Raw genomic sequence first — 126428 nt, 5'->3', positions numbered from 1 at the left:
CTTCATCAATACAATTCTCCTTCTGTAGACCTCCTTCTTCTCTTATTATGTCTTTCCTTGAGTTATAGAAACTAGAATAGGCAGCAGTACAACTATTTCCCTTGTATTTCTTTTCTCTCTTGTATGATCCGATACTCTACTAGCTTTGGGGGCTACAACTACGCCCTGAGTTGGTCTGAATGACTCCTGAACCCTTTTCTGCCTTATAACTGAGAACTCAAAGCTCATATTCTAATAAGTATAATCTGTATTATTACCGCCTAAATAAATGTCATTACTGCCCACACTGAAGCTTAAGCTTGTGAGGCAGTACAAACAAAGCTCATTTAGAAATCGTTACCCATGTAAGGTAGAGAAGGCAATGGCACCCCACTCCAGTACTCTTGCCTGGAAAATCCCATGGACAGAGGAGCCTGGTAGGCTACAGTCCATGGGGTCACAAGAGTCGGACACGACTGAGCGACTTTACTTCACCCATGTAAGGAAAAATACTCCACCTTTTGCCTCTTTAGGATGACACATTTACACATGATCTAACTGCCATGTATAGGAGGCCAGCAGCACTCTGGCAATATATCCGATTGCTAATTTTAAACAGCAATTTATTAACGAACTACCTTCCTTCGACAACACTTATTTTTTAAAAAATCCATATTTAACTATTTCATACCAGGCCTTTTATCAATTGTGGCGTTTTTCATTTTTTCAAATTTTTACCTGCCCAGAATTCATTTTCTTTTCTAACAATCCCTCAGTTTCTCTTAGGGAACCATCAATCACAGAGGCCAGAATCTTTAGTACCCCTGACAAATCTATTGACCACCAGGCCCTCTACCAATGATGGCTGCTGAGAGGTTGCTAACACTAGGCTTCACCTTGGGCTTGAGGATGTGAAGGCAAATTTGTTTCTCCTATCTTTTTTTTAAAAGAATTAATTTATTTAGCTGTGTCAGGTCTTAGCTGTGGCTCGTGGGATCTTTCATTGCTTCACATGGACCCTTTAGTTGTGGCACACAGGGTTAGTTGCTCCCCAGCATGTTGGATCCTGGTTCCCCAACCAGGGATCAAACCCATGCCCTCTGTACTGCAAGGTGGATTCTTCAGTGGACCACCAGTGAAGCCCCCTATCTTGTTATATCAGTTTCCTAGTTGCTGCTGCCAAAAAGCTACCACAGACTTGGTAACTTAGAATTCATCTCCCCAAATTGCACAGGGCAGAAATCTAAAATCAAGGAGTCAGGAGGCTCCAGGAGACAGTTCTTCTTGGCCTCCTCCAGCTTCCAGCAGCTTGTGGAGCTCCTTGGCAATGTAACTTCAGTCTCCGTCTCCATCTTCTCGTAACCTTCCTCTTAGTGTGCCTTTGGGTCTTAAATCACTCTTTCTCTTCTAAGGACACTGGTCATTGGATGTAGGGAGCATCTGATCTCATCTTGAGATCCTTCATGTAATTATATCCACAAAGACCCTTCTTCTAAATAAGGTCACACTCTGAGGTTCTGGGTGGACGCATATTTTGAGGGCTACTATCCAGCCCATGACTTTTCCCCCAACACTCCAGACACAGCTCTCCAGATGCTCAAGAGAGAAATCTGAGCATCTCCTATTTCCCTTCCTCCTTTCTCCTAGTTTTGTGATTTGGAAGCCTGGGGTCCCAGCTTTGGCTAACCTCTTTCAAGGGCTGCCTCAAATACTGGACGCCTTTGATCAAGATATATGATAAATTGGCAATGTCAAGCAAGCTTTCCCACTTGGGTTGAGGGTGGCAATTCTTTACATTTTTTCATTGCCTTCTCATCTTTCTTCTTGCCTTGTTTGTAAATGGAAGGGCTAGATCAATCATTTGGAATTGTACTGGGGTTTATATACGGCAGCAGAATGTGGTGAATAAACCGTGACAGCCGTATTTCTCATCTTTTTGTGCTAAATGTACTTCTTGAAGCCAGATTTCATGGATGCCAATAAATAGGGGATAAGCAGTGCTGACTGACTGGGCAGAACCTACCCAGGCTAAGTCATCTCGGAAGCAGATCAATGTGTTCTTGCTCTCACTCTTTAGCCCCCATGAAAAACTCAGAACCATGGGAACCTAATTCCACCTAATGAAGAGGAATTCACGATGGTGAACCACAGGTGAATAGATGGGTAGATGAGTGATATCCCATTTTGGTAAACAGAAAACTGATATTCTTATTATTGAATTAGTGAAAATAAAAAAATTAGATGGCTATTGCAAGCATCAGTTTTTTTAAAAAAATTGGAGTATAATTGCTTTACAAGGCTGTGTTGGTTTCCACTGTACAAGGAAGTGAATCAGTATGGATACTGTGCTCTGTAGCATGGGCTATCTCGTCAATTACAGCACTTTCACTTTCTTCTAGGGAACTACCCTCACAAGTTCTCAGAAGTTCTCAGCCTCTGTGGTTTAGATCGGGTTTAACTCACCCTTTGGTTTTACAGGTGGAAATGTGAACCAGCCTGGGCTACTGGGTGACTGACAAGTTCTCAGAAGTTCTCAGCCTCTGGGGTTTAGATCGGGTTTAACTCACCCTTTGGTTTTACAGGTGGAAATGTGAACCAGCCTGGGCTACTGGGTGACTGACCTCCTGACCATGTATGATTGATTCAGGGGTAAACAAGAGACCAAAGTTGATCCCTAGAGCCAATTAGCATCAGTCCTTGGGTATTATTGGCTGGAACTAGTAGGAAAGAGAGGATTTTTTTTCATTCATTGCTAAGCTGGTAGGTGATGGACAGGGAAGCTCTAGCGTGCTGCGGTCCATGGGGTCGCAAAGAGTTGATGTGACTGAGCGACTGAACTGAACTAAGGTTGCCAGTTTAGAAGGGGTGCTAAAAGGTTGTTGTTGAATCACGACACAGGGATTCTTGGCCCCCGGAGGAGAAGAATTCAATCCGGGGCCAGAGATGAGGCTTGATTGCTCAGAGCTTTCGTGTAATAAAAAGTATAAAGGAGATAGAGAAAGCTTCTGACATAGGCATCAGAAGGGGGTAGAAAGAGTACCTGCTTGTTAGTGTTGGCAATGAAGTTATATGCTCTCCAGTGAATCCAAAGAATGTCTGGAGGTTGTAAAGACCTCACCAGACCTACTCCCATAATTTACACTTTAAGATAACGGAATTAGCCAGAAGGTTTAATCCAGAGACTGTCCTCAGGCAGAATACATTGTTGTTATATAATCCTAAGGAATGTAGAGAAGGAAAAAAAGTTTGTACTTTCTTCCTCCTTGAGAATTCCAGACTCCTCTCTCCTTGGGGACCCCTAGACTTCTTATCAGCCTGCCTAGGAAATGACTCTCTCAGTGCTGTGTCAACACCTAAGCCCGCCTAAAGATGAAGTCCACACAAGGGAAGCAGGCTGAGGGACAGGGACAGAATCCTGGTGACGTGACCTGGGTGTCCACATCCAGTCGTACCTCAAGCCCAGCTACCTTCTGAACTTTTCATTACATGAGTGAATAAATTGCTTCTTTATTTTTTGCCTAAGCCAGTTTGAATTAAGTTTCTCTCACTTGCTGCCAAGGCTCCTGATAGATGTAGGAATTTTCTGAGGTCGTAAGAAATGACTAGGGCTATTATCCAGGAATAATGATGACCAGCATTTATTGTTGGATTTTGTGCTAATTGTTTAGATGTGTCTTCTCATGTAATTCTCATTACACTCTGTGAGCTGTGCGTGTGTGCTAAGTCGCTTCAGTCGTGTCCAACTCTTTGTGACCCTATAGACTGTAGCCCACCAGGCTCCTCTGTCCTTGGGGATTCTCCAGGCAAGAATACTGGAGTGGATTGCCATGCCCTCCTCCAGGAGCTCATCCCGACCTAGGATTGAACCCATGTCTCTTATGTATCCTGTATCGGCAGAGGGTTCTTTACAGTAGCGACACCTGTGAGGTTATCAGTTCAGTTGAGTTCAGTTGCTCAGTTGCGTCCAACTCTTTGTGACCCCATGGACTGCAGCACGCCAGGCTTCCCTGTCCATCACCAACTCCCAGAGCTTGCTCAAACTCATGTCCATTGAATCGGTGATGCCATAATCCAACCATCTCATTCTCTGTTGTCCCCTTCTCCTCCTGCCTTCAATCTTTCCCAGCATCGGGGTCTTTTCCAATGGGTCAATTCTTCGCATCAGGTGGCCGAAGTATTGGAGTTATCAGTGTCCCCTATTTTAAGACAAATTACAGCTGAGATGTTTAAGAAACTGTCTCAAGTTTACAGTTATACTTTCTCAAGTTACAAGGCTGGGATTTGATTTCAAGTTGCTGTTTCCGAAATTTATGCTCTTAACTAGCAGAGCATAACACCCTTGTGTTACTCAGAGCTCTTAGTTGCAAACAAAATAATCTATCTGGCCAGTTTATGTAGGTCCAGATGCTATATAATCAGGAATATGTCCGATCTCACCGCGACACTCCAGTGTTACCACCGCTTCATACCACGTTACAGGCCTCCAACACGCCAGGTTATCTAGCCTCCGCCAGCTCCTCCCATTCTGGGAGCACGTGCTTCTTTACTTTTTACTTTTCTCTTCTTGGAATCCGGATCCTACGTGGGTGCCCCTAATTGGCAGAGCCCAAGACACACACATGCTTGTGCTCCAGCGGCAAGGGAGGCTGGGAAATGAGTTCTGCCTTCTACCTCTCCCCTCCCCATCATCACTATTCATTTATTTGGCTTAGTTGCTCCGCAGCATGTGGGATCCTAGTTCCCTGACCAGGGATCAAACTTGCATTCCCCACATTGCAAGATGGATTCTTGACCACTGGACCACCACGGAAGGCCTGTTGTCTATCCTTTGAGTCATGAGGCTCAGTGGCCACAGCATGACAGCAATCTGACATTTTTGATTCTAGAAATCTTAATGTGCCACCTTTGGACCAAACCAAACTCTGAAGTGCATTAGAATTGCTTGGAAAGCTTGTCAAAAATAGATGCCTGAGCTCCAACCAAAATCTCTGATGCTGCTGCTAAGGCATCTATATTTTTAATAAGCTCTCAGGGGATTCTGATGAACACTGAAGCTTCAAACACACGGACCCAGAGGTTTTTGTTGTCTAAATTGGTCCACATCATGCTTGTTCAACTACCACCCTCATTCCCCTAAATGCAGGTATTACCCAGTTCTGATATATGCTGACCTGAAGATGCAATCCTTCTGGGCATTGAGACGCACTAATTAACAAGAATATAAATGTGACTTTTTTTTTTTTTAAAAAAAGCTCTTTATGATTAGCTGGTAAAAGGAAATTCTCTGAACCCATCTTTTCACATTATTATCTTAGAAGCACCACCGTATAACGAGTGGGTCAACTAACATAAGCTGATGGGGTTGAATCCTCATCTTGTCTTTATTGACACATTTGACTGCCAAACATTTTTAACTCTAAGAGTCTCATTTTCCAACTATGACAATTTTATTACCAGTGTATAAGGCTGTTGGAAAGAAAAAAAGACTAATTTAAAAGACCATAAAATATCTAGCTAATTTGAAGACTGAAAAATGGCCACAATTTTTAGACTGATTTTTTTGGGCCAATTTCATAGAACCTGCTGTCCGAAGTAGCAAGCTCAGGTTAATGAACTGCTTTCTTAGAGTGTGATGTGTAAGGCTGAGGTATTACAGTATTATGTATTCTTAGGGGAGCAAGACATGTTGCTTTTAGCCATTACTCAAAAAGATAAAAATCATCTTAAGTTATATACATTGGCAGCTCCGTTTCTCCTTTTGTGTCCAGTGATAAAAGGAACAAGTTAATTTTTATCTCAGAGGGCTGATTATATAAAGGGAAAATTTTAGTTCTAAATACCTGATCATAAGACCTGATCAGCCAACATTAACCCATCCTGAGGAAACCCAATGGAAGTTCTATAAAAGGCTGCACAGTGGAAAGGAGGTGATTAGAGAGACTTGAAAATGAGCTTCAGAATGCTTTCCAATATTCTAGCATAGGTTCTTGACATTTTTCAGGCTTAAAGTAATCGCGTACCTTTGCTGGTTGCCATTCTTTTATATATAGCTATCTTCTATTAGCAAAGCAGAAACTGATAGCTAAAGGAAACCTGGCTAGCTTAGTTAAAATAATACTTAAGTTGCCAAAGCAGTTCCCTAAGACCTCAGAGTACTTCAGTAACATTCACTGATTAATTTCCCTGAGGAAAATAGTCACAAGGCACCCACTCTGAATTTCATCTTTAGCATCCTGCTGAGCCCACTTACCCTCTCAACGTTCTGTACTTCCAGGGTGTTCAGTGATCTCCTGAGCCCCAGGCAGCCAAGGACAGAGATCTTATAACCTAACTATTGCTCCCAGGGACCTTCTCATTTTCAAAGGGGCCCAAGAGAACACAAAGTCTAATGAAGCTGAATTCCCATTGTTAGTATAATCTTAAACCCTGCAGCAGCTGGCTGATAAGATATTTGAAGAATGAAAATGTTTAAGCATCAATTTATTCAGTCGAAATGATATTCCACTCTTCATAATGCAAGTATTATCAGTACTGGTGATTATAGCCATGTAACATAAAATGATTATGTTTTAAATAATATTTAATATAGGAAAGTGACTGTTATCAGGGAGAGGGGAAGGTTTACAGGGACATACATAATAAGTGGAGTGATTCTCAAACTTGACAAAGAATCATTAGAGATAATTGTTGAAAACGGAGACTTCTGACTCTAACCTCAGGTTCCCCTTCAGTAAAGGTGATTTCGGGAATCTGCATTTAAACAAGCTCCCTAGGTGACTCTGATGGAGGTGGTTCAAGGATTACAAATTAAGGCACAGATCTGTGTTCTCCAGTGCTTAAATGAAAACATTCTGTCATGTCCTGGAATTCTAAAGATTAATTGCTATCAACTGATATCTGTTGAATTAATCTGGTGCTATTTAGCTCTTAAAAAGGATGCATATAATCCTCAATAATTAGGCCTAAGAGGAGGAAAGGAACAATAATTTATAACAAATTCTGAGAAAAAAAACAAAAACAAAAATCCCAGACAGCTCTATTTAAATAATGGCAATTTTGGTAATATAGGCAGGCAGGAGTTCAATGGACTAATATTCTGATAACTGATGACCGTTATTAGTGGAGTTTCATACAGGTTTTCTCAGACCATACAGAGCAAGGTCTTAAACTCACCATATAGAGTAAGGGTCTAAGGGATGAACTCAGACATGTTTATGGAGAATTCTCGAAGGCCAGTAAGGTAGACCTTTGGTGTCAGGATCCATCAGGCCAACTCCTATGTGATGTTTATGATGTGACCAAGAGCCACTCTCTTCTGTAAGGCTCCATTTAGCTTCTAAAACCGGGGTTAAGTGCAGTTCCCTGGACTTCCTAGTATCTACTGACTCAGGGACCAATCCTGATTATATTTCTCACTGTACACCACCACACTGGTGCGATTCTTCAAACACCACAGAACTAATGCTTCAGGGTTTTGGCATGTGTGGTCAGGCTGTAAGCAGCTTTAGACAGGAAACAGGCCTCCTCCTCTCTGCAGGAGGCCTCTTTTGTCTTGTTAGTAACCTTAAACCAAGCACCGCTATGCTCTGCTCATCTCTGGCCCTAGCACATCTTTCAAATCTTTTGATCACACAATACCCTGCCTAACCTGTTCTTCCCACAGGTCAAAGAAGTAGAAACGAAAACTAAGTAATTAACAAGATGACCTGATCTCTTCCCTAGCTTCCCGTTCAGTAATCTCATGAACCAACTGGGTGAACAAGATACCATCAACAAGCCTGCACACAGTCTGTACGCAGTGGGGGATGGCAACAACTCTGACTCCCAATCTCAATGATCAACTGAGGTTACTCCCTTTTTCCTCCTAAAAACTTTCACGACTGAGTAGAATATTCAGAGGTGGTTTTAGAGGGGCACTGATTCCACTGTCTGCTCAGATCACCAGCATTCTGATTAAAAGCAACTTTCCTGAGTATTTATTTTTGACTGATGAGCAGCCAGACTTGATTTAGTAACAGGTCATTTTTTGAACTGCTAGCTTGAAAAGACCCTGATGCTGGGAAAGATTGAAGCCAGGAGGAGAAGGGGATGACAGAGGATAAGATGGTTGGATGGCATCATCGACATTATGGACAGGAGTTTGGGTAAACTCCAGGAGCTGGTGATGGTCAGGGAGGTCTGGCGTGCTGTGGTCCATGAGATCACAGAGAGTCGGACACAACTGAGTGACTGAACTGAACTGAGCTTGTCATTTTTTAGGTTTCAGCTTAAATAACATCTCTTCAGACTTTCCTTCTCTCTTTTCTCAGGTAGGATTTTCATCCTCAGTTACCTGTTGGGAGTGCCCCACGCCGTTTTCTTTGTAACACTTACTACAGTATGTGACTCCCCCCACCCAGTTTTATTGAGTAGTTGACATACATCTCCGTGTGAGTTTATGGTGGACAGCACGATGCTTTGATTTACATATTGTGAAATGACACAATAGGATCGGCTAACACCCATCTTCTCATATAGGCACAATAACATGAAAACAAGGATTCTCCTTGTGAAGATAACGTTTAGGATTTTCTCTCTTTACTTTCCTATCTACCACACAGCAGTTATTAGCAATTGGCACTTGTCATCCACCTTTACAAAGACCAGATCAGGTGCTGCTGCAGCTGCTGACCTTCAACACCCCCTGGAAGCTCAGGGTGAAGAGCAGAAATGAGGCACTCTGTGCTCTGGGGAAAACTGGCAGAACAGGTCTTCAGATAGTTATTTTCAGGAGCTGGTTTTATGAACCCAATTCTTGTATCCCCTCATGTCTAGAAAAGCACAAGAATACTCCATGGTTTTTTCCTTCATCCTCCACTGCTGCTCAGGACTGGAAGGAACCTTCGTGAGACTTGCAGAAACCTGCTGCAAAAATACACGCTTTAGTTGCACGTACTCCCCCATCACCCAAATCACCTACATACTGACCTTCCCCCCCACCTTACTGGCGCAGTCTCTCAGAGCTATCTGAAACACCATCTCCCGGGCTATAGTCCTCATAGTGCCTCAAATAAAACAACTCAAAACTCTCATGTTATGCTTTATTAAGTCAATATCATCATGTGCACTTACTTTTTAAATGACATCTTCTGCTCTCCCACTTATCACGACGCAGGGAATCTCGGTTACGCACCTGTGAACACTCTGTAGTGACTAGCACAGAACCTCCTTTCATGGACAAGGGCTACGAATGTCTGGTTCACCACTGTGTTCTTAGCACCTACAATACACCCGGGTATTTAACAAATGTTTACTGGATGTACAAGTACAATATTTCCTCAAGAAATACTTACTATAGGAAAATGATCTGAAAACTCAAAGGCTCTCTTTCCTTGATACTCTATGTCCAGATTCCTATCATTTAATGCTTAGCTTTTGTATTGCCAAGTATCTCCTCTGGTCACTTCCCCAGTTAAGGAAGAGAGAAATCCTGAGTCCTGTCTCCCTAGTAGTTTAGTTTCTGACACTATGTAATACAAAATTAGAACTTAAAAACAAAAAGCTCATTTCTCCCTGGGATTATAAAAGAATATATGGTTTCTGAAAGAATTTGAAAACTAGAAAAGGCAAACAAAACAAAACCCCCCTCAAAACAAAAAGCAAAACCCACAGAATCTCATAATTAACCAACCAAGGAAAAACCAACTGTCATATAATCTTCCAATATGCAGAACAATGAAATATTGGTTACAAAGCTAGTGTCAGCCCCTCTTGAGCCATGGTGCTCTTAAGAGCATTTCCAATTTGTCTATCTTAAGGAAATGGCAGCCCACTCCAGTGTTCTTGCCTGGAGAATCCCAGGGATGGAGGAACCTGGTGGGCTGCCGTCTATGGGGTCGCACAGAGTTGGACATGACTGAAGCAACTTAGGAAAAAAAAATGTTTCAAATAAATAGTTAATTTTTTATTTAAGGCTGAGCTATGTGGCATGAGGAATATTATTTCCCCAATCAGGGCTCAAACCAATGCCCCTTGCATTGGGAGTATGAGTCTTAACCACTGAACTGCCAGGGAAGTCCCAAATAGTTAATATTTGCAGTTATATTGGGATAATGAAAATCTGGCAAGTGAGTTGGGTTGAAAGACTTTACCCCTACAATGATCTGACTGGTTAGAATAAATCTTCACAAGACATTCTCTTTAAAAACATTGCCTGCTTCAGATAAGCTAATTAACATTAACAAATAAAGCAAAAATAAAAGGCCACAAGTTCTCAGATATAGATGCATCTTTATTCATACATAAAAAATAACACCTCAGAAATTCTTTTCTAAAAACAGTCTTTTAATCGTAAAATCAAAATGAAAAGATTGAAAGACAGGGTATAGCTTTTTAATTTTGCACACACTATAGTCACAGTAAATATTTAAGCTGCAAAAAAATATACCTCTCTAATAACAGGAAATGCATGACTTTCTGGAACTGTAGACTAAACTTACATGATGGTTTCAGAAGTCAAACTAAAAAATAAAAAATTAACATTCTCAAGTAGAAGACTTGGCATTGCTGTTATATGGGTGACTCTCTCTAGCTACTTCCCCCATGTTGATTCCTCCTCTTAGGTATGCAACTCAAGAGAGAATTTCCTTTCCCTAATACTTATCATGGCCGTGGAAAACAGGGGAAGTGAAGTGATATGGGCTCCTATAAATAGTCTAAAAACTATCTCCCATGATCACACGTTTCTAAGCAATAATGTTAACATTATCCACCCTATATAAGAGACAAAAAGTACCAAGATGTTTCAGGATCAAATAATTTATATGTAATGACTGATGATCTCTTCTGGAGTATGGAGCATGTAGGCCTTGGTACCATGTAAAGATCAACCTTATTTCTAAAAAATGTCATTACTTCAAAGAACCATAAAATGTTCAAGAGACAAATGTCAAGAAGCTGCTACACCTGAACAAGATAAAAACTTCTTAGCAAAACTGTAGCTTTTCTTTTTCTTTGGGCATAGGGATTAATTTATGATATTTTTCCCGACACAAAAAAATGTTATCTGATCAGACAACTTTATTATGGGTGTAGCTACCACCTCTCACCTTTTGTTTCCTCTGCCAATTCCCCCACTTGCTAGAGCCATTGATTTACCGGTAATGTTGGTATTATTTGAAGCATCAAAATCTGAGATGACAATTTAGAGGGTTGAACAAAAATCGTATAATTTCAGGCACAATGAACTTAAAACATCACCTTCACCAAACAGTAAAAAATGTTAAAAGTGTCTGCTTCACTCTTTGAACTTGAGTTGTTCTTTTTTCTTCTTTATTTTTAGTTTTCAAAAGAGGTCACAGTTCTACAAAATTGGGCCAAGAAGTAAAGAAAATTTAAAAGTTCTTAGAAAATGTCAACAATCCCAATTTCCTGCCAGGTGGAGCACAGACCTGATTTTTCAGGCCTTGGGCAGCTTTGAAGCGGGGAGGAGATGAAATGAAGACCACTTTTCCATCCTGTGCAAACAGCTGTTTTGTTCTTTTACTGTCAGCGTTGTTATATTGGGTTTAGTGTCTCCACAGGGCAAAAAACCTCTGGTTTGGCCTCACATTTTGTAAAACTGTCCTCAGGGTGGCGTGAAATAGCATTAGACCTGCGCTACCAGTGATGTGGTCTCTCGTGGAAAGTATCAGTATTTTCTCCCTGTTGGTGAGGTTACAGACATTCCTAGCATGATGGGAGAAACAGTAAATACAGACTATAGGAATATCCCTCTCTATTTTATGGTGAGGAAAGCAAAGCAGAAATAAGTATTCAAAGACCACATTTTTATCTTAAAAATGCCAAAAGCTTCTCAAAAATATATATATATTAGGAATTTACATGAGGATGAGGAACTAGAAAACATCTCATCAGAAGATAAAAAATTATAACAAAATCAGTGGAAGTAATAGATACTCTTCTACAGAGTTTTGTGTTCAGAAAATATCACCCACTAAAAATGACATCTTCAATCAAAAGGCAGCTCTGTTCAATTCTGCTTAGACTAGGAACCTTTCCAATTTGCTCAGGAGAAAAAAATTCATCTTTTAAACAGTAATACTCCTGAGTGGGTTACTCTTGTGGAAGGTATCATTGTATTTCTATAGTCTAAGAAGTCTAAGAAGAAAAATCTGGCCCATAATCTGACTGAATAATTTACTCAATTTTCATGAAGCCTCAATGAATGAACTAGGACTCAGAATCTTTCCCCATTAAAACCATGTGCTTCATCAAAACTAGAACACAGAACTAGCAGAACAATTGGGACTACTCTGTAAGAAAGTGTAACTTCCAGAATTTGAATTTAGGCCTAATTGTTGAGAATTTTCTGTTTAACATCTTCAGAGGCAGTGCTTGAAGCATCACAGACTTACCATCCTCCATCACGGTGGCTTTAATTACTTAATATGAGTTTGATTTTTTTAAAAAAAGTTATTCATGGTTGCTTGCAAAGATTTGTCCACAATGAATTAGCTAAAACATGTTACATATAAAAGTGGGCCAAGTCAGATCATCCCAAAGCAGTTTAAAGACTTACAAAGCTTTGGTGAAGAACACAGAGCCTGGGTCTCAGACTTCACACCATTGAAGGTTAATGGTGTGACCTCTGAAGGCATCCTCTAGGATTACTTACTAAGGTTGGAAAAATCAAAATGGTTTTCCCTTAGCACATGAAATAATGCACAGGTCCCTCTTTGTGACACCAACCAACCAACCAACCAAAAAACCCAAACCACAAAGAAAAAGCTCTGGTAGCCCAAACAAGCAAACTGCTAACAAAACAGAAAAAACCTTCACACCCTCTGTTTTCAAGTAATGTTGTCTGTTCACTGACTGCAGTTTAGAGGGAAACCAAAACAGCTTGACATTCATGGATTCACTGGGAGGATCCCACTCAGTCTCTCAGAGCAGGCTGGTGATATCTGATGGTGGGTTCGGGCTGTGGGAGAGACGCCCTGGATCGGCCTGAGCAGATCTTATGGAGCACTTGTGAGGGCGGGTGGGAGGATCCTAAAAATGATTATTTGAAGAAAAGCCCACACGTCCTCAGAAGCCAAAGACACATAAATAAAATTCTCCTCTAAAAAGACACACCAATTTTATGTTTTCACTTGATTTTAAAGGATGCTCAGAACAAGGTAAATCTTTTTGTTTTTTTTTTAGACTAAAGTCATCCTCTAATTTTAAGAAACTCAAAAGAAAGGAATAAAAGTGGACAGACAGAAAAAAAAGAGTATTCTTCAACTCTTCTTCATTGCACAGGGAAATCCCCCTGAAGTAAGAATAAGAAAATTCAGTAAGTCAGAAAATAATTCTCATCTGAACAGTATTTTCCCTTAAAGCCACACTTTAATACTGATGTAGGTTTCATCCAATTAAAAATCACAAAGATTTTAAGATGCAACCTTAGCTTTTAGGCAATCACCATTATGAACACTTGTCAGTTTGTGCTATGTATAAGTGATATAATGGCTTAACATGTTTCAAAAGCAAGGAACATCTTCTGTGATCTTATTTAATAACATAAGAAAATTGCTAAGAAACCTCATTCTTTAATAAAGCATGCATATTTACTGAAGCTTCAAATCACACTTTTCTTTGCTGCTTCTCACAAATGAAAAGCTTTTATTTCAGCATTCTGAATAGTAATGCCCTGTTAGTTATTATCAGGACAAGTCTACCTTCCCAGGATAACATATTTTTTATTCCACAAGGCTGAATTTTCAAAATTCACACTCATTTAGAAAAAAAAAAATCTGTAGGTTTATAATCTACTTTATTATAAAAGGAAATCAATTTTTACAGTTATAGGTAACAGTATTTAGAAAAAAATTATCAATATGAAAATACACCTTACTAATAGATACTTACTTATAAAAACATATTGCCTTTGCCATGTGAAAACCTGCTGTTTAGTTCTCTAGATTTCTTTATCAAGGCTTTTTTCTGAGCTTCATCAAACCGATGAACTTTGAGATCTGTATCACGGTCAAATGGTATTCTCTCTTGGGGCTTATTTTTATCTTCAGCAGCCTTATTCTTTAATTTTTTATGATGAATGTCCATAAGAGATTCTGACCTTTTTGATTCCTGGGGAGAGCAAGACGGCAGAAATAAAAATCTTAGTTTGGATACATCATTGGCAGAATATAATAATCATGAAATAAAATAATGAATTAGTAGTGGTGAACATTAAGGAAGGCTATTTACAAACCCCAATTGTTTTTCTTCTTTTTTAAAAAAATTTTTATTACTTTTATTTATTTGGCTGTGCTAGGTATTAGTTGTGGCATGTGGGATCTAGTTCCCTGATTAGGGATTGAAGCCAGGCCCCCTGCATTGGGAGCACAGAGTCTTAGCCCCGGGACCACCAGGGAAGTCCCCTTCTTGTTTTTAATACTTAAAAAAATTATTTTTGGCTGTGCTGGGTCTTCTTCACTGCACGAGGACTTTCTCTAGTTACGGCAGGCGGGGGCCACTCCCGATGTGCAGTGTGAGGGCTTCTGAAGTGGCCTCTCCTGCGGCAGGGCATGGGCTCCAGCATACGGGCTTCAGGAGCTGCGGCTCTCGGGCTCTAGAGCATGCGTTCAGCAGCTGTGGTGCACAGGCTCAGCTGCTCTGTGCCTTGCAGCATCTTCCTGGGCCAAGGACTGAACCCATGTCCCCTGCATTGGCAGGTGGATTCTTAACCCCTGGACCACCAGGGAAGTCCCTCAGTGGTTTTTCTAAATCCAAGACAGCATCTCTGAAGAAAATATGTATCAGAGGCGAATTCAATTCAACCAAAATAAAGGTATCTATGAACGCATGCCACATGATCAAAAAAGGACAAGGTGGACATGAACCTAATGTTTAAATAACCATCATGCAAAGCATCGTATGACGAGTCAGTGTTAATGGGCGATAAAGGAGCAATTACTTTCTCTCTTGGGAGCCTGATTAAAGCTTCATGGACGTGCTGGTCCACGAAGCCTCTGTAGGTAGAAAGGAAAAGACAGGCACCGCCAGGCTGAAGCGAAAGCACACTCAAAGCAGAAAAACAACAGCACAGAGATGACAAAGCCCAAGGCTGGTGCAGGTAAAGTGCATGGTGCTGGCACAGACTGTGTGCCAAGAGAGCTTCTGCCCCTTTCAGCCTTCCTTATCGCCCTCATTTTCTTTCTTTTCAGCTGGGGAAGGTGCTCACATTTTTTTAAAAAAATTGAAGTATAGCTGACTTATAGTATGACGTTAGTCTCACATTTTCAAATATATCTAGGAGGATGAGGTTTGAGCAGAGGCAACTGGTTTTATAAATTAGAGATTCATCACAGACCTTTTGGTATTAGTTAAAGGACAAGACAGAGTAGCCCTGGATTGGAGGAGCAGGCTGTGAGATGCGGGAGTAGGTGCAGGCAGTACAGACCAGGGGGTGTGTGTGTGTGTGTGTGTGTGTGTGTGTGTGTGTGTGTGTGTGTGTGTGTGTGTGTGTGTGTGTGTGTGTGTGTGTGTGTGTGTGTGTGTGTGTGTAGGTGCAGGCAGTACAGACCAGGGTGTGTGTGTGTGTGTGTGTGTGTGTGTGTGTAGGTGCAGGCAGTACAGACCAGGGTGTGTGTGTGTGTGTGTGTGTGTGTGTGTGTAGGTGCAGGCAGTACAGACCAGGGTGTGTGTGTGTGTGTGTGTGTGTGTGTGTGTGTGTGTGTGTGTAGGTGCAGGCAGTACAGACCAGGGTGTGTGTGTGTGTGTGTGTGTGTGTGTGTGTGTAGGTGCAGGCAGTACAGACCAGGGTGTGTGTGTGTGTGTGTGTGTGTGTGTGTGTGTGTGTGTGTGTAGGTGCAGGCAGTACAGACCAGGGTGTGTGTGTGTGTGTGTGTGTGTGTGTGTGTGTGTGTGTGTAGGTGCAGGCAGTACAGACCAGGGTGTGTGTGTGTGTGTGTGTGTGTGTGTGTGTGTGTGTAGGTACAGGCAGTACAGACCAGCTGTGTGTGTGTGCGTGTGTGTGTGTGTGTGCGGGAGTACGTGCAGGCAGTACAGACCATGTGTGTGTGTGTGCGTGTGTGTGTGTGTGTGATGCGGGAGTAGGTGCAGGCAGTACAGACCAGCTGTGTGTGTGTGTGTGTCTGTGTGTGTGTGATGTGGGAGTAGGTGCAGGCAGTACAGACCAGCTGTGTGTGTGTGCGTGTGTGTGTGTGTGTGTGTGTGTGTGATGCGGGAGTAGGTGCAGGCAGTACAGACCAGCTGTGTGTGTGTGCGTGTGTGTGTGATGCGGGAGTAGGTGCAGGCAGGACAGACCAGCTGTGTGTGTGTGTGTGTGTGTGTGTGTGTCTGTGTCTGTGTGATGTGGGAGTAGGTGCAGGCAGTACAGACCAGCTGTGTGTGTGTGCGTGTGTGTGTGATGCGGGAGTAGGTGCAGGCAGTACAGACCAGCTGTGTGTGTGTGTGTGTGTGTGTGTGTGTACTGAAGGGTACTGAAGGCATGGGGAATTTCAACGTTCTCTAGCTGTGATTCTCAGCTTCTTCATGTAGCCTCACTTAAAACGGACTCGCCTGATAATGCATCTTGTGAGGCTGTCTACCCTTTTATTACAGCCCTTTTCCATTTAATGAAGGAGAGGCCTTTCAGAATCTTATTAGCAAACACTGTCTTGGGCAGCAAGGCTCCAGAGCATCAAATAAGAAACCCTGCAATACTGGTATGAACGAAACTTCTAATCAAGGAACCGTAAACCCAGGAGGCTTTGTGCTATTTTGTGTGACAAACATAATTTCTCTTAAAGAGTGTAATATCCTTTTGGAATGGTATTTCTGCTGCTGCTGGAATGTTTCTGAATTCAGATACATTGCAGAACGGGACAATGAAAGACAGGGCAAGTTTTGCTTAACAACCACCTCTCTTCCAGACCCTGTCTCCTGTCAGAGAATATATTTGAGAGCAAAGACATGAAGAGAACTCAGTGAAAGCAAAATAACTGGTAAGAAATGCTGAAGGCGGCAGCATCTTATTTCATTAGAAGACAAATTCATGGCACCTACCCACCTACGGTACAATTCAGGAGTGTCACAGAAATGATCATAATCATATTTATTTGAACAGAGAAATGAAGTCAGACTTTTTCACAGAAAGTCAGCCTCACTTGTCTGATTTGACAATGAGATCTGACTTTGTCAACTAGGTTATATGGTTATTTCCTATAAACTTAGCTCTAGCTGGATGCTATAATAGTTAAGTATTTATTTAAATTAGCACTATTTCCAACTTCTCAATCCCTCTCATTTCATACATTGGTCATTTCATACATCTTTAGGAAACAAACTGATTTGCAAGTTAAGTGCTTTCTAAGTCTTTATTTTTAATGAAATTGGAGGTAAAAAGAATCAAATATTGCTAAGAAAAAATAACCTATCAATACACATAGCATGGAGAAACAGTTAAGAACATAAGCGTGGAATTTGGAAAAATCAGAGTAGCAATGATGGTGCTGACACTTTCAACACTTGTTGATCACAGGCAAGTAATTTATGTCTAAGTTTCTCAGCTGTAAAATAATAAATCCTAGTAGCAATAATGTCCAAATATTTGGATGAGGTAGGAGTTAGGTCATCTAAAGAATACAAAGGATTTAGTACCGTATTGGGGTATGTAAGAATCAGTCAATAAATGTTAAGTATTCAATTTACTGAGCATTTACTATATTGTAATCTGGACAACATCTAAATTTATAATCAATATAAATTAAATGTTATTATTGCCATTATGCGGATTCGGAAAGAGACTGAGGAAGTCAGGGCACTACAGTCCTTCCTATTCCTGTTCGCCCCGCCCTTCAGTATCCAGTAGGGGGCAATGCTGCCAGCTTGTACCCTTTGGAAAAAGATGGAAACAGCCCTCAGCTGAGAAGTTACTAAATGTCAAGCTGTTCTAATTGCAAAAGGAAAAAAAGGGGCTGATGTGAAAAACAAAATCAAAGTTGAGACAGACTGAAAGTACAGATATCATTAATAATAATTTTTTGTTAATAGATCATTCTGAGGTTTAAGTAAATAAACAGAAAGTGTTTAAAGAACTGAACGACATCATGATAATGAACCGTGTTCCATTCTTACCCACTGCTATATGTGAACATGGTTTCCTAACTCTTAACCATAGACTCTTAACTGTACAAATGAACAAACTAAAGAACATATTTGATGTTGAAATCTGTCTTATTCTAGCAGTAAGTAACATTCGTCAAAAGACCAGAAAGTAACTGGAGAAAAGGTCTTTCATTAAGATACTAAGTTTACATTTGTACTTTTGACATTTAATAATTATAAAAATCTGAGATATGTTTATACTGTTTGATCAACTGAATTTACAACTTAATCCAAAAGGAAAGAAAAGTGTAAACATTTAGACTTTAGATACAGGAAATTAAAAACCTTTTGGTTTCAGTTTATGTGCATAGATTTGCTGAAGTGAAATATGACTTATCAAGTATAATCATAAAAGACTTTCAAGCGTAAAAGTGAATTCCATTAAGATAAAATTTGTGGCATAAGAAAAATGAATTTATGTATTCAAGGAGAAAAAAGGATGAAATAAAATTTCCAACTGTTAAGGAAGAGCTTGTTCATACATATTTTTAAAGAATAATAATAGATAAGTTTCTAAGGCATTTGGATTCCATTTGAAACACTGAAAAGAATAATAAAACAAGCTATAAATTGTATCTCTGCAAACTATTGAAACTTATAATGACATCCAAACTATTTTTGGATGTCCAGGAGAAGTTTTCTGAGGGGACAATACTCAGTAAATACTGAGTAAAAATACTTGAAAGGCCATCTCTCTCCACCCTTGACTGGTTGAAAAGAATAACAGATTCCTGAGCCAGCGAATCAAAATTGCCACCGTGGCTCTCAGGAACCTGTGCTGTGAAAATCCACCAGGTTCTCACACAGGTGTCCCGTAAAAACAGATGGTTCTGGGTGGTGGTTCGGTATTAACAGAGGGGAAAAGAGAATGGAAAGCACAGGAGTAGGGTTAATCTGAGGATGGAGAACTATAATGGAGAATAAATATAATTGTATGTGTACATAGAAATGTAAAATATTTATGCTGTGAAATTTAATCTTTTAGTGCAATTTCTCCACATTTTCCCTCCCTTCTTCCACTAATGAGATAATACTTCACTAATGAGACAGTAAGGCTGAAGGCAGACAGGCTATCAAGAGCTGGATGGGAAAGACTGAAGGTTTAAGAAAGAGCTGGAGGGAACAGACAGCAGAGTCTGGAGAAGCTGTGAGGAGCGCTAGAAGTCCTGCTGGTACTTCCTAGAGCTGGCGCTGAGGAAAGCAGTCTACGCTGATGGGCGAAACTGCAGAAGGCAACAAAAAGCGAACACAGATGGAGAAGGAAAAATGGTCAGTTTCCACTGACCGATCCCCTGAAGTAGTAAACTGAACACCAAGAAAGACAGAGGAATACATTAAGCCGCTAGACTATTACAGTCAGTTCACACAATTCAAGTGGACTGTTGTTATGATAAAAGAAATGAGCTGTGATATCAGTTTGTTTCAGGCGCACTGTCTACCTGGTTTAGCACATTTGCACACTGTGACTGACACAGAGGACCGAACTTACAAGTAAGTAATAAAAACATCTAGAAGCAGTTAGTTCGTAGAAAATCACACCAAAAGCCAACTCATGTGAGATCAATTTGCTAAACGACCAGTTTGTTGATTTGCCAAACTTAATTTAACAAAACGTGTATGTTTTATACTAATTTGTAAAAAGCTAGGGCAATTAATTTTGAATGTGACAGTTTCTCAGAAGCTTTAGAAAATTCATGCTAAGATTCTAACTGTTTGGTTTTTCTTTTGCCTTCCTGTGCTTAGTCGCTCAGTCACGTCCGACTCTTGCCTTCATGGTCATATTTTATAAAGATTGTTCAATTTATCAATACTAGGAGGTGGTTCAGTCTGAAAACGATATTAATATTTCGAAAGGTAGGTCTCATAAGTAACCAAAATTTCACGATAAGACTCAAACCCTAATTTTTTGGAAACATTTTAAAGTAAACTGCAGACATCATTACATGTTCTATATTTGTTTACACTGTTTTCTTTTAAAGTAATTTACATAGAATGAAATGTGCAAATCTTAACACTGCATCCACTGAGCTTTGCAACTTGAACTCCTAGCAATATGTGGGACGTATTTCCATCACTGCAGAAGCTCTGCCTGTTCCTTTCTCGTCCATCTCCACACTCCCGCTCCAACAACAACTATTCTGATTTTTTTCCACCACAGACACATTTTGCTTATTGTGGGGCTTCATATAAATGGAATCATACAGTGGTACATGTGTATGAAATCTCGGGTATGACTCCCTGCATTGAGATTAATCCACAATGTTGCATGTATTTGTAATTTGTTCCTTTTTATTGCCAAGTATTTCATCATATATACACTCCCCCTCGCCCCCCCTGCTTACTGATAGATACCTGGGCTTGTCAAAGAAATTAGCTGTTATGAATAAAGTTCCTATGAAGATTCCTACAGAAGTCTTTTTAAGGCTATTGTTTGAGTGAAGCACTCTCAAGTCTGTGAATACTTTGTTAACTATATTTTTTAATGCTTATAGAACTTTTCATAAACTAATGCACTGGGAACAGAAGGTAATTTTCCTCAACACCTGAATACCTTTCAGGAGCTGAAGGGTTCAGTGGTTTATTTATTCTTTGAGTGAATTACCAGTTTTTTTTGCTGTTTTCTTTTTTTTTAAGATGAGTAAGAGACAACTACAAAAATAATTTGCCCAATGAAACCTGTTTTCAAATTTAAATTGAACCGTATTTTAAAGCTTCATACTTTTATTTAAATCTTTACATCAAATATTCCAAATTGGCTTGTATTTAGAAATGTATGAATTGGGATCTCTAGGAGTTAATAGGGCTCTTTCTTTCTGATCATGTGCTACCCATCTCCAGGAACTGAATTTCTGATATATGATTCAAGCAGAAAATGAACTGGGGTGGGACGGTTTGGGAGAATGGCATTGAGACATGTATATTATCATATGTGAAATGAATTGCCAGTCCAGGGTCGATGCACGAGACAGGGTGCTCGGGGCTGGTGCACTGGGATGACCCAGAGGGATGGGATGGGGAGGGAGTTGGGAGGGGGGTTCAGGATGGGGAACACATGTACACCCGTGGTGGATTCATGTGAATGTATGGCAAAACCAATACAATATTGTAAAGTAATTAGCCTCCAATTAAAATAAATAAATTAAAAAAAAACAAACTAAAACTAAAAAAAAAAAAACAACCTGAAAATATTAAGAGATGCATTAAAAAAGCCCACACAAGGATTATACATATATGTGTGTATATATATGTACACAGCAGAATATTTTTCAGAACAGATGTATAGAAAAAGATGAGATGAAATGAAAAACATATAAAAGAAAGAGAAACAAAAAAAAAGAGAAAAAATGAGAAGAGCATTAAAAGATGGATATAAAAAAAGAAAGGCTATGCATTTTATTCTCTAACATACATTGTATGAGGATACTTGCTCAGCCAATCTCTTATCCCTTCCTGACAGTATACAGTCTTCATCCTTCTTACTGAATGACTTTCTTGCTTCTTGCATCTCCTGAGGAATGAACAGATAACACATTACGGACATATTATCAGGAAAAAATGAACAAGAAGTATCATTTTAATTGAGACTGAGTGACAGGAGACTAGAGAAAGCCAGGCCTGCTGGTCCTCTCCCCACTGGAAATGGCCATGTCCTTGGGAAAGGGTCTGTGTCTCCTACTCTAACACTGTCCTGAGAACAAGGGAAAAGCCCACAAAACCCCATCCAATCAACTAACTGGACTTTACCAAACTCAGAGACGAGTCTGGCAAACGGTAATAAAATGAAGAAGAGAAAACAAGGCTTAAGAAGAAATCTGATATTACTGTTTTCAAAACCAGGAAAAGCGCTCTTGAGGGAAAAAAAAAAAAAAGAAAGAAACAAAAGGGGCATAGAAAAATGAAAACAAAACTATCTTCAGTCACAGAAGACATATATGAGTGTCAATGTAGAAAACTCCACAGAGTCTATTAAACAACTCTTAGCATTAATAAGCAAGTACAGCAAAGCTGGGGCTCCCCAGGTGGCTCAGTGGTTAAGAATCCGCCTGCTGATGCTGGAGACAGAGGAAGTGTGGATTTGATCCCTGGGTCAGGAGGATCCCCTGGAGAAGGAATGGGCAACCCACTCTAGTATTCTTGCCTGGAGAATCCCATGGACAGAGGAGCCCAATGGGCTACTGACCATGGGGTCGCAAAGAGTTGGACATGACTGAGCAGACACAGACGCGCAGCAAAGCTGTAGGATACCAGGCCAACAAGCAAAACAGACCAGCAAGGAACAATTAGAATCTGAAATTTAAAAAGATAGACCATTTACTATAGCACACACACTGATGAAATACTTGGGAAATTTTCCAATAAATTTTAGTTAGGGAAAAAAAATATTCTGGAGAATACAGCCCCAACCAGGAATGAATAAGGCTCAGACAAAAACAACTGGAAACTATTTTTCTCAAAGCATGTTTTTATACTGTTGCTATTTGCTTAAGAAAGTCAAAGAGGACCCCAATTTTCATCTAAATAATGGACTAAAACAACACTGTACTTAATAAAGTATGTTAAAAAAACACAGGAGTAGCTCATTTCTCATTTTTCCATAACAATATTCCCAGAAACAGATTCTTTACTTGTAATATTAAGAGAAAGATGATGTTCTGATAAGATGAAGGTAAAGACCTGACCATCTAAGAGTTAGTAAATCTAGTCAAGACTGGGAGGTGAGACCATAACAGATCTTATTCAATTAGTTTATGCATAACACTTTCATGTCTTTCTAATCTTATTTCATTTAGGCCATGTTGGCATTAGTGGTAGGGAGATGAATGCTGGGGAACCAAATATAAAAAGTAAGATGATAAAATAAATTTTAAAAAAGGGGGGGAAATGATGGAAAAAACATACAAAAAGGATATTTGGGGAGAGAGAAACAAAGGAAACTTGACAAAGATCCATTACAAAAATCAAAAATTAGTCATGACCTTTATAAAGGATTTCCCTGGTGGCTCAGACGGTAAGGCGTCTGCCTATAATGTGGAAGACCGAGGTTTGATCCCTGGGTGGAGAAGATCCTCTGGAGAAGGAAATGGCAATCCACTCCAGTACTCTTGCTTGGAAAGTCCCATGGACAGAGGAGCCTGGTAGGTCCATGGGGTTGAAAAGAGTCGGACACGACTGAGCAACTTCACTTTATAAAGGACAGCTCTGTGATACTTTCTGTGATAAATTCTACCACAAATATAAGTCTGCGGTATTACATGCTGTGATACAGTACCACATAAGATCTAAGGGGTATTAATAATCCCTTTGTGAGTCTGTTGTAAATATACAACAAAACACGTTCAGCCGTAAAAAGAACGACTAGATCTAAAGAACTCAGTCACAGGACCTAAAATCGTTAGTTCCAACTGTACTGGTTACTTTCTCTTCTTTCCATCTTTCTGTGTTATTTTCCTTTGAGGAAGACTTCTTGCATATCTAGCTGTAGGCTAGACATGTACTCACACACAATGAGGAACAGCAGGTCTGAAAAAAGCACAAATGACAAGTCCATGTAAGGGATTTTCCTGGCGGTCAAGAATCCGCCTTGCAATGCAGGGGACACAGGTTCAATCCCAGGTCGGGGAATTAAGATGCCACAGGCCACGGGGCAGCTGAGGCTGCACGCTACAACTGGAGAGTCTGTGTGCTGCAATCAAGCATTCCACATGCCACAGTGGAAGATTCTCCATGCGGCAAGTAAGACCCGAGTAAGCCAAATAAATAAATATTTAAAAAATATTTTTAAAAAAATCCATGTAAGCAAGGGTATTAAGTATTAAGTTGTCTTTTTGGAGACAATCTTAAAGGCGAAATTATAAAAATGCCAGTAAGTGATTTTTATAAAAGACCAGTTAAGAAAGAGCTGACAGGCATTCCAACACTAGTCATTCACGGTGTGTGGCTCACATCTTTTAATTTTTTGAATTTATTAATTGGAAGATAACTGGTTTACAATATTGTGTTGGTTTCTGCCATACATCAACATGAATCAACCGTAGGTATATATACGTCCCCTCCCTCTGGAACCTCCCCCCACCCCAGCAGGTTGTCACAGAGCCCCGGTGCGAGTTCCCTGAGTCATAGAGCAAATCCCGACTGGCTCCCTATTTGACACATGGGAATGTGTGCTTCCAAGCTAAGCTCTCAATCTGTCTCACCCTCCCCTTCCCCTGCTGTGTCCACAAGTCTGTTCTGTCTGCATCTTCACTGCTGCCCTGCAAAGAGATTCATCAGTACCATCTTTCTAGATTCCATATGTATATGTTAATATACGATATTAATTTTTCTCTTTCTGACTTACTTCACTCTGTGTAACAGGCTCTAGGTTCACCCACTTCATTAGAACTGACTCAAATGCATTCCTTTCTACGGCTGAGTAATATTCCATTATGTATTTGTATTAATACCACGAACTCTTCAGCCATTCATCTGTTGGTGGACATCTAGGTTGCTTCCATGTCCTAGCTATTGTGAACAGTGCTGCAGTGAACACGATGCCTTTTTCAGTGGCGTTTTCCTCAGGGTATATGCCCAGCAGTGAGGCTGTAGGGTGTGGCTCACTTCTATCCCCCACCTTCTGTCGCCTCTCCCCCCAGGTGTCTTGGTTCACCTCACCTGTCTATTATAACTCTCGGATTTCCTTGAATCTTCAGGGCAAAAGAGAACTTATGGTTTTGCCACATATTCTGCTAAAATGAGGTGATTTCCACATATCATCTACATTTTAAGAACAACACTATTTCACAACCAATTCTTCATGAAAATCAAAGTGTCTTAAGGAGCTTTTCTGTCACCTGTGACCAAACATGATGCTTGCCAGAGGGGACATTCAATTTTTGGTTATAGAATGAAAATAGAAATCCTCATAATTCTAGGTACTAATAAACAAGACAAACAGAGTTAGGGGCATGAATTAAGTAAGGAATTGTTTAATTTAGAACTGATAAGTTATAACCATAAGGTGCCAATTAGTCAAGCATTTAAGATAGCATTCACAACTCAAGGAAATTGGAATCTCTGATGAAGTGAATTTAAGGAGTTTGTATGGGCTGGATTCTTAACAATGGAATACTTCATAATAAGTGTAGAAATCCAAGAAAAGAAAATCTAATAATAATGATGTATTTTATGCAAAGTTTTTTCTTTTTCTTTTTTTTGGTAAATTATTCAATGTATTAAGGAAAGGGCTTTTTTGCCTATCTTGACAGTAATGTGAAGTTTAGTGCACTGGAGCTACCGTTATTTTCAGAGACAGTCACTATCTATCACTTAACTTGCTAGGTTAATCTGTGCCTTGGTTTTTTCCAAGATATTTTAAAAGAAACTTTCATGAGACAGTATGATGTATAAAGACTGGGGGATTTGGAATCAGAAAGGTCTAGAACGGAATTACTGTTCATCACTTACCAGCATTTAATTCCAGAAAAAAATGACCTCATAGGGGAGAGTGTCTCCTTTCATAAAATGAGGTTAATAAACTTATGTCTCCAGGTTCTCTTGAGGTTTAATGAGACAATTTGTTGGGAAACAGTATAAGTGAATACACAGGAAGCAACTGGTGTCGCTTTCTTTTCTTATAACTTTCCTTCAGGGGAAATCTTTTCCCTTTGGAATCATAAGCTAAGAAATAGTACCCTGGAATAATTCTGCCTTCTATTTTTTTCAAAGTAGAGCCAACATGGACAGAAATACAGGAACACACAAGCCCTCTCACCTTAGCTTTCCTTTCCCTGTCGGCTGGAGTGTCGGTCCAGACTGATCGGTCTCCAGATTTGCCATCAGCTCTTCTCTTGAAAGTTCTGGGCCCGAGACCAAAGTCTTTCATTTCTGGAGGAAGTTCAGTCATCCAAGACTCTCTTGTAATTGGTTTAGATGAATCCTTTAGGAGAAATAAAAAGTTAAACAAAAAAAAAGTAGCCTGCAAAGTGTGGACATTGTGCATATATGTGTAGAATACTACCTAAGTGACTATGCTTCTCACCTGAGGCAGATGTTAAGAGAAAGAGACATTAAGAGAAAGGCAAAGGCCTGTCTAGTCAAAGCTATGGTTTTCCCAGTGGTCATGTATGGATGTGAGAGCTGGACTATAAAGAAAGCTGAGTGCCAAAGAATTGATGCTTTTGAACTGTGGTGTTGGAGAAGACTCTTGCGAGTCCCTTGGACTGCAAGGAGATCCAACCAGTCCATACTAAAGGAGATCAGTCCCGAATACTCATTGGAATGAGTGATGTTGAAGCTGAAGCTCCAATACTATGGCCACCTGACGTGAAGAACTGATTCCTTGGAAAAGACTCTGATGCTGGGAAAGACTGGAAGGCAGAACCAGAAGGAGAAGGGGACGACACAGGATGAGATGGTTGGTTGGCATCACCGACTCGAACGACATGAGTTTGAATGAACTCCGGGAGTTGGTGATGGACAGGGAGGCCTGGCGTGCTGCAGTCCATAGGGTCACAGAGTCAGACACAACTGAACAACTGAACTGAACTGAAGAGAAAATGATTTAATAGATGGCTGATTTTTCTTGTCAAATATGTTATAAATACTTTCATCTAATTTATTGTTCTTTGGACTTAATGTTATCTTTTGCCATACTGTCATTTTTAATTGTGCAAATTTGTCAGTTTTCTCCTTTTATGGCTTCTGAGTTACCCTAGAGAACAAATTTTTATATACATACACATGCAGAAGGACATTTTTTAAATGTCTGTTATCAAAATTGAGATTTTTGATCTATCCGGTCAATTCCTCAGAGTAAAGTGTACTGTGTATTTGAAACTTACATCGTCTCCTTTAGTCAGTTTTTCTTTCATTCTCTGTGCCCTCTTTTCAAACTCTGCTGTTACACTGGAGTTAACTGGTCCTTTGGCAGGCATCGGCCCGACAATGTCTTCCTCCTCACTGCTATCCGTTTCCTTCTGAAAGAAGACAGGACCTTTAAACCAAGAGTGGGGCGACACATTATAGAAAATGATCCTAAATTACTCAAAATTTAATGGAGACCAATAACCTAGAAACAGAAGGAAAGAGCAAACGCCGTGCCACTGGCTAATCACTGAGCACCTTTCCTGTGCCTTCATCAAGTGCACCCAACGGAGACCACAAACCGAGGGCGTGGGATCTGTCCCACCTCGGCCCCTGTGTCTACGGCAGAGCTCATTAACTCACTCAGCTCTACTCCTGATGGACACAGATGTGGCCTCACAATTCCTCTATAACACTCCAGGGAAGTGGTCAGAGAAGACACAGTTGAAGCCATTCTCTTTCCTGGTACAGAAAGAGCTCTTTGGAAGAAGAAACACATGAATAAGACATTCTTGGAAGCTATATTAGCCTTCATGACTTAGTACAGTCCACTGAGACAGAAATGCTGTGCAGTGCCTTCCAAAATGCTGGCCCAAACGGGTGCATTTGGTGCCCAAAGTACTCTAGAGACACAATATTATTGCAAACATTGAATTCAAACTGTTTTTGGTAAATCATTTTAATCAAGGGTTTTCACGTAAGACTCTGTGTTAGATGCTATATACACTAGGGTTTAAAATAGTCCCTGACCTCGAGGAGGAGAAAGAATAAAATAAACAACAAGATGAATCACAGTAAGATGTTTGTACTCCCGCTGGGACCGGGAGTTTCTTCCTCTTATTTTTTCAACTACCAGGACCAGGCGAGTTACTTTGTGTTGTTTACACTTTCCCTGTTAACCACTCAGTGGTAAATCTCTGTGGTTTCTTCTCTGAACCTTTATAGCAATTGTTTTCAGTACAAATAACTAGATAATTACACCTTGTCTTATGGCTGATTCTAAGCCACACACTCTCTCTCTCTCAATAACTGAGAGAGAGTTTGTCTCATTTGAACCTCATAATAAAACCAGGAAATAGCATTATTATTCCGGTTTTCTTTTTGAGGAAACCTAGATTTAGAGAAATAAACTTGGAAAGATTAAACAACTTGTCTGAGGTTATAAAACTTGTAAATATTCTAAGATCAAAGCCAGTATTTCTTCTACTTATACTACAGCAGACTGCTGCTGCTGCGTCACTTCAGTCGTGTCCAACTCTGTGCGACCCCATAGACAGCAGCCCGTGAGGCTCTGCCGTCCGTAGGATTCTCCAGGCAAGAACACTGGAGTGGGTTGCCATTTCCTTCTCCAATGCATGACAATGAAAAGTGAAAGTGAAGTCACTCAGTTGTGTCCGACTCTTAGCAACCCCATGGACTGCAGCCTACCAGGTTCCTCCGTCCATGGGATTTTCCAGGCAAGAGTACTGGAGTGGGCTGCCATTGCCTTCTCTGACTACAGCAGACTATTATTTCTTTTATTTCGACTGCTAAAGATTTAACTTTAAATGTTTTAGCTTTTCTCAAAAACAGTAAGCTCTTTGATGGCAAAGATATTATCTTAAACATATTTATAGCCCCCTACAAACATAATACTTGGTGACATAAAACAAGCAAATATAAAAGGTATAATAAACTTTAAAAATTACAAGAAACGTAATATCAATAGAGTGTTGACCTTTAGGATGATGGGATAAGTTAATGATATTTACACTTCCTTCTAAAAAGAGATAGTTTTATAAAGGTAGAGGCCTGAAATTTGTAGGGACTGTAACACACTCCAACCAGTAACTATTGCTAAGAGAACCCAGTGTTTGTTCATGCTGGTTGGAATCATGCTTTTTTCAGGAAACTAAAACCTTCTCTAATTCCTGGGGAAAATGGTGATAACTCTAAGCCAATCACTTTGGTCTCACTCCTTGTGCCCAACTGTTTGGCTTGAGCATGGGCATATGATTCAGTGTGGGCCACAGAAATGTGAGGAGAGGTCTATGGGAAACCTGGAGAGGTTTTCCTCCCCCTACAAAGGGGATACAAGATAGGGTTCATTCCTCTGTGTCTGGACATTGCCACCTGCGTGTCAATCTAAGGACTCTGGCAGGCTTCCTGGTATAAGGAAGGGGTCGGCCTAAGAGAAATTAACATACTGCAAGTGACAGAGAAGGCATACAAAACTGGGGTGCTGGGTGATCTCGTGAGGCTATCAAGTTAACCAACCGTGGAGTGTCCCTATCTCTAGACCTCATCTTAGGTATGAGACACATTTTCCTTAATTTGGGAATACAGATTCTAGATCATCCAGGAAGTTATACAAACAACCCATTTGCTAACTAGGAAGGTTGAGACTAAGCTTCATTGTGAGTTGGACTTTCTGTTATTAGCAGCTGAAAGTGCTCTAGCTGGTGGCAAGCCAGCCACATAAATATCTGGGGGAGATGTGGACAGCCGGTATCAAGGCTCAGGGGCAGGAGCCTGCCTGGCATATTTAAGGTGCAAGAAGCCCAGTGTGGTCAGATCAAAGTAAGAGGAAACCAGTGAGTTTAATGGGAGCCAGACTGTAGAGGGCCCTGTAAGGACTCTGGCTTTTATGCAGAGAGGGGAGCAGCAAACTAAAGTTCTGAGTGTGACTGCCGCGATCCGACTTTCTCTGGGCCGCTCCAGCTGCCGTGTTGAGAAGAGGCAGCAGAGCGTCGAGGGCTAAGGCATAAAGACCAGCTGGCTCGGGTCAGGGTGGCAGCCCAAGTGGCTGGATCCTGGGCGTTTTTGAAGGTGGGAACTGAGCTTGTTGTCAGATCTGTGACTAAGTGCCTGACACACTTAGATGTTCTATCATCATCTGTAGGTATTCTATGTAATTCATTGAAAGAATGAGTAAATGCTGGAGTTCATGAGCTTAACCACTGAATTATGTTTCCTTCAGTAACAACCTCTGTGGAACTGATGAATTCTCAGTGGAGATGCACAGGAGTCTATGAATTCACATATAGGAAGGCACTGCAGAACAGCAGACTGAACAGTGGTTTAAAGTCCTAAGAATTGGGCTCTGAGTTCTGGCTTTGCTAAGCAGAAACTGTGCTATTTGGCGTAAGTTACCCAATTTCTCTGGCTTTTGGCATCTCTAAGATACAGATCGTAATTATTTCATAAAGCTTTGGAGAAGCTGAAAATAGTACCTATATATGGAGAAAATGTATTACAAATTATATTCTTCAAATCTCACCCACTGTTAAGGACTAGCCCTCTAATATGGAGAAGGCAACGGTACCCCACTCCAGTACTCTTGCCTGGAAAATCCCAGGGATGGAGGAGCCTGGTAGGCTGCAGTCCATGGGGTCACTAAGAGTCGGACATGACTGAGTGACTTCATTTTCACTTTCATGCATTGGAGAAGGAAATGGCAACCCACTCCAGTGTTCTTGCCTGGAGAATCCCAGGGACGGGGGAGCCTGGTGGGCTGCCACCTATGGGGTCGCACAGAGTCAGTGACTGCAGTGACTTAGCAGCATCAGCAGCAGCCCTCTAATAAGAAAATAGACTTCCTCCTTGATTTCAGAATCACCGGCTCTTTCTTTTCAAAACATCATGTACCCACGAGTGATCCTGTTAAATAATGGTACCAGAACTGGGTGGGACAAAGTTAATTTCAATATTTTATAATAATTATTTCACTATTTAAACATTTCTCAGCTTGCTCTCTTTTGTATCAAATCACAATGATTCCTTAAATTGTTCACTGTATTCTACTTTCTAGGACTCAAAAGCTTCCCTTTAAGGATGAGAAGCATGAATCGGTCACACCCTGTCAACACGTGACTGCCTTGTTATTTTCCTAACAGAATCTCAGGTCTGTGACAGCCTTTGATTTCGTCTACTTATGCTACGATCCTAAATTAGTAGGACTATGACACATCTTACATTAGAGTCACATGATTATAGTCATGACTATGTAAAGTCTTGAGTTTCTTACATCTTGTTCTTTAATAGAAAAATCCCCAAACCTCAGAGTTGAAATATGATGATACTTGTCCTGGATCACTTCTGCCTTTGTCACTTTTCTGTGTAGATTTAAGAAAACCAGGTGGTAGTGCAGGACCTATCATAGGCCTGAAAAATAAAACGTACCTTTAAAAAGTCAGCTTTCAGTTGACTTTTACTTTTCAGTAAAAGCTCACACAAATAATAAAAAGCCAGATAATAATGACAAATGTGGAAAATGAGAATCTTATTCAATGTGCTATTTTTACTCTGTAACTTAGAATTCATGAATGGATGTGAGAGTTGAACCATAAAGAAGGCTGAGTGCCAAAGAACTAATGCTTTTGAACTGTGGTGTTGGAGAAGACTCTTGAGAGTCCCTTGGACTGCAAGGCGATCCAATCAGTGCATCCTAAAGGAAATCAACCCTGAATATTCACTGGAAGGACGGATGCTGAAGCTGAAGCTCCAATACTCTGGCCACCTGATGCAAAGAGTCGACTCATTAGAAAAGCCCCTGATGCTGGGAAAGATAGAAGGCAGGAGAAGAGAGCGACAGAGGACAAGATGGTCGGATGGCATCACCGTTAGACTTGATGGGCGTGAGTTTGAGCAGGCTCCGGGATTGGCGATAGACAGAGAAACCTGGCGTGCTGCAGTCCCTGGGGTTGTAAAGAGTCAGACACAACTGAGCCATTAAACAACAAACTGAGCATTTTTTCACTGAGTATCATAAAAAATTTAATTTCTACACTTTAATTTTCTATTTATTAGTTAATGATTAGATGCTAAACTAGTAATTCTCAACCTTTGTGGCAGTGGTATAAACCTACTTCCTAAAAGAACTATGGTACATAAAAATAAAGACCAAAAAAAAAAAAAAAAAAGAATCCTTATTATGTATTATGGACTAAAGCCTGTGAAGATCTTTTTATCTTGTGCCGTGACTTTCAGTTTTGATAGTCACTGTCCACTGAAAATTACCTTAGTGGCATTTTAATTACAGTTACAACTACTTAAGTACAAATGGAGTCTTAAGGACATATGTAGTGAATGCCTACAACAGCTGTTAGTAATTTATGGTTACATGTGTCAAGACAGTATAAAAGCCAACATTTCATCCTAACAACCCAATTATGATGTGGAAATGTGTAACAAAGAAAATAGTTCCCCTGAGACCCAGAGAGAAAGGAAACGGTAGTATGCTAACCTCATTTCAACCAGAGAGTGCATTTTTCTGTTTCCCTAAAAAAGTCCTGGTTGGTATAAGTTGCTCCATTTTCTACCTAAGGAAAATGATGCCCAAGGACAACACAAACTAGTATGCGGCAGAACTGGAGCTTTTGCTTTGGTTGTTTTGCTTTCTCTTTGGCCACGCTGCATGGCATATGGGGTCCTAGTTCCCCAACCAGGAATCAAACCTGTATCCCCTGCATTGGAAGCATGGAGGCTTAATCACTGGACTGCCAGGGAAGTGCCCAGAGCTGGAGTTTGAACCCCGGTCTATCTGATGTCAAAGTTCATTTTCTTTCAAGTTGCCCTATTGCCACAGTCTGAGGCAACTAACATCTGTTCAAAAGAGAAAACTTGCTGAAATTCTGGGTCTTCAAAAGAGAGCTACTTTCTGTGTGGAAAAAACAAAAAGAGGAATGATACTTTCTACTCTCTTTCATACTGCTAAGTTTCTCCATTCTATCTTTGCTCTTTTCCAGAGATGTCCCTGTGTTAGTGGGACCAACCAAGATGGCAGCAATGTCCTAAGCTGAATTTTCCAGATGGCACTACGTTCAATCAGAGTCTTACACACAGGTTTCCCAGCAGGGCAAAAACAGTACTAGAGTCTCAAGGTCTGGGTTCTGATCCTGGCCACTTAGTCACCTCTTGTCTTGGTTCATAAAACTGCTATGAACAGAAACAATTGTACATATGAAAAATGCAGAAGTGTGGTATTAAGAAACATCAAATCAGCTGTCATTTATAAAGTATAAGAAAGTGCTGTAAGAGTTTGTTCTGAGTTTCTAGCAGATCTACAAATGCAAGTACAGCTCAATTCTCTGGCCTTGGGGAATTTTGTGAGGATAAAATTACTAAAACATACTAGCTTAAAATATAGTAAAGGAACATAACCATGGCATGCTACAGGCTTATGGAAGGTTTTGCTTCCAATATATCCTACCACCTGTTTATTTCAAACATATATTATCGTCAAGACAGAATTCTCAAGAAACTGCTATGCCTCTAATAACTATTTTCTTGAAAGGAATGTTACATCCCAGCAGTCAGCAAGTTTCCCATAAAAAGCCAGGCAGAAAATGTTAGGCTCTGAGGGCCACATTCGGTCTCTGCCACATATTTGTCTTTGCCTTTTCAGTTCAGTTCAGTCGCTCAGTCGTGTCCGACTCTTTGCGACGCCATGGATCGCAGCACGCCAGGCCTCCCTGTCCATCACCAACTCCCGGAGTTCACTCAGATTCACGTCCATTGAGTCAGTGATGCCATCCAGCCATCTCATCTTCTGTCGTCCCCTTCTCCTCCTGCGCCCAATCCCTCCCAGCATCAAAGTCTTTTCCAATGAGTCAACTCTTTGCATGAGGTGGCCAAAGTACTGGAGTTTCAGCTTTAGCATTATTTCTTCCAAAGAAATCCCAGGGCTGATCTTCAGAATGGATTGGTTGGATCTCCTTGCAGTCCAAGGGACTCTCAAGGTCTTCTCCAACACCACAGTTCAAAAGCATCAATTCTTCAGCACTCTGCCTTTTTCACAGTCCAACTCTCACATCCATACATGACCACAGGAAAAACCATAGCCTTGACTAGACGGACCTTAGCTGGCAAAGTAATGTCTCTGCTTTTGAATATGCTATCTAGGTTGGTCATAACTTTTCTTCCAAGGAGTAAGCATCTTTTAATTTCATGGCTGCAGTCACCATCTGCAGTGATTTTGGAGCCCAAACAAATAAAGTCTGACACTGTTTCCACTGTTTCCCCATCTATTTCCCATGATGGCCCTGTAATGATCATTCTTAGCTTGGGGGCCATACAAAAACAGCCACGGATTGCGCAGCCCTCTTATTTCTTTTTTTAAATAATAAGCACCCTTTTATTTGCAGACACCATTACAAAAACTATTTTACATTCACAACAAAAAGTGTTTTTTTGAGTTATAGTCAGAGGCAGTTACTTCCAGAAAGTTATATGAAAATTAGACGCTGACAATTGTGATTACAACCTCTGAATATAAAATGTGCAACAGCCCTTCCTACTTGTTCTTGCACACTGGGATATAATGTTATGAATTATTAACAATTTGGTGTGCAATTTCATATTCAGCATTTAAAAATTTTGTAATTTCGAGAAGACATTATTTACTATATATTTATTCTGTGCGAGGCACTACAGAAGAATCATACGTTTATATATGTATACAGATACGACATCTCCATCACCGTGGCAATTCTGTAAGGGTTGTGTTGCTATCTTAATCCATGGATAACACATTTGAGGTTAAGTTAATTGTGTAATTTGGTACATAGGGATTTGTCTGTTCTTTCAATAAATAATTAAGAAGATGTCTGAATTAGATCCCTGGTTGGGGAACCAGGATCTCATATGTCAAGTGGTGCAGCCAAAAAAAGAAAGAAAGAAAGAAAGAAAAAAAAGATCAAATACCAGAATTCTAGTCATTGGCTATATGTGAAACTTTGTTAAAAAAAAAGGGGAGGGTGGGGGAAGGGTCACGTTTCACTCAACCTGTCACAGAACGCTGTTGTGAGTATCAAATAAGAGATGTGAGTGTTTTTCATGAATTGTTAAGTGTCATAAACATGTAAATAATTATTTTTCTTATGTGGATTAAAAAAATTTTTTTTTCACTTCAAATGTATTTCAAATGTTATAAACATAGAAGTTAAAAAACAATTTCAGGGACTTCTCTGGTGGTCCAGTGGTTAAGACTCTGAGCTCATAAGGCAGGTGGCCCAGGATCGATCATGTCAGGGAACTAGATCACACATGTCGCAACTAATAAGACCCAACACAGCCAAAAAAATAAAATTAAAAAGCAAAACAAACAAACAAAAAAACAATTTCAGACAACTCTTTACTGAATTAACAGACACGAGGAAAGACGTCCTGAAAGGGTACACACTCTTACCGTGGAGGAGAATCATCTTGCTTTTTAAACCCAGGAGGAAGAGCTGGTCCAAAAAACCCTTCATCATCATCTTCGTCGTCGTCATCTTGATTTCTCCTCAGTTTTCTGAAAACATAGTGTAATTTTGTGCATGTATGTCAGAAGCTTTTTCATAGGGAAATTTTAATTTTTAAAGGCATATTAACTTCAACTTAGTTGTATAAACTCTGAAACAATAAATTTATCTTGCCAAGTAAAAAAAAAAAGCTACCACAGATCTTATATTAATCTTTTCCGGGAATTCACTTGAGGTCTAAAATAGAGACTGGTTACTTCTTTACAGCAGTAGTGTATCAATTTTCTATATTTTCTGTGTTGATAAAGACTCTAATCAGTGAAGTTTCAAATATTCTACTTGCAAGATATTTTTAAGCAAAGAATTTATGACATTGGCTTTTAAATTCACTTTTGTAAGGGTTGCTATTTTTGTCCCTTAGTCATTAAAATGCATTTAAAAAAAAAAACCCTTGCTATCCAATAATAAAGATTTGATTTCTTATCTACATGGGCCTCTGGTGAGTAAGGCTAGGTCAGAGGGAATTCATTTACTTAAACAAAAGGCACACACTGCACATACAATTTTTAAAAGAAGATGTATGGTTTATTCAGAATATTTAATCACTTCAATAATACCTTATGGAAAAATCCTTTATATAAGACGTTTATTGAAATTCTAGATATCTCTGGAGCTATATACTACTAAGATACATTTTTCTATAAAAGGTATAGTTCATGAGGAAATGAAATATGAAGTGATTTCTCCTTGTGCTGTATAAATACAGGTTATGATAGCTCCTTGAGAAAGTAAAGGGAAAGCGTTAGTTGCTCAGTTGTGTCCGAATCTTTTGCAACTCCACGGACGGTAGCCCACCAGGCTCCTCCATCCATGGGATTCTCCAGGCAAGAATACTGGAATGGGTTGCCATTTCCTCCTCCAGGGTGTGTTCCTGACCCTGGGATTGAACCTGGGTCTCCTGCACTGCAGGCAGATTCTTAACCATCTGAGCCACCAGGGAAGCCCCTTTCCAGCTACCTACTCTAACCAATATGTACCAGATTTGGAGCTTGGTTTACCATTTAATGTAATAACGGACTGACCGTGCTGGTGGACCAGTGTCGTCGTCTTCAGATTCTTGATTTCCTTCTTCAGATAAAGAACTACTGTCCTCGTCGCTGTCTGATGATTCTGAACTGCTGCTTTTATAATTAGGAGGCAGAGCTGGTCCTGCAACTGAAAAAGATGTCTTGTGTTTGTCGTAAGTAATCACAACTGTTTCAGTGAATCTCTCAGCTCAGGGGTCCTCAACCTTCAGGATCGAATGTCTGATGATCTGGGCTGGGGGCACATGTACTAATACTAAAGTGCACATAAATGCAATGTGCTTGAAATCACTCCAAAATCACCCCCCTACCCCATCTGTGGAAAAACTGTCTTCCCCGAAATGGGTCCCTGGTAAATACTTCTAGAGACATAACTTAGAAAATAAATTAAAAAGATGACTGTGAACATGTGGGAGGGTAATTTTAAAGACAGAGGTCAGGGAAGGTCCCCCTGAGAAGACATTTGTACGGAGACTTAAATGATGACAGTGGCCATTGAACAATCTAAGAGAAGAACATTCTAGATGGGGGAATCACTGCTGCAAAGGTCCTATGGAGAGAACAAGCTTGAAGTGCTTGAGGGACAAAGCGGCTGGGGTGGCTAAAGCAAAGAGAGCAAAGTGACAAGGCAAAACCTGATGGTATAAAGGCGTTAGTTACGCTGTATGCTTTGGGGTCAGACTCTAGCCATGAATTCCAGCTCAGCTGCTTATTAGCTGTGTGATCTGAATGTTATTTAATCTTCCCATGCCATGCCCTCCCTTTTTTTCTTTTAAATAAGACTGACTGACTGATTTTTGGCTGTGCTGCACAGCATGTGAGATCTCAGTTCTCCCACCTGGGATTGAACCCATGCCCCCAGCGGTGGAAATGTGGAGTCTTAACCGCTGGACTGCCAGGGAAGTCCCTATCTTAACAAATTGGATGCATTTTCTTCTATATATCATTACATAAAGGAAGGACTTTTAGGACAAAAAATGCTAAATTTGTAACACAGCATGCCTAAAAAAGAACAATCAAGCAGCAAAAGGCGGAAAACATTAAGAATTAAGGGACAGAACTCGTGTCTCCCACTGCTGTTTAAGAATGCAGAATAGTTAATGTCTTAGTATGTGAATGTTCCTCAACCATAAATGGAGATTACATATGACTTCTGATTGTGATGAATAATGCCCTTACTGATTTCTGGTTTATCTCTGTATGTAGTACTAATCCCAGAGAAAGCACCTTTTACAATATAGCAAGGGGAGAACACCACCTTCCACACATAATCCTTTCTTCAAAATTCTAGGGGGGGCGGGTCATAGTTTAACATGAAAGAGATAAAAGTTAAAAGTTAAAGTGGAGTCACTCAGTCGTGTCTGACTCTGTGTGACCCTGTGGACTGTGGCCTACCAGGCTCCTCCGTCCACGGGATTTTCCAGGCAAGAGTACTGGAGTGGGGTGCCATTTCCTTCTCCAGGGGGTCTTCCTGACCCAGGGATTGAACCCAGGTCCCCCACACTGCAGACAGACACTTTACAGTCTGAGCCACCAGGGAATCCCTTGAAAGAGATTAAGAGATTACATTTCATTCCCATGATTGGTTCTTTCCATCTTCTTGTTTCTAAATATTAAGGAGGGAATTTTTTCTTTTTCCTTTATTTTTTTTCTCTTTTGCTCCTTTCTTTTCTTATATATGGGTGTTATCAATGTAATTTGTCGATTTGACACTACTGGCTAATTTTGGGTTGATTCCAATCAAGATGAGGTTTTAATACTCTTTTGTAAAGTTCAAATGATTAAAAGGTTAAGTGGGTTAAACATGTGCTGTATTATAACTAAGAGATGAATCTGCCTTGAATTTTTAAAGAAACACATGGGTTATATGTTTAAAGATGGGAATAAACAGACGAAGACAAAACTCCTCTGAGAAGAATGTAAGGCCTTATTTTTTAAAAAAATGATCCCAGGAAAAATAATGTAAAAAAGTAACATTCAGAATATAATTCTTGATTTTCCATTTGGGTTGTGTCAAAACAAATAATTATTACACAATAAGATAATACTAAGAAATGGTAATATTAAAAAAAGAATATTGAAAACATAAGCTAGTACAATATAAGCACCATTACAGACTTTCTAATAAAATTGAGGATATGCCTGGCTTCACTTTTTTATAGAACTATAGAAAATGTCTCAAAATACTGTTTTAGGTGCCTGTAATGAACAATTCCATCTCACTCCTAGAGCAGTGATGCATGTTATTAAGGCAGCTCTCCCACCGCAGTGGTAATTTTACCAATAGATTACAACTTCCATAAGAATACAGATTATGTCTTATATACTCCATTATGTTCCCCTTGTAATATCTATCAGACAGAATTATGCAGACACAAAAAGGACTCAGTATATAGCACATCAAACCTCTACAGATCAGTGACTGATCGTAACAGGAAACACTGATTCTGAACACCAATTAAGTAAAATGTTATTCCCTCTAAAGCAATTCCATTCTTCTCACTAGTACGTTTATACGACAAAAGAATTACACTCATATTATGTTTTCAATTTCAACAGTAAAAATTTAGGGACTTGCCTAGTAGTCCCAAGCTTAAGACTGCACCTTCCAATGAAGGGGGTTCAATCCCAGGTAAGGGAGTGAAGATCCCATGTGCCTCTCAGCCAAAAAAATCAAAACATAAAACAGAAGCTGCATTGTAATAAATTCAATGAAGACTTAAAAAATTTTGTGGAAATTTGTTTTCTCTTTTGTTTCATACAGACTTTCACAATAATCTTGATTTTGCCTGTTGACAGGCAAAGTCTAAAATATTTACCGTCTGGTCCAGGAAAAGCTTGCTGATCCTGTGACAGGCTTAAGTCACGGAAATATCAAGAAGGAGCATCCAAGTATCTTTTGATGGGAGTAGGTAGTGACATCAGAGAAAGCTGCCTACAAAGAGCGCTGGGTGGGCTGAGGTCAAAGGATGAGACTGAGTTAGCTGGGCAAAGGGAGTGTGGGTTGGGGCAAACGTGGTCCACGCAGAGGGAAAAGCACCTGCAATGCCCTGCAAGCCGAAGGGGCTGACGCATCTAGAAATGTGCTCAGAGTGGCTGGAGCCAAGAGAGGAGAGAAGGAGGGATCATGGGAGTGGGAGTGGCGGGGGGGTGGGGGGATGTTGCTGCGAGGTCAAGCAAGGTCAGGACTGAAAAGAGTGCCTTGAATTTAGCAACAAGTTGCTGAGAAGGACTTCCTGAGCAGTTCAGTGGTTAAGAATCTGCCTGCCAATGCAGGGGACCTGGGTTCAATCTCTGGTCCTGTGCACCAGAGCTACTGAGCCCGTACTCTAGAGGTCATGAACCACAGCGACCGAGTCCACGTGCAGCAACTACTGAAGTCACGTAACCTGGAGCAGTGAGAAGCCCACGCACCGCAACTAGAGTAGGCCCGGCTCATCACAACCAGAGAAAGCCTGCAAGCTGCAATGAAGACCCAGTGAATCCAAAAATAATATGTAAATAGAAAAAGCTATTAATGAAAAAAGGTGCTGAGAGACAACTGGCGGATTGCTTATTTTCACAGTGAAATTGGTGAGAGCAGTCTCCGTGGACTGGGAAGAACAGAAGCCAGGATGCAGTGGGTTAAGAAGAAAACGGTGAAGGTCCAGAGCTGGTCCGAGAGAGACAGCAGCAGCTACAGGGGGATGTGGAGTAGTCTTCAGGAAGATGGGAATGATCTGAACGTTCCACTTAAATGTCAAAGGCAAAGAACCCCCAGGGGAAGTGAGGGAAGGGGTTTTGAGTAAAAATGGAATGATTAGCCTTGGAAGGAGGTAGTTCCCCTCTTCCACTACAATCAAAGGGAAGCTGAAAGAGCCGGGCAGAGATGCAGGAGAGTTTTTAGGCATAGTACCAGAAAAGTGAGGAAGTTTTTTTAAGATGGTTATCTACTTTTTCTGTGATGGAGGGAGAGGCTAAAGAAGAAAGAGTAGGCTTTAAAAAGTCAAAGCTGATCACTGGGGCGGAGAGCTGTGTGGGAAGACATCACAGGATGGCAGGGCAGAGCTGAGGACCCAGCCAGGGAGGAGATTATGGTTTGTAGCAGCAGTAGCCTGTGGAGGGGCGAGGTTTCATCTAGCAGCGTGTGGAAGCCTGGGTGTGGTCCACTAGAGGTGAATCTGGACTGAGCCAGGGTGGAAGTTTTGTCAGACGGATTTACAGAATTACTGGATGGGAAAAGGCAGCGGAAGACACTGACAAGAGAAGGGACGAATGGATGGACCACAGAGGCTAAGTAAAGCAGGGACAGAAACAATAAAAGGAAGGAGGCCCGCCAGGACTGAGGCAGAGAGGCTCAATGACACTAAAACCAAAAATAATTAAAAAAAAAACTGTGATGAGAGTAACCAAGCATATTAAAAAGCAGAGATATCACTTTGCTGACAAAGGTCTGTACAGTCAAAGCTATGGTTCTTCCAGTAGTCATTTGTGGACGTGAGAGCTGGACCATAAAAAGGCTGAGCACTGAAAAACTGATGCTTTCGAACTGTGGTGCTGGAGAAGACTCTTAAGAGTCCCGCGGACAGCAAGGTGATCAAACCAGTCAATCCTAAAGGAACTCAGCCCTGAAATATTCACTGGAAGGATCGATGCTGAAGCTGAAGCTCCAATCCTTTGGCCACCTGAAGCAAAGAGCCGACTCACTGGAAAAGACTCTGAAGCTGGGAAAGATTGAAGGCAAAAGAAAAGGGCAGTAGAGAATGAGATGGTTAGATAAAATCACTGACTCAATGGACATGAATTTGAGCAAACTCTGGGAGATAGTGGAGGACAGGGGAGCCTGGCATGCTGCAGTCCATGGGGTTGCAAAGAGTCGGACACAACTTAGCGACTGAACAATGAGAGTAACCAAGAAGAATGATGGGGTTCTGGCTGAGAATGACACTGAAGTTTTCAGCGATGTGGAAAATCCCTGGTGGTCCAGTGGTTAGGACTGCGAATCTGTGGTCTCACTGTGGAGGGCCTGGGTTCAATTCCTGGTCGTGGAAATAAGATCCCACAAGCTACGAGGTGCCTTCCTCCCTCCCCAAAAAAGTTTTCAGAAATGGAATAAGGCCCGGTGTGTGACTGCAAATGTAGCTGAGATGAGTGGTATGAAGGTCACTGCAGATGAAGAGAATAAAGTCAGAGTAAGAAAGGTTCAGGTTCCACTCAGCTTCCACAAAGCAGTATCTGGATGTTGGGACTTGTCTCAAGAAAACATCTGCACCCCAGTTTTAAAACATGATCTCAGGGGACAATTCTCAAAATTCAGTTTTCCAGAGTAGTCAAATAAAATTAATTTGGTCCATCTCAAACCTGTGTGCTAAATAAAACTTTTCTTTAGTCATTGTTGAAGGGAACTTTCCTTGGTAAAATAAACACCTAACTTTTTAAAAACCGTAGTGAAAACAAGATCTGGAAAGAAACCTCTAGGTGGAAACATGGCCTCTGGGTAGTCAAGAGGAAGTCAAGGCAAATTAGATTCAGAAATGGGAGGGTTATTCTTTCAGCTTTACTGTTTCCTAACTTCAGTCAGCCCCAGGCTACACATTAGAACAAACATGAAAGGAGATGGATGCTCAGGGAGGGGTCTGAGAATCTTTTTTTTTCGGCAAATACGAGGTACCAGTTATGTGTTAAGACTAGAAGACTACTGAGTAATGGGTGTAGACAGCTGTATCAACAAGTTATCTCAAGTTTATTAAATACCTGTTGTATTTAAGTAGAAAAAAATTTAAAAAAACCCCATGGGTAAAGAGGGGGCGTGACAGTTTGCAAAGGCTTCACTGAGCTGACGTTGAAGTTAGGGCTCAAAGGATGAGGGAGGGCCTGGCGGGCGGGTAAATCGCCGCCGCTTACCGGGGCTGGAGTCCCGCTCCTCGTCCTCCGCCGACCCGCCGGCCTTGAACCCGGGCGGCAGGGCCGGCCCAATCAGATCCCTCGCCATCCGCGGGGTCAGACACTGAAGACGCACACAAGTGTCTCCAAGCAGAGTCAGAACTCCACGACGGGCAGCCAGCGAGCCGCCGAACGCTAGGGAAACTCTTCCGGCGCCGGCCGATGACATCTCAGCTTGTGATTGGCTGATCCTTGCTATTGACGATAACGGAAGTGACGCCTAAGGCTTGCTGCGCACTCGCACGCGGGGTTGACTACCAGGCGGGTGGCGATGGGCGACCCGGCTGGTGGTGCTGTTCCTCCCGCCGGGTGGTTCCCAGCCCCCGAGCTGACCCCGACGCTGGGGCCTCTACGCGACCGAGCCTCGCGGCCGAACAACTGGATGCTGTGGGCGATGCCGCCGCCGCCGCCGCCTTCGTCGCTTCCCGCAGCAGGGTCCGAGCCTGCCTTAGAGGCACAGCCCCGCGAGGAAGCCCGCACTTTCCCCGGGGCACCTCCCCCCTTCGACGCCCACATTCTCCCCGGGGCGCAGCCCCCCTTTGACGCCCAGTCCCCCTTCGATTCTCAGCCTCAATCCAATGGCCAGCCTTCCTGGAATTTCCAGGCTTCAGCGTCACGGTACTGGACGCAGTCTCCTGGTGGTTTTGCTTGGCATCAGCAGCCCCACAGCACTCCAGGTAGGTTGTTAACGCCTCTCCGTACCACCTCTTATCTTTCTTTTCCATCCCTATTTCCTCCTTCTCTTCCACCCTTGTTCCTCTCTCCTCTTCTGATACTGCCTTGCACTTTGGAGTCCGGTCATTAAAGTCTACAGTTTGTTCCACAGTTACGTTTTCCCGACTTGTTCATTTAGTTCAGCAATTATTTGGTTAATTCCAACTATGAATCAGGACGTGAGGGTACAGCAGTGAGCAACAGTCAGGAATCCTTATCTTAGGCCTGGACATCTGGTGTAAGATGACAGACAATAAACAAAATGAAGCAATGCGTATTAGAAGGCAGTGAGTGCTGTGGAGAGAGAAAGCAGAGTCACAGGCAGTGCAAATTTAAATGTCAGTCGGTCATGAGTAAGGTGACATTGGAGCAGAGACTTAAGGGAGGTGAGGGATCAGTTGTTCTTTAGTAGCTAAGTCATGTCTGACTCTTTGCAGCGCCGTGGACTGTAGCCCACCAGGCTCATCTGTCCATGGGATTTCCCAGGCATGAATACTGGGCTGGGTTGCCATTTCCTTCTCCAGGGGATCTTCCCGACGCAGGGATGGAACCTGAGTCTCTTGCAGTGCATATGTCTGGGGGTTGACCATGCAGGCAGAGGGACTTGTAAGTGCAGAACTTGTAAGGCAGGAACTGTGTGTGAATCACTATTCTTCCTAGAAAGGGTGGAAGTGAAAGTCGCTCAGTCGTGTCGGACTCTTTGTGACCCCATGGATTGTAGCCTGACAGGGTCCTCTGTCCCCGGAATTCTCCAGGTGAGAATTCTGGAGTTGGTTGCCATTCCCTTCTCCAGGGGACCTTACTGACCCAGGGATGGAACCTGGGTCTCCTGCATTGCAGGATGATTCTAGAAATGGTGGGCTGCCACTATTTTAACTCAAGTATTTATGATGTGCTCTAGCAAAATATTAAATAATCGTACAGTTTTTAACATTTGTGAATCTCTTTTTGTTTTCCAGTTAAACATTCTTATTTTCCACAAAAGCATGATGCAAGGGTCAATGACTTCAGCGTCTCTCCCAGAAGAAAACAGAAAAAAAAGGTATTTTTAAAGATGTTCTTAAATGTGACACTTTGGTCCCTATGTCACTGCTTCATATCTCATCTGTCAGAACTGTTTCTGTTTTGCATTCATCACTGACACACCATAGCTTTGCTGTAAAAGTATCTTTAAGAGTCTTGGCTGTAAGTAAAAACTTCAAGCAAAATCTTCTTGTGAAAAAGTGGAGAAATTGTACAAAAAGAAAACAGTCAATCCATTTACATATAGTATCAGGAGTAAATATGGGGAATTATGATTACAGATAAATGTAAATGTTATTGAACTTCAATAAAGTAAAAAATATATGCTGCAGCTGCTAAGTCGCTTCAGTCGTGTCCGACTCTATGTGACCCTATAGATGGCAGCCCACTAGGCTCCTCTGTCCCTGGGATTCTCCAGGCAAGAACACTGGAGTGGGTTGCCATCTCCTTCTCCAATGGATGAAAATGAAAAGTGAAAGTGAAGTTGCTCAGTCTTGCCTGACTCCACTAGCAGCTTGAGAGGGGAAGGATGAAATGAAAAGTTTTTGTGTATTTTCAACCCTTGATTATATTTATTCAGAAACTGAGCCTTAAAATAGACTTCCTTTATTCTGATGTAGCTTAACAATCTGGTCTTTCGACTTTTTTTTTTTTTTTTAACTGAATGTCTGTCTGTTTTATTTCCTTCCCTCTTTTTTTTTTTTTAAATTTTAAAATCTTTAATATAAATAATGTCATTAGAATAAATTGAATAAGATCTATATCATGAAGTTACTACTCTTCATTTTGGTATCAAACTGCATTGCTGATATTTACAAAATACTGTGAGTGTATAATATATTTAATAACATAATCTCAACATTGAACAATTGGAGTTTACTTCCTATATAGTCTTATCATTGTAATAATTTTTTTGTTTTATGTTTAAACATAAAAATAGTAAATTGAGAATAAGAAAATAACTATTATTTACCTAGTTATTTTTTTTCATTTAGTAGTTATATGTATACACACACATTGTTTTATTTATCCTAAAGAAAGAAATGCTGTTTTTACCCTGAATATTTATTTTTAGGTTATTTTGACATATGCTCTACTGCATTTTAATTAGATTACCAATTTGAAGTCTATTAATGGTTTATATTAACTCTATTCAGATTAAAATTTTTTTTGGCCATGCCTTGTGGCATGTGGGATCTTAGTTTCCTGCGTGCCTGCTCAGTCACTCAGTTATATCTGACTCTTTGTGACCCCATGGACTGTAGCCCACCAGGCACCTCTGTCCATGGGATTTCCTAGGCAAGAAACGAGGAGTGGGTTGCCATTTCCTCCTCCTGTGGATCTTCCTGACTCAGGGATCAAACCTTCACCTCTTGCATCTCCTGTATTGTCAGGCACATTCTCTACCACTAAGCCACCTGGGTAGCCCTGAACAGGCATCAAACCTTGCCCACTGCATTCAAAACACAGAATCTTAACTGCTGGACCACCAGGGAAGTCTTAAAATTTTTTTTAACAAACCTGGCTTTTCCTCATGTATATGTTAAAGAAATAGAATCACCCCTTCATTAGAAATATATTCAGAAGCTTCTTCCACATGTAAGAGTATGTGAAAAATCAAAGCCTACATATTTTTACTGCTGATTGAGTTCTCACCCAAAGCCTAATGCTTCTTCATTTTTATTTGCAGAAAAGAAAGGAACCCGTTTTTCACTATTTTTGTGATACCTGTGATCGTGGTTTTAAAAATCAAGAAAAGTATGATAAACACATGTCCGAACATACAAAAGTAGGTTTCTTGGTTGTCCTGATTTTATTTAGCAAAATGGGTGTATTTGGTAGAAATTCTGAGCTTTCTTCCTGTAAAAGTGTAGAGTTATCATAGGAATGTTGTTTGAAAACAAGTTGAGACAGTAACCCTGGGATTTGCAGTTTGAGGGTGGGGAGCTTCCACTTCAGGAGTTGGTGAGATGGCAGCAGAGGAGAAGGGAGGGCTGGCAGCTGTTGAGAAGTAAAAAAAGCTAGGAAGTTCTTAGTTAGGTAAGTGCTCTACAGTTTGTAGGAGTCATGCTTGACTTTAGGAAATAAGAGCATTTTACAACATTGCTGATGTCCTGCGTTCACTCAAATGGAGAAGTGAATGCTATGTATTATTGTACTATATACCTTTAGAGCGCAACTTGGTTTTGGAGTGAGTTTTGTCTTGCTATTGACTGAACTGAACTGAACTGATTGTTGTAAGTATTCACGGATAATACCACATAGACAGGATACTAGGTAATAATGCCAGAATATGTCTGTATGTATAGTAGAAGGGTATGTTTTTTATGGGAAATGTTGAATTGAATCTTTTTTTTTTTTCTTAAAAAAAAACAACACAAAACTCTGTACAGTGCCCTGAGGTAGATTGCTCTTTTAGTGCACATGAGAAGATTGTCCAGTTCCATTGGAGGAATGTAAGTTGTTTTTTTTTGATAAACGCTCTTTTTATTTCATTGATCTGTTATCTTCATAGCACTTTATTTACATAGCCTAATAATAAGCAACATTCATGAGCCTTTGTACTTGATAAGGCATTTTTATAATCCATTATTCAGTGTCATCATCCACTGTGGACTAGATAAATCTTGGCCCTGTTTAACAGATTTATAAAATGATTTACCCAGGGCCTCAGAACTCATTCTTGCACTTGGGTTTCTTAGCTGCAAATTCTGTGCTTGTTTTACTAAACTGTGCTGTTTTAGATTGTTTTGTGTACTCATCATTTCTCTAGCTAACTCCCTCAACTATAGTCAGTCAGTCATATGAATATCTAATATTACTCAAGAAATTGATGACATTTGCTTTATAACCAAGATTATATCATGGCTTGCTTTTCTTTTTAATCAATAGCACTAAAGGCATGAAAAAAATTACTCTTTTTTCTTTAAAGGAAAAGTCATAATAAGTATAGATAAAACCTGTTTGCTTAGTTTTAAAATTCTCTGCTAGTAAATGTACTGTTGGGTACAGTGTCTTCATTACCTCCTATAATTCTTGAGATTTAGTCAAAAACATACAGTATGCTTCCTGATATTCAGCAGGCCTTTTCCCCTTAGATGCATGCTCCTGGTATGAAGAAAATCAAGTTAGACACTCCAGAGGAGATTGCAAGATGGAGGGAAGAAAGAAGAAAGTGAGTAAAGAGTTCAGAACTTGTGCAGCAACTTTGTTTTACCCTGGCAGGGCTGAGTACTTCAAAATAAAGACCATCTGGCCCTAAGGAACAATTTGAAAAAGGAAATTTGGTCTTTTATAACATTGCAGATGTTCAGCTCAAAATGCAATGGCACCCCACTCTAGTACTCTTGCCTGGAAAATCCCATGGATGGAGGAGCTTGGTGGGCTGCAGTCCATGGGGTCGCTGAGGTTTGGACACGACTCAGTGACTTCACTTTCACTTTTCACTTTCATGCATTGGAGAAGGAAATGGCAACCCACTCCAGTGTTCTTGCCTGGAGAATCCCAGGGATGGCGGAGCCTGGTGGGCTGCCGTCTATGGGGCTGCACAGAGTTGGACACGACTGAAGTGACTTAGCAGCAGCAGCAGCTCAAAATGGCCAGTCCTAACTTTTGTTGTTATTCTTCAGAATTGGCTTACAGTGACTTTGAGAGTATTGTTACTTGATGTATGATAATCACACAATTTTTATTGTAGTTTTGATTCATTGCATCCCCTTATAATCTTGCTGCTAGGAAATGGGACTGTCAGCTGTATCATATGAGGCTATTATGAAATGTAGCTTTTGGTAGACCTAATAGAAACTCTTCATAAATAACTGATGTCATAATGGGACTTTTCTCTTTGAGGGGAGCCACTATGTGCCCCCTCAGTTTGATGTTCAGTACAAGGCAGTGATGGGTGGTGCTATTTAAAAAAAAAAAAAGCATAATATTTTGCTATGTTTATTGTTTTGATTATTTTTTAAAAAGTTGTTGAATGCTTGCAGTATGCTAGGCAGAGGGAGTATAGTGACAGAATAATACAAGTGCCTGTCCTTATTTAAAAAAAGACAGGGGACTTCCCTGGCAGTCCAGTAGTTAAGACTCCACGATCCCAATGCAGGCGTCATGGGTTCGATCCCTGGTTGGGGAACTAAGATCCGGCATGCCACATGGCATGGCCTTAAAAAAAAAAAAAAAAAAGCAAAGACAAGAAATATTTTCCTGTAATTAAAGTCTTAAGAAATTTGAGCCTTACCATGACGACCTGTAGTTTTATGCTTACCAGGGAGGAAAGCTTAGTAGGAATCTAATCAGAAATGGCAACCCACTCCAGTATTCTTGCCTGAAGCATCCCATGGACAGAGGAGATGGGCTGGCTGCGGTTCATGGGGTCGCAAAGGGCTGGACATGACTGAAGCAACTTAATCACCATCTCCATCCGGAATCTACCAGTGAAAAATCCCATGAAGGTGCTATTATATTGTTTTCTCAGGAAGGACCAGGATACCTCATCCTGAAGCACAAGACCAAATCAGAACTATTAGCGGGTGATCAGCTGTACTTTTAGGTCAATAGCTGTTTTTCTGAAATTAAAAAATGAGAGCTTGAGGTAGAAGGTTGTTCTTTACTGCTGTTTAGTTGCTAAGTCGTGTCCACCTCTTTTGTGACCCCATGGACTGTAGCCTGCCAGGCTCCTCTGTCCATGGGATTCTCCAGGCAAGAATACTGGAGTGGGTTGCCATTTCCTTCTCCAGGGATCTTCCCGACCCAGGGCTTGAACCTGCATCTGCTGCATCCCCTGCACCCTTTACCGCCGAGCCACCAGGGAAGCCCTAGTTAGGAAGAGTTATCCTCAAAGGTCAAGATGCTTAAAACCTTGACCAGCTGATACAGCTTGCTCTTAGTTCAGCTTAAAGTTTTCAACTTTAATCCACTGTGCGTATGCCTACGTAGTGTTATGTCAGATGTTACACTGTTATGTGAAAAAGTGAGTTACTGCCCTTTAAAGCTTTACAGGTAATTCTGAGGAAAACCAGCAAAAAGATTTAGAACCAACTGAGAACAAATAGCTTTCAGTAAACGCGTGTATGCTGCTGCTGCTACTGCTAAGTTGCTTCAGTCATGTCCGACTCTGTGCAGCCCCATAGACGGCAGCCCACCAGGCTTCCCCATCCCTGGGATTCTCCAGGCAAGAACACTGGAGTGGGTTGCCATTTTCTTCTCCAATGCATGAAAGTGAAAAGTGAAAGTGAAGTCACTCAGTCGTGTCTGACTCTTCGCGACCCCATGGACTGCAGCCTACCAGGCTCCTCCGTCCATGGGATTTTCCAGGTAAAAATACTGGAGTGGGGTGCCATTGCCTTCTCCAATGCGTGTATAGATGTCAGTTATTAATACTGTGCACAGAGTTGGATGAGTTTGGACAACCAGAGGAAATAAACCTGGATCCAGCCAGTCAGCATGGACTCAATGGATTTAACAGAATTTCAAGAGCATTTTTGGCCAACAAATGTAAGAATCTTGGTCACCAGGAGTACGATGTACTAAAATGCCTTTTCCTTGTTATCTTCTGGCAGAATCTTACTTACCTTGTGAGACTTGCTTAAATGTCACTTCATTTGTCATTCTCTTCTTACTCTTCATTTCCTCTTAGCTCAGTGCTGTTGGAGCACCAGTCTGTAATGAGATAAGGAGCTTGTACCAGAATGTAAATCTGTACCTTACTCCCTTCATTGAAGAAGTCTTGGTAAGAAGTAGTTAGCTAACCTAAGTATTTTGCTTAGGGACATAGTTGATTTATACCCTGGCCTAGGTGTAATGGATAGGCTGCCAGTCCATGGAGCAAACTACTGTAAAGTATTGTTCACTACTTTCTGTATGAATACATAGCTCATTAATAGAAACAAAACAGCATTTTTTGCATTATAAGTGGCCCTAGTCTTAGACACCTTTGATTCTGCTGCTCTTTGTACAGTACCTGGAATTAAGTATGTAGAAAATAAGTATTTGTGGACAGAATGACTGTTAAATGGTACAGTATGGGAAGAATCTGGTGGCTCAGATGCTAAAGAATCTGCCTGTAATGCAGGAGACCCCAGTTCGGTCCCTAGGTCAGGAAGATCCCTGGAGAAAGGAAATGCTGCCCACTCCAGGTTTCCTGTCTGGAGAATTCTATAGACAGAGGAGCCTGGTGGGCTACAGCCATGGGTTCACAAAGACTCGCACACGACTGAGCAACTAACTTCAACTTAACATGAGAGGAACCAGTCTTGGCATTGATAAGAAGCCTTAGTCATGGCATAGTCAGACTTAGAAATCAAAGAAATCGGGACCATGCCTTGATTTGACTTAGTGAAGAATTCGAAGCAGTGCATGTAAAGGGTCTTATCTCCTCTAGGTGGCTTCTTTACAGGTAGAATGCTTTTCTCCTCGTGATTCCACATCACTCTGGTTTTTTTGTTTTTTGTTTGTTTTACTTGTTTGTTCTTTATCTGTTGGTTGTATCTTTTTCTCATTATTTTGCATGGAGGAGTGCTCACTTCAGCAGCACAAACGCTAAAAAATTATTTTGCACAGAGGAATAATCAAACAGGAGTTAGCTCCACTTCCTGGTACTTAGTTTTTGAGGCCCTGGTGATGATGGTATTGAAGATTATATCCTGTTAGATGGATCAGAAGTGTCCTACCTGCAAAAATTTTTCCCCACTGACTTTCTCCCACTGACTTTCCTCTGACTTTGGTCAGTAGGAAGTTGTTGCAGCTCAGTGGTGCTAGCCAGTGTTGTGCTGATAGATGTTTAATTCTTTTGAGGAATGATAGACTAGTTGGCAATGATTATGAAGCAACTACCGGCTTCCCTGGTGGCTCAGAGAGTAAAGAATCTGCTTGCAGTTCTGGAGACCTGGGTTCGATTCCTAGGTTGGGAAGATCCCCTGGAGAAGGAAATGGCAACCTAACTCCAGTATTCTTGCCTGGAAAATCCCATGGACAGAGGAGGCTGGTGGGTTACAGTCCATGGGGTTCCACAGAGTCGGACCAACACACTACACTCACATAAAGCAAATAAGAAGTTAACTGTGTAAGCTGTTTAATCTCTCAAGTTTGGAGTTCCCTTAAGACAATAGGGAAGGTCTGAAATGAGTCACTGATTTGCCATCTTTGGTTCTTTTATCTCTAGTAGTTGTTTAAATTAAATCATGTAAAACTGAGAAAGTTGGACCTATTATTAAACTTCTCTGTCTATAGCTGTATTACTCTCCCCAAATTCTCCACTCCACCTTCCTTCTCAGCATATAAGTGGAAGGACCTCATCGAGTCTGGAGGAGTGGGGTGTTCCTTGACGAAGGGAGGTTGAGTTGAACTTAGACCTAGTTGGGAAGAAATAAGCAGGGGCAGGGACTAGTGGTCAGATGGGTTGGCATGGGCATCGATAAGAGATGATAGCAGCTTTTGAGAGATGGCAGTTGTAGGGACAGAAAGAAGGAGGTGGATAGAGAAGACTTGGGAGATGAAGATAGGCACTGTTTGGCAATTGAATGATTGTGAGGTTGAGGAAGGAGGTTTGGAGGAGACGTCCAAGTTCCTGGGGTGAGGTGGTGCCTGTGACTTGAGACAGGGACCGTGGCAGAGGAGGGGGTGTGGGGGTGTTGCTCTGAGGCATCACAAGAGTATGAGGAGATTCCAAGACATCTGTTTGAAGATGCTGTGTAGGCATTGTGACTCAGAACAGATTGGCTAGAGAGACATTTGAAAATCACGAAACCATGAATTTGGAAGACGTTAAGAACTAAGTTCCCAATCAGGTCCAGGTTCAACTCAACCTCGCTTTGTCAAGGAACATCCCACCCTTCCAGACTAGATGAAGGCCTCTTTCTTATAGGCTGAAAAGGAGGGTGGTGTGGAGGATTGTGGGAGACTCAAGCAGCTACAGAATAGAAATTGAACAGTGGGTCCAGTTTTCTCAGATATGAAAACTGGTTGGTTTTACTCCCTTTCAAACTATCTTCCCTTTCTACTCCACCTACAGAGAGGGCAGATAGTCTGATAGGGAGTGAAACCAAGCCTGCTGAGCAAGAGCCAGAGAAGCAGAAGATGACTCAGAATGTAACCTGTTTTGGAAGCCAGGAGAGGGGAGGATCTCAAGACAGGAAATGTGGGGATCAGTGCAGATTGCTTTGGGAAGGTAAAATAAAACAAGCCCCCAGAGTGACTGGTTTTGCGACCTGTAGGGCCACCTTGATGCGGATTCCAGACGATTGCTCCTTGGCCCTTCTTGGGGTTTCCCACCGTCTGTCTCTACAGCTTTCTGCAGCTCTGACACCCTTCCGCATGATTCTTAACAAGAGGGATTGCCATTGTCGTGGCCATTGGGGTTGTGGTTTCACTGGAAGTGTGTATACTTTGAATTCCACTGACTTTTTGAGACTCACAGTTTACCGTAGAGTTCATCTGGCACCTTTTTACCTTCCAGTTTCCAGGGTCCTTCATCTCCATGCAGTTTCTGCCACTTACTTTCACGGTTGCACCATGGATCTGATTTTCTGGACTTTCTGCCCCAGAAGTCCTAAAGTTGGGCTTAACTCCTCTTTGGGCCTAACCTCTGTTCTGTTCAGCTCTCTCCCTGTCCCTTCTACCTCTGTGGATGGCACCGGTCCTGGACGAGTTGAGACCTCTCATCTCTTACCCCTCTTCCATCTTGGCCTCCTGCCAAGTTGAAATCACTTCCACCCCTCTCAGCAGCTCAGCTCGTTCATTCTGTTGCTCTTCATCACACCCACCGGCAAAAATCTCAGCTCTGCCTCAGTTTCTCAGTGTTGTTGAAGAAAACCATACCGCTTAAGTGTGCTCTTCAGGTGAATATTCTGCATGTTATCACACTTAAGGAGTTGACTTGACCAACAAGGTTAGGTTATTCTCTTTGCATTTGCTGTCTTTTTCCATGCAAAATTAGATGCTGATATGCATGTATTTCTTAGTTATATAGGTGACTATGTAGAAGAAAATTTAAAAATAAATTTGTTAAGCTGATTTTATTTTAGCCAACTGAAATGCCAGTGAAAACAGAATGCGTTGGAACTGACAGTGAGAGTAATGTGAGGTGGGGTTCATACGTCTCATCTTTTCTGATTAACCGCACATTGCTTGCTTATAGGAGCTCTTTGTCCCATCATATCCCAAACAGGTTCTTTGAACTTTCAGCTTCAGTTTTGATCATGCTGCTGATTCTAGAAAAATCTTACCTTTTCCAGCCTTGAAATTCTGCTCACTGGTTTAGTCCAGCTGAAATCCTGCCAGCTTAATTTGGGTGAATATTTTTCCTCATCCGTCTAGAGTAATATCTTGTCCTTCTTTGAATATGGTACCCTCTCTGCCTATTTGGTGTAGACGCCCCTTATTCTGGTCCGGTTGATGAACCTTTTTGCTTATGAGTCTTTAAAAAAAATTTACAATCTTTAGAAATGTTAATGCCCACAGTTTATGTGACTGTTTATATCCCGTGGTGGCATAGATACAAGGGTTGGTTATGAATGTTAATGCTGGGAAAGATTGTAAGGCAGAAGGAGGAAAGGGCAGCAGAGGATGAGACGGTTAGGTAGCATTACCAACTCAGTGGGCGTGAATCTTAGCAAATTCCGGGAGATAGTGAAGGCCTGGAAAGAAGCCTGATGTGCTGCCAAGAGCTGGACAGGACTTAGCACCTGAACAATAACAACATAAAGGTTGATATATGTAAATGAGATTTGAAAATATTTTTATTGTGGGTGTAATTCTGTTTTGATACTTCAAAGTAAGTGGTTGGAGAAGTTGGACTGAGATTCATATTTTTAATTCATGTTATAAATTGTATATCATTGTTAAAGAAATTGGGTAGTGTTGATCTGATTAGCAGTGATAGTTGGAGTTAATATAACTAGTGGTACTTAAACCGCTGTGGTTTCAAACAGTAAATCCTCATCTCACAGGGCAAGTCGTCGCTGAGACAAAGCAGGCTGGTGTGTGTTTGGAGGTGTTGCTCTCTGCAGTAGCTCCTCCTGTGAAGCTGAGCTCTGCCACCTTGTGGTTTTTGTGCCGCAGGTGCTTTAAAAGAAAAAGTCCACTGACTGAAGAAACTTACGGAACATGTGAACTAGCTTAGGTAGTGTATGTTTATATAAAGTCCCTGGTGGAAGAGCAGTTTGGTTTGCTAATATAATCAAGAAATCTCAGCCACCTTTGAATGTATGTTGATATACATTATAGCTTTGAGTAACTTCCTGACAAGAGTTTAGTTTGAAATTAGAGGTAAACCTTCAGTATTTGGGGCTTCCCAAGAAAACTAAGATCATGGCATCTGGTCCCATCACTTCATGGCAAATAGATGGGGAAACAGTGGCTGACTTTATTTTTTGGTGCTCCAAAATCACTGCCAATGTTGATTGCAGCCATGAAATTAAAAGACACTTACTCCTTGGAAGGAGAGTTATGACCAACCTAGACAGCATATTCAAAAGCAGAGACATTGCTTTGTCAACAAAGGTCCGTCTAGTCAAGGCTGTGGTTTTTCCAGTGGTCATGTATGGATGTGAGAGTTGGGCTGTAAAGAAAGCTGATCACCGAAGAATTGATGCTTTTGAACTGTGGTGTTGGAAAAGACTGTTGAGAGTCCCTTGGACTGCAAGGAGATCCAACCAGTCCATCCTAAAGGAGATCAGTCCTGGGTGTTCATTAGAAGGACTGATGTTGAAGCTGAAACTCTAATACTTTGGCCACCTGATGCAAAGAGCTGACTCTTCTGAAAAGACCCTAATGCTGGGAAAGATTGAGGGCAGGAGGAGAAGGGGATGACAGAGGATGAGATGTTTGGATGGCCTCACCGACTCAATGGACGTGAGTTTGAGTGAACTCCGGGTGTTGGTGATGGGCAGGGAGGCCTGGTGTGCTGCGGTTCATGGGGTCGTAAAGAGTCAGACACGACTGAGCGAATGAACTGAAGTGGTGCTCGTGATAAAGAGTCCACCTGCCAGTGCAGGAGACGTAAGAGACACAGGTTTGATCCCTGAGCCAGGAAGATCCCCTGGAGGAGGGCATGGCAACCCAGTCTAGTATTCTTGCCTGGTGAATCCCATGGACAAAGGAGCCTGGTGGGTTACAGTCCATAGAGTTGCAAAGAGTTGGACACAACTGAGGTCGCTTAGCACAGCATAACATTCAGTATTTGAAAAGGCAAAGATTGTTCTATATATGACCAAGGTTACTGAAAAACAGGAGTAGACTCTTGCCCTTAAGACCCTCACTCTAATAGGAGATGTAGGAAGATCTATAAATCGTCAGGAGACCACAGGCAACAGAAGTTTTCATTTTTGCCATGCGGTGCTAACACTGTCAGTCAAGGGATATCTGGTGTCTCTGGAAGGCAGAGCAATCAGATCGTTTTGTAAGACTTCTTGTAAGAGGGGTCATGCCACCCCTCTCCCCACCCCAATATGTTTTAAGGTGGTGGTTATTCTTCTTTAATGTATAGTTCTGACAAACATACGAAGTTCTGTTCAGTTAAAAACCTTAAGGCTTTCCACTAATAGTCTGCAAAAAAAGAAATCGCAGCCAAAAAAACTCAAAGTGATTCTTTCTTCATTCCCATCTTCTGGGGGTACAAACGCTGTATGATTTGGCATTAGGGAAAATTGAGTGAGAGGTTCATTTCCAAAACCCGGCTTTTCAAGACTGAAACCCACTTCATAGCAGATGGGCTGTCCACTAGGTGGAGTAGTTCTCTGTTATTTATTGAAGCAGTTAACTGGCTCTGAGGAAACGCCTAACAGTTGCGCCCCCAGTTCTTGCAGAATTCCAGTAGCGGGGGTGTGCTCCTGAAGAATGCTACATCTTTTTGAAGTTTGAAAAGACTGAAATAAAAATGTAGTCGGGTTGAAGCAGCTGTGGTTCAGTGAGAGTCCAGAGGGATTTTGTTTTTCTAGAAAACAGGCTTAAGGGAAAAGCCAGTGAGTGGGTGGAGATTTGAGAAGGAAAAGGGTAACATAACCAGCATGAGATGTGCCAAGACAATGATTGGTTCCGTGTTGCCCATTTATTGACTGTGGGGCTTAAGAGCTGTCACTGGAGGCTTATGGCCTAGGCAAGGGGAAGGCAAAGAGGAGTTAAGAAGTGAAAGAGAAAAAGGAAAAAAGTGTTACAGTTTCAGGGTCAGTTCCTTTTGGGGTGTTGGGGAAAGATGGAAATAGAGAGAAAAGTGATAAAAATAGAGAGATCAACTGTGAAAATATCACTTCTCACAGTCTTTATAGCTTCATAACATCCATTCTTTACCAGGAGACACTGAACTAAGCTTTATCATTATGTAACTGCAGTCAGTGTAAGACCATTTGTGATATCTTTTCCAGTGGTTTGCTGTGTGTTTGTGTACTTTAGAAACCTGAACTGTGCCTATGTCCAAGATCCAGACTTTTCCTTAATCTTGTATCTCAGTAGTATGTTGCCGGAAGGAGCTTCCTGATGATCGTATGTACAACTAGGTCTTATGTTCCTGGATTCCCATTTTGGGGAAAAATCTGCTTTCTAGTACCCTTGTTTTCTGTAGTTTTTAGTCTCTATGTACCGAAGAGTGGCATAACTTTGGGGAAGAAAGTTTTATTTAAGCACTGAAAAACAGAATCTTAAAACTTTGGGAGGGTTAGAAACAGCCACTAGCTTTAGGAAAGTGATAACTTTAATCAGCCAGAAAGAAAAAGCGAGCTGTTTTTAAAAGACTTCCACCAAAGGAGTTTCCACAACATTCTTGATGTCTCATTTACAGGGTGCTTTCTTGTATCTCACCTGTAATCCACTTGCTGTAACAAATTCTGCATATTCCTTATCATTGAGAAGCACTTCCACACCACCTGCTCATTCACGTAGCACTGTAGGACCAAGTTCTTGGTTTAGCTATAGCCCAACATGTTAAGTCAGGGCCGGTTTGCAATACTCAGAAGAGAAATGTTAAAGAAATATAAGCAGTCAGAATAAGTGAATTTCAGAGATGTGAGAAAGTGTTGAGTAGCTGTGTGTTACATGTCTAGACACCGTGGGGCCTGTGAAAGTCATCACCTTTTCCCTCAGCGTCTCTGCTTGTGGGAGTTTGTCTTCAGATGGCGAACAGCTGTCGGCCATCTTCTCTGTAAGATTGTGGTGTTTTTGTCACTTCTCTTCCTTTTAAAGGCTGCAAGTTGTTCCAGTTCCTTTCATCTTTCTTCGGAGGTTTTATTTTTCATCCTGTTAATCATCTGTGAGTCCCTTCTGAATCCCTCCCAAGTTTGAGTTTTCCTCAACATTCCTTTTCAGTTCAGTGGTACAAAGCTGGCTGTATCACCCTGAGAGTTTCTGATCCCTTCTGAGTGTCGTGAGGGGAGGACTTCACACTCGTACCTGCGCTGGAGTCCTTGTATTTGCTTTCTGGAAGTGTAGTCATGCGGTGCCGACTGGCTGTCAGATTTTTATCTCCTGTGACCTTGGTCTTTTCCTCTTATGTTTATTTATAGCTTGTACATTAATCATGTTTTATTTATGAAGTTTATTTTTCTTGGCTGGGTAGATTGCTTTGTTCTGTCCTCGCTGAAATCCATTGCTTTTTTTTTTCCTAATTACTTCACCACTTACTCAATGTCATTTCCATTCTTATCTTCCAATGTGCCCAGCCCATGAGCTTCATATTGTCTGAGCTGTGCACGTCAGTGATGCAGATGTTGTAAAAAGAAGGGTGGAAACAGTGTCCTCGAGATAATGGCCGAACACGGTGTGTTGATGTTTCTCAGAATTCATTCTGGTGAGCAGCCAGGCTGAGTGGTAGGAGAGCTGTCCGTGTTCACTCGCCTGGGATCTGCTCCTCTCACCACCAACGTTTGGTGCCTCCGTTTCCACACAGCTGTGCCAAGGAACAAAGAAAGCTTTGTCGGAGCAATTCATCTTGCACGCTGCTGTCAGATTTAATCTCACACACTGCCTTGTTCATCTCTCTCCCTGTTCAAAACTTTCAGTGGCTCCCCATCACCCCTGAGTCAAAAATAGGCTTTCTAGTCTGGCATTCAAGGCACATTTGGGCCCCAGCCTCCCTTTCTGGTCTGATTGCCTGTAACTGTTTCATCCGAAATGAACCCCTTGCCACTCCCTGGATATCTCTCGCACTTTTAGACCTTGGTTTGTCTGGGTGGTCTGCTCTGCTTAGAACACTGCCCCTCTCCCATTGGATTGTGTCTGTTAACACCATTTAAGGCCAGTGTCTTTCGTGTTCCTTTCTCTGTGGGTTTCTTCATCTAGATAACGATCTTTCCTCCCCACCCTCCAATCTTTGTGCTCCCAAGGGGGTGCTTATTTTATTTTGTACCTTGTTATAGTTGTTCTTTAGAAATAACCATGCTTTTCTTGTCCTTCCTGGTAGACTGTTTATTTTTTGAGAAATGTCTCTTCCTTATCTTGGTAACTTTGGATATACCTACTAGTATGTGTTTGCGTAAGTACATGCCTAAGAAAATACATTTTTTTTCTTACAATACTTATGGATATGTGCCAAATATGTGAATTATATCCATTTTAGCACATTATATATTTGACTTGCATTCTATTGTGAGTTCCTTACCTGGTAGCAGACTGGTAGTAGAGTTTGTGGACTGGCCACTGGTCAACATCATTGTAGACCTACTTTTTTTACCCTTAAAAAAATCTAGAAGGAATTAAAAGTTTATGTTAATTTACTGTATTAGTCATTTTTAGTTAAACCTAAACTGTTAAATGCAGCAATTGCTTGACTGCATAATTAAAACTGTACTCTAAAAGCCCTTTTATAATGGATTCTTATTGTTTTCTAGAAACTACCCAACTCTAGCTAATATTGAAAGGAAGAAAAAGTTAAAACTTGAAAAGGAAAAGAGAGGAGCGGTGTTGACGACGACACAGTATGGGTAAGTTCCTGAAAATCACTTGCACTCTCAATGCTCGTTTTAAATGAATGTACATTCTTACAAATAATAAAAAGAGAACACACCCGAATCCTAAAACCTCTGTATTTTCAATTCTGAAATTTTTGCTTTTGTAACTTTTTTGCTGAATTTTAAAAATTATATTTTAAAATAATATACCTATACTCATAGGTATAGTATGAGTATAATAATACGCTATACTCATGTGGTTTTCAAAATGATATATATTAACAGGTCTTTTCTGTCTTTGTCCCCTGGCTGAGCGGTCCTCCTTCCCAGAGACAACCTGTTTCGCCTCTCTAGAGATGTCCCATTTGTATACAGCACAGAGATAGTAGTCTCTTCTGTTCTTTTCCTTTTTGATATGATCCTCCGTCTTGCTTTTTTTAGCCAAATAATGAATAGTCCTGTATTAATATATAAGCAAGACTCCTCATTCTCTGGGTGTGTAGGAAGGGTAGGAATATCCCCACAAGGTCTTTTTTTTTTTTTTTTCCTTAAACCAATTCTCTGTTGACAGACATTCATTTTCAATCTTTTCCTAATAAAAAGTTGCCCTTATTCCCCTGTACATACATTTTACACATGCAGATGTTTCTGAGGGTAGGTTCCTAGAGGTGGATTTGCTGAGTCAAAGACATGTATTCATAATATTGATAGCTAAGTGCCAAACATCCGTCGCAGAAGCTATCCCAGTTTACTCTCCCAGCAGCAGTGTATGAGACGTCCCATTTTCCCAGTATCTCACCTTCAGAGAACTTTCCCATTTTATTTTGTATCGTGTACAACTCAATGAATTCGTCCATGCACACATACCTACATACCTGTGTAACTTCCACATGGATTAATGATATATAGGATGTATTTACCTCACAGAGCTTCTCTCTTAGGCCTTCCTATGTAGTTCCACGCCTCCCCACAGAGGTAACCTCTTTTGAGTAATATCATCATAGATTTATTTTACCTGTTCTTGGAACCTTGTATGAAAGTGAAATTCGCTCATTTGTGTCCAACTCTTTGACACCCCAAGGAATGGAATTCTCCAGGCCAGAATACTGGAGTAGCTTATTCCTTCTCCTGGAGTGGGTAGCCTATTCCTTCTCCAGGGGATATTCCCAACCCAGAGATCGAACCCAGGCCTCCCACGTCGCAGGCAGATTCTTTAGCAGTTGAGCCACAGGGAAGCGGAACCTTGTATAAGTGGAATCACATAGTATATCTTCTTTGGTGTAGTTTCTATGGCTCAAAATTATTTTGTGCTGTTCGTCCGCATTGTTGCATGTAGCTGTAAATCCATTCTTAATCCATTCTGCTGTATAGAACTCAGCTATGAGAATGTATCTGGGTTGGCCAAAAAGTTCACTCTGGTTTTCCTGTAAGATGGTATGGAAAAAGCGGAACAAACTTTTGGCTGTGCCTATATATTCATTCTGCTGTTGGACGCTTGGGTTGTTTCCACTTTGGGCTATTAGGAGTAAAGCTGCTATGAACATTCTTTTAAGTGTCGTTTGTGGACGTAAGTACTTGCTTACTGTGTGTTTAGTTGTGATAGACGCAGGCAGTTTTCTGAAATGGTTGTACTGATTTATATGCCTACTGCTGCTGCTGCTGTGACTCTGCATCTAATTTCTCTGTGTCCTGTTCAGTATGCAGTATTGTTATATGTTACACCTTTTCCTCATGTCATGCCATTTCCTTCATGACTAATGATGTTGGACATCTTTTCATATGCTTATTGGTCATTTTGATAATTCTCTTGTGAAGTGCCAATTCAAATCTTTGACTGTTTTTTAACAGAGTTGCTTTTCTTGATTTGTAGGAGTTACTTAGATGCAAGTCACTTTTTGTATAGAGTATAGGTGGTGCAGATACAGTCTTGCAACTTGTGGCTTGCCTTTTTACTCTTAGTAGGTGTCTTTTTTTTTCCCCCCTCTCATCACACGTATCTGGGGTCAGTTGGGGGATATCTGCTGATCTTGACAGTCACAGCCAGGGGTTGGCTAGCTGATGGGCAGGGTGCCATTTCTCGTAGCCTTCATTCTTGAGTGTAGATCATCTTTTTATCTGATACTATTTTTCTTTTGCCTAAAAGACTTTCTTTAACATTTCTTATAGTGAGGGCGTGCTGAAGACTTCTTTCAGCTTTATGTGTCTGAAGAGATTTTATTTTGCCTTCTTATTTGAAAGATAATTTTGCTAGATATGCAGTTCTAGGTTAATGGTGTTTTTGATATTTACAGTACTTTAAAGATGTTGCCCCACTGTTTTCTCAGTTGCATGGTTTCCAAGAGAAATCTGCTGTTACCATTACCTTGTTCCTCTGTGTAAATACCTTTTATCTCTGGTTGCTTTTAAGATTTTCTTTTCATCACTACCTTTATTATTATATGCCTTAGTGTTATTTTCTAACCTTGTATTATTGTCCATTGAGAGTATATGTAATGAACCTTTTTTCAAAAGGTCTTTTTTTTTTTTTCCTGCGCATAGTTTACATAAGCATGTGCTCACATAATTATTTGTTTTCCTCTTAAGTGTAGTAATTAAGGTGGTTTGAGAGGGCACTTGATTTGAGCTAGCTGTGAAATTGTGCTTGGTCTATGATCTTTAAGTTTATCCCCCTGTAACATGAAGAGAATAATTGAGTTGGCCAAAATGTTTGTTTGGGTTTTTCCGTAAGATGTTATGGAAAAACCAGAACCTTTTTGCCACCCCAATACCTGTCTAATCTATTTCAAGGAGTTATCATGAAGCTCAAACAAGAAATAAGGTAGTATGTTTGTAAAATCATCAGAAACTTTAAGACTCCTTAAAATTTAAGTAGTTAACACACTTCATAAAGTCTAAGGAATATCTTGTGTGCTAAGTTGCTTCAGTCTTGTCCAGCTCTTTGCAACCCTGTGGACTGTAGCCTGCCAGGCTCCTCTGTCCATGGGATTCTCCAGACAAGAATACTGGAGTGGGTTGCTGTGCCCTGCTCCAGGGGATCTTTCAGATCCAGGGCTGGAACCCACACCCACACTGGCAGGCGGGTTCTTTACCACTAGGGCCACCTGGGAAGCCCCGAGGAACATTTTACTTTATGTATAATAGGAATGAAAAAATGCTGCCAATTACACTCACTTGCTGTTGATTGTACAACAGAGCCCAATTTAGAGGGATTAAATTATGGGAAGGAAATGTGCAATTTGGAATTGATAAAGTATGATATATTTGTGTTTTCATTTAATGTTCTGTCTTTGGAAGCCATTGAGTTTATTTTTTTCTGATCTCTTCAGTGTAGTAGGTGACAAGTAATTGATTTGACAGTTAAGTTTCTTTTGCATTCAGTAATCTTTTTCAAATTTTTCTTGAAAGGTCAGTGCCTTTTATATTAAGAATTGCATTTTTCTTATTGCAGCAAGATGAAGGGGATGACCAGACATTCGCAGATGGCAAAAATCCAAAGTCCTGGCAGACATCACAAGTGGAAAAATGGCCATGCTGAACACGGAACAGCTGCTGGGTCAGGCAGCCGCTTGGGTGATGTGAAGCCTGAAAGTCCACGTGAGGCAAATTCAGACCCCCTGGGTGTTTTGGTAAACACTGACTCTGGTAAGCTAAATGGAAAACACCGTGTTTTTAAGAGTATAGACAATGGTGCAGAAGTTGCTTCTTCACATCCTCGTATGTGAAAAAGTAGAATGATGCTTTTGTTCCTAGTAGGAGTGTCTTATTTAAAACCTCACTTTAAGAAACCTTTTATGAATCTTGGGAATGAATACATGAAGCAGGCAGAATGTGGGAGAAAGATTGTATTTATTGGGTAATTTGCGTAGTATCCTAAAATCTTGGAAATATCTTAAGACTGTTTCGAATGGGTTGATGCTGTGGATTCAGATTTACACCATTAGATGAATTTTCCCACCTAGAAAGCAGTAATTCCAAGGGAAGCCAGTATTTTTGCTGCTCAGCATGAACCTGGTCTCTTTGGGTAAATAACATTAATTCAGTATATTAAATAATACTGTTCTTCCTCACAGCATAGAGTATATTTATATGTCTTGAGTTCCCTCTAGAATTTCGGAGAGAAGTTTACTCTTGCTTACAAGTTGAAAAATTAAAGGACAGAAATGTTGCTGTCATAGAAAGATATCATTCAGCCTCTAAGGCTTCATTTCTTTTCTGAAAAATGAAAACATCGATGTAAATATTTTACCATCTTTCTTTCCAGTAACAAGGTGTGAGGCTTTATCTAGTTGCTAGCGCTTCTTCTTCTGCAAAGGCGTGTGGCCAGTGAGTGGACTGATGAGTGATTGTTGTAGGTTTGCCAGCAGGCCCTGCTCAGCCTGGGGAAAGGTGGCTTCTACGATAATCACACAGCAGATTATTGAACTTACAGGATGGGAAGAAATGGGCGAGGACGTGGCAACTGCTTCACTGACTAAATCAGGATGGAAAAAGATCTTGGGATGAGGAGATGTTGGGCTAAGAATGACAAGATAAAATTCAGTAGGAATAGTAATAATAAATATTTTAACAGCAACTAACACTTATTAAGTAAGGTACTTAACTGTGCTCTAAGTGCTTTGTGTATAGTAGCTCTTTGCTTCATAACGACCTTTCACGTGCATGCAGTTGCTGCTTCCGTTTTTGAACCGAGGAACTTAGAGTCATTTACCTTCGTCATGCTGCTAGTTAGTGACAGAGTCAGAGTTGGGAGTCTTACTCCTAGTACACGGCACTACCTCCAAACGTGCAGTCTGAATCTGGCCCCAAAAAGCGAATCTGTGTTGTATGGGTCTAGGAGAGTTGAGATGTGAAAGAGAGTTTTAGAAAAGCATCTTCTTATCCTTGCTGATAGCGAGGGAAAGGCAGAAGACGTTTGGGGCCAGGGCTCAGTTACTCTTGGGTACTGATTTTTTTTTTTCCTTCAAAAAGTGTTGGAGAGTGCCCACATACTTATTCAAGCTTACAGCTTGTGACCTTGATGATGAAATACAGTCTGTGCCTAAATAGAAACTTCCACGTCATTAAAATACTTGAAACACAAATATGAAGATTACTGTTATAAACATTAACTAACTTGAAAATTACATAGTTCTTTGTTTTATGCAGCTTTCTAAATGAACATTTGAAGGGTTCTGTAACGTTGAATCAGTTCAGTTCAGTCGCTCAGTTGTGTCTGACTCTTTGCAACCCTATGAATCGCAGCACGCCAGGCCTCCCTGTCCATCACCAACTCCTGGAGTTCAGTCAGACTCACGTCCATCGAGTCCGTGATGCCATCCAGCCATCTCATCCTCTGTCGTCCCCTTCTCCTCCTGCCCCCAATCCCTCCCAGCGTCAGAGTCTTTTGCAGTGAGTCAGCTCTTCGCATGAGGTGGCCAAAGTACTGGAGTTTCAGCTTTAGCATCATTCCTTCGAAAGGACACCCAGGGCTGATCTCCTTCAGAATGGACTGGTTGGGTCTCCTTGCAGTCCAAGGGACTCTCAAGAATCTTGTCTAACACCACAGTTCAAAAGCATCAATTCTTCAGCACTCAGCCTTCTTCACAGTCCAACTCTCACATCCATACATGACCACAGGAAAAACCATAGCCTTGACTAGACGGACCTTAGTCGACAAAGTACTGTCTCTGCTTTTCAATATGATATCTAGGTTGGTCATAACTTTTCTTCCAAGGAGTAAGCGTCTTTTACTTTCATGGCTGCAATCACCATCTGCAGTGATTCTGGAGCCCCCCAAAATAAAGTCTGACACTGTTTCCACTGTTTCCCCTTCTATTTCCCATGAAGTGATGGGACCAGATGCCATGATCTTCGTTTTCTGAATGTTGAGCTTTAAGCCAGCTTTGTCACTCTCCTCTTTCACTTTCATCAAGAGGCTTTTTAGTTCTTCTTCACTTTCTGCCATAAGGGTGCTGTCATCTTCATATCTGAGGTTATTGATGTTTCTCCCGGCAGTCTTGATTCCAGCTTGTGTTTCTTCCAGTCCAGCATTTCTCATGATGTACTCTGCATAGAAGTTAAATAAGTCTTTGCCTTCATATTGTTGGCTCTGGTTGGGCAATTCTGTTTTTCCATTTTTTAAAGAAGTGTTTCAGTGTGTGCTAGTCTGGTGAAGCACTAACGGAAAGATGACTGTATTACACTTACCTGTATTGAAGCCTGTGTCTAGATCTTTGAGAGACACTTTAGACCCGAGAAACAGTAGTTAAATGCCTTTCATCCTAATAATAGAAAGCATTCAGTCAGGTTCCTAGGAGCAGTTGAGTGAGAGCTATCAAGGCATTTTGTTGTGGCTTAATGTTGAAATCCTTACTTTTGTGAAGGTAAGAGATGAACATGTAAGGCATGAATACAAAAATCCTAAAAGTAAGCTATAAACTTGTGATGTTGTTCTTTGAGGAAATCAGAATACCAACAATCAAATTATGGTTGCTGGATTTTGTAGGAAAGGTTCCATTTAAATTCCTGTTATCCTTTACTTGGGATTTCTTCTGCACTTTTACGCTTTACAAATCTAAGTTTTCGAGCACTGGTTTTTCAACTTTCCACTCCCAAGTATAGCTCCAGGAAACCACATGTACCCTTTTTTTCACATACCCTAAATATCCTCAGTGTCTCAACTCTCCAGTTATCAGTTTTACCTTGTTTAGAGAAGCTTCCTTCACATGAGCCAGCGTCACATGTGGTGTGTCCCCAGAACATAACTGAAGGTAATGAAATAGGGAAAGAGCTGTTCATTTGTGTGAACTTCTATCTCTTGCCCTTAGGAAGGCAGTCAGGAGTAGTGAGCTGCAGGGCACTCCTAGTAATGAGTACACCAGCCACCAGGTTTTGGTTTTAACATCTGTCCAAAATTCTTTGCTCTTCCTTATTCCTAGAGATAGAGCTTAATTTCTTTCCCCTTGAATGTGGGCTGGACGTAGTGACTTGTTTCTAGAAATCAAATAAGGAAAGAGAAGAATAGTAACTTTATGGTGGGGACCACCAAGTGGTCACGGCTGACGTCACCAGTAATAAGTCGGGTTGGTGTGTACCCCCTGATACATGACGAGAAGGACACTACCTAAAATCCATAAGCTCAGTCTCATCATCAGAAAACATCAGACCCAGCTAAGGGATATTCTGCAGTAATTGACCAGTAGTCTTTAAAACAGTCAAGTTTGTGAAGGGCAAGGAAATACTGAAGAATTGTCACAGATTGAAAGAAGACACAGATCAAGGAGTCCGGAGACTGAATGTGATGTGCTCTGGTGGATTGACTCCTAGAACAGAAAAAGGACATTAGTGGAAAAACCGGTGAAATTACAACACAGTCTGTAGTTCAGGTGGTAGTATTATCCCAGTGTTCATTTGTTAGCTGTGGTTAATGCACCGTGGTTATGTAAGATGTTAATATTAGGGGAAGCCAAGTGAAGGGTTTATGGAAAATCTTGGCACTAGCTTTGCAACGCTTGTGTAAATCTAAAATGGATTCAAAAATATAAAGTCTAGAGAAAAAGGAAGGCAGGAAGAAGGGTTGATATGTAGGCCAGTTAAAGCTGTGCAGTCCCTTCCTGAATTGTGAGGAAATACTTGCCTCCGCGTTTCGTTTTCCTGTGTTTTCTTTATAATTCATTTTCTGATTATAAAAGTGATGCAAAAAATAGAAGGAAAAAACTAGGGAAAACATAGAATAAAAAGCAGTATACTGCCGTAACTTATGGAGACAGCCACTGCTCGCATTTTCTATCCCTCAGTGTTTTTCTTAGATACATATATGTGATTTTTTAAGCAAAATAGAATCATTTTATTGAAAAAAAGAAATAGTCTCTGAATCCAGATGAAGCCAGGTTTCTGTTATGGCCCCACCTTGGCATAGTTCTGTCATCTGTTCTAGCTACCCGTTTTGAACTTGTCCTTATTTAACTCATTCATGCAACAGTTTGTTCTTCAAATATTTGTTGAGCATTTATGTACTGTTCTAGGCTCAGAGGATACAGTAGACTGAACACAGCCAAACCCGTTCTCTCCTGTACCTTATGTTCTGCTTGGGGAAGCTACAGTAAATAAATATGGGTTGATACCCTCCATGAGGACGAGTAACGCCAAGGAAAAGGACTGAGAATGGCAGCTGGAGAAAGGAGTGTGCTATTTAGTATAATTAGCGAAGGCATCTCTGATAAGGGGATACTAAGAGATCTGAGTGAAATTAGGAGCTGAGACGTGAGAGTTTTCCAAGCAGAGAAAGCAACAAGTGCAAGCACCCCATGGGGAGAGCATGCTTTGTGTACTTGGGGAACAGCAGGGTTGGGGCGGAGTAAGGCAGGAAGAAAGTGGTGAAGGATCAGCTCGAATAGGGTCTTGTCTAAGGCAGGAAAGGACTTGGGACTTGACTCTGAGGTTGAGCAGAGAGAGGATGTGATGTGTTACAGTGGCGAATGGACTGCAGAGGTGGGCAGATGATGTCAGGCTGTTCTTCTAGGAGGGTGCTAGAGCTGTCTGGGTAAGAAATGTTGACTTGGATTGCCATTGTAGGAGTGAAGTGATCAGTGTGATTCTGGATATATGTTCAAAACAGGTTTTGCTGTAACCATTGAAAAGAGCTGGCGTTTACTGAGATGGAGGCCAACTGGCAGGCATGTTTGGAGGAGAAATCAAGTGTTTTTTGTTTTTGGGCATGCTAACCTTTGAGATGCCTGTTTGATATCTAAGTAGAGATGTTGAACAATTAGTTAGTTCTGGGCTTTAGGGGAAAACTGAAGGTATACAGTTGTGATTTATTGGCCTCTAGATAGTACTTTAAGATTTGAGATACAGTGAAATCATAAGAGGAGAAAGAGGCACAGAGGGAAAGGTTGCTGAGGATTGGACCCAGGGACAACTCAAGAAATTTGAAGTTGGTCAGTGAAGAGAATTTCTGGGAAAGGAGAGCCAAGTGAAAGGGTTCTGGAAGTCACATGAAGGCCTCCCGTTGGCCTTGAACAATTGCAGGGGTTAGGAGCGCCAGCCCTCCATGTGCTTGAAAACTCGAGTCCGCCCTGTAGTTTGCCTTTCGTGTAATGTGGTTCTTCTGCGTCCACAGCCCTGAATCCATGGATTCAGCTAATTGCAGGTTGGTTTCAGTAGCATTTTGCATTGAAAAATAGCTGTGTGTAAGTGGACCTGTGAGCTCCAAGCCTGTGTTGTTCAAGGGTCAGTCGTGCTGTCAGATGTTGTCACTAAGTTAAATAAGATGAACACCAACAGGTGACCTCTAGACTTGACAACACAGAAGAATCCAGTGAACTTGGAAGAAAAAGTTCACTGGTGTGGTGGGCCTGAAAGACAGATTGAAGTAGATTCTAGAGGGTCAGATAGTTGTAGGAAATTTCAGGCCCAAGCGACTTCCCTGTGAGTTATATAAATAGTTGGGGTTTTGCTCTGAAAGGGAACAGAGAAATGGGCTGTAGCTGAAAGACATTTCTTGGCATTATTCTTGACCATAGAGAGAGTTTGGTAGGACGACTTAATTTTCAGAAGACTTTATATATCTGTAGGAGATATTCTACCCCACTAGTTAATACTTGGGATTTAGAGTCAGGTAGCCAGGATTCGGACACGACTGAGTGACTTCACTTTCACTTTTCACTTTCATGCATTGGAGAAGGAAATGGCAACCCACTCCAGTGTTCTTGCCTGGAGAATCCCAGGAACAGCGGAGCCTGGTGGGCTGCCATCTATGGGGTCTCACAGAGTCAGACATGACTGACGTGACTTCAGCAGCAGCAGCAGCCAGGATTTAAATTTGACCCAGCTGTTGTATTGTTCTGTTACCTGAGGGATCATCCAGTTCAGATTCTCTTGAATTTTGGTTTTATCCCCTGTAATTAATAGTGAAGGTGATACTTCAAAAGGGTTAAATGAGCTCTTGCTTTTAAAGAGCATTATTTAGTCATCTGTATTGTACTTTTTGGTGCTTCTACATTTTGGCATATCATCAATGAAGCAACGAGATGAACAGTCTCCACACTAATATTGTTGCAGATTCTGTTTTATCCACTAGTCATTTATAAATAAAACTGCATATTTTCAATTCCCCTTTATTAATTCAGGAGAAAGGATAAGAAGTTAGCTCCGAATTGACAAGGAGCAGTTTCTGGAGTGGGTGTTGGGCAGTGTGGATTGGTGGAGAGAGGCTCTCATTTCATGTACCGGAAGGTGGTAGTTCCATACTCACTTCCTTTTTCCTGCGGGCGTGCTTCGGTTTCCCTTAGACTGACTTGGTGAATGTTCAGTACTGTCTTGAAACACTTTCTATTGGTTGTGGGTTGAGCTGGTTCATTACACAAGCAAGTTATTGTCTTCATTCTTCCGTCAGGCACTACTGACTTGTTCAGAATAAATGTAATACACTTTTAGAGGTGCCAAAAATAAACGCAATAGGTGGTGTCCTGGGGCTACAACTAAACTTTCTGGGCTCTGATCAAACACTTTACCTTTGGCAGGCTCTTAGTACTCGCTGAATTCTCGTACTTGGCTTGTTTACTTAAGTTCTTAGAAGTTCTAAATAATAAAAATTTAGGGCAGATTCAGTGAAGCGTTATGTTTATGCCTTTAATGGTAGAAAGGCTGAAATACTACTTGTACCCTCTAAACCAGTCTTAAAAAGAGTGGCCATTTATATGTTATTTACTCCAAATCTAATTTTCAGAGTCCATGATCCTAGTCCAGTGATGTTAAATACATTTATGGCCTTCCTGGTATTGTAATAAAATTAATTAATAGCATAAAGTAAAATAATTAATAACAAAGACTGTATAATTCATTTAGAGAAGACTCAAGTTCCATAACCAGTGAAACATGCTAAGAAACTTGAGTTGCATATAGCTTCCATTTGCCCCTCTCTCTTCTCTTTGGGCAGATAGCTTCTCTGACTGTAAGGATTTAAACCAAGGGGAAGTTTTCAAGTCTCCTGAGTTTCTTTTTCAGGAAGCTTGAGGAAATGATCAGAAAGTGCTTTCTTTTCACTAACACAGGAGGGAGTGGGGGGCTGTCAGCTTTCTTTTTTATGCTGGTAGGTATTTTTGATGTACAGTTTCATTCTCAGTGCTTCCTGTTTTCAGAGTCTGACAAAGAGGAGAAGCCGCAGAGTGCTGTCATACCCAAGGAAGTGACCCCAGCGCTGTGCTCCCTGATGAGCAGCTACGGCGGCCTCTCGGGGTCAGAGAGCGAGCCGGAAGGTGAGCCTGCTTCCAGGCGGTACCAGTGGGTGCGGATCGTTCCGTTGTCGCCTTTGATGTACACTGTGCATCAGTAGCATCCTTGCACGTGTATGTGTCTGAGGACGAGATGTGTCATGCACATTCTTCAGTTGAGCCTCAAATTCCTTTCTCATTTGATTCAGAAGTTGGCATGGGATGAAGGGAAGTGGTAGAGGTGGAGGGCTATGTTGCTTCTCTAGGAGAAAGGGGCAAAATAACAATGAAGGAAGAGAAAGGGGAAGAGATAGTATCCACTAGTGAAATCAGAGAAGATTCTAAAAGATAAAGCAGAGGAAGTTAATTGCTTCTTCCCACTCTCAAGAACCCTTGTCTTAACATGTTTCGCACCTTTTGAAGCTGGAGAGAGGTCCTTTATGACAAAGAGGATGGTAAAATACCTGTATATGGGGCATTGCTCCTTATAGAGCACATTTACCTAAACTGTCTCATTTGGAGAACACAGGAATCGTATATGCTTGTGTTGCATTAGGTGGTGTATTTTAAAGATTGGGAGACATGGAATCCTTTTGAGAGTGTTTCTGAGAAGTTAACGTTATTCAGGATACATGTTTTAACCTTAAAAGATGATGACAAACTCCCCCTCCCCCCAAAAAAAGCAATGGTGATAAACCAACTCAGTATCTAGCGTCTCTTTTAGGGCCTCCTAGAGGTTAAAGCGTCTGCCTCCAATGTGGGAGACCCAGGTTCGATCCTTGGGTCGGGAAGATCCCCTGGAGAAGGAAATGGCAACCCACTCCAGTATTCTTGCTTTGATAATCCCATGGCCTGAGGAGCCTGGTGGGCTGCAGTCCTCGGGGTCACAAAGAGTCAGACACAACTGAGTGACTTTACTTACTTACTTACTTAAAAGGGCTACGAGTAGGCTTGGCAGTATGGGCAACTCAAGCCAAGGTTCACGTCAGTAACCCAGCATTTGTTTAGTGAATAACCGTGTGTCCTGTTGCACCTCTGAACCTGGCTCTGCATGGTCGTTATATCTGGGCTTCACCAGCCGCGAGAGAATTCTGAGTGTGTGTCTCAGATGCGTCATCACAGTAGGGGCTCTACCGAAGACAGGAATAGAGGGTCTTCAAAGTGAAAATGTAGGATGAAAGGGAGATTTAAATGTAATTGGATGAAGATGGCGGGACTTTTAATGTTGACTAAGCTAGAGAAAATCAATGTTTATGTAGTTGGAAGATGCTGAAGAAGGAAGAGTTGGGCTTTAATAGGAAAGTTAAGGTTTAGATCTGGGTCTCTATAACACGAGTTTTTTTTTTTTTTTTTTTTCTCTTTTTGAAAGGTAAAGCTTTACTGTGGTAACTGGTTAAAGGCTACTTGAATTTTGAAATATAATCTACTTTGGCTTTATCAGAGGAGTCCTTTACAGATGGTTGCCTCTTCTTCTTCTTTTTTATTTTTTTGAATTTTAAGAAAAACAGTATTTAGTTCCTTACTCTTGTTTCCAGTTCACTGATATGAAGATGAAGTTATTCTTTAAACACATATTATGTTTCCTGCTTATCTTGTGTATTTATGACAGGTGATAGCAAAGAAAGCTATTACCAGATTACTGAATCCCATAAAAACAAGCCATACAAATGCTTTCCTCTCTCATTCCTAAGATAAGATATTTAATAGTTTTATACTCATGTCTTCATTTTGAGACTGCCACTTTGAGAAGGCAGAGAGGAAACTGGAAGGGATCAAGGTTTCAGCCCTTTATTTTATAGACGCTGAAGCTTCAAGAGGATGCACTGGCAAAACTAGTATGTGGCAAAGCTGATGTAAAGCTTAGGTCTAAAGAAGCCAACTATATTGCCTTCCATCGCGTCTTTCTTTGTGTGGCAATAGGTGGTGCATAGCTGTTCTTTTGACTTTGTATGAATTCAGTTTGACTGATTGTCTGATATGTCCTGCCTTCAGGAAAAAGTCCTTGCTTCACATTCCTAAGCCTTAAGAATTATTTTATGTAATTTGAATTTATTAAGCCATCCAGGTCACTAGCAGATCTCTAGCTTGCAGTGTTACTGGGCTATAGGTTGGGATAGGATATTGACACAGCAGTACTTTGCAGTAAGTAAAACAAGGAAATAAAGAGAGCCTTCTCTGAACCAGTAGCATCTCTGTTGTTTTTGTTTTAGTCGCTAAGTCATGTCCTACTTTTGCGACCCCATGGACTATAGCCCGCTAGGCTTCTCTCTCCATAGGATTTCACAGGCAAGAAAATTGGAGTGGGTTGCCATTTGCTACTCAAGGGGATCTTCCCGACCCAGGGATCGAACCCGCATCTCCTGAAGCTCCTGCATTTTAGGCGGATTCTTTACAGCTGACCCACTGAGGAAGCCTGTGGTTATTAACCATTAGTATGGTTATTCACCATATACTAATTTCAGTATGTTGTCTCAGGGAATAGGGAGGCCTGAGGAGGAGGAGGAGAGAGAGAGGAGAATGGCAAGTAGGTGGAGCAGTGAGAACATAACATTGTTAAATTGATTGTCTTACATGGACATGGTTCATGGTGACCCAAAACAGTTACAGTAGTAGTTCCAAAGATCAGTGATTACACATGCCCATAACATAGAACGACAGTGAAAGTTGGAGACATTGAGAAAAAATCATCGGAATATGATGCAGAGATGCGAACAGACAGTGTTGGAAAAATGGTGCTAACAGACTTGGTCAGTGTGGCCACAAACCTTCAACTTGTACAAAATGCGGTGTCTGAAGACCGTTAAATCAAAGCACAGTAAAGCAAGGTGTCCCTGCAATTTAAGAATTTTGCAGCAGTATACTTAGATTTTCCTCTTCCCTTCCTTTGTGCTGTTCTCTCAGGTTTTAGTTCTGTGGATGCTAATAAACCCCACATAACATTGTTGTTACGCATTTTTGCTTTCAGTTGTCAATTATCTTTACAGAATTTTTTCAAATGGAAAAGGTCGTTTGTATTTATCCACATATTGACTTGTCTCTGGCCGTCTTCATTCCTTTGTGTAGATCCAAGTTTCCGTCTGGTGTTACTTCTTTCACAGGGATCATTTTCCATAGCTCTTTGCAGTAATCTTCTCAGTTATTGGCAGTCATAGTTCCCAATTTGAAAAATATTGTAATACACTGTACATGCTCAGTTTCAAGTAAGTAACTGTTACGGCTGGGGAAGGAGATTATTGTGGGAGGTGGTTTTTATTGGATATTTTTGGAAGTTTTACCTGTTTTTTAATTTGTTATTTTTGTGTTTATTTTTCATCACATGTAGAAGCTCCCATCAAGACTGAAGCAGACATTCTGGCAGAAGACCAGGTTCTTCATTGCAATACTCCTAAGAAACCAAGTCAAGATGTTAGAGCAACTGTTAGAAACTCCTCAGAAGCCAAGTGTGAGAGCCAAAAGAGAAGTTTTAAAAACATAAATCCTAAGAGGAGAAAAAATAACCTCAACTATCGAACATTATTTGAACCAAGAACACACCATCCATATCTCCTGGAAATGGTAAGTGGTCGTTGTGTTCTCTTGTCCTGAGAATAGAGCTACTGGGCTTGTTTGTGTGTGTGTGTGTGTGTGTGTGTGTGTGTTTTAAGGTTACCAGAGACATATGCTCCTTGAAGAGTTACCTATGTATCTTAGTTCTGAAACTGCCTTTGGAATATAGCTGATACTCAGTAAGTGTGAGATAATTACAATTTTCAGAACTGCTTAAGATAAAAGAACCTAGGCTTAGGTAGTTGATAAAGCATATCGAAGTGTACTGACCTTTTTAAAATTTTCATTGAAAGCACAACTAAATACAGTGCAGGCTAAAGGGAGAAAAAGGGTTTTGTGTGTTTATTTTGTGCGTTGTTGACTTTATTCTCAGTGTGATGTGCTCAAAGCTTATGATTTTCCTTAAATTATAAAGAAACAGTGCCTCTTTTGATTCTGGGTAATGGACATGAAGCTGTTCAAAGATCTAAGACTTTCATATCTAAGAGTGATAGAAATACCCTGAAATTTTTAGTGGAATTGTAAACCTACCTGGTGATGTTCTGTGCAAAGTCAGGTTTTTGCCCAGTTAGGGAGGTGCCTGTGCTGCAGCTCAAGTGTTCTGTGACTACAGACCATGGCATGTTACATGCAGACACAGTTGCTTCTTAATAAAATTGATCTGAAATGTTCTCTCTATTTCGTAAATTTGGGTGCTATGTAAAGGAAACTGCATTTTTAAAATGTTTTCCTTGTAGGTGGTATATTAAATCATCTGTTTACTGAAAGTTCCTCTGTGGGTGTTTCTGAACTACACTGACATCAGAAATAAAATGAGTAGTTACATTATTCTTTTTGGCGAATCACATGTGATTCCTTGGCTATGTATTCTAGATACCAGGGATTTTCAGCCTTCTTTCAATTACAGTAAGCACAAAAGTGGGAAGTCCTGAAAGACCAGGAATGTTGGGGTTATTTACTGCTGGTTTCATTATTACAATATTTGCTATAGCTCCATACCAGTTTCTCTGCTGTTTATAGATTTGGGTTTGGGAGGATCCTGTTTAACATGGTTTTTATTTTTATTTTTTATTTTTTAAAATTTTTTTTTTAACATGGTTTTTAGATGTAAAGAATTGTAAGCTTCTAAACCCAATTTTCCCGTCCCTTCCTTGATACTTCTGAAGAAGACGTTGAATACTAGTGTTTAAATCTCTATAGTTTTCTTTAAAAGGAGATAGTCTTACATTGTTTTTTAGTGAAATAATTAGTAAATATAATACAAATCTTTTATTATTCTGTGTTCTTCATATAGAGGAGGCACATAGAATATCTTAGATGGTGTTTCTTGGATGTATTTTATTTAAAAGCTAATCTTTTTATTTATTATTTTTTTAGCTGTTAGCTCCGGACATTCGACATGAAAGAAATGTGATTTTGCAGTGTGTTCGGTACATCATCAAAAAAGACTTTTTTGGACTTAATACTACTACTGTGAACACTAAAGATGAATAGGTATCTGGTGTTTAGCACACATGTCTGAAGCATGTAAGATGGTAACAACCTCAAGTTTGTGGGTGAAAATTCTTTTTTCAACTGGATTAGTAATTAAATTGTAAGCCTCATGGGCTATCATGTAGGATTTTCAAGTCTTTGATGCTATATAAATAAATACCTTATTGATTTTTAAGACTGTCTGTATTGTTGGGATCATATGTAATATTTGCTGGCAGAATTCTACTTTGTATTTATTGCTGTTGTATAAGGAAGTCTACTCTTGGGCCAGATAAGAATTGAAGATGCTGGTTTAGTGGTAAGGAAAAAAACTTTAAAATTTTTTTAATTCAGCTGAGGAGTACTGTAGGTTGGGGAGAGAAATACAGTCATTTTGTTTTTAATAAATGAGAGGAAGAGTTGTTCTTTAACTCCTGCAAAAGGAGGGTATTTTAAAATAAACCAGAGCGAATTAATACGATGAGAACATCTTGAAATTTAAATTTCTGCTGTTTATTTCAAAGGACATGTTGACATTCACCTATTGGCAGCTCAGGTATTGATCCTTTGAAATATTACAGATATGGCTTCTGTTTATGTTCCAGTTCAGTAGAAGTGCTTCTTTTTGGTATGGTTCAGAACTGGACGTTTTAAAATTTTTTTCCTGTGAAAAAGTATGTAAAGTATAGTACTTGATGAGGTTCAGTTAATTTTTTATGGCATAAACAGTAATTTGTGAAATATTACATGAGTTTTAAAGAATTAAAATTTGCTTATAAAGGTAATAATTGAAGCTTTAAAATATGTTTTTAATAAATAACAGCTACTAAGGTCTTTTTATCTCCTGTAATGCTAGAGGCTCTGGTCTTTTATGTTCTAGTCATTTGTGCTAGCTAGTGCTAGAGCTCTTCTCTTTTTTTTTTTAATGTATTTATTTTTAATTGAAGAATAATTCCTTCACAATATTGTGTTGGTTTCTGCCCTGTTATCAACATGAATTAATCACAGGTATACATACGTCCCCTCCTTCCTGAGCCTCGCTCCCCGCTCCCACCCCATCACGCCCCTCTGAGTTGTTACAGAGCCCGGGTTTGAGTTCCCGAGTCAAACAGCAAATCCCCACTGGCTGTCTGTTTCACAGTGGCCGCCTGTGTTCCCATGTTCCTGTCTCCGTCGGTCCCAGCCTCTCCTCCTCCTCTGCCACCCGGGTCCGTGTCTGTCCACTGTGTCTGCGTCTCCACTGCTGCCCTGCAAGCAGGCCCATCAGTGCCACCTTTCTAGATTCCCTACGTATGCGTTAATACATGATATTTGTTTTTCTCGTAATGACTTACTTCCCTCTGTATCATAAGCTCTAGGTTCATCCATCTCATCAGAACTGACTCACATGCATTCCTTAGAGCTCCTGTCTTGACATTCAGCCAGAGGAGCTAGATTTTTAAAATTTAATCTCTTGTAGTTGGAAAATTAATTTTATTTGACATGGTGATATTTGAAATCCACAAATCTTGACTTTAAGAAGTAGGGCAAGAGAGCTGACAGCAGCCCTCTGCCCCTTTTGCTCCTCGACATCTGTGAGATCTCATCCCAAATCCTGGGACACCTGGTACATAACACTGTGACATCACAGACCTGAGATTAACAGTCATACTGAGGTCAGTGTTTCCCAACCTGGTAACAACCATACAGACCTTTTTAATCTGTTTTACTCTCTTTCTCCAGAGAGCCCCATATTTTGGAAAATCAGCAACCAGTTCACTCATTAATTCAGTTCATATAATACTTTAATGGAGTAAAAGAAAAATGAATAGAACCTTGCATTATTCAAAGATGTGACTCTTAACCCAGTTCATCTCAACAGGGCAGAGAAGTAACCAATATTACAAACTGATTTGATACTCAAATTGTGACTAGTCTGCAGGTTTATCTCAGGTTAGTGTGCAATTTCCATAGGTTTCAAATATATAAATGAATTCACAGACTCCTAGTCTGTGTTCAAAGGACCATCATGTCTCCAGGGGCTTTGATAATCACTGCTCTGAGGTATACTGTGCAAAGTTTTATTTTCAATCTTTCTTGTTTTCTAATAAATGTAGTAAAGACTGAAAATGCCCCACTGAGTACTGCCCTGGCTATGTCCAACAGTATTAAGCTGTGGTGACTTGTTTATTTCTAGGGGGTAATTTCAGATTCTGTTCACTTTATATTTAACCCAGGAATTGCTTAAGTATGTTTACAATTCCCAAGCAGGTAGAGTGTAACCTGTATGGTTTCTGCTTTATGGAATGCATGGTCAATATTTGTAAATATTCTGAGTTTTGAGGGGAGAAGGGTGCCATGCTTGTTCTTTTTTGGATTTACCTTGTTAATTGTCAGACCTTCTACATTCTTGATGTCCATTTAATGAATTGATTTCAGAGATGTGAAAGTATTATGTGACTCTTGGTGAGTTGTGCCTTTTACAACTATGAGATATTCTTTTTTGTCCTTAATACTTTCTGCATTGGCTTCTATTTTCAAAACAGGTTTAGGGGAGTTCAGTCGAAGAGTCTTTGGGAAATTTAATCTGTTCATATTAATTGAAACAGTTGAAATGTTTGGACTGTTCCTGCCATTGTATTTTGTATTTTCTGAAGATTGTGCTCGTTTTTATTTCACCGTTTTATTGGCTTGATTGATTGTTGTTTTTTCTCCTAGTGCTTTGAAATTAATTCAACATATTGCTGTTTCTTTAAGGGTCACCTTTTCTCTCTATACTTATTAATCAGTAGCCGTATTTTCCACTCACCTCCTAATTAAGTCAGTTGCCTTAGCATTCTTTCACTTCCCCACCTGGGTCCTCTTCTCCGGGTGCAATCATGTGAGTTTTTTTAGATTCATCTTTATTATCTTTGTGTGTTTGTGTTTGTGTCTTGACATCATGTATCATTACTTAGAAAACTGTTAGTTCACTGTTTCCTTCTCACTGCTTTTCCCTTTATCCCAGGGTTAGTTGTTTTGGTTTATTGCAGCGTATCATCAAGTAATTAAATGTTGAATCCTCATTTCAATTAAAAAAAAAAACCTAGCGTATTAGGTTCAAAATTGAACACATGATCGCTAGTATCCAGTATTGCTTCTTAAAAGGCAGACAGCAGTCCAATTCTATCTTTATTAGCAAAAACTTACTTTTCACCTTCATGAAAAACCTTGGGTTTTCTTTTTATGCTTACAGTCCTAAAATTTCACCAATAATGCCCAGGTATGTGGGATATAATATATGTCATTCATGCTGCTTACCTGATGGTCCTTTCACTCTGAAGAATTGTACCATTCTTGGACTAAGGACAATTTCTGAAATGATTTATTTTCTTTCCATTTTTTCTTTTGTTTTTCTGGACTTACCAAATGAATATGGAACTTCGTGACCTGATCCTTTCACTGGACTTACATAATTTGTCTTGGTCTTTTTGCTCTATTCTGAAAGATTTCTCCGGATGTTATCTTCCAAGGACTTGGTCTGTAATCCAGTGGTTAAGACTCTGAGCTTCTACTGCAGGGAGGAGGGGTCATTCATTCCCTGGTCAGGAATCCTGCATGCTCTGCGTGGTGCAGCCCGCCCCCACCCCCAAAAATGTTATCTTCCCCATCACTAATTCCCTTTTCAGGGAATTCCCAATTCGTTTTTTTTTAATTGAAATGAGGATTCAACATTTAATTACTTGATGGTATGCTGTGATATGCTACAATCATTCAGCTTTTCTGTTTAGTTTTTAATATTTAGCAATTTGCTTTCAAATATTCAAGATAGCTTTCTTATTCTGATTGCTTTTTTCATAGGTGTAGTACCCTTATATTTCTAAGGATACCAGTGAGAATTTTCACGTTGTTTTCTATTCCTTGAATTATTTGCTTCCCCGTTGATTGTCAGTTGTTCTGTTTGTTCAGTTTACTGAACAATTATCTAACTGCTAATTGTTGAAAGAATCACTTTTACATATGAAAGAGATTTTCTTGATTAATGGGTTGGCATGGATTTTTCCCAGATTTGTATAAAGCATTCTTTGCTCCAAAAGATGTTTACCTTGACTGAGAAAAGGAAGCTTTTTGTTCACACAGATTTTTTAGATTTGAGGGAGAGTGGGCAAAAAAGTCTAGGCTCTTGGCGTCACTCCCATGTCTTTACCAAAATACCAAGAGTTTTAATCTGAGGATGGAGCTTTTCTCCAGGGCAGAACTCTTATCTGCCAACCGCTTGGTTTTGGAGCTGGGCAGGTTTAGGACTTAACTAATGCAGCTGCTAAGTCACTTCAGTCGTGTCCGACTCTGTGCGACGCCATAGACAGCAGCCCACCAGGCTCCCCCATCCCTGGGATTCTCCAGGCAAGAACACTGGAGTGGGTTGCCATTTCCTTCTCCAATGCATGAAAGTGAAAAGTGAAAGTGAAGTCACTCAGTCGTGTCTGACTCTTGGCGACCCCATGGACTGCAGCCTACCAGGCTCCTCCGTCCATGGCGTTTTCCAGGCAAGAGTACTGGAGTGGGTGCCATTGCCTTCTCCAAACTAATGCAGCTCGTCCCCGGCTTTCTGTCATCTGTTGACTCGGCTTAGAGTACCTCTGGAATCACCTTTACCTTTCCTGTGGTTGTCTCTGGGGCTGGTTTGGGCGGAGGCCTTCCTCTTGTTTCTTGTCAACCTGGTCAGCTTTATTCAGTTCAGTTCAGTTCAGTTGCTCAGTCATGTCCGACTCTTTGCGACTTCATGAATCGCAGCACGCCAGGCCTCCCTATCCATCACCAACTCCCAGAGTTCATCCAAACTCATGTGCGTCGAGTACATGATGCCATCCAGCCATCTCATCCTCTGTCGTCCCCTTTTCCTCCTGCCCCCAATTCCTCCCAGCATCAGGGTCTTTTTCAATGAGTTAACCCTTCGCATGAGGCGGCCAAAGTATTGGAGTTTCAGCCTCAGCATCAGTCCTTCCAGTGAATACCCAGGACTGGTCTCCTTTAGGATGGACTGGTTGGATCTCCTTGCAGTCCAAGGGACTCGCAAGAGTCTTCTCCAACACCACAGTTCAAAAGCATCAATTCTTCGGTGCTCAGCTTTTTTCACAGCCCACCTCTCACATCCATACATGACCACTGGAAAAACCATAGCTTTGACTAAACGGACCTTTGTTGGCAAAGTAATATATCTCTGCTTTTTAATATGCTATCTAGGTTGGTCATAACTTTCCTTCCAAGTTTCCTGGTCACCTTTATAGTGGTTCTCAAACTTTGGTTCATCAGAATCACTTGGGGGGCTTGTTAAAACCAGATTGCAAGGCTCTGCCCCCAAAGGTTATAATTAAGAAGAGTTGGGGTGTGGCCTGAGAATTTGCACTTATGGCAGGTTTCAGGTAGTGCTGGCGAGTTTTTTTTTGGTGGGGGGGGTGCATTTTGAGAACCACTTTGAGGAACTTAGGAGTTTCTCAAGCCACTGGTTTCCTGATGCCATCCTTTATCTTGTATTTCTTCCCTGTTGTAAATATTGAATTGTTTTTAAAAATGATCATTTCAAGGAATTTGGAGCATAGGGAGAGAGTAGTTGATTGTTTTAATAAAGACTTTTAACTGAATCTCTTTTTTCATTATACTCTGCAGTTTTTGGGGTATCTTTATTTTTTTCTCTCTCCTTTTTGTTGCTTTTTTTTTTTTTAAGTAATTTTTACTTGCCGCACCATATGGCACGTGGGATCTTAGTTCCTGGACCAAGGATCAAACCCTCACCCTCTGCATTGGAAGCATGAAATTTTAACCATGAAACAGCCAGGGAAGTCCCTGTGGCTTTTTTAAAAAGCATTTCCTTTTGGAAAATGTCAAGCACACATAAAAATATGTGACGCATAGAAAGAAAGTGATGTAGTGATGCCCTTCTTCCCACCCATCCTGCAGCTTCAGCGCTTCATGTGTCTGTGGCCGGTCATGTTCAGTTACCTTTAGCCTCGCCAGCCCGCCTTACCTCACCCCACCCCACTGGAGGCTATTTTGAAGCTTATGCTCAAGAATCTTAATATTTGATCCCTGTATATTTTAGTATACATCTCTAGAAGATAGGGACTTGAAAAAATAAAAAAACCAAACTATCATTTATAAATTAACGCCTTAAAATCATCAACCATACAATCAGATAAGCTTCTAAAACTTTTTGTGATAACATAGTTGCGATCATCCTGTATATTTCATATTGTGCCTCATTTTGTGTATGAGAAGTGGAAAACTATATTTTGGATGTATTTGAAAGCTCAACCTATTTCTTGTATTTACTAACACCTTCCTCTTTTCCATTACAAAATGAGAGTTAAATTCTGAGGAGGACAGTATGCTTGAATTTAAGTGTGAAGATGGTGGTGCTCTATGGAGCTCTTCCCCACTGCTGGGTTGCTAGGGTCAGGGAGAGAGGAGGCGAGACCCCCACTGATGGACAGGCCAGGGCAGTCTTTCTTCTGAGGGTTTTCTAACTTCCACAGCCCACACTTTGAATTAGCATTTGAAAGTTGCCTTATTCACTTCCTTTGTCCGGTGACTGCCTGATCTATAAGGCTGAAATGGACTGAGAGGTCGCCAGGAGAACAGAAGCCACTTCCTCTGATGGAAGCTGAGCTCTGGAGGGCAGACTTGCTCCCCATCAGTCTCTTGTTAGCAGACCTGGACGCAGCTTGGGAGTGACCTAGCAAACGAAGGATTCTTTCTCAAAATTGGAAGAGGGGAAAATCAGTAAGTATGATTAAATGGAGTAATAAAGAAGACAGATACTCTGATGTACAGACAAAAGACCCCGACCCGAAGTTGTGTTCTTTAGAGCTGTAGGCCTAGAGATGGTGCCCTGCGGTGCAGTGTGCCCTGTGAAACACGCACTGGTGTGGCTAATGTTTGGAACACTTGCTGGGTCTTCTCATAAAGAGATCAAGTGGCACTTCCCTGGTGGTACGCTGGATACGAATCTGCCTGCCAATGCAGGGGACATGGGTTCTCTCTCTGGTCTGGCAAGACCCCACCTGCCACAGAGTAACAAAGCCCCTGCACCCCAACTACTGAGCCTGTGCTCTCGAGCCTGGGAGCCACAACTGCTGAGCCTGTGTGTTGCAACTACTCAAGCCCGATTGCCTAGAGCTTGTCCTCCGCCACAAGAGAAGCCACCACAATGAGAAGCCTCCACACCACAAGTAGAGAGTAGGTGCCACTCCTCACAACTAGAGAATGCCTGTGCAGCAACGAAGACCCAGCGCAGCCAGAAATAAATTAATAATAAAAAAAAGCAAGTCTCTTCTATTGGTCCTCTGTACCCGGCTGACTTAATGAAAGTCTGTACAAATCCTGGAAAAACTATGACCTCTTCGCTTCAGGATCTTTCACCCCTTGTATGAAGGTTTCCACATTCCAGTTTCTGGCAACTTGATTTCTGGTTATTAGGAGGGAATACCATCATTTCCTGGGTTTAGTATTTGCAGTTCAGTATCTGCATGTTTTTCTGCTTATTTTTGTGCTTTAATTTGTAAAGCCTAACTACAGGCTTTATTTGAATTAATATCTTTAAAGGCACAGTTATTTAATCAAGGCTCCCTTTTTTTCCTTCCTATGCACTTTTCTCCAATTTCTTAAAACTACTGAAATTTCTTCCTTGTTTTTGGGGGGTTTCTTTGGCTGCATGGCATGCAGGATCTTAGTGCCCTGACCAGGGATCAAACCCGCACCCTTGCAGTAGAAGCATGGCGTCTTAACCACTGGACTAGGGAAGTCCCACTTCCTTGTTTTATTGGAATGATAGCAGCAGCCACTTCACAAGTTCTGGTTTTACACAATCAAAGATTGCTCTCCCTAACCACTAAACTATCTGAAGATAACCAATAATTGAGGCCTTTTTTTTTTTTACGTGACAGTGACCACTTATTTTTTTTGTCCCTTTTCACTGACCTATGGCCTTATATCTTGAGGGAAGTAAGTCACCTCATGCAAAGAGTTGACTCACTGGAAAAGACCCTACTGCTGGGAGGGATTAGTGGGCAGGAGGAGGAGGAGACGACAGAGGATGAGATGGCTGGATGGCATCCCTGACTCGATGGACATGAGTTTGGGTGAACTCCGGGAGATGGTGATGGATAGGGAGGCCTGGCATGCTGTGATTTATGGGGTCACAAAGAGTCAGACACGACTGAGTGACTGAACTGAACTGAACTGAAGTCATATCATTGTCTTGTTTGAGAGTTTCTGAGACATGTAAAATTACCTACAATAGACCAGTCAATGTTACTGCCAGATGAACTGTATAAATCCCAGGGTATGAAAGAATTTTAAGATAGGAAAATTCTTAAAAATTCTGTTGCTTGAAAATAAATCTAGGATTACATTTATGGTTTCAACTCGAAATATTTTCTAGTTTTTGTTTTTAGACATTGTCTCAATTCTTCCCATATTTATTTGTATGTTTAAAACACTGCCAAATCACTGTGATAGAAATCTATTTCTTTGCAGAAGCAGGAAAAAAAAACTGATTTAGATGCATATATGTGTTACAAGGCTGGGCACTTTTCTTCTGAATATTTTGGAATGTTGGGGACATCTTCAAGGAATAGTTTTTTGACTGCAACTAAGATAACAATGTTTGAATTTGGTAAGCGCCTATTAGATCTCAACATGGTTTTTGGTGGGTATGATGATGAGACTGGGACAAGGAGACATTCATCAAAAAGCATCAAAAGAAGAACTCTGAAAGGTACTGTTGTAAAATCAAAGAGCTGAGAAGATAGAAGATACGAATCAAATTACATACTGAGTTTGGCTTGTAGAGTTTGTGGTGCTTACTGCCCTTAATCACCTAGCAAGGAGAAGTGGCATATGAAGATGAATTGCTCACCATGTCAGACGCTGAATTACTTTGATGTCGACCAGTGGCTCCCATATCAGGCTGGTCACCTGAATACAGGTTCCAACCCTGAGATTCTGGGTTTTGTAGATATGGGAATGTAGCCCAGGAATATTTTAACAAGTCCCTCAGGTGATAGGACAGGTTTGAAAACATCTCATGCAGGCCATTCTGTGTTTTAGAAGCCCCTGCAGGATGTCTTGCTTGTTCCAATACAGATTGCTGGATCCACCTCCCAAGTTTCTGACTCACAGGTCTTTGGTGGGTTCTATGTGTATGTTAGTCACTCAGTCGTGTCCGACTCTGCAACACCATGGACTGTAGCCTGCCAGGCTCCTTTGTCCATGGGATTCTCCAGGCAAGAATACTGGAGTGGGTTTCCATTCCCTTCTCCAAGGGATATTACCAACCTGGGGATCAAACTCGGGTCTCCCTCATTGCAGGCAGTTTCTTTACCATCTGAGCCACCAGGGAAACCCGTTGGTGGGTCCTGAGGATTTGTAATTCTATTAAGTTCCCAAGAGATGCTGCTGCTAGTGGCCCAGGGACCACACTTTGAGTACCACTGACACAGACTACTCCCCAAGGCTCCCCAGTCCCCGACTGGTTAAACTCAACAAGGAAACCACAAATTGAGTTCTATGGCAAGGTTCTCAGTTCATGTTCTACTTGGTCATTTTTATCCTTTGGTCTGAGCATTAACTGATGAACCTCTGTCTCTACGAAAAGTTTTGTGGTTTTTGTTTGGTTTTTGGCTAGGCTGTGGAATCTTAGTTCCCCAACCAGGGATCGAACCCACGCCCCCTGCAGTGGAAGGGCAGAGTCATATCCGCTGAACTGCCAGGGAACTCCCTCTATGGAAAGTGCTGAGTGGAAAGAAGGTGATGTTTGTTGGCTAGGATGGCTTGGTAGTAGAATGGAATGTGTAGCTCTGGGCTAAATTCCCCATTTTTGACCTTGGTTTTATTGTGACCTTGGGCAGGTCACCTGATCTCTCTGCTCTCCAGGCATGCTTCCTCCTGCCAGGAGGCCTTTACTCCCCTCCATGCCTGGAACGTTCTTCCCTTTCTCCTAACATCTTCTTATTGCTTGCTTTGACTTGGGTCTCTGCTCAGCCCTCACTTCCTCAGGAAAGCCTTCCCTGACCTCCCCAAGTAGGCCAAGTCCTCCCTTTTCACATACTCACACCATGTACCTGCCTTTCTTAGCATTGCCAAAGTTGTGGGTTTAGACTTACTTGTGTGCTTGTTTGATTTGTATCTCTCCACTAGACTGTAAACTCTGGGACTTACACTGTAAAAATTAAAAAAAAATCCATTTGTGTTTCTTATTGTGTTCCAGCTGCAAACACTGTGTGTGGTGTGTAGGAGTTGAATGAATGACAATGAATGTGGTTACATTATACAGAGAGGCAAAGGCCGGGTGGGCATTTCAAAATAGGCTGCATTCCTGCCTTGGGTTTCTGGAAGACACCCTGTTATAACAAATTCTTTATTTTGCACAATGTACTCGGTTTCTAATATTTGCCAGAGTCATGACGGTACAACTGCTATTTATCAAATGCTTCCTATATATGTCAGGCATCAGCTATGATCTCACACTTGACATTGATCTAGGAGGTCAAGAATCTTAGTCTATTAGTATCTGGGGCATTACTTTCCTCTAAGGAAATGGCAACCCACTCCAATATTCTTGCCTGGAGAATCCCATGGACCAAGGAGCCTGGAGGGCTACAGTCTGTGGGGTCACAAAAAGAGTCGGACACGACTGAGCGACTAAACAAGATTCTAAAACCCAAGGTGTACTGTAAAGATATCTACAGATAGAAGATAGATTTCCTTAGCTCTATCTTAAGGAAAAACAGCAGAAAGCAGTTGCATGCTCAAACTAAGTCTCTAAGGTGGGCTTAGAGGATGGGGGGTTTCCAGGAGCACTAGTCCCTCCTTTTCCACTTTCTGTGGCTCCGGGTACCTGTGGTCAGCCGCAGTCCAAAAATATTAAACGAAAATTCCAGAAATAATTCATATGTTTTAAGTTGTGCGCTACTCTGAGCAGCATGAAGTCCCACACCGTCCTACTCTGTCCTGCCCAGGACAGGAGCCTCACATCATCACAAGAAGAAGGAGGGCAAGTACAGTACAATACGATACTGTGAGAGAGAGGCCAAGTTCACGTAACCTTTGTTACAGTATGTTCTCAAGATAGTTATAGTTTATTATTTAGTTATTGATGCTAATCTCTTCCTATCCCTAATTTGTAAATTAGACTTTATTGTGGGTATGTGTATATAGGAAAAAACATAGTATTTATAAGGTTGGGCACTATCCATGCTTTCTGGTGTCTACTGGGGATCTTGGAACATAACCCCCAGGGATAAGTGAGGGCTACTTTACTTACAAATAATGACTGTCGTCTCTATATAGTTAAATCATATAATGGGTAACATTGGACAGTGTGATCACTTTCTAGCGACAGGATGGTTTAGTTGCTGGTCATAAAAGACTAACATTTATATATTAAAATTACTTCCATGTCAATGAGATTGATATCCTGTAATTTAGAAGCTGAAACTCCAGTATTTTGGTCATCTGATGCGATCAGCTGACTCACTGGAAAAGTCCCTGATGCTGGGAAAAATAGAGGGCAGGACAAGAGGGCGTCAGAGGACATGATGGCTGGATGGCATCACCGATGCAATGGACGTGAACTTGGGCAAACTTCGGGAGACGGTGAGGGACAGGGAGGCCTGGCGTGCTGCAGTCCATGAGGTTGCAAAGAGTCAGACATGATTGGGCAACTGAATAGCAACAACTTAGAAAAATCTAGATTCAGAGAGGCTTAATGGCACTAAATAAGAAAGGGGAACCCTGGTCCAAAGACTCGATTAGTCTAGGTCCTGATAGATCACTGGTGTGGACATGTAAGCAGTTCAGTTACCCAGCTGACTGTCCTTGCTCTGTGCTCACATGCTGCTGCTGCTGCTGCTGAGTCGCTTCAGTCATGTCCGACTCTGTGCGACCCCACAGATGGCGGCCTACTAGGCTCCCCCGTTCCTGGGATTCTCCAGGCGAGAACACTGGAGTGGGTTGCCATTTCCTTCTCCAATGCATGAAAGTGAAAAGCGAAAGTGAAGTCGCTCAGCCGTGCCCGACTCTTAGCGACCCCATGGACTGCAGCCCACCAGACTCCTCCATCCATGGGATTTTCCAGGCAAGAGTACTGGAGTGGGGTGCCATTGCCTTCTCCAGTGCTCACATGCAAGCTTCAGTAAATGTTGGGAGACCGTTCTCCTAGGACCTCTTGTGTTTCCTTTTTCAAGGATCTTTCAATAACAGCCTTGAAGAGATGTCTCTCTAAAGCATGGGATAGACATGCTTTAGAGACTGCACATTATGAAAATATCTAGGTTCCCTAAATTCAGGGTCCCTCTGACTCAACCCTCTGCTTGTACAGGTGTTGCCTAGCCCTGTTGTCAGTGCCTCATGAGAACTGGGGCTTGAAAAAATAATGGGAATGCTGACACTTGGTTGTACTGTTGCCCTGAGCAGAAAGCCCTTTCTCTCCAATCCAGGAGTTTGAGGGCTTCCGGCACCCATGAAACCTGGCCAGGCTATCTTGTGGTCATGCTGGCTCAGATGTCCTTTCCCCCATGGAAGTGATAAAAGGGACTGATTTGCTTTTATTTTCTGATGTAGTTCTGATTCTTACAAGCTGAGGGCCAGTCCTTGGCCTTGAAGGAGCACGAATTAACAGATAAATAAGGGCCTCTTGGAAGATAGCAACCAGCATTTGTGTTCTTAAAGAAATGTTGACATGAAATCGGACTGAATGAGTTCCTTTACTGGACTTGTATCAGAGTCCATCAGGCTTTCCAGGTGGCACAGTGGTAAAGAATCCGCCTGCCAGGGCAAGAGATACAAGAAATATGGGTTTGATCCCTAGTTCGGGAAGATCCCCTGGAGTAGGAAATGGTGACCTACTCCAATATTCTTACCTGGAAAGTTCTATGGACAGAGGAGCCTGGTGGGCTACAGTCCATGGGGTCACAAAGAGTTGGACATGACTGACGTGACTGAGCACGCACATCAGAGTCCATCAGGAGACAGAAACCACAGCAGGTATTTTAGTAGTGAAAGTGAGAAAGAAAGTGAAGTCGCTCAGTCCTGTCCGACTCTCTGCAACCCCATGGATTGTAGCCTACCAGGCTCCTCTGTCCATGAGATTTCCCAGGCAAAGATGGGTAGCCATTCTTCTGGAGTGGGTTGCCATTCCCTTCTCCAGGGGACCTTCACGACCCAGGGATCAAACCCGAGTCTCCCACATTGCAGGCAGATGCTTTACCGTCTGAGCTTTAGTAGTAAACTTTATATATGAAAGGTTAGCCAGGTATCAGGAAAGAAAAAAGGCAAAGACAGGACATAGGTGCCATAGAGGTAAGGATTACAGGAAATAGCGATCATTCCTAGTGCTGGGTTAATACGAGGAAGAGGCTGGGATTTTTGAAACCTAGAAGCTTGGTGCTGCGCCCTGAGTGAGACCTCTGGGCTTGTTGGTCCTGCTTCTTCAAAAGCTTAAACGGGAGACTGTGGAGCTGGCACTCCCACCTCTGCTGAGGGCATGCTGGCCAATCAGTGCTGGTGTCTCTGAGCAGGGAGGGGGAGGTGGTGGTGTGTTGGTTCTGGAAATGTTGGAAGCAACTGCTGCTACTGAAACCAGCAGTTGCTGCTAGGATGAATTACAGTATGGTCGTGGGGCTTACCTGGCAGCTCAGATGGTAAAGAATCTGCCTGCAATGTGGGGGACCCAGGTTCCATCCCTGGGTTGGGACAATCCCCTGGAGAAGGGAATGGCAACCCACTCCAGTAGAGTGGCTACCCATCCTTGCCTGGGAAATGCCATGGACAGAGGAGCCTGGTGGGCTACAGTTCATGGGGTTGAGAGAGTGGGACACGACTGAGCAACTAACACTTTCACTTCTCCCATGGTCACCCTCAGAAACTGGAAGTAGCTCCCCAATCTCCCTCTAGCGCCCCCTATTGGCAGAGCCAAACAGGGAGCCTGCTGGAGAGGGCAGCATGGCTCCGGAGTGATGCCCCAGCCACAGAGTGGTTTTGTTGTTTAGTTGCTCAGTGGTGTCCAGCTCTGCAACCCCACGGACTGCATCACACTAGGCTTCCCCGTCCTTCACCATCTTGTGGAGCTTGCTCAAACTGATATCCATTGAGTCATTGATGCCAACCAACCATTCTCATTCTCTGTCGTCCCTTTTTCCTCCTGCTTTCAGTCTTTCCCAGCATCAGGGTCTTTTCTAATGAGTCAGCTCTTTGCATCAGGTGACCAAAGTATTGGGGCTTCAGCTTCAGCATCAATATTCCAATGAATATTCAGGATTGATTTCCTTTAGGATTGACTGGTTTGATCTTCTTGCACTCCAAGGGGACTCTTGAGAGTCTTCTCCAACACCAGAGTTCAAAAGCATCAATTCTTTGGCACTCAGCCTTCTTTATGGTCCAACTTTCACATCCATACATGAATACTGGAAAAACCACAGCTTTGATTATACGGACCTTTGTTAGCAAAGTAATGTCTCTGCTTTTTAATACACTGTCTAGGTTGGTCATAGCTTTTCTTCTAAGGAGCAAGCGTCTTTTAATTTCATGGCTGCAGTCACCATCTGCAGTGACTTTGGAGCCCAAGACAATAAAGTGTCACTGTTTCCATTGTTTCCCCATCTATTTGCCATAAACTGATGGGACTGGATGCCATGATCTTAGTTTTTTGAATGTTGAGTTTTGAGCGATGGAGAGAGAGAGCTAGCACAGGGATTTTAAAAGCCTGTTTGACTAGAGGTTAGGTGGTGGGAGGAGGGAACGATTCATTTCCTGGGGACAGCTGGGCAATTGCCTCAGGAGTCTCCAGCATTACCTTGAACTTAATATTTTTTCTCTAGGTCAGGGAAGGGAGCAGCCAAGGACAGCTGACTGGGAACTCCTGTATTATTACTTGGCAGCATGGGCCTATTTTGTGGGGTACATTAGGTGGAGAAAGGAGGAAACATATTCAGATGATCCAAGGAGATAAACCTATTGCAACTTTATTAGATTACATACAGTTTTATGGCCTTGTCACAAAGCTGTGTAAATTCCCATGTCTGACCCACACCCTGATAATGACCGATATCTTTTAAGATAGAACACCACAGATGTTTGATTATATCTCACCCTTAACTTGTGAGCCACATGAGTTCATTGTCTATGAGCTGATTTTATAACCTGTGAAGCATGATGTAAATGAGAAGTGGTTTTATTATTTGTATCCTTTCTGGTCCTTAACTGAGTTCCACAGAAGTGATGGATTTTTGTACCCAAGGGAGGATTTCAGAGGAGATAAAGAGAATCAAGAGCAAAGGCTCAGAATTTACAAAATTAACAGAGCAGTTTTATACTTTTAAGATTTGGTGTTTACAAATTATGGCCCCCCGACTCTTCTTTTAGAAGCCAGAATTTGGACCAGGTAAGTTGGGTAAATATCTCAACAGAGAGCTCTAGGCCATGAATTGTCACTTTTAAAGTAGCAGTGACTGGGCCTTCCACAGCACTCCAGTGGTTACGAATCTGCACTTCTAGTTCAGGGGGCTCGGGTTGGATCCCTGATTGGGGAACTAAGATCCCACCTGCTCTGCAGTGTGGCCCCCCAAAAAATAAAAAAATAAAATAAAAATAGAATAAAACAGCAGTGACTGACTTGGACCGTGTATTTGGAAGTTTCCAATAGTAGAGTTTTTTTTTTTCAGAATCCATTTATATTAATTGAATGGAATTTATTTATAGTCTGGTACCATGAACTGGATAAAAGCTCATGCCATACCAATCTTCCATGGTGGATAACTAAGTTTTAAGGTGTTCCAGGAGTCAGTCAAGATCTAGGTAAGGAGTACTGTTGTACGAGATGCTGTTACACCAGCCTTTATTATACTTAACCGGTGTATTTTGTTTGGATTGTGAATGTGGAAGGCTTATTTCATTCTAATCATTGCCATGTGACTTTTAGATTAGTAGTTATCATAAGTGAGAATTTAATTAATCAGTATCTGAATATATGTGTATATATATATATATATATATATATATATAATAACTTTGGGTTTCCCAGATGGCACTAGTGGTAAAGAACCCGCTGGCCAACACAGGATATGTAAGAGACACAGGTTCGATCCCTGAGTTGGGAAGATCTCCTGGAGGAGGGCATCGCGGCCCACTCCAGTATTCTTGCCTGGAGAATCCCATGGACAGAAGAGCCTAGTGGGCTACAGTTCATGGGGTTGCAAAGAGTTTAATACAACTGAAGCGACTTAGCACAGCATAGCAGAACTTGTAGTCAGTTGCTTTGCCCCTTGGGTGCTGGGTCGAAACCAAGACTGTTCCCCTGGGATTGACGATGGCTTCTTGATTACTAAATGAATGAATGAATCAGGTAGGTGACCACTTAAACATTTGCTGAGTGTGGCTGATGTGGCAGGAAGGGTACCACGCTGTGGAGGTATTTTTACCTGTCTGAGGGAGAGCTTCTTCTTGCCAAGCGCTGTGCCAAGAATCTGAGGAGACAACAGAGTGAGACCCAGACTGTGCCATCAGGAGCTTAACATCTGCCCTGGAGAGAGAGGCGGGGAAATTCATCCAGCCCACTGACTGATGGGGTGGGCCCACAGAACAAGACCTAACCCAGTTTTGGGGCTTCAAGGATACTTGTCCTGAGTCCTAGCATGAGTAGGAGATACTAGACTTGGGGTGAAGGTGAAGGGCAGGGTTATATAACCTAAAAAAAGCTCCGAGGAAGCTCTGTTATCCCAGTGGCCTCCTGAGTTCAAGTCCACTTTTAGAAACTGAACCAAGTGTTAGGCCATGAAGATTAACTCACCCCAATTGGTCAGCACAGGCAGGTGCTGTTACCCAAAAGAGCTTTGAGGTTAACTTAATGCTCTAGGCTGGGCCTGTGCCCGCCAGAGCTTTCCTTGGGAGAGTGGAACTTAATTGGCATTTATTTTCGATGCCCTTATAAAGGGTGACTCCTGGGCCCGCTGAAATGGAAACCATCCGAGCTCCTAAATGACTGGCAGGCAGGGGACCTGAATTGCACTCTCCGCTTTGGTTAATCTAGATGCCCGGCAAGTAGAATGTATTTGGGGCTTTTTTTCCAGGATCAAATGTATCAAATGGTGGATGAAATGGGAGAGCTGCCCAGTGAGAGTCAGCCTTAGATGCATGGGAACAGGAATAGCGGTTCCTTCTGTCAACAAGGAGGCTTTTTTTTGTGTGTGTGTGTGTGTGTGGAACTAAAGAAATTCAGCTCACTCACTGGTCTGGCTAAACTTCAAAAATGTGTGTTTTTTCCCTTCTCCCAGGAACATTTTGTTCATACTGTTGGTTAAAAGGAGGCAGCTCTCACACAGAAGTACAGCAGGAAGCATTTAAGTTAGATAAAAGGAAGGACTGCTTGGCAAAAGGAGTGACTGCGGGACTGGGTTCCCAGGGGGATTATGGAATCTGATTTTTATTCATGGACTTTCCTATTAAATAACTTAAATAATAAGGGTGGCTAGGCATAAGCCTATGTCACCATGTTTTAGAAGCCAGTGCTTTGAGATTCAGAGGAAATGAACCCACAGGCCTGAGGTGGCTTCATGGGGGTTGAGCTGGCCTTGGAGTTGGGGTCAGATGTGGGAAGACAAGTAGGGAAGGTGCAGAGTGAAATGGAACAAAGAGATCAGGGCAGGATCTCACAAGGGGCGAGTGGGACAGAGAAAGCAGGGTGACCGGCACGTGACTGCTGAAGAGCAGGCATGGGAGGATAATATTAGCAAGTTACGTGAGGGCTGGGTTATAGAAAGCTGGGAAGGTTTGGCCAGGGAATTTATAGGTTTTACTCAACGGGGGACTGGGCCTTCCCTGGTGGTTGAGTGGTAAAGAATCTGCCCGCCAATGCAGAAGACTTGAGTTTGACCCCAAGCTTGGGAAGATCTCCTGAAGACAAACGACAACCCACTCCAGTGTTCCTGCCTGAGAAATCCCACGGACAGAGCAGCCTGCCAGGTTACAGTCCATAGGGTCCCAAACAGCTGGACATGACAGCAACTGAACAACAACAAAAATGACAACTAGGGGTCATTTTTTTCCCCCTCAGGTTTTTGAGCAGGAAAAGGAAATGATGGAAATTGTGCTTCAGAGGTCATGGCCTTTTAGAGGTTGAAGGGAACTTAGGGTCATGTAAGGGTTTCTCAAGCTCTAGTGGCATCTGAGTCATTTGGGAGGAGCGGGGGTGGTGTGCTTGTTAAAATTCAGACTCCCAGGCCCTGCTCCTAGAAGTTCTCATTCGGTTGGGAATCTGCAGTTAAACAAAGGCAATGGTGCTCCTGGTGTCACTGGTGTAACACCTACACTGGGCAGCCACTGCCAGCCTTCTGGGAGACTCCGTCCAAGGGGTCCAAGCAAGGAAGCCTCTGTGAACTCATAGAGAACCACTGAGAAAAGAGCCCTAAAACCGTGCAAAAAAAGAGTTCAGGGCCAGAGAGCAAGAAGCTGACTTTTGGGGGCAGCAAGGCCAGTAGGAAGTTTCAGTCTCCCTTTCTCATGCCCTCCACACACTCCAATCTTGGAGGGCCTTGAAGCATCCATGGGAGGAAGGCCAAAGAAAGAAATGAGAAATAGAACACACCCTCTTTCCTCAACAGACCCTAGCCCAGAGTTCCTTTAACCAGCTCACTATTCTTAAACCAGTACACTAGCTCTCCAAGGTAATAAGCCCTGCCTTGCAGCATCTGCCTATTTCTTTGGTGTAAATACTCACCACCATGGCCATCTACCAATGTGGTGTCAGGAATACAGGGTTAGAATGAGAAGCTAAAATAAGATCTTGTGAGCTGGCAGGAGCCTGATCCAGCTCATCACTGTTCCTAACCTGAAGTCATGCCCAAGCTGGGGTGGTGGGAAAGAACTATCTAGAATGAGGAGAGTTGCTAAATAGTATATTGTCCTGAACTGTGCTTTATTGTTTAAAGTGACCATAGGGGAACTTCCCTGTTAGTCCAGGCTTAAGATTGCTGCTCTACCCCAGCCAGGGCCCAGGTTGGCTCCCTGGTCACGAACTAGATCTCACATGTGGGAGACAGCCATATAAATAAATATAAAAATAGTCAATAAAAATAAAATAATATAAAAATAAAGCGACCATAGGGCTTTCGGGTTCTCATCCAATGACAAGGGGAAAACTGAACAAATTTCAGATTGAGGATAGTAGGAGGCCAGGGAAAGTGACAGTTTGGTTATATCCTAAGGATGGTGCCTGTCTTATGGGTTACTAGGGGAACTTTTATCTTTAAAACCGGTAAGATACTTTTCAAAAAGAATTATCACGTGGAAATACAAAACTGAAAGGTACATGTGAACTCTCGAACCTCACTGAGAACCACAGATGCAGGATGTTCTGTAGTTGATGAGGTTTGTTTTGGAGATTTTTCTTTACTGTTCCGAAACAGATGTCCGCCAGAGGAAGGCAGCTGTCTCACTGATTGCAAAACAAACAAGTGAAAATTGTTCAAAGATGCAAAAAATGGTACAGGAAGAACCCCCAAAGACGCGCATGAGACCTACCACATAGGAATACTATGAATGAGCAAACAGACTTGAACGTGTCTAACACACATAGTAGGTTTGCAGTCAGCAGGTTGTGATTTTCCTTCAGAGCTTCATTGCATTTCAGTGGTGTTGGATGTTGACTCCCTCTGAGGGAGCATCTTCCGTGTTAATAAATGCAAGAATCATTTCTATTTCCCCTCTGACGAATGTCACAAGAGAAGCCTTAGGCAGCCTCAATGAAGGAGAGAACGAGAACCTTCTAAGACCCTTTGGCAGGTGGGGGATGAGGAGGAAGTAAATGAGAACGAGAACCAGCTTTAAATTGGGCTCCAAAAGTGTCTGGCGCTCGTGCAAACAACTTCTGGGTAGTTGAAGCCGCCTCGAGAACACCAGGACCGCAGCTCTCCCACACGGGCTTCCTCACCCCGAGGCTGATGAAGAAAAACTGCCCCCGGCGAGATGCTTGCAACGAGGGACTTTCTCCGGTTTTAAAAACTACGTTCACAAGCCACCATCTCCCACTTTCAACGGCACAAATAGTGCTTTTTGCCATTGGGTCAACAGAAGCTGGAATGTTCCAGGCAGCCCCGTGTCCTGTTATCTTGAAAGGGGAAATTTCTGGGACGGGATGGGGCCTGCGTGCGGCCCTGCACGGCGCGGAGGGGAGAAGGGCAGACCCCTGGGTGCCGGGGACACTCGGGCTCGGCGGGCCAGGGGACGCAGCTCCGGCGCTTCCCCGGGCGCGCGGGTCTGCCCGGAGCTCGGCGAGCGGGGCCGGAGGGCGGGCGGCACCGAGGCACGTCCGCGGCGCTCCGGGCGGCTGCCTCGCAGGGGCCCCGGCGTCCTGCACACGCCGGCCTCTGTGGAAGCGATTTTACGTCTTCACCCAAAGCAGTGTCAGCCCTCTGGTACTCTGCCGGCTTCTCCTGAGAAATTATGAATAATGACTCATCAGTCTAGAATCTACACAGGCGTAGACGCGGGGTCTAGAATCAGGAGACCGGAAGAGATCATAAAAGACGCGAACGTGCACAGAAGAGATTCGAGCGCCGCGTCCTCGGGCGCCGGCCGTAAAGCACCTCCGCGTGCGCAGAAACTGGTCTGCCCGCGGAGGTCGGAAGGGGCGGGGCGGGAGGAAGCTGAGACTGAAGACTCAATTTGTCTAGGTTTGCAGTAGTACTCGTCGTCTCCCACATGGTCTAGCGGTTAGGATTCCTGGTTTTCACCCAGGCGGCCCGGGTTCGACTCCCGGTGTGGGAACGTAGCACCTTTTTGAACAGAAAACGAAAATAATTCAAAGACCCCTAAACTAGGGGAATGCTGGTGTTTTTAGAAAGAGCTATAACCCCATTTCAGAGCACCCAGCGGAAATTGAAGCTGAAGAGAATCGGGGTCTACCCTAGAGTGAATGGTCGTACAGCCCACTCGAAGCCGGTCGACCGGCAGGAGCAAACGGAAAGGAAGTAACTCGAAAGAGTGCTGAGTTTGCTTTTGAAACAAGTCTTTAAATCTGAGGAGCAGGGAGTCAGCCGGTCCCATGCTAAGATAGATCTTTCAGTTGGTTTTCCTGCGTAATTTCTCTTTGTACCGTGAATAGGGAACAAATGATCAAAAAGTGCTCTTCTTTGGAAAAAAAAGAAAAAACACATTGTAAGACATTATAGGCTTTTAAGTTGCCTAAAGCCATTCCTTTGAGAAGGACAGCAAGATTTTCAGAAAAGTCATATTATTGAGGGCAGAGTAGTTCAGAGTACAGTCTGCTGTGTTTTGTGATTCAAAAGCTCACTGAAGCAGTTATCGTGGGGGGGAAAAGGGGAGAAAGGAAACTAGAAAATTATATTATTACACATATTGAGGAGTGAGGCAATGGCAAAAAATAACACTTTCTTCTCACGCCCTGTTTGACACATTCTGTTTTAAAAAACTTCAGGAATTCATGATACACTCAATAAGCTCTCTAGAGTTAGAAATGTTAGTACTGATGTGTGACAAGACAGTTTCCAACTGTTACCCAAATAAGTGCATCTTCTGCTGTAATCGTTTATCTTGCTTGCTTCTCCAAACATTTGCTGCTAGGAAAAACCTCCAGGCATTTAGAAGCCACACTTCTGTCCCACTGGTGTTGAACTCTTTAAAGCTTCCCCAATTTGTTCTCAGACTACCATTAACCCTGAGAAACGACTGTGAAAAAGACTTGGCATCCACATAACCTTGTTTGAAATTTGCTCTTTTTAAAGTCCTTTGGGATTTTAAGGGGACACAAAAAATGTCACTTTCAATGAGAAACATACTAGGCTAAATATATGCTTATTCAGATTTTCTAATAAAGAGCCTGGAGGAGAAATTGATCATCAGCAGGTGATCTGCATTTATTAAATCGAGTAGGACAGAACAGACAGGAAAATATAAAACCCAATAATAATAACAATAATAAGTATTTATTGAGCACGTACTATGAACTTGGATAAATATTTTATATACTTTTTTCAATTTAATCCTTATTTTGTTATCAGATAATATTATTATGTCTGTATCAACCAGGGGCCCAGTAGGAAACTGATGACATTCTTAACAGAGTTTAATAAAGGGACTACTTAGGTTTTGTTGAGGTTCTAGAAAAACAACAAGGAATAATGTAGTCTCTGGCACTCCTGGATCTAAAATGAGTAAGGGGAGAGAGGGTGGCTGCCACGGAGGAGCTGTGGTTTCTGTTTGTCTTAAAACTTGCTTTCTTATGGCAAGTGAGTTCCATTCACATGAAGACTGTTAAATCCACTCATCCTATGAATCGTTCCTTTCCATAAAATAGATCTGTGGCCTCATAGATTTGACAAAAGCATCCTTTGGATGAATATGATACTTAAGAGACAGAGCATAGTAGATACCTCTATAGACATGTACTTAATTAAATGAAAACAGCTTAACTTTGTGGGGGAAATATTTGCTTGAGTTTTATTTGCCATTTTTATAACTTTGTATTTTTTGCAAAACATGTTGCCGTAGTCTTCATTAATCATCTTCCTTATCAGTCTTTATATTCATAGACTATTTTGAGCTACAAATGCCCTTTGCAATCATTTGATGGAGATTTTCATTTTACCCATGAAACATTGGGTCCTGGATTTTATGCTTCGGATTCCCCAGGTTTGGTTTTTATTTATCTTTAAAATATTTATTTACTTATGGCTGCACTGGGTCTTCCCTGATGCGCACAGGCTTTCTCTAGGTGAGGTGGGCGGACTTATTGCAATAGCTTCTCTTGTCGCTGAGAACGGGCTCTAGGATGTGCGGGCTTCAGGAGTTGCCGCATGAGGGCTCAGTAGCTGTGGCTCACGGGCTCAGTATTTGCGGTGCAGGGGCTCAGTTGTCTGGTGGTATGTGGGATATTCCCTGACTGTGGGTCGAACCTGTGTCCTCTGCATTGGCAGGCAGATTCTTAACCACTGCTCCAGCAGGGTCGTCCTAGGTTTGGATTTTTAGATTATGTATCTCCCTAAATTGAATCTTTCATGGTGTCCTCCACAGGCACCACTCCCTCTTGCACCACTGGGTGCAGAGAAGATAAATTTGAAGAATTTGGTTGTATCTTGCTTTTGGTCAGTGTTCACAGTATAGCTGCAACAACACAGTTGTAACATCTTTCTGTTTGAAGTTTTGAGTTATTAAATTTTTTTAAATTCACCATATAAACATTTCTAGAGAGTGATGATCTTTGGGACATTTGAATTAGTTGTAGGTTCTCAGTATGCTTTTATTTTTGTATTTGGTCATAAATTTTGGGGGAGTCTGCTTAGATATCACTTTATGCCTATATGCCTTTATGCCTATATCACATGTACATAGAGTCACATAGATTCGTATGTATGTTCCCTCAGAAATATATGTTACAAATAAAAAATGTCCTAATTGTAACATTAGCACTTCATATTAATGCAGGAAAAGGAGGGCAAATATGAATTTTAACTTACCCACATTGTAAAACTGAACAACCTGGAAAAACACTGAATACTTGGAAAATCACTGGAACAAATAATCAAAAAATCAATTTGCAAACACCTAGAAGACCACAGCGTACTGGGTAATCATCCCGCATGGTTTTGTGGAAAAACAAAGCTGATCAGACTAATCTAATTTCCTTTTGTCACAGAGTGACAGGCATGGTGGATGGGGAAGCAGTCAAGATAATCTATCCTGATTTAAGAAACCTTGGGATTTTGTACTTTGTTGTACTCATGAAGATAAAATGTAGGAAAGACTACTGCTGTCTGGCAGGGACACATTCAAGCTGAAGTTTGGGGCTCAGCTTCATCTCGATAGGCAGCTTACCCTCGTTCTATGCAGCAATGACTCTATCCTCCTTCCTGAGTCTTTTCTGCCTGGATTCCTTTAAAAAAAAAAAAAAGTGTTAATTCAGATTCTCTGTGCAAATGACATCATCTCTCTGTTCCTCAGTTTCCTAGACTGTAAAATGGGGGGGGGGGTAATAATCAGATCTATCTTATAGGGTTGTGAAGATTAGACAAGATAATGCATATAAAGGGCTTGGTCCAGTTTGGGGCCAGTGGCCACTGGTTACCATCACCACCATCATCATTGTTATCGTTATCATATTTAGTTCCTCTTTCTCTACTTTTAATCACAGTGTTAAATCTGATCTTTTCTACCTCTTCAGTAATGCCAAGATATGTTCTTATCTCTTTCTCCTGCCACTGTGCTGGGCAGATCGTCTTGTTCCCTGCACTGTTAAATAAGCACCAAATTGGTTTCTTTGACCCCCTATCTCATCCAACTTTTCTATCTCACATCCTACTGCGCATTGCAGCACAGAGCTGAGGGTGCTGCTCCTCTTCACCTTGGGGCTTTGACCTGCTGTGTGCTCACAACCTACCTTTACAACCTAAATCCTACCACTTCCCTCCGTGGATCCCAGTTTCCAGTTAACTTCTCACTGAGCCCTGTATCTGGCTTTTGCTCAACATTTCCTCTGCTGAGATGTTCTTGTGCCCTTTCCCTAAATATCTGCATCTTATCCATCCTTTAAGGCTTAATTCTAATGTCCTGCCCTTTGCCGAGCACCCCTTACCTCTCCTGCTGGGAGACTCCTGATGGGAATGTGTTCTGATTCCCCTTGGCATCTTATGTACCTCTCTTCAGGTATTAATTCCTCTCTGACTTCAGGTCTTAGCTTAGATGTCATTTTCGCCCTAAGTCTCTCCTGCTTCACTGGCAGTGGGGGAGATGCTTTGCTCTGCATGTTTCTCTCTCAAAACCTTGGCCACACACCCTTCTAGAGCGCATGCTCCAAGACCAGTGCCCTGCCAGCAGTAAATACTTAATAAACATGTGTAGAGGGAATGTGTGAGCCAGACAAGGACGGTATTGTCTCAAGGAACATCTTAGGTTCCCAGTTACAGAAAACCACTGGCCGGAGAGAGAATGATTGGGTTATGTAACCAAACTGTGGGAAGTGAGGTGGTGTGGTTGGCCTCAGGGACAACCAGAACCAGTGTTCCCTCTCTCTGTCTCTCTGGGTGTCAGATTTATTCTACCTATTAGGGACCCGCTATTTCCACATGGCAGGGATCTGGGCACCACCAGCTCCATATTCATTTCTCACAGCTCCTCCAACTAAGAGGGAAGCTCTTGGTTTTCTTAGTTTTTGCTGGAAAGTGCTGGGGAGGAGTGTGGCCTTCCCGGGGCTGTGTATCCTCCTGATGATTGATGTGCATAGGGTATAGTGATTGGCAGCCTTCCCAGGTGGCTCAAAGGGTAAAGACGCTGCCTGAAATGCAGAAGACGCTGGTTCGATCCCTGGATCGGGAAGATCCCCTGGAGAAGGGAATGGCTATCCACTCCAGTATTCTCGCCATGGCAGAGGAGCCTGACAGCCTAGTCCATAGGGTCGCAAAGATTAGGACACGACTGAGCGACTAACACTTTCGTTAGAACCACATGGTGGAGAGGAAGGACAGACAGCGACTAAAATTAAGCCACAGAGGGACTTTCCTGGCGGTCCAGTGGTTAAGATTCTGCACTTCCAAAGCAGGAGGCATGGGTTCGATCCCTGCTCAGGGAGCTAGAATCCCACCTGCCACATGGCCAAAAATAAGCTAGATAATTAAAAAATAAAAGAGAGAGAGAAAGCTATGATAAAAAATTAAGCCATAGACATTAAACACTGGTGATGGTTACGTAACTTTGTGGATACACTAAAACCCCCAAATGTACAGGCTGGATTTTATGGTATATGAATTATATATCAATTAAAGAAAGAAAACAGAAAAGAATTAAGCCAGAGATAAAATTTTGTTGGCAAAATGAGCACTTCTAATTCCTTTTACTTGAGCTACTCATTTATTCAGCAAACATTTGTAGGCATCTATTATGGCCCAGCACCCATTTAGATTTACATTTTAGTTGCGGAATCCTCCAAACACACAACACATGGACAGGGTTAGAAGCCTGGGTTTCATTCTAAATGGGATGGGAAACTTCTGGAGGTTTACACACAGAGTGGGTTCCACCCCCCAGGATGAGACTCTCTGGATTTGAGGGGCTTCGAGAATCTTCTGGCCAGTTTCTCTGTTTGTGGTCAGCATGAACCACACTTTCATGGGAAGATGAGAAATGTTTAACAGGTCTTTGAAATGGCTTATATCACCTCATTTTCAGAACCTGGCAACTTTGTCATAAAGTGTCCTTGTGGACCAACCTGGATTGCATTGTACTTTGTTTTCAGCCCATTTGCCTGTGAGCCAAACTGCAAAGTTTGGAGCGCAGTCGTCAAGACCGCCCTCACTTTGGACACTGTCCTCAAGTTTGGGGCCTTGCCAAAACCACTCTCAGGTTTGATGATGTGCTAGAAGGACCCACGGAACTCAGTGGAAGCTGCAGCACTCACAGCTGTGGTGTGTTACAGGAAAAGGGGACAGACTGAAATCAGCCAAAGGGAGAGACACAGGGCAGAGTCGGGGCCAGCTTTCTGGTGTCCTCTCTGCCCTGTGGAGTCAGGATGGACTGCGTCCTCTCCCCCCAAGTATTGATGTGAGGCACTATGCATGGAATATTGCCAACAGGGGTGCTCACCTAAGTGTTTTTTTGCTTCATTATATGGACATGATTGATTGATTGATCTCCCATGTGGTTAAACTCATTCTCTAGGCTCCTTGATAACATGTGACCCAAAGCCCCCGTCCTAAATTCCTCGGTTGGTCTTTCTGGCTCAGCCAACTCCCTAAAGCCATCAGGTGTTGCCCTAAACAAAGACCCTCTTATCGGGTCCGTCTATCCTAAGTCGCTTCAGTCATATCCGACTCTTGGTGACCCTATGGACTGTATCCTGCGAGGCTCCTCTGTCCATGGGATTCTCGAGGCAAGCATGCTGGAGAGGGTGCCATTTCCTTCTCCAGGGGATCTTCCAAATCTGGGATTAAACACGCGTCTCTTACATCTCCTGCAGCGGCAGGCAGCTTCTTTACCACTAGCTCCACCTCGAGACAAAGATTACTTTCCACAAGTCAAGGGCAAAGGTCAGGTCTCTCTTTTGTTGTTATTCAGTTGTTCAGTCGGGTCCGACTCTTGGCAACCCCATGGAGTGCGGCACTCCAGGCTTCCCTGTCCTTCACTATCTTCTCGAGTTTGCTCACACTCATGTCCACTGAGTCAATCTTTCCTAGCATCAGGGTCTTTTCCAGTGAGTTCAACTCTTCGAATCAGGCGGCCAAAGTATCAGAGCTTCAGCATTACTCCTGCCAATGAATATTCTGGGCTGATTTCCTTTCAGAAATCTCTTTGGGCAAGGCGAAATTCTTTACTATGAACCATTTTTTCCCTAGTTTTCTCCTCAAATGGAAATGGAGGAGACAGGATTGGTTATGGCCATAAACTATTTGCCAAAATGTAGGTAAGTGCTCAGGGCACCAGCTCATGACTCTGCTTTCTCTTTTTCCCCAATTTCCTAAGGGGAATTTTCCTATGCTCAGATGGTAAAGAAACTACCTGCAATGCGGAAGACCTGGGTTCAATCCCTGGGTTGGGAAGATCCCCTGGAGAAGGAAGGGACTGGCAACCCACTCCAGTATTCTTGGCTGGAGAATTCCATGGACAGAGGAGCCTGGCGGGCTACAGTCCACAGGGTTGCAAAGAGCTGGACATGACTGAGCAACTAACACAAGGGAAAGTTCCACAACGAGAGGTGAGGAGGGGCTTTGGGGAGTAGCAGGTTTTCTCTGAGGTGTACATTGTTTGTCTGGCCGCCTCACCTCATGCTCTGATCTTAAAATGAAAACAATGGCCCCCTGGGGAGTGTCCAATGCTGGGCGTTTCTGTCTCATCAGAACCAATGCTGGGCGTTTCTGTCTCATCAGAACCACAGTGAGTCTGAGGGGTGTCACCTGCATTAGCATTTCCACTGGAAGCTCAAAAGCAAAACTGACTCACGTGCAGAAAATGGAGGTCTGTTAGGGCTCTGTCTGGAGCCTGCAGTGTCTGACAGCGGAGCTGGGGTGTTCACCTGGCTATTATCAAGGGACCCCACCCCCTCCCCTCATTGGGTTTGAGCAGTTTGCCCAACACCTACAGCAGTCTGGTGGCCTCATTGCCTTTGACCCTGACTCACTCACGTATAAACTTAAGTGAAATGAAGTATTTCCTGCCATATCAATAAACAAGGGTGTCACGGTCATTTGGGATACTGGCCCTCCGAATGTGGATTTCTGAGCCTAGGAAGAACAAGGTCTGTTATCTGGCAGCCACTGGGGTGCCGCCACTCCCTACCATGAGCGAGGAAGTAAGGACGTGAAAAATCAAATTGCAGGATAATTTCAGTAACCCAAGAATCTTGTGCCATCCCATACATAGAAAAGCGCTAAATTCCTTGAGATATCTGGTTTTACTTAATTAATAATAATCTTTTGATGTTCAAACTACCTGCCCCTGGCTGCAAACTTCTATATAATCTGACTCCTCCCACCCGCAACCCCATCCCCAGACTAGTTCTCCCAGAATCACTTGAGATGCTGTCTCCTGGGCTTGAAGTCCTAAAAATTCCCACTGAATAAAACATAACTTGTCAACTTCCAGGTTGTGACTATTTTTTTTTTTAAGTTGACACTTCGAACGTCTATTTGCCAAAGGCAGAGAGCTCCATCATTTATTTCTTGCCTCTGGGTACCTCTGTTTGGTGCTGTTTTCCATTCTAGGCTCAGTATAGAAGTTTGGGGCTGCAGGGAGGGTGCAGAGGAACGCAGGAGATTTCAGAAGCATCAGTGCATTCATTGAGTCTGAGGTGGTCACAATGAAGCTGCCAGTTATCAGAAGCTGGAGTAATTTTCCATCACCGGGGCTTGTTAATATCCTGGGATTGGAGTTAATGGATTCAGGGGCATCGAAGAGAGCGGCGCGTTAAGGGGAGTGAAGCAGGAATAATCAGAATTTGGCAACAGCTCAGCGGTGGGGTGTGAAGGGCAGGGGTGATTTGCTGACAACCCCAAGATGATAAGCAACCCGGGAGAGACTGAGAAGTGGGGCAGAGAGAGTGAGATTTGTCTCCTCTGACAAATTTGAGGCACTGTGGGGACGTCTGAAGGAAACAAATAGAGAGCGCAGGCAAGCCAGGCTGGAACACCTGTGAAAGCAGATACCGCGGGGGGCAATCGTCCTGGTCAGGCAAACAGGAGGCTTTGAGGCTTTCTAAAGAATGGTGCCTGGCTGTTGCCAGCAGCAGTGTGGTGGATAGAGTGTGTGTGCTGGGGAAGAAGTGAGAGATGCTGTCGCGTATCTGGCCTGCAGTGACAGACACACACTTTTTGTCACTCTAGCCTGCAGTGACACATTGCTCAAGAGCACCAAGTGAGCCCTGCACAGCTCACAGGGCCTCCCACTGCAGTCATCATAAACTCTGGTAGCTTTCTGGCAGATGGCAGTAGAGGGTCTTGAAAAGGTGTGAATTTTCCAATTTGAGCAAAGGTACTATGTACGCTTCCAGGGGCTCTGGGGTGTTTGTCAGCCTTCTTTTTTTCTGACTGCACTGAGTGGCTTGTGGGATCTTTGTTCCCTGACCAGGGTTCAAACCCATGCCCCCTGCATCAGCAGCACAGAGTCTTAACCACTCAACCACCAGGGACGTCCCCCCGCCCTTATTTTATTCTTTGTGACCCCATGGACTGTAGCCCACCAGGCTCCTCTGTCCATGGGATTCTCTAAGCAAGAATCCTGGAGTGGGTTGCCTCTTGCTTCTCCAGGGGATCTTCCTCACCCAGAGATTGAACCATGTCTCTTGCATTGCCTGCTTTGGCAGGCAGATTCTTTACCACTGGTGCCATGTGGGAAGCCTTTTTAAAATAAATGAAGCCTGCAGAATTTCTAATCCCTTCTGATCTTGTTACATGATAAGAATCAGAGACCCTGAACTACTATTTTATAAAGTGGGCACTGTAATGTTGGCCTGGTGCTTCTTGTACATGTTTTGTGTGTGACTGTGGGACATGCTGGAAAGTTGAGTTGGTACAAATTTCATGGAAAATTGTTTAGCATGTAATACACATCAAGAGTCATAATATGTTTCTTCCTTTTATCTGTGTATTATATTTTTAGAAATCTACATCCAGGGAAGAATCAGAGAAGAGCAAAGATACAGACTGATGAACAAGGATGCCTTTTTTTTCCCTTATAGCATCATCTATCATTAAAAAAAATACTTGAAACAATAAAAAAACAGTCCTGTAATAGAATGAATGAACAAATGGTACGCCCATATGGTGGAATATTGTACAGCTGATTATTTACAGCCAAGATTATCTAATGACATGGAAGGAAGCAGAATCCCAAACTCTATGTATACTTTGCGTCCAACTTTGTCTAGAAGGCAACACACACATACCTAAAAACAGGAAGGAAATACCAAACATTAACACTGACAGCCAGTTACATTTAATTTTTTTTCCTTTTACTTATTTCAGTCCCCCCAATTGTTTTTGAAATGAGTATATGATTGCTTTCATAGTCAGGAACTTTTCCCCAAAGTAATACCATACAGTTTGGGAGTCTGGTTTGAGTGCCATGAGATACCCCATGGTAAGCTCTCAACAACCCCCAGCACAAGGGCATTTCAGAGCCATCCAACATTTTGTGAGTCTCTATTTGGTGCTCTTACCCTTTAGACGAGGTTCCTAGGCTGACCCCTGCAGTGGGCAATGCTGGCATTGAGGGACAAGGCTTCAAGCCGACTGACGTGGTGGTCCATCCAGGCTGACGTGGGTGGTCCACCTTCTCATCAGAAAACAAAATCTGAGTGCCCTGGGTCTTATGCAGGAAATGCCATTTTCGCTGCAAGTGCCTTCCCAGGTGGCGCCAGTGGTGAAGAATCTGCCTGCCAAGCAGGCGATGCAAGAGACGTGGGTTCGATCCGTGGGTGGGGAAGATCCCCTGAAGTAGGAAATGGCAATCCACTCCAGTTTTCTTGCCTGAAAAATTCCTTGGACAGAGGAACTTGGCAGGATACAGTCCATGGGGTCGCACTTGACATTCCCTTAGGAAGCCAGGATTGAACCAGTCACTGACAGCTCTTTGCTAGCACTGAAAGATTTTAAAGCACCAACCTAGGTCTCATTGGTCTTCTCCATCTGGTAACTTTCCTCCTGACAGAGTGCTCCCTTTCCTTTTTGCTCTTTTGCAAATGAAAATCAGAGTGGCTTAAAAAAAAATTATTTTCAGGTGGATTTTTGATCCATTGGGTGTAGAAATCCCTGAGATACTTCTCAAAATGAAATTCTATATCAAGAATTGCAAAAACTGGAATTCTTATTTGAGGGTTAGCAGAAAAAAATGGGTAATTTCACAAGGTAGGGAGAGGCCAGTGTCAGATATAACAAATTAAAATAGCAAAAAGAGAAAACCGAATTCATTTCTAGTAGGCTCAGTAATCACGAAAACAAAATAACTTGGATATTTAGAGAAAGCTCTCTATCTTTTAAACATGCTCTTTTTTAAAAATGGGTTAAAAAAAATTATTTATTCGGTTGTGCCAGCCGTTAGTTGTGGATCTAAGCTGTGATTCCTGCTCTGGATCTTCCATCTTTGTTGTGGCATGCAAGATCTTTCATTGCGGCAGGAGAACTCTTAGCTGCGGCCTGTGCGTTCTAGTTCCCCAGCCAGGGATGGAACCCAGGCCCCCTGCACTGGTAGCTTGGAGTCTTAGCTATTGGACCACCAGGGAAATCCCTTAAACATGGTCTTTTGAGGGAACAAAACATTGACATGTATATGTAGAAAGTCATTCGGCTTCCAAGAAAGTTAGACCCCAAAAGTTCGTAGCTCTCCAGTCGCCAAGGACTCTTGTCCTCAGGTTGAGACCCCAAAGGGCAGAGACCTAGAGGAAGGGGACCGTAGCACGTGTGACTACAGCTCTCATCTCAGGTGAACAACTGTTAACATTCAAATGTTCTGCAGCTTCCTCTGTGTATACAATTATTTCAAAATAGAAAGTTAAAAGAAATTAACTGAGAACGAGAAACATTAGAGGCCTACGGAGTGTAGCTTCATTATAGTGACTTTTGCCACCATCCCTACGAATATGACATAAAGGTAAAGTTAGATGCTGGTAAGTGGATGGTAACTGGCTTGGGGGTAAGGGGTAGACAGGATGCAGAGAGACTAGAAGAAACGAGTTAGGGTCCCACTGTTCCACCGCTACTACAGGACAGAGGGGGCAGGAGTTGAATTTCTGTGCACATTTTAGGAAAAGTGTTAGTCGCTAGTCATGTCTGACTCTTTGCAACCCCATGGACTATAGCCCGTCAGGCTTCTCTGTCCATGGGATTCTCCAGGTAAGAGTACTGGAGTGGCTTGCCATTTCCTTCTCCAGGGTAGCTTCCCAACCCAGGGATGGAACCTGGGCTTTCTTCATTAAGGGCAGTTTCTTTACCATCTGAGCTACCAGGGAAGCCCTGGTATTATGGGACGGAATATTATGGAAGGGGGGTATGTGAGTGTTTGGGGGGAGGGGTAATGCTAGAGTTGGTCATGTGGATTTTTGGTTTGCTTTGGTTTGGGTTGGGTTGTTTACATTTAGATGACTGGGTGCAGACACGCGTCTCTGGCATTGCGGTTGAATTCCAGTGTAGACACATGAGGTCTTCTGTCCTTTTCTCACCACCAGCTGCTAGCTTGTTCCACCCAGGGCTGAGTTAGGTCAAACAAGTTCAACAATTCCTGGAGATGTTCTGAGGGATCAAGTGTGCAGCCAATGTAAGATTCTTTTTTCAGTTGGTGTCATGGGTTCATTCTGCAACTTCTGCTTGGGGCACGAGCCACTGGTGGATAAAATGATCTCAGTGACTGGATGTGGTGCCCATGGGATGCTCTTCCTTCACTGGTTCTGCTCGCCCTGGAGGCTGAAGCTAGACCCAACCTTTTCTGGCAAGATCCCCGACTGGCCTACATTTTTAAAAAGCCAGCAGGTCTGGTCAGAGAACCTTGGCTGCTTCCATGACACTCTTTGAGTGCAGAAGCTGGTTCCATGCACTTAGCGGTTGCTGAACGCACAGCTCTGAATGGAGCTCTTCCCCAGTCCTTCCCACTGGCAGCCAGAGCTCATGCTCCTTTTCTGGCAAGGACGCCGTGCAGACTGCCTGTACCCAGAGAGCTGGCTCCGCTCCCTAGCCATTCCACGAGGCTCCTGCTCTGTGACGGTAAACATGGAGCAGCCTGAACTTTCCCAAAGCACTGGGATCGAAAACAGAAAGCACCTGGGGCCCCAGTGACAAGCAACAGAGTCCCCCCTGCTCAGCAGAGACCTTTTAGAATGTAGAATGAATCTGGCACTGAAGGTTTGGTCACAGTGATTGCTTCAATTTGGGGCATGAATATTTCAAATTTCTTCTCAAGGCTTGGGCAACTGCATAAGCTTTCTTTATTTTGTCATCTGTAATCACAGGCAAAGAGCTAGTTTTATAGAGGAGTAAAGCTGGGCAGTGACTCAAACAGCCCTGGTGCACAGCTTCAACTTGACATAGACTTGGAACTGATTTTATTGCCAACGTGTGATATTGGGGGGAAATTCTGTATTTTCTTCAACTTACAGTTCTTTATCTGAAAACCAATAGAAAATGTAGTGCCTGTGTGATAAGGTCAGTGAAAGAATAAGCAAATAAACTAATACAAAGGCACCCACTAAGCACTCCAAAATCTTCCGCCTACCTTCTCTCCTGCTGCTCTCCATCCCCTTTCTTTCTCTAGAGTGGTAATTTTCAAACTGTTTTAATGTCTGGAACTTTCTTTTTCTTTTTTTTTTTGCTGCGCTGCATGCAGGATCTTAGTTACCCAACCAGGATGGAACCTGTGGCCCCTGCAGTGGGAGCGTGGAGTCCTAACCACTGGGCTGCCAGGGGGTTCCCATGTCTGGAACTTTAAAAACATTTAAATGTATATGTATGTAGAAGCCAGGCATAGAAAATAGATAAAACCCCCAAGCTGCTACAGAAGTGCCTGACTGGTCCTGTCTTTCCTCAGAAGTTTCTTGCAATTTAATCCTTGGGGATGGCCTTTCTCCTTTACTGGGAGACCCAGGGGGCGAGTTGTTATTCAGTCACTAAGTCATGTCCAACTCTTTGTGACCCTGTGAACTGCAGCATGCCAGGTTTCCCTGTCCTTCATTATCTCCTGGAGTTTGCTCAAACTCATGTCCTTTGAGTCGGTGATGCCATCCAACCATCTCATCCACTGTCACCCCCCTCTCCTCTTGCTCTCAATCTTTCCCAGCATCAGAGTCTTTTCCAAAGAATTGGTTCTTCCCATTAGGTGGCCAAAGTATTGGAACTTCAGCTTCAGCATCAGTCCTTCCAAAGAATATTCAGGATTGATTTTCTTTAGGATTGACTGGTTTGATCTCCTTGCTGTCCCAGGGACTCTCAAGAGTCTTCTCCAAAACCACAGTTCAAAAGCATCAATTCTTCGGTGCTCAGTCTTCTTTATGGTCCAACTCTCATATCCCTACATGCCTACTGGAAAACCATAGCTTTGACTATATGACGTTTGTCAGCAAAGTTATGTCTCTGCTTTTTAATATGCTGTCTAGGTTTGTCATAGCTTTTCTTTCAAGAAGCAAGAGTTTTTAAATTTCGCAGTTACAGTCACCATCCACAGTGACTTTGGAGCCCAAGAAAATAAAATCTGTCCTTGTTTCCACTACAGGGACAGAATCGGATCGCTGGTCCCTGCTATGCTCTGCCCCCCCCGCCCCCCCCTTGCCTCTTTCTACAGTCTCCTCCCCTTCCCTAGATTCAGGCATCTGAAAACTTCCTAGGGAGGGCTCCATTGTGTTCTGGGTTAAAATTCATGCATTTGGGGGTTGAATTCTTTCCACTTTGGTGTTTGCTCTGGTGAACTCTCTTTCTGGAGGGGAGGCACCGCTGGCTGACCGAGGGCACTCAGCAAGGCCGAGACTTTATTGGTTCAGCTGCAGGGAGAGCTATGTGAGCTCCAGTTTAGTGCCCGGGTAATAAAAAGCAAGGAGGTGCTTGGTGAGCACACTCTTTACTTGGGTTTGAGTGTTTATCTGATTTGTCACTTGCACACATGCTCAGTCATGTTAGATCTTCACGACTCCATAGACTGTAGCCCACCAGGTTCCTCTGTCCATGGGATTTCCCAGGCAAGAATACTAGAGTGGGCTGCCATTTCCTTCTCCAGCAGATCTTCCCCACCCAGGGATGGAACCCACCTCTCCAGCATCGCCTGTATTGGCAGGTAAATTCTTTACCACTGGAGCCACCTGGGAAGTCACTACCCGAATTGTATTGGCACCTAGAAAAGGCTGATGGAATTAGGCCCGCTGGTGCAAGATGGGGGCATTAAAGGGTAACTCACAAAACGCTTGGCTGTGACCTGGGGACCTGAGCTCTTGTAGGACCTGCTCTGATGGGTGTGTCTGCCTCCCAAGAGTGAGGTGGTCTCGACAGGAGACCTGCTTCAGGGGGCCCGCAGCTAAGCAGGTACCCACCCACCCAGAGCCCGGAAGTGCCGGTGGGTGCCACGCCCCATCCCACCCCAGGACCGTGCCCTGTCCCCGCCTCCTTCTCCATTGGCTCAGGATTTCTTTTCCTGCAGGACCAACCCGGGCCTTTGGAGAAGTGTCCAGGGGCTGGGAAAAGAGCTTCTCCCCTTTCTGTGGCTCCGATCCTAGATCGCTTGGTCTGAAGGGCAAGGACTGCCTGGAGTCCTGCCCTCAGCCGGGAGTCGGAAAGTACAGTAATGCTTTCAAGATCTCTGTCATCCGTAAACAGAGCCTTTAAGCTCTGGGTCTGGCGTGTTCTCTCTTCTGCTGGGCCGCCTATGGTTGCCATGGATATGGCTTTGTCTCTGGAGGCCTATAACCAAGGAGGATTTAAATCCTCGTGGGTCAATATTTCCATAAAACCCCCCCAAAAAAGGAAAAAGGAAAACTTTCTTGAACAGCTCTAACATACCCTTAAACCATATGACCAAAACAACAAAACCAGCAGGCTTTCCGGAACCCATAGGGACACACATTTAAAAAAACTACTCCGAATTATGAAGGTGAAGCCCACTTAATGTCTCTAACTGCAACAAGTGAAAATGATGGTATTTCCCAGTAAGTGTTTTGGACAATATAAAGCTACTTTTTTTTAAATGCTAGTGCTTATATTTCAGAATGCCTCTAGATTCGCCGTTTTTACGATGTGCCATATTCCAGCAATAAATGAACCTGTGTTTCAGGCGAACAGTAGTTGTTTCTGTCTGACACGGGAGGTTCAGTGACTCTGGGGAATGACTATGGAACATGGGTAGATTGAAAAGGCTTAAAAAAAAAAAGGGGGAGAAGAAGAAAGACTGTGTCCTGCTCAGTAACCAAAGAGCTCTGGAGTCTTTGTTTGAAAACACAGGCAACGTTCTCCTGGGATTCCTCACAAGTTACTCAGGAGAAAGCTACTGTCGCCTGGTGAAACGGAGGTCAGGGAGCTGGGGAGCAGCCACAGTCCCGCCATGCCTTGGTTCTTTGCTCAAGAGCCTCATCCTTTTTAATGGGCCACCCTTTGTGTATGTTTCTTTGTGTCTCTAGGGACCTCACTGCTTCGGCCAGGGAAGCAAGCTGTGGACTTTGGGCTGAGGACCTCGGCGGAGGTGCCCACAGCTGGGCAAGAGCTGTTTCCATAGCAGCATCCTTGCCAGCAGCACTCAGCTGCCCCCAACTCCTCATGGTAACAACTCAGGGTCTTATCATCCATCCCACTTGCTGCCCTGTTTGTTGTCTTGGGGAGCAAGACACTTCCAATAAAGAAGTTGCGTCTGAGTTGCAATTACACAGCAACCCTTTTTTTTTTTTAACTGAATTGGGGCAAAAAGTGATGTTCATTTCCTTTCCATGTACTTGGGTTTTCCCATGTTGGTACTTCATAATATCCATTCTCCTTGGTTGCCTGCCTTAGGCGTTCTCCCCAAACCTTGCTTGTGCCAGTCACCCGGCAACCTTTGGGACTTCTCAAGTGAAGGTTAGGACCTTCTTGCTCTGACTCCAAGCGCCTGGATTGGAAAGGCCTTGGTGATGATTAGGAACAGAGAGGGCAGTGCAACTGCTGGCAGGCTGCCACCACGGTCGGTGGTAGCTTGTCTGGATGAGGAAGGGGAGCTTAGGCTTGAAACTGCCTCTGGTGGGTCCTGGGAGAAATGGTTTACTCCCAGGCCAGCTTGCTCCCATCCTGCCGCCAACTGCCTGGGAGGTGGTGGTGGGGTGCCTGGTGGGCCAGTGAACAGAGATTCAGCTTTTTGGCTTGATGAGGTCAGTTATGGGGTGGGTCTGGGAGCCCTAAGAAAACTCTGGGGTGATAGGAGGAGTCCCTGGATAAGCAGCTGCTAGGTTCTCTGAACCACTTCATAGACCCTCAGAGGACTTTTGACCCCTGCATGCACGTGTGCATGTATGCTGAGTCCTGTCTAACTTTTTGCAGCCCTACGGACTGTAGCCCATTAGGCTCCTCTGTCCTTGGGATTTTCCAGGCAAGAATACTGGGGCACGTTGTCATTTCCTTCTCCAGGGGATCTTCCCAACCCAGGGATCGAATCTGCATCATCCTCACTGCAGACAGATTCTTTACCACTGAGCCATTGGGGAAGACTTTGACCCCTATGGCTTCCATAAAGTTCCTCCAGGGACACCACCAGCGGGGAGCGATTTCATGAAAAAGCTGGGCTGCCCTGGTCCTGACTTGACACCAAGCTGAGGAAGATCATTTTGATCTGGACTAAAAGGAGTTTCCTGATGTTCCGAGTTCATGAACAGGATAGAGAGATGCTTGTGATTTGGATTTGAGGAAGATTCCAAAAGGACCCGGGAAGGTTATGAAGTTTTATGTGACATGCTATCTGTACCGGTACTGAAAACATCACGCGGAAGAAAAGGAAGAGGCAGCTAAAAGAACCAACGGGCTGGTGAGAGGAGGCTGTTAGAGCTCTGATTTCAGATGAACACAAACAAAAGATGGAAGGAGGGGGACGTAATGAAGGGTGTCACAAAAGAATAGCAGGAATCTGTATATTAGTGTCAGGAAAAGCTGAAGTCCAGAATATGCTAAGACTTGTGAAATAGCAGCTGACATGAGAATAATGCTCCATAGTTTGCAAAGCATTTTCATGTAAATGATCACATGGATCCTCACAATAATCCTTGGGGGATGGGGTGGGTAAGAGTTATTATCCTCAGAGCATGTGGGGGATGTCTCAGAGGCAAAGCTGGGATTTGAGCCCAGATCATTTCAGGCCAAATGCTGGGTCTTTCCATGACTCCACATCTCTTTCTGTGACACTGCTCAAAAGCATATTTAGAGAAAGATGGGGCAGGGCCATACTTAGGGAGCCAGTGTACCACAGGCAGGTGATGGGAAAGCAAGACTAGCAGGTTCTTCAATGCACCATAAAGCAAAACCATCTTCAAAGGCTGGAGAAAAGGTCTCAAGGCGGATGAGACCTTCCGGGGGGGTGAGTTCTCCAAGCCTCAAGTCTGGACGTTGTAGATGTGTGTGCTGTGTGTGTTCCGTCGTGTCTGACTCTTTGCGACCCTCTGGACTCTAGTCCACCAGGCCCCTCTGTCCATGGGATTTCCCAAGCAAGAATACTGGAGTGGCTTGCCATTTCCTTCTCCAGCGGATCTTCCTGACCCAGGGATCAGACCCTGGTCTTCCACACTGCAGGCAGATTCTTTACCACTGAACCTCTGGGGATCCCAGACATTGTAGATGGCTGTTTCCCAAAGAGACCTGAATTTCTTCTGCATGACACTCACTCCAGAAATTACCTGTTCAGTATTTGTGTTCCCCGCTAGACTTAGCTTCTCAAAGGCAGGGGACATGGTCATCCTGTCCATCATATTATGGCCATTGACTGTTCAGGCATTGAATGAGTAACTGATCACAGACCTGTGAGCAGTCATTTCTGGGAAATTATGGGAGGTATGCCACAGAGAGAGGCAGAAGTCATCATATTTACAAAAATGAGAACAGGCAGGTTCTAGAGTCTACTTACCAATTTAGCTGACATTAATCTCGAGGTATTTACATTCATGTCAAAGATAAAACTGAGGTTCAAAGGCATAAAGCAAGTCCTGTGAGCCAATCTCTCTCAGCCCAGAGACCTGATCAGGAAGGATCTATTTTGGGTTGCTCAAGATTGAGGTCTTGAGGGGCCATCTGATCCACAATGTGTCATAAATGCAGAAAAACAAGATTTTGAGGCAAGAATAGTCTTTTTTTTAGGCTTTAGATCTTGCTTTTACAGTGACTTGTTCTGTTAAGTGTTTAGTCTTAGAACAGGAAGTTTAACTTTCTGCTTGTGCTGGAAGATACATATTTTGGAGAAGTTTGAAGTGGATACATTTAATACCAAAGTTTAACGAAGCTTTCAATTGTCAACCCATCTCATCATCACCATAGTTACCACACGTCAAAGTGTAAACACAGGCAGAGACCTCTCTAAAGGATTTTGAGACTGTGAGGGACTGGATTCAACTGAAATAGATTTTCAGACATTTCTTAAGCTCCTCTCTCCTTGGGAAGGACATTGATTAAGGGTGGACCTGCCATTTCCTCTTTTCCTGACTCCAGGCCCACCTTTCCAACTCTATGTGTGGACTTTTAAGGGCTAAAAGGAGTCTGAGCTAACCCCATCTCATGTCCTCCTCCTTATTCATGTCACTGAAGCCAGCAAGGGTCTTCTGTGTGCCCCTCTAAACACCCAGCGTGTTCCCACCCGAGGCACGGGCATCTGCTGTCCCTTTTTCCAGAATGCTTCCCCAGGTCCTTATCCCCACGGCTGGCTTGCTATCATTCGAGCCTCAGCTCCATCAGTCTCCTTGGGGAGGGGCCAGCCTGACCCACCCCCCGTTGCATTTTCTTCATCATACTTTCATCCCAGTATGAATCTACCCTCTGCTCTCCCTGTCCTAGCTCCCCTTTCCTCTCTCTCTCTCCTTCCTGGTTGCTCCTGTTTCCCTTCCTCATCTGTCTCCCCGACGAAAATGGGAGCTCTGGGAGGTAGGGAACTTGTTTGTCTTGCTCTCTGATGCATTCTCAGTGTCCAGGATGGTGCCTGAGCAGGTGCTCCACACACATGTGTTGTCTGAACGAGCTGACTCACCCACATTCTTTCTTGGCTGCTTCCGTTGGGAGCCCTTCAGGACACTACAATCATCTATTTTCAACAAATGGGGAAAGGGAGAAGGTCAGTGGAGACCACTGAATGCGCTTTGATATTGGCAAAGAGTATTCATGCTTCAGGGGTCTCTGATAAGCTGAAAGCAAACCACGGCGACAAGCTCAGGTCACAAGTTCTGGAAGCATCCTTAAGTCCGTAGGAATGGTGCTCTGTCTGGGTGCAGTAAATGAAACCTCCGGGGAAGCTGAGAAAAAGGAATGGGGTGGGTTCCCTCTTGGAACATAAAGAGCACTGCTGACTGAAGGTAAGCCTTCTCAGGGTTTCTCAAAACATCCTCTACTCAGATCATCTTGGACCTCCTGATGAATTCCCGTGAGCAAGATCGAGGTTGGAAGGAGCGAAGAAAAGGCCAAGAACAGGGAGGAGGAGAAGCTTGGGTAGCAGAGGAGGCAGAAAATAGCAAGTCTCAGGAGGCACTGGCTCAAATCGAGCATTTCTGCTGATTTTATTGAATGATGTAGGCATACCCCCTCTTTACCTTTGGCAAAATGAGGACGGTACTGCTGATATTTTTAGTGGAGAGGGTAGGAAAGGGTGAGACTGTCAGGTCATCTTTGGGAGCCAGACCTCAAATAACAGTCAGTTAAATAGATAAGAAGTGTTCTGTCACATGGAAACTCTCACATGAGCCTAAAGCACTAATGGCTTGCAAGGCAGTGATGGAGTCATTGCCCCAATTGCCTTCCAATTTTTTTTTCTGCCATCTTTGGAATACTGCCCTCATCTGCATGATGGTCACTGCCTCATCCGTATTTAGACCAGAAAAAAGAAAGAATGGGAAAGACACTCACATTACAAGCTCGTACATACCTTCCATTCACATCCATTGGCCAGAACTTTGTCTCATGGCCATACCTCAGTGCAAAGGAGTCTGGGAGATGTGGTTTTTAACCAGGTGGCCACATCCCAAGTGAACATTCTACAACCACAAAGAAAAGGATATCAGGAGACAGCATATCTGCCACGGGTGACTGGAGGAAATACAGTCAAATGCCTTGTAAGTACAATATTGGCTTTCCTTCGCAACTGCCCCAGGGGAGGAAAATCAAATGGAAATTGAGAGATTCTCTGCCAGGTCTTTGCAGAGCAAGGAACTGCATGGATTTTGATGAACAAAGCAATGAAAATTTATTCCTAGAAAACATATTAAGCCCACTTATAATAAACAAGGCATGTTAATGCCATAAAACAGAATTGGAGCAATTCTGAAATCTTCATGAGAATGTAGTGGCTACCAGCTAATTTAGCTAATCAGTCAGGGTACTGCTTCTTGCCTCCACCCTCAACCACTTAGAATTAACTCTAAAGCAGGTCCACTGTGGAGTCTGGATCTAGAAATACTGGAATGTGTTTCAGGAAATGTGTGGCAGGCACGTATTCACCCAGTGTACAATTACTAAAACCTTGCCCAAAGTGTCATGCTGGACTGTGGGGGTTCGGCAGCTCTGCCCTTGAGAATGAGAGAGATGTACCTTGAGAGTTCACTAACAAAATGCCAGTCTGTGAGTGCATCCATTCACTCAACAGATGCTGACTATTATGAGTCAGACTCATTGTGAAAGGGATGAAAAGCTAATCCAGATTTCTGGCCTCAAAGTGCACATCCTAATGTTAAAAAGAAAAAAGAAAGAAAAAAGACTAGAGGGACTTCTCTGGTGAAGAAACCACTCATGCGAGGAGCCAGGCAAAGAGGTGGGGAAAAAGCTTGGGGTGTGAATGGACCAGCAAGGGTGCTAGTGTGTCTGGAGTGAAGTGAGCGAGGGGAAAGGGAGGTAGCTGAGATGTAGAGGAAGGGGCTGGGCCCAGAGGGTTTCTGAAAGGCTAGGAGCTTTAGCTGGTCCTGGAAGGACAGATAGGATTTAAGTCTGAGAGAAGCGGAAAATGTTTTCAAAGCAGGGTGAACTGTGAAGGGCTTGAACTACCCTGAGTCTGTAAGTGCAGACTCAGGGTAGTACATGAGAAGGGTTCTTATTAGGAGTAGGGGATAAAGGCTGGAAAGAGAAACTGGGGAAAATTCTAGAAGGTCTTAAAAGTCAAGGAGCTTAAATTCTCAAAGATAATGTGCAGCCATTTGAGTAGGAGTGAAGCATGATCAAAATGTGGTTTTAGAAACATTTCCTTGGTACTGCACCAAGGCTTCTTAAGCTTGGCACTGTTGATGGATCTTTTTTTTTTTTTCTTTTGTGGTGAAGGGCTTTGCTGTGCATTGAAGGATGTTTAGCAATATCTCTCGTCTCTAGATGCCAGAAGAACCCCTTTAGGCATGACAACCAAAATGGTCTCCAGATGATTGCCAATGCTTAAAAAAAATTGCTTTAGGTCAAAATGGTCTCCAGATGATTGCCAATGCTTAAAAAAAATTGCTTTAGGTCGTTTTTATGTTTTGGTTTTCAAAAATCAGATTTTTGGACTTGAAGTATCTTGGTAATTGATGTTGCTCCTTCCACTGTAATAGGAAGGAGACATAGGAAGGAGAAATTTTAAGTCGTGGGAAGGCAACCTTCATTAGACTTCTTGAATTTTATTTGAAAATTTAAGAAAAGCTCATATGATGTTTATACAAACAATTGTTTTTTTGGCCCTGCCACATGGCATGCAAGTACCCCAACCAAGGATTGAACCCATGCCCTCCTGCAATGAACGTGCAGAGTTTTAGCCCCTAGACCACCAGGGAAGTCCCACAGGTAAGTTTAATTCACTCTAAAATGAGGCTGTGAAAGCCCTGAGGGATCTTTCCTCCACACTTGACACTGCCATTTTTACTCTTCTTACCATGTGCACCTCTCTTCCCTGACAAGCAGCTGCCCTAGAGCAGGCCCTGAACTTGGGAGGTGGGAGAGGCAAGGCACAGAGTTGGAAAGGGCTCTTTTCTAAAGAGGAGCTGTGTATATTGAGCTGAAAAATAAGCATTAAGGAGGATCGTTGTGAAATATTATTTTGAGGCCCCTTGGTTTAAATTAGCATTGTGGCAACTCTTTGGGATTAAAAAAACTCCCCAAATTAAAATACTGTAATTTTTCTTTCTCCCCTACATGATTTTTGAAAGATATGCAAAGAGAATATGAAGAAATCCAGACATGTTCTTTTTAAAAATCCTTCTTCTGGACTTCCTGGTGGTCAGAGGTTAAGTATCGTCTGCCAGTGCAGGGGACATGGGTTTAATCCCTGGTTCTGGAAGATCGAGTATGCCGTGGAGCATCAAATCCAGTGCTTCCAACTACTGAGCCCGAGGTCTAGAGCCCATGCTCCACAGCAAGAGAAGCCACCACAATGAGAAGCCGTCACATCTCAACAAAGAGGAGCCCCCGCTTGCGGCAGCTAGAGAAAAACCCCCACGCAGCAACAAAGACCCAGCACAGCCAAAAATAAAGAAATAAATTAAAAAAAAAAATCTACCTTTCTATGTCTTTCAACTTGTGTGCTGGGTTGAATAATGTCCTCTCCAAGTTCATGTCCATTTGGAATCTCAGATTTGGAAATGGTCTTTGCAGCTGCAGATAGTTAATAAGATGAGAGCATCCTGGATTACAAGTGGGTCCTAAACTCAGTGAATGGTGTCCTTAAAGGAGAGGAGAGAAAGCCCAGGGACACGCTGAGAAGAAGGCCACGTGGAGATGGAGGCAGAGATGGGAGTGAGGCATCTGTGAGGCGCCATGCAAGATGGCTGGTGGCGCCGGAACCTCAGAGGAGGCAGGGTAACATCTTCCCCCAAATCTTTGGAGAGAGTACCTTGATTTTGCACTTCTAGCTTCCAGAACCGTGAGAAAATACATTTCTGTTGTTTAAAGTCATCCATTGTGTGGCAACCTGTAGATCCCTGGGAGAAGGGAATGGCAACCCACTCCAGTATTCTTGCCAGGAAAATCCCACAGACAGAGGAGTTCATGGGGTCTCAAAGAGTCGGATGTGACCGAACAACTAACATACAGTAGTCCCTGCAGCCCTAGGAAACTAGCACAAAAGGTCGTTTTATAACTGCTTTCAGTTGTTTTTTTTTTTTTTTTAATTAACACTTGGACTTGCTTCTTCCTCCTTGGAACTGCCTGCTTTTCAGAAGCGGCATAACTTGCAGCAAAAGGCTGGCCTTTGCCCTGTGCTTGGCCACCCGCGGAGTGGCTTCAAACACGACCACTTAGACTTCAGTTCCCGCTGCACCCAGAAAACACAGCTAAAAATTCTGTGCGCCAAACAGGTTTCCGAATGGAAGCCCACAGGTAGCAGTGATGCTTCCTTCGGATTGAATTCCGAGACCAAAGGCTTTGGGCCGCCCTCTACCTCGATGGGTAGTGACTCTCAGTCTCTGGGAGAGTTATGAAGGTCGCTAATGAAGGTTAGCGACCTCGTTAGAGAAGATGTCACACCCCCAAATTAAAAGGGGGGTCCTTCTGGTTGGGGCCCAGAGGAGATCGGGGGAGGTGAGTCAGTGGACCATGGGGTGGGAATAGAAGGGAGAACTAAAGACTCGGGGGTGGGGGAGCGCCGGGGGAAGGGGGGAAAGGGGATCAGGACAGCTGAAGCCTTTCAGAGGAGAGGGAGAGGGGCTTAATTTACCGCAGGTCAACACTAAAAAGCAAGGTGACACAACAGCGTTAATGACAGTGTTTCTGGCACTCATCCTGATGGTTGTCATTTTGTCTATTGCGCCGGTTTGGTGGTTAACGTGCTGTCCTGCCAGCCTGCTCCCGAGGGGATTGATGCGGGAGGGTTAGCATCACCAAAGAAAGCCCGTGGGGTCTGGAAGCTCTCATTTGTAATCTGACAAATACACGAAGTTTCTGATAAAACCAACTCTTCAAATTAACTAAAACAGGTAGACATTTTTCTCCTCCTCTCAGCCATGTCCTTACTATGTCCTGTGTTTTTCTGCTGATGGAGGAGGCTAGACGTTTGCTGGGCTTGATTTTTAGCCAAAAGAAAAAAAAAAGAAAGAAAGAAAGAAAAATTAAAAAGAGAGAGAAAGAAACAAAGAAAAGAAGGTTTGCACACATATTTTTAGAAGCGACTGTATTGCTTGTCTTTGTTCGTAGTGATGCTTCCTAAGGTCCACTTGACTTCACATTCCAGGATGTCTGGCTCTAGGTGAGTGATCACACCATCGTGATTATCTGGGTCATGAAGATCTTTTTTGTACAGTTCTTCTGTGTATTCTTGCCACCTCTTCTTAATATCTTCTGCTTCTGTTAGGCCCATACCATTTCTGTCCTTTATTGAGCCCATCTTTGCATGAACCGTTCCTTGGTATCTCTAGCTTTCTTGAAGAGATCTCTGGTCTTTCCCATTCTGTTGCTTTCCTTTATTTCTTTGCATTGATTGCTGAGGGAGGCTTTCTTATCTCTCCTTGCTATTCTTTGGAACTCTGCATTCAAATGGGAATATCTTTCCTTTCCTCCTTTGCTTTTCGCTTCTCTTCTTTTCACAGCTATTTGTAAGGCCTCCTCAGACAGCCATTTTGTTTTTTTGCATTTCTTTTCCATGGGGATGGTCTTGATCCCTGTCTCCTGTACAATGTCACGAACCTCCATCCATAGTTCATCAGGCACTCTGTCTATCAGATCTAGTCCCTTAAATCTATTTCTCACTTCCACTGTATAATCATAAGGGATTTGATTTAGGTCATACCTGAATGGTCTAGTGGTTTTCCCTACTTTCTTCAATTTAAGTTTGAATTTGGCAATAAGGAATTCATGATCTGAGCCACAGTCAGCTCCTGGTTTTGTTTTCTCTGACTGTACAGACCCTCTCTATCTTTGGCTGTAAAGAATAAAATCAGTCTGATTTTGGTGTTGACCATCTGGTGATGTCCATGTGTAGAGTCTTCTCTTGTGTTGTTGGAAGAGGGTGTTTGCTATGACCAGTGCATTTTCTTGGCAAAACTCTATTAGCTTTTGCCCTACTTCATTTCGTATTCCAAGGCCAAATTTGCCTGTTACTCCAGGTGTTTCTTGACTTCTTACTTTTGCATTCCAGTCCCCTATAATGAAAAGGACATCTTTTTTTGGGTGTTAGTTCTTAAAGGTCTTGTAGGTCTTCATAGAATCATTCAACTTCAGCTTCTTCAGTGTTACTGGTTGGGGCATAGGCTTGGATCACCGTGATATTGAATGGTTTGCCTTGGAAATGAACAGAGATTATTCTGTCGTTTTTGAGACTGCATCCAAGTACTGCATTTCAGACTCTTTTGTTGACCATGAGGAAAATTCTGAAAGAGATGGGAATACCAGACCACCTGACCTGCCTCTTGAGAAATCTGTATGCAGGTCAGGAAGCAACAGTTAGAATGGACATGGAACAACAGACTGGTTCCAAATAGGAAAAGGAGTCTGTCAAGGCTGTATATTGTCACCCTGCTTATTTAACTTACATGCAGAGTACGTCATGAGAAACGCTGGGCTGGAAGAAGCACAAGCTGGAATCAAGATTGCCAGGAGAAATATCAATAACCTCAGATATGCAGATGACATCACCCTTATGGCAGAAAGTGAAGAGGAACTAAAAAGCCTCTTGATGAAAGTGAAAGAGGAGAGTGAAAAAGTTGGCTTAAAGCTCAACATTCAGAAAACGAAGATCATGGCATCTGGTCCCATCATCTCGTGGGAAATAGATGGGGAAACAGTGGAAACAGTGTCAGACTTTATTTTTTTGGGCTCCAAAATCACCGCAGATTGTGACTGCAGCCATGAAATTAAAAGATGCTTACTCCTTGGAAGAAAAGTTATGACCAACCTAGATAGCATATTCAAAAGCAGAGACATTACTTTGCAAACAAAGGTGCATCTGGTCAAGACTATGGTTTTTCCAGTGGTCATGTATGGATGTGAGAGTTGGACTGTGAAGAAAGCTAAGCGCCGAAGAATTGATGCTTTTGAACTGTGGTGCTGGAGAAGATTCTTGTGAATCCCTTGGACTGCAAGGAGATCCAACCAGTCTATTCTAAAGGAGACCAGTCCTGGGTGTTCATTGGAAGGACTGATGCTAAAGCTGAAACTCCAATACTTTGGCCACCTCATGGGAAGAGTTGACTCATTGGAAAAGACCCTGATGCTGGGAGAGACTGGGGGCAAGAGGAGAAGGGGACGACAGAGGATGAGATGGCTGGATGGCATCACAGACTCGATGGACGTGAGTCTGAGTGAACTCCGGGAGTTGGTGATGGACAGGGAGGCCTGGCGTGCTGTGATTCATGGGGTCACAAAGAGTTGGACATGACTGAGCGACTGAACTGACTGAACTGTATTGCTTGTCTAGAGAACAGCTCAGAAATTCACCCCAATTTTATGTGAGGGATGGGGACGGTGGGGTGGGAGGCATTGGGTAAATGATTTCCAGGGCAGCCAGGGAGCAAACATTTAGCAGGCATTCAAACATGCCTGCCGATGGCATGGAAACATTTACTACATTTGAAAACATTTATTTAGCACTTACTGTGTGTTACGCACTGGTACAGGGGCTTTGGATTTAGAAATGATTTTTCTAAAGGGAGTCTACAACTTACTCCAAAGACTGATGATTAAATGATTCATTCATTCATCAAATAGTTCCTGAGTGCCATCCATGTGCTATTTACTTAGGTACAAGTAAAACTGAGCTGCCGAAGGTGCTACTTTCTCTGGGTGAAAGGGAGGAGGCACATGTCCTGTGGATGGAGGTGGTGTCCATTTGGCCTGAAGTAGCTGAGGAAGCTATTTCAGCACAGCTATCCATAAAAGTGTGGAAGACACTGAGGAGGTCTGCTGACTACTTCTAAAAGAAAACATATTTATTTAACTGTGCTGGTGTCTTAGTTGCAACACGTAAGATCGTCAGTTTCAGCATGTGGGACCTAGTTCTCTGACCAGGGATCAAACGTGGGCTGCCTGCATTGGAGCTTGGGGTCTTAGTCCCTGGACCAGCAGAGGGGAAGGCCCTAAAGACTGCTTTCTTAAATTGTGACTTTGCAAAGTTTATGCGTGGTGATCATCACCATTGTACTTCCTAATAACTCAGAAGTGACCTGACCCAGGAAACACAGCCTCTCAACAGTGGCCATTTTATTTTATTCTGTTAATTTTTTGGCAGTACTGTGCAGCATGTGGGATCTTAGTTCCCAACCAGGGATGGAACCCATGCTCCCTGCAGTGAAAGTGCAGTCTTAACCCCTGGAAGTCCCAAAGGACATCCAAAGCGATGTTTTGTGTTACCCATCTTCTCACTCTACTCACTTCTGCTATGCATATTTGTCCAGCCTCCAAGTGTCAACCCCTTCCTGCTCCGTGATGACCCCAAATGCATGATCCCTGAGCGCCAAGCCCTCTGTCTACCTCTGGCTGGATGTGTCCACTTCCCAACCTAGGTGACCAGGGTCTGCCAGATCCCTTTCCCAGCCTGCAGCTCTCTAACCATCCTCGTTCCCTTCCTCTTGTGCTAAATCCTTCTCTGAACCGTGCCCTCGTCTCCACAGCTGTGCACAGGACCAGAGCAGAAGCTTGTCCTTATCTGCTTGGCCTCTGGATCTGCCCAGGACTTGAGGAGCCAGGGGAGGCCCTGGGTAAGACTTCTCAGCATCTCTGAGTTGTCCCCCCCAGCTGCCTTCAACATGATACCTGGCCCCTGGCCCCTGGTGTGGGCAGAGACAGGGAGGGCTTCCTTTCCTTAGCCACTCCGTGGAGATCTTCTTAAGCCCTCAGACCACCTTTACTAGGAAGCTGAGGTGTGTTCCCCTGGCTCCTGGATTTCTAATTCTTCGGCTGTGAGGATCCATTAGCAACGTTCTCTGAGGACTCAACTGAAAGTGCAGTTTGATCGCAGCTGAGTTTGGGATGGGAGGTTAAGAGGAAGGGAGGAAGGCGGTTGGTCCCTCCTGGCCTCAGAGGTCTTTGGGTCCTGGAAGGGCTTCAGGCCACTCTGTCGTCTCTGCAGGGGGCCCCCCTTCCAGCCCTGGGCCTCCCCTTTTTGACCACAATGCTATTGTTTCCTGGGCAGCCAGCAGCCTGGGAGACAGAAGGCAGGAGGCTTGGCCTGGTGCACTGGTGCTGTGAGAAGCACCGTGCTTGCCCCGCTTCTCCTGCTGAATGAGCTGTGTTCGCTTCATGCTTGCAGGCAGCATCTCTGCCCCGTGGTCATACTCAGGGCCTCTGAGCGTAGCGCTCCATTTACATCTATCCTCCGCTGGACCTCACTCGGGGCCCCACCTCTTTTCTCACCATCACCATGCAGAGCAGCCATTTGAGAGCCATCACTGAATCGCTAGGTGTCCCCCTTCAGTCCAGGCATGCATTTTAAACTATCTTTTCTATCAAGACTCAGGTGACACAGGCCTGCCCCCTTCTCTGCCCTCATGGAACACGCTGAAGTCAGCCATGAGCTGTTATTCCGCACAGCGGGGCTCTTGACTGCTGAGAAGTAGCGCTTGCTACTTATTAACATTTGAAACCTATTCTAAATATTTCAGACTTTCTGTTTGGCCATGGAATTAGTTTTAGATTTAGAGCCTTTATCGAACTGCTAGAAGAGTCCTCGTAGACGAAAAAATCTAGCCCTTCAATTTGAGACTCAGAGATGTCAAAGCATTTTCCTGAGGTCACACAGTGAGTTTGGAGCAGGGCCAAAAGGAAAACCCAGGTCTTCTGAGTCCCACATAGAGGCCCCTTCATCATACTCTGATCTTTAAAATGATAACAGAGTTAAGTAAGGAAACCAGTCTCTAAAATAACCAAATATCCAAGAGAATAGTGAAGTATGGTCATTCAGTTCCTTTATTCAGTTACCTTTATTCAGTTCCTTTGTTCCGTTAAATCTGTAGAAGTGAAGCAGTTAAATTCTAAAAGTAGGGGTGTCCCTGGTGGTCCAGTGGTTAGGAGTCTGCTTTCTAATGCAGGGGATGTGGGTTCGATCCCTGTTGAGGGAACTAAGGTTCAACATGCTGCAGGGCAACTAAACCTGTATGTCTCAAGAAAAATCTTTTGTGTCTCAACTAAGATCCGATGCAGCCAAAAATAACAGCCAAATATATCCAAAACAACAACAACAACAACAACAAACACCAAACCTTCAAAGCAGAAACCAAGATCTCAGGGAAAAGGAGAGAAAACAAAATCTCAAAGAAAAGAGAAACTGCAGTAGAAATGGTGAGTCACGGGAGCTTGACTACAGAAAGCCATCTGAGTGTGAAATGGAGCAGGGCCGCATGATCCTTGCCCCCACGTTCTCGACCTGCCTTTTGTCTATAGAAAAACTTTAGCCAAAGGGTAAGTTTAATCAGAGAAGTAAGAAAATGCAGAAACCAAGAAAAATGGTCAGAGAACCAAACAGTAATAGTTTAGTTATGAAGCAACGTCAAGGAGGTTTAGTTCCTCCTTGAGGGTTACAGATTATATTCTGAGCCCTTTCCTGTGAGCTGCCTTGTAGATACTGAAGCTCCCACCAGGTGGAAGAAGTTAACTACGTGATGACTAGACTGTAGCCATGATATAAGCTGCCACAGTGCTGAGAACTGGCCTCAAAGAAACGAGAACCAACCAACCCTGGAACTAAAGACTAACTGTCCTTGAAACAATCAAGATGACACTGATCAAACCACCGCATAACTAATTTCAAGATGACGATCGAAGCTGACTGTGCTGTTTTTGTAGGTAACCCTTTCCTCCATGTATAAAAGCTCTCGCCCACTGATTGCTGGCCTTTGGACAGGTGTCCCCCCCACCCCCCACCCTCTGTCTGCCACCATGCAAAATAAGCACACTTTCCTTTCCACCACCCTTGCCTTTTTATTGGTCTTTGAGTGGTGAGCAGCAGGACCCCAGTTGACAAGTGGACATGCAGGGAGGCTCAGAGTGTGGGAACTCTAAACTCTGCAAGACAGTTTTACATCCCAGCTTTAGCATTTACTAAGTGTGATTTGAATCAGTGAACCAGTGAAGTTGCTCAGTTGTGTCTGACTCTTTGCGACCCCATGGACTGTAGCCTACCAGGCTCCTCCATCTGTGGAATTTTCCAGGCAAGAGTACTGGAGTAGGTTGCCATTTTCTTCTTCAAGGGATCTTCCCGACCCAGGGATTGAACCCAGGTCTCCTGCATTACGGGCAGACACTTTATCATTTGAGCCACCAGGGAAGCCCAAGTGTGATTTAGGGGTAGCTAACTTCTCAGAGGAGAAGGCAATGGCACCCCACTCCAGTACTCTTGCCTGGAAAATCCCATGGACGGAGG

At 42.7% G+C, this 126428-nt stretch overlaps 2 protein-coding genes and 1 non-coding gene across 5 annotated transcripts; 2 read left to right on the top strand and 1 right to left on the bottom strand.

Moving 5' to 3' along the window:
* Positions 1-13222: 13222 nt before the first annotated feature.
* Positions 13223-42298, bottom strand: GPALPP1 (GPALPP motifs containing 1). 3 transcript variants are annotated; one of them, XM_068984604.1, is made up of 9 exons: positions 42146-42298; positions 36260-36392; positions 35123-35227; positions 30993-31098; positions 26934-27068; positions 25865-26029; positions 21524-21622; positions 13873-14091; positions 13223-13273 (listed from the first exon to the last, which is right to left on the bottom strand). In XM_068984604.1, the coding sequence occupies exons 1-8, from the start codon at positions 42231-42233 to the stop codon at positions 13873-13875; spliced, it is 1050 nt and encodes a 349-aa protein (XP_068840705.1). In that variant the 5' UTR covers positions 42234-42298; the 3' UTR covers positions 13223-13273. The 3 variants fall into 3 exon arrangements, with proteins under 3 accessions (XP_068840705.1, XP_068840706.1, XP_068840707.1); XM_068984605.1 differs by having other exon boundaries at positions 26934-27065; XM_068984606.1 differs by lacking the exon at positions 21524-21622.
* A 156-nt stretch (positions 42299-42454) lies between these two features.
* Positions 42455-75075, top strand: NUFIP1 (nuclear FMR1 interacting protein 1). The gene is made up of 10 exons (XM_068984613.1): positions 42455-42861; positions 43858-43940; positions 45612-45710; positions 46315-46377; positions 47020-47096; positions 58738-58830; positions 62246-62439; positions 69918-70034; positions 73312-73544; positions 74913-75075. The coding sequence occupies exons 1-10, from the start codon at positions 42456-42458 to the stop codon at positions 75027-75029; spliced, it is 1482 nt and encodes a 493-aa protein (XP_068840714.1). The 5' UTR covers position 42455; the 3' UTR covers positions 75030-75075.
* A 20636-nt stretch (positions 75076-95711) lies between these two features.
* TRNAE-UUC (transfer RNA glutamic acid (anticodon UUC)) lies at positions 95712-95783 on the top strand. Its single transcript has one exon. It is a non-coding gene; the product is annotated as a tRNA-Glu (tRNA).
* The last annotated feature ends 30645 nt before the right edge of the window (positions 95784-126428 follow it).

Source organism: Capricornis sumatraensis, chromosome 12 (genome assembly GCF_032405125.1).
Source record: "Capricornis sumatraensis isolate serow.1 chromosome 12, serow.2, whole genome shotgun sequence".
NCBI classification, from domain to species: domain Eukaryota; kingdom Metazoa; phylum Chordata; class Mammalia; order Artiodactyla; family Bovidae; genus Capricornis; species Capricornis sumatraensis.
The sequence above is the reverse complement of the archived record's forward strand: the minus strand, read 5'-3'. Positions and strand labels throughout refer to the sequence as shown.

Bases quoted from the DNA above. Each gene is read 5' to 3' on its own strand.
- GPALPP1 (XM_068984604.1), bottom strand. From the start codon at position 42,233: ATGGCGAGGGATCTGATTGGGCCGGCCCTGCCGCCCGGGTTCAAGGCC. The intron at 27,069-30,992 runs GTTTGGGGATTT...GTCTTCTTTCAG, and splicing joins CATCATATTTCAACTCTGAG to AAGGAAACGGATAGCAGTGA. The intron at 26,030-26,933 runs GTAAGTTTCAAA...TTTCTCCTAAAG, and splicing joins AACTGACTAAAGGAGACGAT to GATTCATCTAAACCAATTAC.
- NUFIP1 (XM_068984613.1), top strand. From the start codon at position 42,456: ATGGGCGACCCGGCTGGTGGTGCTGTTCCTCCCGCCGGGTGGTTCCCA. The intron at 46,378-47,019 runs GTAAGTTGTTTT...TTTTCCCCTTAG, and splicing joins TCCAGTTCCATTGGAGGAAT to ATGCATGCTCCTGGTATGAA. The intron at 73,545-74,912 runs GTAAGTGGTCGT...TTATTTTTTTAG, and splicing joins ATCCATATCTCCTGGAAATG to CTGTTAGCTCCGGACATTCG.